The sequence below is a fragment of the Chiroxiphia lanceolata genome, chromosome 29 (genome assembly GCF_009829145.1).
Source record: "Chiroxiphia lanceolata isolate bChiLan1 chromosome 29, bChiLan1.pri, whole genome shotgun sequence".
NCBI lineage: Eukaryota > Metazoa > Chordata > Aves > Passeriformes > Pipridae > Chiroxiphia > Chiroxiphia lanceolata.
The window spans coordinates 1131088-1262040 of record NC_045665.1 but is presented as its reverse complement, the minus strand read 5'-3'; the positions used below and the strand labels follow the sequence as shown (position 1 = coordinate 1262040).

The 130953-nt window shown below is 59.6% G+C and overlaps 14 protein-coding genes and 1 long non-coding RNA gene across 19 annotated transcripts; 9 read left to right on the top strand and 6 right to left on the bottom strand.

Annotated features, from left to right (window-relative positions):
* Positions 1-1542: 1542 nt before the first annotated feature.
* Positions 1543-10892, top strand: ANP32E (acidic nuclear phosphoprotein 32 family member E). 2 transcript variants are annotated; one of them, XM_032713329.1, is made up of 7 exons: positions 1543-1827; positions 3296-3445; positions 3956-4078; positions 4788-4950; positions 6020-6174; positions 6807-6858; positions 8210-10892. In XM_032713329.1, exons 1-7 carry the CDS (start codon positions 1774-1776, stop codon positions 8272-8274), a joined length of 762 nt encoding a protein of 253 aa, XP_032569220.1. In that variant the 5' UTR covers positions 1543-1773; the 3' UTR covers positions 8275-10892. The 2 variants fall into 2 exon arrangements, with proteins under 2 accessions (XP_032569220.1, XP_032569219.1); XM_032713328.1 differs by having other exon boundaries at positions 8207-10892.
* Positions 2752-6172, bottom strand: LOC116799889. The gene is made up of 2 exons (XR_004361135.1): positions 5377-6172; positions 2752-5094 (listed from the first exon to the last, which is right to left on the bottom strand). It is a non-coding gene; the product is annotated as an uncharacterized LOC116799889 (long non-coding RNA).
* Positions 10893-23233: 12341 nt separating the features above from the next.
* PLEKHO1 (pleckstrin homology domain containing O1) lies at positions 23234-34235 on the bottom strand. Its single transcript, XM_032713268.1, has 6 exons — positions 33901-34235; positions 32937-33083; positions 25718-25858; positions 25334-25438; positions 24890-24991; positions 23234-24463 (listed from the first exon to the last, which is right to left on the bottom strand). The coding sequence occupies exons 1-6, from the start codon at positions 33925-33927 to the stop codon at positions 23690-23692; spliced, it is 1296 nt and encodes a 431-aa protein (XP_032569159.1). The 5' UTR covers positions 33928-34235; the 3' UTR covers positions 23234-23689.
* Positions 34236-37477: 3242 nt separating this feature from the next.
* VPS45 (vacuolar protein sorting 45 homolog) lies at positions 37478-49248 on the bottom strand. Its single transcript, XM_032713234.1, has 15 exons — positions 48961-49248; positions 48734-48868; positions 48278-48338; positions 47581-47660; positions 47306-47374; positions 46901-47038; positions 46482-46592; positions 46001-46135; positions 45591-45704; positions 45092-45259; positions 42981-43139; positions 42166-42273; positions 41760-41881; positions 40760-40891; positions 37478-37938 (listed from the first exon to the last, which is right to left on the bottom strand). Exons 1-15 carry the CDS (start codon positions 49051-49053, stop codon positions 37854-37856), a joined length of 1710 nt encoding a protein of 569 aa, XP_032569125.1. The 5' UTR covers positions 49054-49248; the 3' UTR covers positions 37478-37853.
* A 3533-nt stretch (positions 49249-52781) lies between these two features.
* Positions 52782-73914, top strand: OTUD7B (OTU deubiquitinase 7B). Its single transcript, XM_032713214.1, has 12 exons — positions 52782-52845; positions 58553-58697; positions 60346-60519; positions 60628-60846; positions 64722-64823; positions 65216-65343; positions 66047-66159; positions 66779-66906; positions 67527-67676; positions 68279-68393; positions 69466-69550; positions 70167-73914. Exons 2-12 carry the CDS (start codon positions 58625-58627, stop codon positions 71451-71453), a joined length of 2574 nt encoding a protein of 857 aa, XP_032569105.1. The 5' UTR covers positions 52782-52845; positions 58553-58624; the 3' UTR covers positions 71454-73914.
* Positions 72700-74102, top strand: LOC116799855. 2 transcript variants are annotated; one of them, XM_032713304.1, is made up of 3 exons: positions 72700-72867; positions 72898-73058; positions 73092-74102. In XM_032713304.1, the coding sequence occupies exons 1-3, from the start codon at positions 72716-72718 to the stop codon at positions 73787-73789; spliced, it is 1011 nt and encodes a 336-aa protein (XP_032569195.1). In that variant the 5' UTR covers positions 72700-72715; the 3' UTR covers positions 73790-74102. The 2 variants fall into 2 exon arrangements, with proteins under 2 accessions (XP_032569195.1, XP_032569194.1); XM_032713303.1 differs by having other exon boundaries at positions 72898-74102.
* Positions 74103-75822: 1720 nt separating this feature from the next.
* On the top strand, positions 75823-80726 carry MTMR11 (myotubularin related protein 11). Its single transcript, XM_032713226.1, is given in 15 exon segments — positions 75823-75912; positions 75914-76084; positions 76601-76673; positions 76866-77008; positions 77109-77368; positions 77590-77677; positions 77760-77848; positions 77932-78053; positions 78146-78209; positions 78443-78513; positions 78582-78757; positions 78866-79036; positions 79181-79384; positions 79678-79941; positions 80471-80726. Coding segments are annotated over 15 exon segments (2082 nt in total). The 3' UTR covers positions 80567-80726.
* Positions 80727-81192: 466 nt separating this feature from the next.
* SF3B4 (splicing factor 3b subunit 4) lies at positions 81193-86445 on the top strand. Its single transcript, XM_032713285.1, has 6 exons — positions 81193-81286; positions 81571-81699; positions 82181-82723; positions 83894-84088; positions 85549-85719; positions 85940-86445. The coding sequence occupies exons 1-6, from the start codon at positions 81253-81255 to the stop codon at positions 86122-86124; spliced, it is 1257 nt and encodes a 418-aa protein (XP_032569176.1). The 5' UTR covers positions 81193-81252; the 3' UTR covers positions 86125-86445.
* A 1630-nt stretch (positions 86446-88075) lies between these two features.
* SV2A (synaptic vesicle glycoprotein 2A) lies at positions 88076-99097 on the top strand. Its single transcript, XM_032713223.1, has 13 exons — positions 88076-88550; positions 90753-91488; positions 92534-92714; positions 92821-92972; positions 93053-93186; positions 93822-93911; positions 94103-94213; positions 94318-94406; positions 95038-95202; positions 95301-95434; positions 95782-95985; positions 96680-96839; positions 97583-99097. Exons 2-13 carry the CDS (start codon positions 90909-90911, stop codon positions 97764-97766), a joined length of 2184 nt encoding a protein of 727 aa, XP_032569114.1. The 5' UTR covers positions 88076-88550; positions 90753-90908; the 3' UTR covers positions 97767-99097.
* Positions 99098-99185: 88 nt separating this feature from the next.
* BOLA1 (bolA family member 1) lies at positions 99186-100777 on the bottom strand. 2 transcript variants are annotated; one of them, XR_004361128.1, is made up of 3 exons: positions 100672-100777; positions 99532-100029; positions 99186-99472 (listed from the first exon to the last, which is right to left on the bottom strand). XR_004361128.1 is itself a non-coding variant. In XM_032713340.1 (2 exons), the coding sequence occupies exon 2, from the start codon at positions 100017-100019 to the stop codon at positions 99603-99605; it is 417 nt and encodes a 138-aa protein (XP_032569231.1). In that variant the 5' UTR covers positions 100020-100029; positions 100672-100777; the 3' UTR covers positions 99186-99602. The 2 variants fall into 2 exon arrangements, 1 of the variants encoding a protein (XP_032569231.1); XM_032713340.1 differs by having other exon boundaries at positions 99186-100029.
* A 3124-nt stretch (positions 100778-103901) lies between these two features.
* LOC116799840 (hemojuvelin-like) lies at positions 103902-108165 on the top strand. The gene is made up of 4 exons (XM_032713265.1): positions 103902-104209; positions 104573-104734; positions 105441-105943; positions 106357-108165. Exons 1-4 carry the CDS (start codon positions 104149-104151, stop codon positions 106984-106986), a joined length of 1356 nt encoding a protein of 451 aa, XP_032569156.1. The 5' UTR covers positions 103902-104148; the 3' UTR covers positions 106987-108165.
* A 5318-nt stretch (positions 108166-113483) lies between these two features.
* Positions 113484-116858, top strand: LOC116799850 (thioredoxin-interacting protein-like). Its single transcript, XM_032713289.1, has 8 exons — positions 113484-113933; positions 114610-114682; positions 114773-114920; positions 115203-115305; positions 115406-115662; positions 115774-115930; positions 116043-116191; positions 116279-116858. Exons 1-8 carry the CDS (start codon positions 113684-113686, stop codon positions 116312-116314), a joined length of 1173 nt encoding a protein of 390 aa, XP_032569180.1. The 5' UTR covers positions 113484-113683; the 3' UTR covers positions 116315-116858.
* A 2494-nt stretch (positions 116859-119352) lies between these two features.
* Positions 119353-122528, bottom strand: LOC116799870 (DNA-directed RNA polymerase III subunit RPC7-like). 2 transcript variants are annotated; one of them, XM_032713335.1, is made up of 8 exons: positions 122493-122528; positions 121800-121937; positions 120998-121127; positions 120643-120711; positions 120485-120541; positions 120279-120346; positions 120067-120180; positions 119353-119979 (listed from the first exon to the last, which is right to left on the bottom strand). In XM_032713335.1, the coding sequence occupies exons 2-8, from the start codon at positions 121917-121919 to the stop codon at positions 119893-119895; spliced, it is 645 nt and encodes a 214-aa protein (XP_032569226.1). In that variant the 5' UTR covers positions 121920-121937; positions 122493-122528; the 3' UTR covers positions 119353-119892. The 2 variants fall into 2 exon arrangements, with proteins under 2 accessions (XP_032569226.1, XP_032569227.1); XM_032713336.1 differs by lacking the exon at positions 122493-122528 and having other exon boundaries at positions 120488-120541; positions 121800-121990.
* A 547-nt stretch (positions 122529-123075) lies between these two features.
* LOC116799844 (ankyrin repeat domain-containing protein 34A-like) lies at positions 123076-125834 on the top strand. Its single transcript, XM_032713274.1, has 2 exons — positions 123076-123303; positions 124184-125834. The coding sequence occupies exon 2, from the start codon at positions 124232-124234 to the stop codon at positions 125522-125524; it is 1293 nt and encodes a 430-aa protein (XP_032569165.1). The 5' UTR covers positions 123076-123303; positions 124184-124231; the 3' UTR covers positions 125525-125834.
* Positions 125835-126091: 257 nt separating this feature from the next.
* Positions 126092-129634, bottom strand: LOC116799872 (RNA-binding protein 8A). Its single transcript, XM_032713338.1, has 6 exons — positions 129502-129634; positions 128708-128767; positions 128510-128587; positions 127705-127841; positions 126747-126883; positions 126092-126489 (listed from the first exon to the last, which is right to left on the bottom strand). The coding sequence occupies exons 1-6, from the start codon at positions 129566-129568 to the stop codon at positions 126444-126446; spliced, it is 525 nt and encodes a 174-aa protein (XP_032569229.1). The 5' UTR covers positions 129569-129634; the 3' UTR covers positions 126092-126443.
* Between the last annotated feature and the right edge of the window lie 1319 nt (positions 129635-130953).

Genomic DNA, 130953 nt, shown 5'->3' with positions numbered 1-130953 from the left:
CAGTCTGAATCCCACAATAAAGGTAAAACAAGGAATACACACAACTCTGCAATGAGGGAACACTTCTGCTCCAACCCCCCAACAAACTTTGATTTCCAAATGCCCATTTTTCCCTAAATGCCTATTTTTCCCCCAACAACCCTTTCTTCCCCCCATCAAAGCCCTTTTTTTTTTCCCCCTGAACTCCCGGTTTTCTCCCCACAAACTCTGTTTTTCTCCTCCAACTCCCTTTTTCCCCCCAGCTCCCTATTTTTAACCCCTTCTCAAAACACCAGCCGAACTCCTTGGCTGCCTTCTCCCCTATTTGATCCCGAAACAGGAAATATTTTCTCTGCAGAATTTAAACAAAGCTGGAACAAACCCGAGATTCTCATGTTGGGTTGTTGGCTTTTGTTTGGTTTTTTTTTTTTATTCTGTCATCAAGTTGCCAAAATGTCTCCATTTATTTATGTCTCCGAAGTTAAAAGAATTAATATGTAAATATTTGGAATTGCTTGTCTCGGAATTGTTCCGCCCGGGCACGAGGGACGTTGGTGGCTCACAGGCTTGGAGTGGGATCATCTTCCGGGACAAAAAGCTCACAGAGAGAAAAATTCATTTGTTTTAAATAGCAAAAAAGCTTCCCGTTTTTCCAGAGGGATCTAAATCCCAACCCGAGGGGGATATGAATCTCATCTATCATCCCAGGGGGATATAGATCCCATCTAGCTATCCAGAGGGGGATCTAAATCCCATCTATCCACCCAGAGGGGAATATAAACCCCACATATCCACCCAGGGGGATCTAAATCCCATCTATCCACCCAGAGGGGAATATAAATCCCATATATCCACCCAGAGGGGAATATAAACCCCATATATCCACCCAGGGGGATCTAAATCCCATATATCCACCCGGGGAGGGATCTAAATCCCATATATCCACCCAGAGGGGAATATAAATCCCATGTACCCACCCAGGGGGATCAAATTCCCATATATGCATCCCGAGGGGGATCTAAATCCTATATACCCACCCAGGGGGATCTAAATCCCATATATGCATCCCGATGAGGATCTAAATTCTATACATCAACCCCGAAGGGGACCTAAATCCTATATATCCACCCAGGAGGGATATACATCCCATCTATCCACCCCGGGGGACGTAAACCCCATCTGTCCGCCCCGAGGGGGACATAAATCGCACGTATCCCCGCCGAGGGGCTCAGATGTTCGGAACAGAGCTATTTCCCGGCTCTGAGACCCCGCGGCACGTCCCGGGACCCTCCCGGACCCCTCCCGGTGCCACCGCCCCCCCCCGCCCCTCGGAGCCCCCCCCCCCCCGGCCCCGCCCCCGCCCCGCCCCTCCCCGCCCCACGTGCTCAGGGCGCGCGCGCTGCCCCGCGCGGCTCCCGCCGGCCCCCGCGCGCCAACACAAACCCCGCCCCCCCGCCCCTCCCACCCCGCGCCCGGACGGGCAGCGCGCTCGGCCAATGGAGAGGCGCCCCCTTGGGCGCGGCGGAGCCAATGACCGCGCGGCGAGGGGGAAGCCCCGCCCCGGAGGGCGGGGCGTGGCGTGGGGGGGCGCCATGCGCCGTGTCATGGAGGCTCAGTGTGCGGGCGGCCATTGACGGCGCCGGAGCTGCGGCGGAGCGGCGCGGCCGGGGCGGCCCCGGCGACCCCCGACCCACTCCCGGCGCGCTCCCGGCGGTCGCCGCAGCCGCAGCGACCCCCGCGGCCGCTCCCGGCCACCCTCCCTCGCCAGTGCGGAACCGCGGGAGGGGGGGGGCGATGGAGATGAAGAAGCGCATCAACCTGGAGTTGCGGAACCGGGCCCCCGAGAAGGTGAGGGGCGGCGGGGCCGGCGGGGCGCGCTCCCCTTGCCCCGCGGGGCCGTCGCCGCCGCCTCGGGCCGCGCGGGCCCGGCGGCGCCGCCGAATCTGGGTCAGCCGTGGCGCAGGGCCCGGCGGGGCGCGGGCGGCGCTTCCGGCGCGGCCCCGGGACCCGCGGGCCGCCCGCGCTCCCCCTGCGCCTCCTCCCTCGGGTCGCCCCGAACTTCCCGGGGGGCTCGGCGGCCCCGGCTCCCCCCCGCCGTTAATCCGCCGCTCCCGCCGGCCGCAGTAAACAGGTCACGGCGGCGGCCCCGGCCGCGGCCCGCCGCTCATCCCGGCGCCTTTAATTGGTGTTAATTACCGCCGTTTCCCGCGCCCGCCGCCCCGCGGGGTCCCCGCACCCCACTCGCTTTCCTCTCTCTCCCACCCACCCCCCCCCCCCGCGCTTCCAACTTCCCGTTTCTTCGGGAAGAGCCAAAAAAAGGGGGGGGGGGGAAAAATCCCGAAGCCCGTGGAAAAGCGGGAGCGCACGTGCGCTGCCCCCGCCGCCTCCCGCGCTGCCTCCGGAGCATCGCTTCCCAGTTTCCCACCGAGGAAATCCAGCACCTGGCTCGCCCCAGGTGTAAAGTCCACACCCGGCGCACGTGGGTTTTTGGGGAGGAAAAAAAGTTCCCGAAAGTGTTGATTTAACTCGCCCGGGTCGTGCTCCCGTGGAGTTTGTGGGTTGCAGGTACCCGGAGAGGCCTCCGCTCGCTGCCAGCGTGCGGCTGCCGGGGGCGAAGCCGGGAAACCGCCCCTCTCTCCAGGCAGCTTTCCTTAAAACTCGGTGTTTTTATGGAAAAAATAAAGTAATAGCGGGCAGCTGGCCCAGTGCTGCCCGGGGTCTGCAGCATTCCCAAATCGTTGCTAATGAAAAGTGTGCGGGGAAAGGGAAGAGTCACCTTGTGCCTGTCCTTTAACGAGTGGATGTTCCACTCTGGATAAAATAATTTAAAATTAATTGGCTGCTCCTCGTCACCGCTTCTCCAAGCACACGACCTGTGTATTGATTACCAAGCGTCTTTGGCATGAGGAAATGATTTAATTGGGCTTAAATAACCTGCAGAACTCTCTGGGAAAATCATCTGGAGTCGGAAGGTTTTGGGTTCTGAGTGAAACTGGTTTGAGGGGTTTGGATATGCACAGTTAAATGGTGAGCCTTGAGGATAAGTTGGTGGTTGGCTGCATACACAGCAGTGCTGTGGGGAGCTGTACCAGGGTCCATCCAGGGGGAGTTTTGGGGCCAGGTGGCAGTTTTTGCAGAGTTTGATGCACGCTCAGAGGAAAGAAAAGCACTTTCAGATAAGTGGGTGTTGAGGATTTTGGGGCACAAGTCTGGTGTGAATTTAAACCAAGCCCCAAAGCAGCAGCCACTGCCCCGGGTCGGGGCTCAGGTGAGTGGGGGGCTTTGGTGACACCCACACGTTGTGGCCTGTTGGCAGGTGACGGAGTTGGTGCTCGATAACTGCCGGTCCAGCAACGGGGAAATCGAAGGGCTCAATGACTCCTTCAAGGAACTCCAGTTTCTCAGCATGGCCAACGTCGAGCTGACGTCGCTGGCCAAGCTCCCCACGTTGAGTAAGCTCAGGAAGGTGAGTATCTCCCGTCCACCGGCGCTCTGGGAGGGCAAAGTCACAAAGTGACGAGCCACGGTCACAGTTGGGCTTGTGTGGTGCTAACGGTGCTATATCTGTGAAATTTTGGGGTTTTTTTTTAAATATGAAATTGTTTTGGGTGTCTCCAGTTAATTATGGCCAGCTGGGCTCGTTCACTGACTCTTGGGTGGTGACTGCTTGGCTGTGGACGTTGTGAAGGTTGGCTGTGCCTTGGTGAGCACCAGGCCTTGGTAAGAGGCCCTTGGATTGCTGGCAGTGAACTCCAGTCCTAATAACTTAAAACTGAGGTGCCCAAACCCATGAGACTTGCAGGAGCATTTTGTAATTTCCAGCTTAAAGGAACTTTTTGACAGCCAAAGCTTGTTAACTTGAGCGACTCTTCAAAAGTGATTAAACACTTAAAGAGAGAGCAAATAACGATGAAGCAGCTGAATCTAAGGGTGAGAATCCAACTGTTTAATTCTTTTTTTTTTTTCTGTACAATAGCTGGAGTTGAGCGACAACGTCATTTCCGGAGGCCTGGAGGTCCTGGCAGAGCGATGTCCAAATCTCACATATCTAAATCTAAGTGGCAACAAAATCAAAGATCTTGGCACTGTGGAAGCTCTTGTGAGTATGAAGTGGGAGGGGCTCGGGAGATTTCATAAATACTATTTTTTTATCAAGAATCCATCAGTATTTTTGGGAATGGATTGGTACAAACGTTTGTCAGCCTCGTGGTCAGCCCTGGTTTGAGGGACTCGGTGCCGTGGTTGTAGGACAGCACGTGGAACCCCACTGCTGGAAAATGCTCCCATGTTGGGTATGGGATGTCCTGAGCGAGAGATTGTTGGGCTTGTTTTGTCTTTGAAGGAAGAGTGGCCCAGGTGTGTCATGCTGACCCCTCTGTGCTCGTTTGTTAGGGTGAGCTTTCATTAACCTGTGAGGTGACTCAGACACGTGTGGGATACAACCAGGAGCAAACCTGGGGAGCAGCAGCAGTGGGTTGGTGAAGCAGAGGAGGGAGCTGGGGTGATCTCTTTCCCTGTTTTTCTGGATGATTGGGGTGTCTGTCCAAATCTGGGCTCTGCACACACAACCCAACCCCCAGGGTGTGAGGGAGTCTGTGGGTTTAGGAGCTCTTGGGAGCTGTGGGGCGTTGATCTGCACAGGCATTGGGGGTTCAGCCACTGCCAGAACTTGGACTGAACTTCTGGGGTGAAAAATGCTGACTAGAAATGAAGGATGGGGACAGAGTAAATTCTGCGACCACACTGTACCTGGCAGCATCACGGGGGTGCGTCGAGAAGGGGAAAAAACCCTTTTTGTTCGTTTTCAGCAAAATCTGAAGAACCTGAAGAGCCTTGACCTGTTCAACTGTGAGATTACGAACCTCGAGGACTACAGGGACAGCATCTTCGAGCTGCTCCAGCAGATCACGTACCTGGACGGGTTTGATCAGGAGGACAACGAGGCACCGGACTCGGAAGACGATGACGACGGTAACTTCCCGAAGCAAACTGGGAGTAGGAATGGGCTGCTGGAATAAAGGTCTCAGTGTAGTGCAGGGACATCCTGAGCACACGAGGGTGATTCTGCTCGTGTTCCTGAAGCGCTGAGTCCAGAGTGTGTTTGGTATTAACACACTGAGACAGAGCAAAAGCTCTGTCGGAGGGGTCGAGTCCTGCAGGAGCTGCCTGGCATTAAGGGAATTGGCCTAAAAGTACTTTTAAAAAGACACAAATACTCTCTAAGTTAGTTGTTGCCAGCAGTAAAGCTGCTGAGTGATACAGAGTGAGGGGACACACACTATTTTGAATAAAAAAATCAGAATTTTACAGAGTTTTGCAACGGCTTCAGCCCCGTGAGTCAGTGTAATATGATTTTTGGCTCCAAAAACACACCAAAAAGTTTCCTTTTGGTCCCACCTTGGTTGCAGTCCTTAAGGAGGCTGTTTTTGCTGTCAGCAAATCCTATAGGCTTTGGGAGCCTGGATTTAAGAGAACTTGATGGAAGCCCAGCGGTTGATACTTGGAATGTGAAAATAACCCAATATTTGAAAACAGATTAATAGTTTAAGTTGAAAATGAATTTAAGTGTTAAATCAGCTGGTGATGTCTTGTCACTTGCTGACCTGGCTCATGACAGGGATTAGTGCTCCAGGCACAGGAAGGAGGTGAGGGGCCATCCCTTTGGAGCTGCAGGTGTTGCATTTCCCAGTCATCAGGTAACAGAGGTGTGCACTATGTTAAGCTGGCTTTGCCTTAAAATATTTTAGGGTTGGCTTCTGTAGTGAAGTCCCTTCCCCTGGTAGGAGTTAGTGTTTGTACCTGCTTCAGGTGTCGAGTTTTGCCTGAAGCTTGTGATGGAAAAACAGTGGGAGCCTTTCGTAGAGGAAAAATGACAAAGATTAACTCGGTTACAATCGTGGTTGTTTCCCACGTGTGGCCTGCATTTAGGGAAAAAAAAAAAGTAAAAATCCCCAAATCCTTCTGGAAAAACCTGTTAGAGCCAGCTCACCCTGATGTATTCAGAGAGGAGTGAATGGCCTGTGTGTGTCCTTCACTGCAGAAGGGGATGAAGATGACGACGATGATGAGAATGAAGCGGGGCCTCCAGGAGAATATGAAGAGGAAGATGATGAAGATGATGGAGCTTCAGATTTGGGGGAAGGTGAAGAGGAGGAGGAAGTCGGTCTTTCTTACCTGATGAAAGAAGAGATTCAGGTAAAGTTGGTAAAATCTGCCAAATGCAGGAAGGGAAGCTCCTGTGGGGTTCTGTGGATATGGAAAACGGTTCCTGTCCAGTTCCAGGGGGTGGAAAACAGCCGCCTTTTACAAGGTGATGGGTAGAGTCTTGATGAAAATTCAGTGAGAGTTTGCTTCCTATCAGGGAGTGGGTTCAATTCCCACATTCCAAGGGCAGATGTCAGATGGGCTGTTTCCCCATTTTGACTTGTCACTTTCCCCTGTTTGTAAAGTTCCACCGAGCAGAGGGATATGAAAACAAGACTTGAGTTTGTTGAATTCTCTGGAGCTGATTGTTTACATTTCTCAGCTTAAAACAAGACAAAAAACCAACACAACAACTTACTCATTTTCTCACAATAACTTGGGAAGATACTGTTGTGCTTCCTCCTCGTCCTCAGCCCTTACAAAGGAAATCTAAAAGCCATTGGCATCTCTCTCTGTCCTGGTTAATTTGTCAGTAACTTCTGAGCTGGTACAACATGGGGAAAAACAAAGAAATGAGACTCTGGGGCCAGCTGCTGCCCCAGCAGGATTTCTGCTTGGGATCAGTGTGGAAGGAAGGCTTCAATAAACAGCAACTGTAAAAATGTTTCCTGATTTTTGTACAGGATGAAGAGGATGACGACGACTACGTTGAAGGAGGTGATGAGGAGGAAGAAGGTAAGTGCTGAAGTTCTAAATGAAACAATCCTCTATAATTCTATACTTCTGTGGGGTTGGGACATGCAAATTAACACAAAAATAAAAAGTAAAATAAAGCTGAGGCAGAAACATCAGTTTTCTAGAAGGGAAGATGCTGCATCTCCTGCGCACTTGGGAATTGTCTTTTTCCAGCGCGGAGAGGAGCAGGACTGTGGATTTGTTATTTCCATACATTGCAAATGTCCCTCAAGTGCCCCAGAGGCTCTGCTGGCAAAGCCCTGGCAGCCAGGAGCAGCTGGTGCTTTCCCTTTATCCAGCTGCAGGTGGCTTCTCTGTAAGCAGTTCCACTTCAGGGCAGCTCCGGGGAGTCAGACTGAGCCCAGGAGCCTGTCCAGGAACTCTGATGATATTTATCTCTCCAGTCTTCTCATCAGTGGCTGTAACTCCTTAATTCCGTACATTTTGCTGGCAGCCACGGGCATCATGGTCAAACAGAACGAGGCAGGGTGAGGGGCTGGTGCTGCTTTGAGGTGCAGTGTGTGATCCCGTGTGGAAGACGCGGTGTCTGCACAGGCTGGTGCTGCTCCGGGGCGTTTGCCAGAGCACCAAGTTCTGTTTGCAACAAGTTGGTTACTGGAGTATTTGTTAATAATTTTCTTCATAAAAACTTCCACGTCTGTGTGAAGCCAAGTCCCAGAATTTCTCCCCAGCTGAGCCCCCATCTCCTCTGTACACTGGGCTCGGCGGAGCGGGTTTGGGAGCTGGATCTTCCACTTGCAAAAACGGGAATTTTGAAGGAGCAGGGTGAATTCTTCACTTTGTACAAATGCAGCCCTGGGGTTGGGATGGACAGCGGGCCAGGGAATGACTCCTGGGGAATTCCTGGATTGGAAGGGGCAGCATTGCACTGCAGGCTCCCACCACCAGAGCGCACAGCGCGCCGCCCGAATCCGACCTTTTCCTACGGAAAAGCTCCAGGATGTTGTCCGAGATCCTGGTGCCAGAGGTCTGTCCCTGGGGCAGAGGAGGGACCATGTCCCACCTGGTACCTGCAGGAACCGCTGTGCTGGGCAGGGCGTTGGGGCAGCTCTAAAGAGGGAGCTTGGGAGGTAGGAAAAGGTCACTTGCATTTCAGTTCTCAAATGTATTTTTTAATCAATCTGCTGGATATCACCAGTTCCCGGGTGGAACATCCCGTGCTTAGCTTGACCCTGGTTTGATACGGCCTGTGCGGATCAGTCAGTCAGCAAACAGCTGTTGCTGTGGGAGCAGGGATGTTCCGTTGGGAATGCCCTGTGTGGAAGTGCTGTGGCGTTGCTGCTGTGGGAGCAGAGCTAACGGGCTGCGTGCATCCCTCTTCCCTTAGCAGAGGGCGTCCGAGGGGAGAAGAGGAAACGAGAGCCCGAGGACGAAGGCGAGGAAGAGGAGGATTAATTTGCAGGACCAGACTCTCCAGTTACGGAAGACGCAATAGTGATTATGCAGCTCTGTATGTCCATGTACCATAGATGTCCCGACAGAAATCCTATGTTAACTTTTTATAGCAGAAGTGTGGTTTTACTATTCCTGCCCCTTTTATCATTCCAGATAAGCTCTGATAGCCCGTAGGAACCTTCTGTAGAGAACAATTTTCAGCCCTATAATCACTGAAGCCATTGGCAACTTCCCCCCCCCACCAGACTTTTCTTTGGAGCTCTTTAATTTCGTACAAACTTGCTGTGTTGGTCATCGTTAGCCCCCAGTCCAACCCCCTGTCCCATGGGTTTAATATTGGGAACTTCCTTCAGGATTTTAAACTTTTTATGCTTAAAAAGATGAATTGAACAATGCTCTGTGGCAAATTCCACAGTCTCTTAAATCAGTTGATGCTAAGCTGAGTTTTTCAGGGATTCCACTGGAAACACCCAACTAGGTGACACCCGTGTTTCAGCTTTTTAAAAAGTGACTCCTGTGATATTTTTTAAGGCTTCTCTCCATTTTGGGTGTTCCAGGGTGAAGCCTCAGTGGGTTTCAGAAGATCTTTTTGTTTTCCTGCTTGCTCCGATGCTCAGTGTTTGGAGTACTCACTAGATTCCTTCAAGGGTGTATTTTGGCAAACTGAAAGAGTTGTGTTCCATAAAGGGTTGCAATCCATAAGTTTTCTCCCAAATCCATTGTCACTGCAAGTATTAACAAAGCAATTAATGTGTAGTTTTAACCCATTTTGCCAGAAATCTTTGTTAAACCTTCACTCACTTTGCTCTCGCATTGTCATTGTGGGAATTCTGCACCAATCATGGCTGTAAAATGTATAAAATAGATGAAATATGCATTTCTGATGCAGAAGTGAACGGGTAACTCCTCCAAGCGCGTTGTTTTCCAACCCCCTCCCCCCCCCCCAGCTTTTCTAGAACCGTTGAAGGGAAGGATGAACCCAAGTTGGTCCTTCTCTGCATGTCACCTCTTAGACTGTGTAAATCTGGCTGAAGGCAAAACGCTCAGTTCGTGTGTAACAGGAATATTTGGGGGTTTGTATCGAGTGGCTGCGGAGACGCACTGGGAGCAAGCGCAGGGGACGTGCAGAGAAGCTTTTCCCAGCAGCCTTTAATAATTCCTAGCAGTTCTGCCCCGATGTATCATCTTTCCTGTTGGAAACAAGTTCCGACTTCCAGCATTCCTCCTTCAGCCGCGATCTGGGTTTCACGCAGCGTAGTCGTGATATCGCACCGACTGACGTCTCACGTAGGTCCTGAACCAAATATCACACACAGCTTTATTCCAGAGACTTATTTTTGTATCTGTCCTGGCTGCCGATAGCTGCCGGAAACTGGGGAGAGCCCGCGGGTGGGAAGAGGGAGATTCCTGGGCCTGAGTCAGTCCCCCGTCGCCCGGTTCCCTGTGGATGTTCCATAGGAATTGCACACAGTAGTTTGATGTGACCTCCGGCTCTTCAGTGGAGTGTAGATCATGCAGGGTTGAAGTTCTGCAAAGCCCCATTCCCTGTGTCTGTGGTTTTTATCCCCCAACTAGAGCCTTAACTCCGGGTTTCTCCTGTAGCTGTGCAGTGGTCTCGGAGCGGAGTCAGGCGGGCGGTGGCACACTCGGGAACAGCTGACTCCTTGGGCTTTGTGTTTTTTTAAGGAATATCTCCAAAGACACTAGAAAAGTCATGGTAAAACTTCCTTTGCAGCCACAACCGAGTCCTGTGTTTGTGATGAGTCCTGGATGGGTCAGTGCACATCTGTCATGTCCTGGGGGCTCTGGGCGAGGCACTCGCTCCATGCTCAGCTTTGAGAGAAAAGGTGTTTTCCCATCCTTTTGCTTCTTGTTTTTAGATTGAAACCTGTTATTTATAAGTGTGTCTGTCACAGCACCTCCCTGTCAGGGTTTTCCTTAACTGTCTGTTACCAGTGCAGATAAAATTAGTTTTAAATGGAAAAAAAAAGAGTCTATTTTGATGGATTAAAATGATGTGGGTAGTGGGCTCGTTTGGGTGAGCGAGTCCCGCTCCCGAGACCAGACAGACTGAGCTCTGAGGGGTGACAGCCCTTCCCTAGGCCACACTTCCCCAGCAGCCACCACATGGAACCCGAGCCCCTCACAGTCCCAGCTCCTGCTAATCTGTCGGTCCCAGTGTCACCATCCCCAGTCCCGTGCCCTCCGCTCGGCATGCAGCAACAGCGTTTTTTAACGAGGAATTCAGAGCCTCCAGATAACTTTTGAAACTTTTTTGCTTGGTGGGTGGTCTTTTCATGCAAATACGTCAGGGTGGGTTTTATATTTTGTAGAGGTTTTGTCCTATTTTAATGCTCTTTGTATGGCAGTCTGTATATAGTGTGGTTCGGTTCCTTCTCCGACTCTTTCCTGAAACTTTGGAGTAACTGATTTTGTGCAACTGTGTTTTGAATAAAGCCATGACAGTGTTAAATTAAAGACAACAGCCCTGCAGCACTCTTCTGATAACTTTTAGTTGTAACAAAACATGTTTCCTCCCCACGTGTGCTGTAAATTTTAAATTAAAAAGTTTTCAAACCGAATTATTTCAAATAAATTGAGACTATTGTATTGGATTACTTCTTGGGATATGTCCAGCTGTGGAGAATGGGATGTTTCTCAAGGAATGGAGTAAGAGGGAATAATTGTTTCCTGTTATCTCTTAAATGTGGTGGAATGGGGATGTGTCTTTCTGGGGATGGAACTTGGACTTGTGGTACTTTAGTTCTTGGTAACGTTGTAACAGTCAAGGAAGGATGTTCTGTGAAACCTGGATAGTCCCCTGAGAGTGTTTCCAGGTAAGTTTGACACGTCCAAGTCTGGCTGAGTCTTAAGAAACAAGAAGTATAATCGAGAGCCTGGTTCTGTTTTGGTTTTCACAAAGCCTGACTTGTGCCCTGCAACCTGGGCTCGAGTCTGGTGCTCAGTTATTCCTCAGAGAAGAACAATGTTTAAAAAAAACCTGCTGCTCCTCCCGAGCCAGACAGGGCATTGTTTTATCTTGGGATTAGTCCAGCATTCCTGGCAAAAATCCCCTGGATGCACTTGAGAAAGCCAGTAGCAAACAGGCTTTTCTGCTGCTGGATGAGCAATTAGGCAAGAAAGGGGTGGTGGCTTTCTGGGATATTTTATTTAGTTAGTTTTAAAGGTGGGGAGGAATTGCCGTTCCAGCAGAAGACCCGCACTGGCTGCGACCAAGCGGGACCCGAGTTAACAGGTTAAATCCACCTTTTGGGGGTACAGCTGGGTGAGGTAAAACCAGGCTGTTGCGCTGTGGTACTTTCACTGCGAAGGACTGTGGAGGAAGCTCAAGTGCTGTGTGGGCACATCTTCAAAACCAGGAAAAACCTGCGGTGCGGCCGATGGGCTCCCGGGCTTGTCGCGACGTGTGGAACCAGCTCTGCCCGCCCCAGCCTCGGGTTTACACAGCGCACCTGCCGCCACAGCGAGCACCTGCCGGCTCCCGGGGCGCGGGACGGGCTCTCCACGGTCCAGCCGCGCCCCAACCTGCGCTCCGTCCCCGCGGGGCTCGGCCGCCCTCCATTTTGTCGCAGGGAGGGGAAGCCGTGCTGGCGGGCGGCCGGGCAGCTTCCTCCCTGCTGCTCCTTCCTCCTCCTCCTCTCGGGGCTTTTGTCTTGTGCTGCCCCTTCTTGCTCTTTCCCCGGCCCTTATCTCCCCCTCCCAGCGGTGCTGCTTCCCCTCTTCTTCCTTCCTCAGGGCCAGGACGCCTCATGAGGCGGGTGGGGGGGCGTCGTCCCCCGCCCCTCACGGGGACCCGCCTGAGGGAAAGGGGGGGGGGCGCGGAGCCCCCGAGCGCGGGAAACCGCCACCCACGGGGTTCCCCGGCTGCGGGCAGCAGGGGCCGAGCCGCGACCCCGCCGCTGATTGGCTGAGATTTGCCGCAGTTCCGCCCCTCCGCCTTCCCGCCACCGGCGCCCGCGCGCGGCGCTCCCCCCACCCACCCCCGGCCCTTCAGGCCCCTCATGGCGGCGGTGAGGGGGAAAGTACCCCCCGAGTGCCCCATTTCCACCCCAAAACAGCCTCTGCCTCCTCATGTGCTCCATTTCCACCCCAAAACACCCTCTGCCCCCGCCCCAAGTGCCTCCTTTCCACCCAAAACACCCTCTGCCCCTGCCCCAAGTGCCTCCTTTCCACTCAAAACACCCTCTGCTCCCCTCCCCAGGAAAGGCTTTTCCCCTCAGATTTTGGGAGCTTTGTGCCGTTGGTGGAAAACAACGTGGTTCTGAGTCCAAATAGAAAAAAAAAAAACCAAAACAAAACACCACAAAAAAACCAAAAATACAAGCCCTGATCGCAAAGGTGGTTTTCAGGGTCATGCGTGAGGAAGGGCAGGTTCAGCTGGGCTTTGGTAAAAATGCCCTTGGTGAAAATAGGAAGAAATTCCTCGTGGAATTCCTTATATTCTCTAGTTAAAGGCCAGTAGCAAGAGAAGTCTAAAGCATGTGTTTTCAGCCAGCTCCTGCTGCAATGTATTTTTGTAATATTCCCCAAATTTGCCCTGCTTTCCCAGGGAAATGTGGCACGTGCAGATTACCAGGCAAATCTCCCTTTTTCTCGCCTCCATCCCTACAGCAGACATTGCCCAATTCCAGATTAATTCAACCCAGCCACAGTCCCGAAAGGATTTGGGTTCATTTTTGTGACCCCCTGGGTCAGGGGAGCGATGATCCAGGGCTCCCACAGGTCAGACTTTCACAAAAGGGTTTGGGGTTTTTTTGGTATTAAAATATTGACCAAGAACTACTAGAACTATCCTTTGCCATTCCCACGTATTCCATGATGATGTTAGCTTTTTCCCCCCCTTTATTCCCCCTCAAATGAAATCAATTAAAAAAACCCCACACACTGAGGATATAAACCCTGAAGGTTTCTCAATGCCTGGCTCTCAGGGAACTCACTTTCAGCTTTCCTCAGCTGTATTTTTATGTGAGAACAGGGAAGCTGGCGTTCTTACGGAATCCCACGAATTCAGGAATTTGGGTTTGTAGAAAAGTGTAAAATCCTGCGAGCTGTGGAATGGAGCAATGAGAAATCTCAGAATGAAAACTGCCCCGTTCTACAGCAAACAGAGCTGTTGTTGATTTTGGCAGCAAGAGCTGCTGTACGCTAAAAATACACACACCAGTTTCACTGATCATACGCATTGCAAAGGTCTGAACCAAAGAATGAGACCCAAATTTATGAGATAAAAAGGATGCTCGGATTGTTTTTATCTTTTTCCAAGCCTCTTGGTTGTGCCGGGGGTTGCACCGTCACACTGGACGTGCATGCTCGTGCTCTCCATTTGTTCATGGATTGACTGGCACAAATGGAGAGTTGGGGCTGCCCTGGGGTTCTGAAACGCACTGGATGGGACAGAAGGAGTCAGGGACAGCAATCTGCTTCGAGCAGGACACAGCAAATATCCCTCTGCAGAGCCCAGGGCAGGGAAATTCCTGGTCCTACTGCTGTTGAGAGGTTTCTTGCTGGAGTTCGAGTTAGATCTCCTGGGGAACACTCTTCTGGTTTTAAACTTTAAAATTGCAGTTCATAACATGCTTCGGGTTCTGCTCTGAGTGTGTCTCATAAAAAAATAATAAAAAAAACAGCCGCAAAAATAGCAGAGGAAAGCCTTTCCTCCTGCTTCACATTTAACCGGCACAAATGAGGGAGAATCCAAAAATAAATGTTCGGCCACAGCAGCAAACCAGGAGAAAACCGCAGGACACATTAAAGCTGGGAACTCCTGGCACTGAGGAAAAGGATTCTCCTCTAGGAAAAAAATGACCCCAGAGTTCGAGTTTGTGTTGGAAAAGGAGCAGGTCTGTCCTATATGAGTGAAACATGCTCATATGGGGGGTTTGAGGGCCATTTCCTTCTAGCGTAGAGTTAATTCAAATAAAATAATCCTCGTGATGACTGAGGAGCAGCCAGTCAGGGCTCCTCAGCGCGGCCTCACTGATTTCTTCTGGCCATTTGTGATGCCACATCCTTGTCCCTGGGAATGTATCTTTCATGGGGATGTGGGGGACATGCAGGAATCATGTTTAATTAGGAATGTGAAGCTGGAAGGGAGCTCCTGGCTGACGGCGTATGGATACTATAATGTGTCTCTGCAGCAAGTGCCTGCCCAAATCCATTTCAGAATCACATTTGTGTCTCTCAGCTTCGTCACCGCGATGAGTCATAATTATTCTGTTCAAAAGTGGTGTTTCTTCTACGCTCCGTGTTTCAAGCGAGCTCCCGTGTCACAGCAAAAACTTATTGGTACCGACAGGAGTGACTCGGGTAATTTGCGTTTCCGAAAACCAAGAACGTTGTCTTCAGTCTGTTCTTTCATCAGTGTCACTGCTGGAGGATCCACACTAAAAGCCGCAGGATCAGCCTTGCAAATTCAAGTCTTGCCCCATTTTGTGCAAGAAGTTATAAATGTATTTAAGGACGTAATTGAGCTCTGACTTTTTAATGCCAAATATTTGGGGTGGCTCACACCTCCCATGCACACCCATCCCATGCTCCCACTGCAGTCAGTGTGGCTCCGAGAGCTTCTGGTGTGAAATGCTGGGTTTGGGGTGTGCTTTGAGGCACAGACTTGTGGATTTGAGAATGTTTTCTCTGGTGATCTGCTGAGGGGTATTTCCATCTCACTCGTTGTGTAGCACTGGGGGTGGAAGGCTGATTATTGGTGAAATTAAAGAGGTTTTCCCCAAGAGAGCCCTTTATTTCCCACAGCCATCCAGAGTTCCTCCTCATTCACATCCCTGCACAGATTGGTCATTCTTCTGTAAGCACCAGGAGGGATGGAAGGAGGAATTATTATTATATCAATATCTCTCTACTCTGAGTTTCTGGATCGCTGGAGGCTTCAACTTCTGCGGAACTTCTACAGGAAGGTTAAGCATTCTCACTGCAGAGAGCAAAAAGTATTTTCCTGTCAATCTGTGCGTGCCCTGCACGGGGAACTGGGCTCGGGCAGGGCACCCAGGCACCGAGAGGCTGCTGCGGAGCCCGTGTGTTCCCTCAGGTGCCACGCGGGGAGCAGGGAGGGGAAAAGGGTTCGATAGCTGCAGTTCCACGGGAAAAGCTCCCGACGGCCGTTCCCGATCCTCCCGGTGAACTCGGGCTGCAGGAGCCCCGGACTGGGAAGAACGAGCACTAGAGGGCACAGCGCGACCAGCGACGGGCGCGGGGTTTGGAGAGGGGGAGGCACAGCCCGGGTGTCGGAGCTGGCTTCCACCTGTGAGAGTCCGGGTGACTCCTTAAAGCGGCACATTTTGGAAGGTTCTGGGCTCGTTCTCTGCATTCGTTCAAGGATGAAAATGCAGCAGAGAATCGGAGATATCCCGAGTTGGAAGGGACTCTTGCCCAGAGCTGTCGTGGACTCCACATCCCTGGAGGTGTTCAAGGCCAGGTTGGTCAGGGCTTGGAGCAACCTGGGATAGTGGAAGGTGTCCCTGCCCATGGCAGGGGATGGGACTGGATGGGCTTTAAGGTCCCTCCCAATCCAACCCATTCCCTTTTTCCATGATCCGTAACAAACACACAGCAGAGCTATCTGATGAGGCAAAATGCAAAGTCCTTAGAAGGGAATTGCTATTTTGAAGGATGCAGGCAGCTCTGGGCTATTGGGTGCTGGAATGATTCTGGACATCCATGGACAGCTCGAAGAGCAGCACCTTTAACAATTTTCTGCAAAAACCCACTCAGGCCTCAGGACCCCAGGAGGGGTCTCAGGTCACAGTCCTGGAGTCTGAGTGTGCCTGCTGTATCCACCTGCTCCCTGAGTGATGGATCTATGTACGTGGGTAGGGAAAAAGAGCTGAGAGCAAGAGATTGAGAGCAGTGCCCAGGGCTCTCCTAAATTCCATAAGTGCCAACTGCTCCCAGGCCAGCACCGACCCAGCTCAGCTCGCCGGGGCCACTGCGGTTTGTGCTGCACCAGGAGACACTCCCTGGGTTTCTCCAGAGCAGCCTCCCCCTCCCTGCAGCCCAGTGTTCCTCTTCCCAGCCCACTTGCTGCTATATATAATCTGAGCACTGTCTACCTTTCTGCAGACAGAGCTGGGAGTCGTGCTTCCCAGAAGTTGTGAGATGGCACTCAGAGTCCTGTCGGTTCCTGGGGAAGCCAGCTCTGAGCACCTGCTCCGGGCTGCTGGCTCTCTGGTCCTTTCTAGGTCACAGGGTCACTTGGTTTGTGTCTGCTGGCAGGAAACAAAATGGTAAAGTTCGATAAACAAGAGCCCTGGCTCATAAAAATAATGTTTGGCCTTCGTGTGTCATATAGATCCTTTGGAAAATTGGTTTCTCTTTCCTTACTCAAGTCAGATATTTGCCTGCTGCCATCTGCTCCCTCCTGCCTTCCAGGGAAGAGTTCACCCACCAGCTCATCGACGAGAGCAAAACTAGACAAATACGGCTGAATTCTTATTTCTCCATGGGCTCATCTCCAGCTACTCCTACCTGCATCTCCTCCCCCGTCTGTCCATCTGGCCTCGCTGGCCTCTGTTCACACCACACCTGACCCTGTGCCTTATCTTCCTGTCACCCATCTTTGTAACCACAGACACATTCTGCTCTGTTGTGGATGGGCATTTCCACAGTGTTTGTCAGCCAGGATCTGCCTCACAGAGCCAAAGAACCCAGGACAGCAGGTCCAGGAGTTATCCCCTGGGCACTAATACCAGTAGTAGAGTGTGCTACTTCTGACGAGAGTGGCAAAGAATGAGGAGACATAGACAAACCACTGTAATTCCTTCTAGGATTTCAGCACAAGATGTTGCTTTTTATTTACAGTTTTTGTGTGAATTATGAGTAAGAGAGTAGAAAAGAGCCTTTTGTCAGGGGGAAATGTCTGACTTGGAGTCGTCAGCAAAGGCAGGGCGGAAGGAGTCCAGTGTGGTCCCAAGCTCCCACTGGAAGGATCGGACTCTTCAAACCAACTGAATGTACTCCAGCACCCTGAGGTGGGACACACAGACTGGAGAACACAGGAGAGAGTCTCCCACGCCTTGGAGAACTGGAGCATGTGCTGGAGGGACAGAGCTGACACTGCCTGGTTACACAACGTGGGGACACTTGAGGGGAGGCATTTGAAAACCTAAAGAGATGCTGTCTCACCTCTCAGCGTTTCCTCTGACAACCCACTCACCCTTCCTGTGACCCGAATTTGTGCTGCTGCAGCATTCCTGAGGCAGCTCGGGACCTCAGTTGTTCCTCAGTTCTAGAAACGTCACTGCCTGTGTTTTCAGACGCCTCGAAACCAACTTCCCTTTTTACAGTGCCACCAAAACAGCTTTCTGTCCTTTTCTTACTGCTCAGCAGTTTGGGAATGTTCCATTACGCAGAAAAGTCACCTGTGGGCTCAGGCCCTGGGATTTGGGCACTCCTGGGCCATGGAATAACAGGCTCAGAGTATGACAATGAATTCAGTACCTGTGAGGCGGGGAAGAGCGGTTGTTCAAACGCCGCCTCTGCCAGGTCCTCGGGGCACGATTTGGGATGAATCACCCCCTTCCATGTGCCCTTTCCCCGTGCCAAGGGCAAGCATGAGATCGCTGCGCTCAAAATAGGAAGAGGCTGCTCCGCCCTCGTGATTCCCGGCAGGTGAGCTGCACCTTCCCATGTCAGGGACAGCATTCCCGCAGGAAGGGAGATGATGCCACGGGGCAGGAGGAGGCACGTTATTAATTATCTGATGGTGCAAGCGACAGTGAGGAAGCATCCCCTGGTACAAAACATTCCCTAAGATCTTCCCGCTTCGTTTAAAGGGAAAATACAAACCAGAGGTGCCAATTTAGCTCCAGGGAGGAGAAGGGAGGCTCCAAACGGGAACAGACCAGGTGCTCGGTACCGGGTAGAGCGGTGAGGGTGCCAGGGAGGAGGGAGCGGGGTAAGGAGGATTGTGAACATATTTACAGCCATCTGGCACCCTGAATTATCCAAACAACGAGGCTGCTGGAGAGCTCACTGAGACACAGGGAGCGAGGGAAGGAAGGGTTGGTTTGGGCAGAGGATCCTGAGGGATTCGTTCTTTCAACGTATGTCTTTTGGAAATGTTTTGTATCACTTATAAGATTATTTATGTTGCTGGAGATGCAGGGAAATGAGACCAGAAGGAAACGGAAGGGCCACTCCTTCTGGAGTCTTCCTTCCAGGTTTCTAGAAATCAAGTCATGGGAAGGAATGATACATTGGGAAATCCTGGTTTCTTGGAAGGCAGCATCGGAGATAAGGAATGAATCAGAAAAGCTGGATTCCTCCTGATCTCTGCCACTGACAGGGTGTTGGTGTTATCTGAAGTCTTGCAGTTTTTAGTGGGAAACGTGCAAGTCATTTAGGAAAAAATCCCAGGTTCTAGAGCTGCACAGTAACCGTGTTAACACAAGGTCATGGTGCTTACTCAGAAAGGAAGAAGGAAAGTAAAGAACTGATGTTTTTAAGCACCAGTGTTAGGCTTTTATTAAGATGGGGCAGTCACAGCTTCTCTGGGCAACCTGTGCCAGTGCCTCCCTACCCTCACAGGGAAGAACTTCCCAAAATCCCATCTAAACCTTCTCTCTCTCTCAGTTTAAAGCCATTAATGACTCAGCCCATCTGTTGGGAGTCCTTTAAATAATGATGTCCACGTCTCCTCTGGGTCACTCCAGTCAATGCCAGACCTTTGCTCACTGCCCATGGCCTGTGAGCCACGGATTCCTCCAGCTCTGAATGGTTCCCTCTGTCTGCCCGTCCTGCATGTATGGGCTCTTTATTCCAGCCACAGGCCCAATTCCATCAGCCCCAGGGCAGGGGTTTGGAAGGAGGGATCACCATTCCAGTGCAGAACTCCCAAGCCAATGGTGTCAGGGCGGGGGGGCTGAGCTCTGCACTTCAAACTGTGGCTCATCTGGCCTCTCCCAAACACCCCCAAAAGTTAAAAAAAAAAATTTAAACCCCCTGCCTTCCCTCTGAGCAGGGGTGAGTTTTGTCAAAACAGAGCAAGAAGTTGTTAAACACGTTACAGACTGAGGAAGTGGAAGTGTCACTGTAATTTTCAGTCCCTTGGGACATTTTATAGAGTCAAACAAAACAACAGTGTCTGAAAGCACCGGAGATTTGCCACTCCTGGGCCAGGCTCAGGAAACACTTCCAAAAGGTCCAACTACAGCTGCACCTTTTGCCCTTTCCTTACCAGGTGTCACTTCAAACAGCTGCAGTGTTGAAGCAGCCCCTCCAGCCTCACAGGGAAGGGAGTGTGGGGATGCTCTGAGCCTGACAAAGAACTCCCCAGCAGCTCAAACTGGGTTTAGGGAAAAGAAATCCAAGGCACTGTACTGCATATTTCACCGAAGAATTCCCTCTTAAAGAGACAGGAACACACACAAATCTCTACACATGCATATTCCAGGGACATATTTGCACACGGGTACATCTGACAAACAAAACCCCTGAGCTTTTCCCTTTTCTCTTTTTTTTAGGGAAGTGGGTCTGTTCTTGCCGAGCTCTAATTTGAAAACCCGGCTGGAACTTGTTAAGTCAATAATTATTCTTGTGAATGTGGGTCAAACTATTTTCTGTCTCTTCCCCTCTCTCGGGACGTGGAAGAGGATTGGATCCTCCAGCTCTCCGAGGCTGGAAGCACCGCGCTTCCCATTTTACTTCCCAAGTCCAAACCTTCTCTTTTTAAGGCATCTGCCTTGGAGGGAAAAAAAAAAAAAAAAAAGCAACAATTTCTGCAGCCTCCTCCATCAGTAACTCCAAGAAATCCTTCTGCACAGCAGGAGCCATCGGCTGTGTTGGAGAACCGTGTTTATCCACCCCCTCCCCAGCCTGAGAACCCTCTGCCATGAGTCACTGCTGTTCCTGCTCCACTCAGGGGTTTGGGGGATTTTTCCAAGGCAGGAAACTGCTGGAGAAACTGGACTTTATCTGCCATAATTTTACTCCTGTTAACTGCTTTGTCAGGTGTAATTCCAGCCTGCAGGAATAGCCCAGTGCTGTTGAAACAACATGAACCTGATTCTGCTCCACCGAGTTTTGCCTCCCTCCAGCAGTGTGAAAGTTGCCTCCAAAGAAGTGTAAATTCTATTTAAAGCCACCAAAGGCCTCTTAATCGGCACCTCCTGCTTTCCAGAGGCCTCTCAGCGCTGCAGAGACGCTGCAGCTGCTCCCTCTGTCCGGTCTGGCTGGCCCAAAATCTGCAGTGGGTGAAATTTGGGGCCGCTGTGTGTCACATGGGGCTGACCCAAAACGTGCTCTCCGGGCAGGAGCTGTGCCTGCTGGGTCAGCTCAGGCTGAGCTCAGCCCCCCTGGCTTCCTGGGGGGGGTTATTGGGTTTTCAGCCCCCTTTTCCCAGGTTGTTGGATGCGATGATTCCCCTGGCATTTCATAGAGTCATGGAATCATGGAATGGGTTGGGCTGGGAGAGACCTTAAATCTCATCCAGTCCCACCCCCTGCCATGGGCAGGGACACCTTCCCCTATCCCAGGTTGCTCCAAGACCCGTCCAACCTGCCCTTGGACACTTCCAGGGATCCAGGGCAGCCACAGCTTCTCTGGGCAACCCGTGCCAGGGCCTCCCCACCCTCCCAGGGAAGGATTCCTTCCCAAGTAAAGAATTCCTTCCTAAGGTGTCTCGAAAGGCAGAGGAGGGAGGGAGGGAGGGAGGCAAGGAGGAAAGGGGGGGGGGGGGTTGACTAAAGCCTTTGAGGCGGAGAGGGAGAAAATAACCAAAAAAAGGCGCTTTGGCTGGGAGGGTGGGTGGGCTCCTGGGTGCCGCACGCAGCCGGGGTTCCTCGCTCCGCGGTCCTTATTTGGCTGGGAGCGGGAGCGTTCCGGGGATTGGCTGTGCCGGGGAAGCGGGCAGGGAGGCGCAGGGAGCGGAGCCGAGCGCCAGCTGACGAGCGCAGCACACGCTCGCCCGCTCCCCGGCATGTGTCGAGCAAATTGCAGCTATTTTTACAGGAGACGCTTTGCCTACATCTTAAGAATCCCGTCCCAATCCCGTCTCCCTGAAGTGTAACGGGAAACCCCTCTTCCCAGCCCCCCCTTCGCCCTGTTCTGCACGTGTTTTCAAGGCGCAGTTGGGCAGAACCCAGACTTCTTGGCCATTATCAGACTTCAGACTTTGCCTGCTCTGCCGGGGCGCTCTGTGTTCCTGTAATGATCCAGTGTTTTGTCTCCGGAGCCGACATAATTGCGGCGCTGGACAATACCGGCCCTTTCTGGGAACGGCAGACGGCTGCTCCGCTGCTGGCCCGGCACGGCCCCTTTGTGCAGTGTTGTTCCCGCATGGATAGACCCACCAGCCGGGGGGTGATGCACAAAGCCACGTCTGTGCTGCCCTTGGCTTTGCGGCTCCCCGGGGCTCCCTGCCCCGTGCCAGCAGCTTTGGGAATGCCTCCGAGGGCAGGGGGCCGGGCAGGGAAGGCAGCGGGGAAGCAGAGGGGTGAGGAGCGGGGCAAGAGCCCTAAAACTGCCCTTCTGAGGAGCTTCAGGGCCTCGCTGCTCCTGAAGAGAGCAGGGCAGGGTGGCTTAGTGTGCCAGGGGTGGCAGCATCAGCAGCTGCTCCTGGTGACCTTTCAGCTCTTCCCCCTTTCCAACATCACACAGAGCAGCCCCAAATTCTCCAAGGGACTGTGCCAGGACAGAGCCCCACAAGCTGCACATGTAACGCTGGGGACCAGCCTGGACTTCCAGCATCTTCATGTCCTGGATAATGGGAACTCCCAGTGCTGCAATGATTGTTCCGGAATTCGAGGAGAGTTGCTGGGGAGGGAGTCAGAAAAACAGCATCTTGCTGGTGCTACCTGAGATGCAGGAGGTCACAGGAGTTTGGGGACAAGTGGTGTCCCTTCAGAGCAGGCCAAGAGGGAGCTGGAGTCAGAGACAAGGCAAAAACTGCTGCAAGGGCCGGATCTGAAATCTGTCAAAAAACTTCCAGGAAACTCATGCCAGCAGCAATAATCCCCCAGTAATTCTAATGGGGGAGTGGGAGAAGAACTAATTAAAACCAACCAGCAACCTCAGCAACATGAGCCCAGGAGTGAGGATGAGCAGCCCCAGGAACGTCACCAACCTCCTTCCAGGGGGGTCAACCAGGAAAGAAAAGAGACAACACCGACCACGACCAGGAGATAACTCAGTGGGTTTAATATTTTCGTGGACTATTTGCAATGTAGGTAACGGAATTAGGTTTCCTTTTAAAAAAAACCAAGGAACAGTTGGATGTTGCCGTGTGGGTGAACCTGTGAGACATCACCACATCCTGCTCACAGGTGTGAAAGCTGAGCCAGCCCTCGAGCCGAGCGCTCGGCGTCACCTGAGGGATCTGAGCTCAGCTCTGGGCTCAGCTTTCCTTCCAGCGGGGCTGATCCTGAGCCAGGGCAGCACAAGCACAGTACCTGCTGCTGTCTGACTGTGACACCTGAGAGAGCAGAGCCAAACCTACCAAACCTGCTGCTGTCTGACTGTGACACCTGAGAGAGCAGAGCCGAGCCCACCGAACCTGCTGCTGGCTTGTGGTGTCCGGCTGCTGCCCCCTCAGCTCAAAGAAAAGGTAAAAAATAAAAGAGAAATGTAATTTAAAATCCCAAAGCCCCCCCAGCCCCCTGTGTGGGCTGTCGGATCCAAGGCTTTGATCCTCTGGTTGCACAGAAGGGAAGACACATCACTGCTACCTCCCATCGCTCGGGGCCGAGGGGGTTTATGAGGCATCCATGGCCTGAAGGGATCAGGGTGGACATGGATTGCATCCCTGCTGCCCTTCCAGAGGCTCTGTGTGCACCCCAAAGTAACAGCTGCCAACCCCAGATTCTCCAAGGGACTGTGCCAGGACAGAGCTCCACGAGCTGCCCATGTAACACTGGGGACCAGCCTGGACTTCCAGCATCTTCATGTCCTGGATAATGGAAACTGCCAGACACTGGCGGGGATGGACACCTTTTATGACCTTTTCGTGTCATTTATTTCCAAGATGAGCCTCCAGGTAAAGGAGCTGTGGTCTGGGACACAGCCCAGACACGGGAGCAGCAATGCCAGGGCTCGTCCAGTGCGAGAGCCTCCGCCCCGTGGGCTGCTCCAGGCAGGCACGGGCACTTCCAGGGAGCCGGTGCTCGCTCCTGCCCTCCGAGCACGGCACAACCCGGGGCCTGTGGTGCAAAGGGAGCTCTTACAAAGGAGGTATAAACTGTAACTGATTTATTGGAACACAGGGTTGATTCATCAGGGGATGCGCTGGAGGAAAGGAAGGGTCCAAGCTTTGAGAAGCAAATTTGGGTGAGAACAGGCACCTTTTCACTCTTTTGAACACTGTAAATAATAATAATTAAAAAAAAAAACAAAACCAGACCAGACAGCTGCCATCCCCGGTCCCTCCCTCCCGTCCCAAGGCTTGCCTTCACATCATGCTCTTCCTGAACTGCGACTGTGAGCTCTGTTTGGGCTTCGAGTCTGACTGCTGCAGCTCAAACTGTTTGTACAGGTCCCTCAGCTCTTTGATCTCCTGCAGCACCCTCTTGGCTTGGCTCCAGGTGGAGGAAGCCTCCCCCAGCAGCCTCTCAGATTCCTGCAGGATCCTTTCAGAGTCCGACTTGGAAGGTGATGAGGAAGAAGAGGTGGTGGTGGTGGTGGTGGTGGTGCTGGTGTTGGAGTCCTTGGTCTTTCTTTTGCCTTCCCCGTAGCCCTTCACCTCTGTCAGCAGTTCCTGAGTTTTTTCCAGTTTCAGTGCAACCAGTTCCTGTATCCGGGACAGCTGCTCCGGCTCTGCCGAGGCAAACTGAGCCTCCAGCCCCCTCCTCAGCACCGCCCGGTGCGCGGAAGAGTCCCGGCGGGACAGGATCTCTTCCATGGAGGCACATTTATTCTTTTCTGAGTACGAGAGCTTTTTGGGGACCTGCGGCGTGTACATGGTCCCTTTGTCAAAGGAGTCCTTGCGCTGCCCGGCCCTGTCCCACGAGGTCACCTCCCGCCGCGGGAGGCTCCCCGTCCGCCCTTTCTCCGGCGCCTTGGTGTTCTCCGAGTCGGAGCGGCGCCGCCCGGCAGTGAGGTGTGCCATGGACTTGTCCAGATCCACCCGGAAACTCTCCTCGCAGGTGCCGTGATCCTCCGGAGAGGCGTCTTCCTCCTGGATCAGGTCGAGGGTCAGCATGCCGTCGGAGGTTGAGGTAGATGCCTGGAGGAGCAGAAAGCAAGAGTGGGTTGGCACTGGAACGGCTGCACCTGCTTCCGAGGGTCTCCACACCACGGATACACAGCACAGAGAAGGAGCAGGGATGCTCCCTGCTCCAGGGCCCGGGTGTGAGGCTCTGGCTGAGCTGCAGGTCCACGGACCCAAACCACACCAGCCCTCCCTGCTCGCCCAGGAGCAGCTCTACAGCTGTTCCTGGCAGGAACCTGAGGGAGCAGGTGTCAGTGATGGCAAACTGGGACTTTGCCAGAGGGTTTGCACTGTGCAATGGTCCACGAGAGCAGAGGAGCTGGTGACCCAGAGCTGCCCTGACGGCAACCCTCAGCTCAGGCTGGAGCTCCAGCACCAGCTCTCCTTGCTGGAAAGTGGAACACTCCCAAGGGAATTTCCCCTGGGGTTGGTTGTACTTACCACAGCCATCAGGTGTCCCCGCGTGGGAGGGCGCCGGGAGTGCTGGATCTTGGCCCTGTCGCGCGTCGGGTGGGCGAGGAAGCTGTCCTCTTCCACAGTGACCTGCAGGGTGACACAGGCAGGGTGACCCTTCCAGGCTGCCCCACCAGCCCTGTGCAGGCCAGGCTGGGCCCCAGGGTGGGCCAGGCAGGGGACAGAGCCTTGTGGGCTGTCCCTTGCCATCGCTTTGTGGTCAGTGCTGGGAGGATCACACCATCCCAGACCTCCTGAGAGCCCACTCTGCTGTGTGTGGGTGCAGACCATAAAATCCCAGCAGCTCTGCTCCCCTTTTTGCACCAGGAACAGAGGGATCAGAGGGGCTGCTGCTCCCCAGCGGTCTCAAACCTTCCCCCAGGATGAAGGTTGAGACAGGGCAGCCGGGCCCCGGCCCCGAGTGCCGCTCACCTCGTCCAAGATGCGGTTTTTGGCGCGTGTGATCGCAGAGTTGAGGGCGTTAATCCAGGACTCTTTCTCTTCCGGACTCACGGCCAGGAAGATCAGGTTTGGTGCCTACAAAAGAGGGAATTCAGGTCGGTGCCAGTGACTGAACTCACACAGAGAAGCTTTCACGCGGGCCCTGCCCAGAGAGAGCCCCATGGCCTCTACAGAGAAGGCAAAGGAGACCTGAGCCTCCAGCCCTGCAAACGGCACTGCTCCACCACACACAGCAAACCCCAGGACCATCCACATCCCTCCTTTCCCTACATCCCACCAGGACCATCTGCATCCCTGCCTACCCCCAGAGCCAATGGCTCTCAGGCTGCCCGTGTCCAGGCAGGCCCCACGTACCGTGTTTCCAGGCTGCCTGGAGTGGGCGAGGGTAAATTTGCTGTGGTTCTTTTTGCTTCTACTTTTGGACTTCCTGAGCTCTTCACATTTCTCGTAGTCACTCAGGTCGAACATTTCCTGTATGTTTTTTTCATCTTTTACCTGCAAAACAGCAAGAAAATTAGAGCCTTGCGGGTGTCGGACGGAGAGGCTGCTGCTCCAGCCAGCAGGATTTCAACATGACTCTTTGGAAGGATGGCATGAAAGTCACACTTTCCCAGGTTAACTCCTGCCTCTCCCACCCCCAAAGTTATTGGGACCAGGCTGAAAGGCCGTGCAGGTGTGATCAGACACAGTGTTCATGCTTTGGGGACCCTCAAAACGAGCAGGATTTACTCCAGCTGTGAGGAGGGGGTCCTGTGTGCCAGGAGGGTGTGGAGGCAGGAGGTGCTGGAGGAGGTGGACCCTCAGCTCTGATTCAAAGGGACAATCATTCTCTGCAGACAGTGGAACAAGAGTTGGAGGGATAAGGATTAGCACTTCCTATTTTTACTCTGTGCTGGCAGCTGACTCCAGGGGTGGCTCCCAGAGTGCTGACACAACTCTGAGCCCCTGCCCTGAGGAGGGGGCTGTGGGCAGAACCCAGCAGCCAGGGCAGGAGCTGCCAGGCTCTCACAAGGCCTTCAGCAGCCAGGGGAAGGTTTTGAGAAGGAACAGAGTGCTGGGGCTCGGCCCTCACTGACAGAACCACTTCTTGGTGTCCTGTAGAGAGTCCTCGAGTGACCACTTCACAAGATCTCCTGCTTTCCAGGGCTGTTCCCCAACACTCTGCACTGCCATGGTGAGATGGGCACCTGGCAGTGGGTTGGTGTCCAGAGGCTCACATTAGAGATGGGACTTACACAGGGTTGCTGAGGCTGCAGCTGCACTGGGGAGGCAGGCAGGGGTCAGGAGGGCAGGCAGGGGTTTGAGGGGCAGGCAGAGGTCTGGGGGGCAGGCAGGGGTCTGGGGGGCAGGCAGGGGTCTGGGGGGCAGGCAGGGGTCTGGGTGCTGACCCCTGAGCCACCAGTGCCATCCCTCAGGCACACTTGGAGCCAAAGGGAGATGGCAAAGCCCTTCCTCTTCATCACCCTCCTAATGCACCATCCTCAATCTCATTCCTATGGCAGGGCAGCTCTGCTCTTCCATGGCAAACGGGAGGAATTAGGGGACTGGGGTGGGAGAGAGCTTGGGTTTGCATGTCCATTACAGAGAGCACTGCAGCAGGCCCAAATCCACATCCATCTGCTTAATCCGACTCCAGCCGGTCATTCCAGGCTGGATTGGTGACTGAGGGTGTGTAACTCAGGTGCCAGGAAGGCAGATGGTGGTGAGGTCTGAGCCCTCAGATTTCCTGAAAGGACTCCACCTCATTTCATACATTTCCTCCCCAGTTTTGGGAAGCACTGAAGGAATTTCCCATGATTTTTCCATAGAATTTTATCAAAGAGGGTGACTAAACCAGCTTCCTAACCAGAGGCATGAACAAACTGACCATCTGGCCCTGCCTAATGACTGCAGTTCCCCTCTGTCCTTCTCCTTCTGCTCCTGGGTGTGTCCCCAGGATCCAGGGGACACTGGTACCACCATTCCTGATGCCCTGGAGCTGGTTCCTGCTCGTGACACAGCCCCTGTGCCTGGGGGTGAGAACAGATAATGTCTGGCTGTGCGTCCTCCCCGTGCGCTGCTAATCGGCTTTGATCTCTTCCCACTGCCGTCCTACAATCCACCTCTTTCCAAGAATCCCGGCTGAATCCAGCCCGACTCATTTGCAGGAAAGGCCAATCCCCTCCGAGCCCCCCCAGCTGTGCCCCCCGTGGCTGAGACCGGAGCCCTCGCTCCAGATGTTCGCCCATGTAGGTCACTGGGGCTTCCCCGGCCCTCCCCTCCCTCCTCCCTCTTCCCGGAGCTGGGATTTAACATCCTGCCCCCAGGAACACCCGAGGGAGGCTGCAGGATGGAGCAGGTGCCTTTGGCTCGGGCAAACACCCTGCAGCAGGTGCAGCTCGTCCTTTAAACATCTCGGGATGACAAAGTGCCAAGGCTCTGACACCGCGTTTGGGCACGGGGAGGGGACCCTGCTCCCACCAGAGTGTGGGGGACCCATTATAAAACCCTTAAAACTGGGAACTGGCAACATCCACAGATGGGTTCTTGGGGGAAGAGGGTCAGTGGCAGCAATTCTGGGGGGAAGGACAGTGGGACTCTCCCGGGGGGTGTGGGCAGCTGATCCCCCTCCCACACTGAGGTAACAGAGCACCCGGTGTGCAGAGAGGGAAACTGGAGAGAAGGAAGGTGAAAGGCAACTCCAGAGGAACCACCAGCTCTTCTGTCCTTTGTGGGAGGCTCCTGAGGCCCAAAGGAGAGAGGTGGTGGCATGGGGGGCAGCTCAGGGACAGGATTAAGGGGCATCAGCCCCTGCCCTTGCTGTCTGCTGGCTTAGCTGCCGTGTTCTACCTGCTCGAGGCAGACAAAACAGCTTCACCCTGGGGTTCCACCTGGCTCCTGCCTGTGGCCAGCTGAGGGAAGGGAAACTGAGGCACAGGGAAGGAATCTGAAGTGTCCCACAGCCCTACAGCAGGGGACATTAGACCCTGCAGCCATGAGACCACCCAGCCCTGCACCCCCGGCAGCTGTGCCGGGGCCGGCACTGCTGACACTGCTGGGATCTGAGGAGAGGAGCTGCATTCCTCACACTCCTCACACTCCTCACACTCCTCACACTCCTCACACTCCTTCCCCTGCAGCTGCTGCCTGCCTGGACTGGGCCCAGGGACCCCAGCCCTGGCATTCCCTGCCCCTGGGGGTCTGCGGGCACGTGGTGGGTCAAAACACCAGCCATGGCACCCAAACCCCTGCTCTGGAAGGTCTCAGCTATCTGTGCTTCCAAAGGTCTGTAATTAGCTGTCCTTGGGTGTTGAGGGTCCCTGATGTGGGTTAATTAACTGCCCCTGGGTGTCTCACTGACAAGAGTTCAGATTTCCTCCCTCACCAAGCCTGCAGCGACTCCGAACCTCCTGGACTTGGGGCAAGGCTGGTTTTGGGGCCAAACCAGGCACAGAGGGGAAGGGCAGATGGTCAGTCACTCCATCCTAGGATTTTTGGCAGAGATTTGCCTTAGCAGTTCCCTAATGGGACACGGACAAATGCGGAAGGTACAGAAAATCACAAGACACCCACTGTAACACACCCACGGGACACTCGGGAGGTCACGGCACAGCTCAGGGTGTAACCAGAAACCTCCAGACTCTCAGTGGAGCCAAATACCCAAACATGGGCAGTTTCAGGGCCCGCGAGTTCCCTTCACAGGCTGCCACCAAAGTTTCACTTCCTCCAGCTGAGCAGCTCTGCCCCAGGAAGGGACGGAGCTTCCTGGCTGAAACCAGGCTGTCCCTGGGACAGGGATGAACACACGTGTGTGCAGGGATGGACATCTCTGCAGACCTGGCTGAAACCAAGCTGTCCCTGGGACAGGAATGAACACTCATGTGTGCAAGGACATCTCTGCAGACCTGGCTGAAACCAAGCTGTCCCTGGGACAGGAATGAACACTCATGTGTGCAAGGACATCTCTGCAGACCTGGCTGAAACCAGGCTGTCCCTGGGACAGGGATGAACACATGTGTGTGCAAGGATGGACATCTCTGCAGACCTGGCTGAGACCAGGCTGTCCCTGGGACGGGGATGCACACACGTGTGTGCAAGGGACAGAATTCCTCCCCAAAATCCCATCACGCCGTGCATGGCAGCGCTCACCAAGGGCCACAGAACCGAGTGTGCCAACACACCCCCACCGCCCCCCCTGCCAGCAGCACGAGCCGAGCTGGAACAGGGAGCGGGCGAGGAGCAACAGCTCCTCGAGTGCTCTTGTGCTAATTGAGCCGATGCCTTTGGTAGCAAACAAGGGAAGGCTCTAGAGAAGCGTTTCCTCATCGCCCTCCTCACCCAGAGCCGTCTGGCAGCCCCCGGCTTCCTGCGAGGAAGCGCCGAGCCCGGCTGTGCGTCGGCCCGGCCGCCGCTCCCGGCGCGGGCAGGGGCAAAGCTGGGCCAGAAATGGTGAACAATTCCCAGAAATGTGCCGGGGGGGAGGGACCGGCGCGAGGAGAGGGAGGGGAAAGAATGCAAAAGTGGGCTTAGGAGGTGGTGTTGTGCTCGGCAGAGCTCAGCCCTCCGCAGATCATCTCCGCAGAGCTGGGTTTGGCCGGTGACCAAACGCTGAATAACGAAGGGGTTTGGTGTCAGTTCCCGGAGTTCGGCTGCCGCGGGGGAACGGAGTGAGCTCCTGGTTCAGGAGGTGTCAGACAAGTCCCACAGCTTCCAAAGGGCAGCACTCAAACGTCCTGTTGGCGCTTTCCATCAGCTGGGCTGAAAAACCACATTTCCTCTCCTCTCCAGACTTGGCTCTGCCAGGGAGAAGCCCAGGCTCCCACTGGGCATTCCCAAATTCTCCTGACAAAACTAAATAAATCAGGGCTGGTCTCTGACCTGCAAGCCCAGGTCCTAGGCGGACAACTGGAAAAGCAGACAGATTCCCTGGAGGAATAAGTGTGGGTACGGATGGGATTTTGTTGTTAGGGTGAATTCTGGAAACCTCCCCATCCCACACCTCAGCCCGTGCTCAGCTCCGAGCAGTTCTGCTCCACGCCCTCTTCGTGCAGCATCACCACCTGCCCTGAGCCGACATCCTTCCTGAGGGATCCCAGCATGGGACAGACAACTCCCTTTCCCGTGTGCCTTGGGGAGATGGGATTCACTGCCCTCCTTCCCAGATGGAGAAATGCAGGCAAAAGTAAATAAATGTCTGGTTTGAATTCATTTAGTGAGTGCGTGGCAGAGCAGAGGAGCTTCCAGGCGCCCTGGGATTTAACCCTGGCAGAGCTGAGGAGCATCCACGAGTCCTGGAATTTAATCCCTTCTGCTCTGAGCTGGGGGGAGGGCTGGAAGTGTGGCTTCACCTGCGGAAGCACCTGCCAGTGCTCTGGAGCAGCTGCTGAGCGTGAGGGGAGCTGGCAGGAAACACCGGGGCTGCTACAAGAGTGAACTCATGAGCTCCATCCACCAGATCTACGTTGCTCTAGTGGCTTTGATGGAGCAAAATCATAATTTATAACACAGGAGGGCTTTGATCTGTGGCAGAAATAGGCAGCTGAGTCTCCTCGCTGCAGAATCAGGTGAGATTCAGACCGTCCCGGGGCCGTTTCCACTCATTTTCCCATTTATTATCCAGGGGGTGGGCAAGGGGGTGGCCTGGCTTTGCCAGGGAATAAGTGATGATTCTCCAGCCAGCACCAAACCCCTGTTCTGAGACCCTGGGAGCAGGAAGTCTTGGGAGCACCCTGTGCACACACAAGCCCCGGGAACCCCTCCACTGAGACCCTCAGCATCCCAGACCCCCCGACAGTGGCACGTTCCTCTGCACCGCAGGCACAGAGTCACCCCAGTGCACACCCACAGCCAGATGTCACCTCTGTGACCAGCAGAGAGTCACCTCAGTGCACATCAGCACCAGATGTCACCTCCATAACCACATCTCTGCCCGACCACAGATTCTTCCATATAAAGACACGGCAGCCGCTGCTGCGCGTTATTTATGGTCCCTCACACACACGTGGAGCCCCGGAGCTGCCTCGGGCCCAGGAGGGAGTTCTTCCCCGTAAGAAACACAAACACAAGAGCTTCTTGTTCAGAACAGGCCCCATATGGCTCCTCCAGCCTTGCCCCACTCCTGGGCTCCCAGCACACCTGGATTTGAGCTGTAGCTACCTGGATGTACTCAGGAGGGACAGACAGACATCTTTTCCCTGCACCTCTTCCCTATGTTGATTCTTGTTCAAACACCTTCTCTCTTGGCTTGTCCAGCCTGTTCCCAATCCCATCCCAGCAGTCTGACTGTGTTGGTCTGCATTACTGCTGGGAAATTCGGGAGAGCCACAAACCACGGGGGATTCGTGCCACTGGCTCTGTGCCTCTCACATCCATCCAACTTTCCCGATCCATAAATGTGTCTATAGATCCATCACGGGGTTCGTGTCTCGCTACCACCAGCGCTGTCCACAGTCTCTAATCCTTCTCTCATCACCTCTGTTTACCTGAGCGTTCCCAAGGCACTGACCCCTCCACCCTGCAGACAACATCCAGTCCCTGTTCCTCTGTCTCTCCCTGGCTCTGGAGCGGCCAGGAGGTCGATGGGAGCGAGCTCTGGAATTCCAGCACACAGCTCAGCACAACCTGGGCATTCAGTCCACTTTTTAGACCATCTCTGTGTTCTAACAACCCTTGACCCTTCCATGTGTGCCATGCCCATGACTCAACCAGCCTTAAATCAAGCTGCCCCTTCCACTCTCCAGATCCTGAGCTGGGCCAGGCAGCCGTGCATCCAACCAGGGTCCAGCAGGGAATGACCCCCACGGAGGGAAACCCAGCGAGACCAGGGTTTTACCCTAAATTCCCTGACCTGGAGCAGCCCCTGTGCCTACTGTGGGCACCGGTGCAGTGCTGGGATGTCAGAGGGGACCCAAGGGAGGAGGGCTCTGGCCAGGGGAGTTCTCCCTGATGGATTTATGGAGACAAAAAGCGCGGGGGGGGCCGTGCAAGGACAGCCGGGTGCCGGCTCAGCCTGGCGGTCACATCCAATTACCTCCGATGTCAACACCACGTTAAACCCCAAACCCCGGCGAGGAGACAGAGGAGGGGGAGAGGGAGGGGCACGTTGTACAACACGGTGTCGGATCCTGGGGGAAATTTCCCCGTTGTCCTCTTGGCACGGGGGAAAAATACCAGAGATCGACCCGTAAATGGCTCGATTCCAGTCGGCAGAGCGGAGTTATTTCCAAATGGACAGTGAGCAGCTGGGAACAAGGCACTGTCGGGCTCAATGAGGGAGGACAGGCACAGAAGGGAGCCGGCATTGCTGTCGCCGCGGCAGGAAGAGGGATGAGGGCTTAACTCTCGCTAAGTGAATCCTCTCGTGTCTCCACGCTGGGAAAATGTCTCCCAGCAGAGGTGTCTGGGAGAGTCGCTCTGGGAGCCGAGCCTGACCCGGCCGGGTCCTGCCGGCGCCAGCTCGGGGAGAAGAGAAGCCCCCGAAGAACCTCCTCGGCCCGGCTGGCGCTGGAGGGGCGCTGGGAAGGGCCGGGGCTGCTCCTTTTCATATGCAAAGGAAGGAAGGGGGGATGGGAAAGGAAACTGAAACCGATCCTACCTCCTTCTCCGAGATGTAAAGCTGATCTCCCTTCAGAACCACATAACGGTTTTTCCAGATTTCCCTAAAAATGCCTTTCCCGCAAAATTTCCGCACCCAGCCGACCTTCTCCGGCTGCACAGGTTGCTGGTTTCCATCCTGGTGCCCCTAACACAAAGGGAGAGGGAAGAAAATGGGGGAAAACGGGATTATTCTTGGTTTTACACTCCTCTTCTCCCCCCACTCCTTCTTTGCCCAACTTTCGCCTCCCCCTCCCTCCGGCCCCTCTCTCCGCCGACGCCGGGACCCGAGTCCTTCCCCGGGGTCACTCCACGGGGATTTTTGTGCCGCAGACGCGAAGCGGCACCAGCAGCACCGGGAGGAGGCTGCGAGGACCGGGCAGGGTTCCCTCCGCGGTTATATAAGACAGGCCGGTGTCTCTATCGCCTCATCCAGCGGGCATTTACCCATGGAATGGGTAAATGGGGGGGGGGTTGGGCGGAATTTAAACCGGCTGGATATTTTTTTTTTTTTTACTGCGGTGAAAATTGCATTTTTCCGCTTTTCATGAGCAATTAATCCAAGAGGTGAAACCTACGGACGGTTCATATGTGGGATTTCTCCGTAGGCAGCGATGGGATCGCTGGGTGCAGCACACACACACACACACACGGCACAGAGCGACGGATTGATGGTGCCGCTGGATTTTATGGTTTCCTTGTGTTCCAAGATGAAAACTGCCTGCCTACATCCCCCAGTGTCCGTGACGGGTGCGGGATGCCGGAGAGGCGCTGGGCAGGGGCAGGAGCTGGGCCGGCCGCGGGGTCCGGGTCTCTTTGGGTCTGCTTGGGGGTCTGTGCGGTTTTTTTTTGCGGGGGGAGCCCAAGCGAACACCTGGCCCCGGAGAGACAAACCCCCCTCCCCAAAACATCCGGGAGCCTCCCTCACCCCGCCGTGCCCCGGGAGAAGAACCGATTCCACTCACCCTTTTCGCAGAATTATTTTTTTTCATCGTTCCTTGGTGCGCTGGGAGGAGGTTTTATTTTTTTTTGGGGGGGGGAAGGGAGGAGGGAGCCGGAGGAGGAGAGGGGGCTCCCGCGGCCTCCTCGCCGGAGGGGGGGGGTGGGGGGAAAACACCCCGGGGGCTCCTCCTGCGATCGCGCTGCCTTCGCCCCGCGTGGCTCAGGGCCCTCTCCCGTTACACGGCGCTCTGAGCCATCGCCAGCCCCGCCGCGTCCCCCCCCGCCGCCACCATCCCGCAGCTCGGGGGGCTGCGCTGGGCTGCGCCGGGCTCCCGAGCTCCATCTATAGCCGCGCGCCCGTGACGTCGGGGTTCACGGCACAGGGCGAATCGCAGCCCACGAGGGTTTTTTTTTTTTTTCTTCTTTGTCTCCGACTCGCCCGGGGGACGGAGAGTCCGGGGGGCAGCGGGCGCGGGGCAGGCGGCGTCTCGCCCCAGGTTGTCCCCAGCGGGTCCCGGCGGCGTTCCCGGCGCTGTCACGGGTCACCGGGAAACTTCCTGGGAGAAGGGGGGGGAAAAAAAAAGCGGCCGGGTGGCACTGGGAGGGTTTTCTGCCCGAAAGGTGTTGGGAAGTGCAAACAAATCCCCCCGGAGAGAGGAGCGGGGAGATTCCTTGGGAAGGGGCTGAGGGAAGGGATCACTTCCAGCACAGAGGGTCTGACAGCCAGGACTTGGTGGGATTCGGAGTGTGGCTTCCAAAAGTAAGGAGACACTTGGCTTCCTAAAAAATACCTCTTTTTTGGCTTGTTTTGTCTGTCTCCTGCATGTCCTACAAGTCCGGAACTGTCTGAGTGTGAGACTGAGGTCAAGGGTGAGATTTATGGATCAGATATGGGTGAGAAAGAGGGAAAAGCAGAGAAAGGAGAAAATAGATTGGCCCATCATTGATCAATGGATCGGCTTTACAATGCCACTGTCCATCCCATCCCAGCTTTACAGTCCATCCCATCCCAGCTTTACAGTCCATCCCATCACTGGACAACACCCCCACCCCCAATTTCAAGGTGCAGTTTCATCCCAGCACTCTGGAATTGATATCTGCAGTGTCCTGGGCACGTACTTGGATTACTGAGTATTTCCAGAGCTTTTGTGAGTGTTGGTATCCCACTGGCATTCCCATGTGCTCCCTGTTTGCGTTGTGAGCTGTGGGATGCACTGGATACCTGGGAATACCTGGGACAGGGACACAAGTTGCTGTCTACACCTAATCCAGGGGTTGCCTTTTCCTCCCGTGCCTGTGCAGCCCTGAGCTCTGTGGGCCCCAGGACTGGGATTTACCATCTCTGTGCCTCAGTTTCCCCTTTTTAGCCCACGTGGGCAGAGCTGGGTCCAGGCAGGGCCGATGGCAGAGGGACAGATGAGCTGCCCGGAGCCCCCGGCGCAGTTTGCCGGGACACCACAGGACCCGCCAGTTTATTTAATGACACTTTGCCTCCTGACTGGCCTCGTCCTTCCTCTTGTCCTGTTTTCAGTGGCCAGGGCCTGCGGAGCGCCGGCGCGTGGCCAGTGCCAGATGGCACCGTGCTGGTGGCAGCGGGACGGCTCTGTCCTGCCCTTCGGATCCAGCGCCCACTCTCTTCCTAAACGCCCTCCAGTGCCAGGGAAGTCGCCCTGAAATCACAGGAGGTAACCAGCACACACCTCCCTGCCCCTGGGAGCAGGGACTCGGCTCCGGTCGGGATCCTCAGGCTGTTCTGACAGCGCGACAGTGAGTCACGTTTGTGAGGGATGTGATCGGTGATTCAGAGCTGGAAACATCAACAATTTACATGGAAGGAAGGAGATAGGAGGGAACCCGGCTCCCATTTCCGTACTGGGAACGGGCGGTCGCATTCCCAGCCTTGGGGCCGGCCCTGGACGCTGCTCCCGCTGGGGTCACTGGGCTGGGGAGGGCTGGGCTGGGGGTGCCCTCCCTGAGCCACAGTCACACTGGTGTGGCAGGTGATGTGGTCTCTGCAGCTCCCCATCCCCATTCCTGTCCTTGTCCCTGTCCTTGTCACTGTCACCATGCCCATCTCTATACCTGTCCCTGTCCCCATCCCCATTCCCAGCCCTGTCTCCGTCTCCATCCCCGTTCCCAGCCCTGTCCCCATCCCTGTCCCCACTCCTCTCCCGTGGGCAGCACAAAAAGCCCCTCCAAGGTGTGTTTGTGTCTCTCCCACACTCACACAGCCCCTGTGCTCCCCCCTGGCCCCGGGGCTGCAGCTGCTCCCTGTGCTGATCCATATAAACAGCCGCCAAAATCTCACCTTCCTGCAGAGCAGATCAGCAAACTCTCGGTTTATTTACGTCTTTAACACCCCCCACACAGCATTTTGCCTCTGGATATCAAGTGTGAAGCTGCTGCCTGGAAGATGAGTCGAGTTTAATTAGGGCACGCGCTTTTCCGAGTCTCTGACGACGATTACAGGGGTTTTGTCTGGGAAAGGGGCTGCTGGAGGAGGGATTTATCCCTCTGGAGTGGAGGGGGCAGGCTCCTCTGAGGACTGAGCTCCCCTCTGTCAGGGTCCCAGGCTGGCAGAGGTCTGAGTCACCTCGTGGGGGCACATATAGGGCAGGGGGAGGTGGGAAAGAGGAGGCTCCTGCCAGAGGCACTCGCAGGGATGTGACCCCAAGTGGATCAGGCTGCAGCGTGTTCTGATGGACCTTAAATGCCGCAGGGCAGAGCTGGAGCTGGAGCCCATGATCTGCAGGAGTGTTTGGAACGTGCCTGGAAATCAGGTTGGCTCGGGCTGAACATGCATGAGGGGGTGGGCACAGACTGGGGTGGGCACACAAACAGGGGGCACGAGGAACTCGGGGGTGAGGGCCAGTTCAGAGCTGAAGTAACTGAGTAAACTCAGCATTTTGGGAGCCCCCATTCAGAGCTCAAGTCCCGCCTGAGATCAGGCACCTTCGTACCAACCCAACTGAAGCCTTTCTCTGGGGCTTCACAATTCCCACCTCCTTCCCCGTGGCCTCCAGCAGAGCCAATCCAGGGACAGCCACTGCAGGTAACAGGACCAGCTACTGTGGCCTCTGCAGCTGATCTGGGTTATAATCAGGTTCGGACGTTGGGTTTTTGTGGGGTTTTTCCTTAAATGAAATCCCATCATCCCTCCATGTTCCCATTGCCACATTTCCCCTTCCTGCCCAACTTCCCTCCCAGAGGTCCAGGAACATGGAATGGTTTGGGCTGGAGGGACCTCAAAGCCCCCCCAGTCCAGGCTTTGTTTCTCCCCAACAAGAGCTGCCCAGGACCCCTGGGGCCAGATCCCCTCCCCCCTGAAGGGCTTTGCTCTCTCCCACATCCACGGGACTTAGTTGTGATGCCACGATAATTCCCAGAGATTTAGGAGCTCATTTCATTTGATCTGGCTTGTTAATTCCCAATCAAGTGCTGATTAGAGGCCACGGGGCAGAGCTGGAAACGCACTCGCAGGCTCCTCAGCGAGACCTTGGTGTGGTCCTTGAGGGGGGCAGAAGCTCCTGAGAAGGCTCAGGCTGTAACTGCACCTCGTGGCATTGGGAAAGGGAAACTGGGAATCATCAAACAGACAGATTCGACCAAAACAGGGGATTTAATAGGATTCAACATATACAGACAATGGAGCAGAGCAAAGGGCTCCTGTGCCCAGCAGCTGCAACCCCAGAGCTGCTCCCCCGGCCCGGGGCAGGACCGTTGGATTCCTCAGGGGATTCATCCTGTGTGTCCCAGTGAAGAGCTGGGAGCTGCAGGGATTCAAGAGCTTCCCCAGGCTCCCCTCAGGTGACATCCCCAGCTCTGGAGCTGTTTGTGAGGGGACAAGGAGGAGCTGCAGGGGGGACACGTTGTGGCCAGCTCCAGCTCCAGCTCCAGCACCAGAGGGGGAAGCTCCGGCCACGGCGCGGGAACATCCAGCCCCGGATGGGCAAGAAGGGATTCACTCCTTCAGGATTCACCGTCGGCTGGACCTCGGTGGGACCTGGGAGCTCTCGGTGCTCCGGCCGCGGAACCCCGCGGCTGTGACCTCCTCCAGGAAGCTGCCGGGAAAGGCTCAGGTCAGTGGGACAAGGGCCAACTGCCCCCCCCCCCTGGGCCTGGCCTTGAGCCTTTGGACCCCACCAGGACCTGCTCCTCAGCCCCAGAGCTGAGACACAGCCCCAGCAACACTGGGATGGGGGCACAGAGGCAATGGAATCAGGGAATTGTTCAGGCTGGAAAAGCCCTCTGAGCCCATCGAGTTCAGCTGTCAACCCAACACCGCCAAGGCCACCACTGACTGTGTCCCCACGTGCCACATCCACGTGGTTTTGAGCAATTCCAGGGAGGAGGGACTCCACCACTGCCCTGGACAGCCCTTTCAGTGAAGGAATTTTCCCCAATATCCAACCTAAACCTCTCCTGGTGCAACCTGGGGCTGTTTCCTCTGGTCCTGTCACTTCCTACGCGGTGACAGTGGCAAAGGGGTGACCTGCCCATGACACTGTGATCCAACAACAGGTCACCCCTGCCTGACCCACTCCTGTGGCTGTCCTGGGGCAGCTGGAGGCAGGAAACACTAATCCAAGAGTAAATTCCAAGCTCCCAAAGCCAGGAATGCTCCCAGCCAGGAAGATGCTGCCGGAGGACGGTTCCTCTGGCAATGAGACACCACAGCCGTTCCCAGGCTGACTCATCCCCTCAATGTGCTGATCAGGTGATCTCAACACTAATGCTTAAAAGAAAAACACCAAAAAGGATAAAGAAATGCAAACTAGGATATGCCACGAATCCTACAGAAATGGGATTTCCCTAAACTGGGTCTGGAGCAGCTCTTCCTGCCCAGGTTGTGAATCCTGAGGGGTTTGAAAAATAATAAAACCCTAAAATCTCAAGCAAAGGCCCAGCTCTGAGCTCCACGGGACACAGCTGGAAGGGGCACAGACAGGACACTGTCCCCTGGCTCTGTCCCCTGGCTCCACCTGGCTTTGTGTTCCAGCCCCAGCTCTCTCTCCTCCAGGTTATTTTTAGGCATTGGAGCCAGGCAGAACTGAGCTGTGGCAGGGAATGACTCGCTGGTGTTTTTAGGGAACCTCCCGGTTCTGTGCTGTCCAGAGCAGGTTGTGCACGTGACCAGGGTCCCCTCAGGGTCCCCTCAGGCCTCTCTGAGCACCTTCCAGGTCTGGAGTGTGCCAAGGCAAGAGCCAAAGTGCCACCTGCCCCAGGGGGATGAGCTGCACCACGGCACAAATCCCCCGTGCTGGGGTTGTTCCCAGAACCCCGTGGATCCTGCGGGGCCCGGTGAGGACCCAGCACAGGTACCTGCAGGTAACTCCATGGATGCTCCCCCTGACCAGGGCCCAGAGATCAAACCCCCAGGAGGAACAAACCCGCTCCCAGCTCCACTCCCACCCCTCCGGAGCGAGGAGGGTCCCCACGAGGCTCCGGTGCCGCCGCGGCGCCGTAACTGGGTAACTGGGTCAGGCTCCACATCCCGGGATTAGTCCCAGCAGGTTTGGGCTCAACCTGCCCAGGATGAGTCAGCCCCAGCGCCAGATGTTCCTCCTGCTCCCAGGCATCCCTTTTTAGCCGATTATTGATCCTCTGTAACCCTTTCTCCTCCAAACCCTGCTTTGGGATCGCCAGGAGCAGGGCTCGGATCCCCAGGAGCAGAGAGGATTCTCCCTCCCCTGGGTCACCCCCCGGGCGCCCACAGATGTTGGTCCCAGTTCCAGTGGGGCCGTAGGAACAATGGAGCCCAGGATTAGGTGCTTACACGGCTGCTCGGTGCATTAACACCCAAATCCCCTTGTTTCTGGTGACATATCCGCCCTAATCCCGCAGGAATCAGGAAGGCCATGGATTACAGGAGGGGTTGGGACACACTAAAATCTGGGTTCCCTCACATCAGACACCTCAGGGATTGTGCTGAGATATCCCTGATCCTCAGGCACTGTGCTGGAATTGTGGGGAACAGTGGACAGGAGACATTTTTGTTGTCCTTCCGTCCTTAGGGAAACCTTATCCAAGAGAAAACAAATCATTTGGAGCAGGGCTGTTTCAGAACAAGTCTCTGCTATCCCTCCCCAGAGCTCCCAGGCAGGGCCCAGCTGGATCCAGCCCTTCCATAGGACCAGCCTTTTAGTTTTGGGTTTTTTTTCCCTCCCCACTTCGTTCTTTGAAATGCAAATTTGGATACAGAATCCCAGTTTTTCTGTAAATAATTCAGGGACTGTGCCGAGACGTGGTGGAGCCCAGACCAGCCCAGGTGGCTCCTGGCAGCACAAATCCAAGTGGAGCCCATGATGGGGCTGCAGATCCTGAGCTTCAGCAGCAGCTCAGGGTTTTCCCACCATCCCACACTGAGCTGAAGGAAGGGCACGGGGAATCTGGAGGGAATTCCTGCTCCCCTGCCTGGCCAGCAGTGAGCTGTGCCAATGGGAAACAATGCCCAGTGTGGCCTCAACTCTCCCCTGCACCCAAAGCGAGTAATTTGGGTTCAGGAAAAACTATTTGTATTTATAAACCAGACGCTTCCCACCAGGAATTCCATACCAGGAGGGACCTCTGCCCACCTCCAGCAAGGCAGCTGCACGTTCAGTCAGTGCTGAATTCTGCTCTGGCTTCCCGAACGTGCGGGGAATTACAAGCAGGAAAAACTCTATGGAATAAACTCTACTTCCCTGCCCTGGAACTCAGGGAAAGGCAGGTTAAAGCTCCAGGAGGGTGATCTGTCCCTGAGCCACCACGAGCAGATCTGGGCACGGAGCACCGACCCCCCCGTTTCCGTGTGTTATCGCCCGGTGGGGATCCCTCCTGCACCCCGAATTCCTGCCGTGCCAGCAGCTTTGCAGGCAGGATTCCCGGCGGGATGGGTTTTACCTCCTGGTGTTGTGGATGGTGGTGCCGCCCAGGACGATGCGGACGCCGGGGTTGGAGCGGTTCAGGTTGTACACGGCCAGAGCCTCCTCGTACGTGGCCCCTCCGATGAGGAACACGACGATATCCTGGGGCCTGGGGCAAAGGCACAAACCATGGAATGCTTTGGGCCGGAGGGACCTTAAAGCTCGTCTTGTTCACCAGGTGGAAGCCCCACCCAACCTGGCCTTGAACGCTCCCTGGGATGGGGAACACTGAGGAACACCCAGCCAATACTGAGCCAGGATTAGACAAAACCAAGGATAAATCCTGCCCTGGAGGCAGCGATCCGTGATCCTCACGGTGCCTCTCCCAGACCCCGCGTCACCCCTGGGATCTGCTGGGCTCAGGGCCGACAACAACCATTAAAATCCCACAAAACCTCATCTCCCCCGAACTTTCACCCCTGGCCCTGAGCAGCCTCATGCAGCAGCACCCGGATCCCTGTGGATCCACCCCCCCATGTTTAATGCATGATTCAGGCTCCGCTGCAGCTGGGAAATCACAATCGATTCCGGAGTCAGGCGAGGACACGGCGCTGCCTCGGAGCTCCCGGGCTCGGGGTGAAGGGCACGGAGCAGCTCGTTTGGGGCTGACCACGAACTGCCAGGATTTGTGCCTCAGTTCACCAGGGCAGCCGGTGTGTCCCAGTGCCAGGGGCACCAGGTGTATCCCAGTCCTGTGGCACCAGGTGTATCCCAGTGCCAGGGCCCCCAGGTGTATCCCAGTGCTATGGTAGCCGGTGTATCCCAGTGCCAGGGGCTCCAGGTGTATCCCAGTGCCAGGGCCCCCAGGTGTATCCCAGTGCCAGGGGCTCCAGGTGTATCCCAGTGCCAGGGCCCCCAGGTGTATCCCAGGGCTGTGGCAGCCAGTGCATCCCAGTGCCAGGGGCACCAGGTGTATCCCAGTGCCAGGGGCCCCAGGTATATCCCAGTGCAGGCTCTGCCCAACCAGCCCCACGTACCTGTCCCGGAGCGTGTTGGGGCCCAGGTAGGGATACTGGCTGTCCTTGAGCTTTCCTTTGATGAGCTGGTCCAGCGTTTCCTGGAGCAGGGGCTGGTGCTGTGTGTACACATTCTCAATGCCCTGTGGTGGGAGGGAAGCTCTTTAGGAACTGGGAGAGCAAGGAGGGAGGAGGAATCAGCAGAGGCACCGCATCGCCCAACAACCCAGCAGGTGTCACCCCTGAATCTGGGATTTGAGGCTCTTCAGCAACCCGCTCCCATTGTCCTCAATGGAATTAGGCCCTGAAGCCACTGCCCTCCCTGTGAAATCCCAACCCCAAGCCAGCAGCCCGACATTCCTGCCAGCCTGCTCTGGCTGCAGTTTTGGCTAAAACTGTCCCTTTTCCCCCCGAGGCATCTCGGTACCTTCAGGCCTTTGAGGAACTGCTTAGTGATGGCCACGGCGTCCTTGGGGCCAAATAGGTCACTGCCCCGGACCCGCTTCCCTCCGTACTCCACCACGGCCGACACCAGCTGTGCGGGGAGAGGGCAGGAGCTGTCAGGATGGGAACTCCTCACTGGGCTCTGGGGCTCAGGGACATGGAGCCAGGGGGGTGATCCCAGTGGCACCGCACACAGAGGTGAGGGGGTGGAGCAGCAGCACCCCCACATCCCCCCGCCTGCCCCGACCCTCCTGCACAAGGAGAGGCCTCGTCTCCATCGCCCGTGGCAGCAGCAGCAGCTCCTCCACACGAGGTGACATCATCCTGCTCCTCCACCTCCTCCCCAGCTGCTCCTGGCGCTGCCGCCCGCTCCCTTCCCACCAGCTCCTCTCCATTCCCAGCCCTTCGCTGCAGCCACTGCCAGTGCAGGAGCTGGGCAAAGGGGGAAGAGGAGAAGGACGGAGGAAGCTCATCCCAGGCCTGTGCACGTGCCACACTCCCCTCCCAGCAGACTCTTGCCATCCCCGCTTTATTCAACCCTTCACAACACCACAGACCAGCCCAGGGTGGAAGGGCCCTCTGGAGATCACCCCGTCCAACCCTCAGTATCCCCCATGTGGGAAATGGAGCCACTCATTCAAAAAGCCCTTTAAAGCCACACCTGCAAGTCCTCCTTGAGCCGATCTCAGGGCTCTGCACAACAACCTGCCCCGGGCTGACCCAGAGCGGGCAGGTTTCCCCCCAGAGAGCAGCGATTCCCCCCGCATCGTGCCCCCCGTGCCCCCTCCCCGGGGTTACCTTGCGGTACCTGTCGGTGCCGCCGCGGGCGCGCAGCTCGTCCAGCAGTGCCGGGAGGCCGTTGCTGGCGTGGCGCTCGTAGCGCAGCGCGTAGAGCATCACCAGCCGCGCCGCGTCCAGCTCCGACACCCGCGGGCTCTGCAGCACCCGCCGCACGCTCTGCGGGGACACGGGGACACCTCAGCGGGGGCCAGGCCGGGCTGCTCCGGAGCCCAGGGCCTGAGGGGCACGGAACCAGACTGGTGTCACTGCCTGGGGGACGTGGAACTGGACTGGTATCACTGCCTGGGGGACGTGGAACCGGACTGGTATCACTGCCTGGGGGACGTGGAACCGGACTGGTATCACTGCCTGAGGGATACAGAACCAGACTGGTCTCACTGCCTGAGGGATACAGAACCAGACTGGTCTCACTGCCTGAGGGACACAGAATCAGACTGGTCTCACTGCCTGAGGGATACAGAACCAGACTGGTATCACTGGTGTCACTGCCTGAGGGACATGGAATCAGACTGGTATCACTGCCTGAGGGACATGGAACCAGACTGGTATCACTGCCTGAGGGACATGGAACTGCACTGGTATCACTGCCTGAGGGACATGGAACCAGACTGGTGTCACTGCCTGAGGGACATGGAACCAGACTGGTATCACTGCCTGAGGGACGTGGAACCGGACTGGTATCACTGGTGTCACTGCCTAAGGGACACTAATCAGACTGGTGTCACTGGTATCACTGCCTGAGGGACACAGAACCAGACTGGTATCACTGGTGTCCCTGCAGGAGGGGGAGGTCAGCAGGCACCTCCAGACACCTCCAAGCTCTGCCCAGCCCTTTCTGGCTCGAGTGGAGCCACACATGGCCCACAGGTTTGACCACTACACTGGCTCAAAAAACCTCTCAGGTAACCCCTCCAACTCCATTTCCTTTTTGGAAGGTCCATGGCAGAAGCATCAAAGTCTCTGCAAACCTTTGGATGTGAGATGTGGAGGAGCAAATTGCACATTTGGAAGCAAAGGAGGGAAGGAATTAAAGCATGGAAAGAGAAATCCCAGTGGAAGAGCAGGGATCTCAGTTATCACTCCTGATCTGCTGCTGGATTCACCACCCTGGCTCAGCTGTTTGCTGGGATCTGTTTGACTAATGCTGACTAGTTACCAAAACATAGGACAAAATCCTGGCCTGTAAGGAGGACCAACAGGAACTTCACCCTTCAAGTTCAGGAATTCACCTGTGAGGGGAGGGACGGAGCCCCAGGGAGGTTCCTGTGCTGGCAGTGCCAGGATCAGTGGGAAGTGAGGAGAACAGAACAGCCATTGTCCACGGGAGGAGCTGGGATTCCAACCCTCTGTTCAGCTCCCAGGGCTCCTGCACTGTGTCAGGGTTAATGAGAGCCCAGGGGAGGAATAACCCAAATGTCCTGGACTGGGGGGCCCGAGGCCACCAGAGACTGAGCAATCCTTGAAGTGACATCAAGGGAGAACAATTCCACCCTTATTCCAGGCTCTGGCTGGTTGCTCCTTGTCCCGTGGCCTTGCCCTTCTCGCTGCCATGGGGAGCCACAGCAGGGACAGCCTGGGGCAGGGTGGCTGCAGGGACAAAGATCCCACTTCCATGGGTTTCCATTCATTTCCGAGCTGCTGCAAGTTTTCCAGCGGCCTCGGTTTGTTGGAAGTACAACAGGGCCCTTCAGGCATGGGGCTGGGGAAGGGACCTGAGGCAGCTTTTCTGCTCTAAAAAACTGCAGAAACACTGAGTTTGTGCAGACCAGGACGAAGGTGACCCCAGGAATCCCAGGATTCACCTGCCAGGGCAGGGCTGACCCGCCGGTGTCTCCATCCAGCTCCCAGCACTGCCACATCCCCCCCAAACCCGGAGCTGGTGATGTGACAGCGCTGTCACATAATGGAGGAATGCTGGAGAGTGGGATGTAAGGACACGATTTGCCAAGATGCTTCTCAAGCCAGTTATTAACGATGACTCATCCCCATCTGAGCTGAGCAGGGAGGAGCAATTCCACATCCAGCGTCCCACCCCGCAGGACACAGAACTCCCACCCCCAGGGGAGCGACGGGATCAAAGCCCCGGACCCAGGGCTGGGATGGAGTACCTGGAGGGCGCTGGAATGGTCACTCTGGCAGGCCAGCTCCTGCTCCACCTCCGACACTTCCAGCAGGTTCCGCTCGGCGACGAGCCGGGACAGCTCCCCCACCACCGTCACGTGCTTGGACACCGTCCCCGACATCTTCTTGAACTGAGGGTAGTTCTCCACAAAGGCCTGTGAGGGGGGAAACCAAGACAGTGGGTGCTTAAAGGGAAAAGCAGGAGACAGAAGGTGGGTGCAGCCAGCCACAAACTGCACAAATTCACAGCAATCCAAGCCCTGTGTGCGGAGGATCGGGCACCTGGATCCCAGGAGCCCACAGGATTTCTCCCATTACCCAGAGACTTCTGGGAGGGATGTACTTTTTATTTACTCCTAAAATTAAAGGATACAGAAAGCACCTCCAAAGAGGCCTCCAGACTCCTTACCCTGAGCAGTGGCCAATGTAACAGCCCGTGCTCTGAGCTGTGCCCCAGGACCCAGCTGGGATGGGCTTTGTCTGTACCTTCATATCTGCAATGGATTCCAGCTTCTGCTGCTCCTTTGGCTTCCTCCTCTGGAAATCCTCCATCAGGTTCTTGATGTTGGTGCCAATCTCGGCGAAGTTCAGGTACATGTTCTGCACGGACAAGACAAGGGGAGCACAGGGAAAGAGTCTTTAGGAGCTGGGAGAAAGTGGCCCCTGTGCCCGAGGCACATCCCCCCAAACCTGCAGCTCTGCACTTGGCTTTGAAATAAAACCACAAACAGGACACCTGATCTCCTGTCAGGTGTCACTGGTGCAGCTCAGTGACATTCACCACTGGCACATCCCCACCTCGATGCTCAAAGTCATTGGGAAGTTCCCTTCCCAAAACACGAACGGGACGTGACCCCCAGACCCAGCTGCTCGGGGAGACCCTCCAGGACACCCACATTGGCGTAGAACTCGTCGTTCTCAGCTGACAGGACGACCTCCCGCAGGTCCTTGCTGATCCCTGGCACCCGGGACAGGTCGATGCGGTTGTTGTTGATCCCCAGCAGCTCGTGGACCATGGCCTGGTACGTCCACTGCCAGGGGACAGAGGAAGGCAGAGGGGTGACCTTGGGGAGGCACAGCACTGGGAAATCAATGGATTTCAGCTGAACCCGACCAACGCTGCTCCCGCTCCCCCAGGACACACGGACAGCCCAGGTGTGTGTCCCTCGAACCAGCCAGGAGGTTACAATGAGAAATAAACTCACTGTAAATAACGGTAAATATCACTGGGAAATAATCAGAGGGGGAGAGAGCAGAGGGATTTCACAGGGAATGGGGGTGGGAGGCAACACTTTTCTCTCCCACATCCAACCCGTGCCCAGCCAGGGGGAGAACTCCCATCCCTGCCCCGGCCTGGCACACCTGGGCGTGGCTCACCTGGTTCAGGAGCGGGGTGATGGCATCGTCAGAACGGTCCAGGATCAGGAGCAGGGGAGGGACCTCGGTGCGGCGGAAGTCGAACAGCTCGTACTCCTTTGTGATCACTTGCTGTGGAGAAAGGGGAAAAATCCCACTGGAACACCTGGAAAACGCTCCCTCTCAGTGTGGATACGGGTACGGAGGGAAGGGCGGGTGAAACCCCGGCCTGCACTGGCAGGGAGGAGCTGAGGGCCCAGGAATGCAGCTCTCCAGAGGCTGTTTTGGGAGCAGAGAGGGACGTGACCTGCCCAGCGCTGGGCCATGAAGGAAATGATGGAATTCACAAGAATTGACTGGAAATGGGTTGAAAACCCAAACTAGCCAAAACTGAATATCCCCCAAAGGGAGGACGTGCCGTGGCCGTGGGCTCCTCTCACCTTCACGCACTCGGCCAAGCGCTTGGCTGGCTCTGAGGAGAGCTGGTACCGGATCATGGGGCACTTCTTCAGGGACAGCAGCAGAGCAGTGAGCCCCTGGGTTGTCCTGGCCAGCTGAGCCGGGTCCCAGCTGCGGCCCTGGAAGAAAAGGCTGTGCCTCATATGGATGCACTGGCCCCAAACTTCCTCACGTCCTTGTTCTCAAGTCCTAAAGTCTCACAGGAAACCACGGCTGGGCTGGAGGAGCAGGTACCCCCAGGGCCAAGCCCGGGCTCCCTGGTGTTCCTCTCCTTGGCAAGGACCATTCCTTCCCCCTCGTGGCCCCTCCAGCAGCCCCCCATCGCCCCAGTTTGTGGTGGTTACTGGTGTGTTACCCAATCCAAGGAGAACTCGCCGTGTTCCTACCCGGCAGCAGCCCAGGAGGTTGAGGGAGAAGACGTGTGGGTTCACCGCAATGTAGTCGCCGTAGAATTCCTGGTGGGGGAGCAGGACAGTGTCTGTCACCACCCAGAGCCCTGTTCCAGCACCGGCACCAACACCCAACCCCAATCACGGGCCTTTGTGTCCATCCTTCCTCCCACCCGAGCTGGTTGGGAACAAGAGCCCTGCTGCTCCCCCAGTGTCTGTGAGCCTGGACCTTCCCTTTGCTTTTGGATCTACCTAAGCCATCCAAACTTCACCTGGACTTCAGCCACGACCTCCTGCTCGTCGGCCTCGGCCAAGGCCTTCACGTCGCTCTTGCTGATGACGTTGCTGAAATCTGGGAGGAAACAGCAAAGGGATGGTTGGGATCCGGGCAGACCCTGTGGGACAGCACGGCTGAATCCCCTCCAGAGCAGGAGCAAATCCCCCAGAGACCCTCTGACCCTGCACCTGCAGGTGCTGGAATCCTGAGCCACCTGCCAGGGATGCTCGGAGCTCATCCCCTGCCCCTCTCCCTGGCATCCAGCCCTGCCGCGTCCTGTGGAGCCGTGATGACATCTAGAGGCCACTTCACCCAATTCCCAGGATCCCACCGACTGATTCCAGGGCTGGAGGACTGGACTTCAACCCCAAACCAGCTGGAGTCGTTCTGCTTCATTCCCAAACCCAGGGAACATGCCGTGGCATGAGCAGGACACGTGGGAAGCACCTGCCTGATACACCCAGCACGGGAAGGTGCTGTGTGATCCACACTGGGATGTGGAGCCTGTCCCACCCACGCTGGGATGTGGAGCCTGTCCCACCCACGCTGGGATGTGGAGCCTGTCCCACCCACACTGGGATGTGGAGTCTGTCCCACCCACGCTGAGATGTGGAGTCTGTCCCACCCACGCTGGGATGTGGAGCCTGTCCCGGATTACAGACCCTCAGGACCCCCGGATGATTTGTACTCACAGATGAAGTAGACGCTGTACTTGGGCCTCCGCAGCTCCTGCACCAGGAGCTCCACATTCTCCTGGATGGAAACAGCAGCGAGGAGAGCAGAGTTAAGGAATATGGAATCATGGAAGTGTTAAGGTTGGAAAAGCCTCTGAGATCCTGCAGTTTTGCAACCCCACAGCACTGCTAAAGCCACCACTGACCCGTGCCCCCAAGTGCCACGTCCACACATTTTTTAACACCTCCAGGGATGGGGGGGGACTCCACCACTGCCCTGGGCAGCCTGTGCCAGGGCTGGACAGCCCTTTCCATGAAGGAGTTTTCCCCAATATCCGACCTAACCCCCCCATGTCCCCAGCACAATTTGAGGCCGTTTCCTCTTGTCCTGCCGTTCCCTGGGAGAAGAGCCCGACCCCCACCCTGGTGAGTGCGGGGACCCCCGGGCAGGGTGGGGGCGGGCGGGGTCGGTACCTTGGTGGGCCGCAGGAAGCAAATGGCCTTGAGGTGCTTCATGGGCTCCCTGTTGGGCGAGTCGAGGCGCTCGAAGAGATAAACCTCGCGCTGCAGGATCTCGGACTGGGTGTACACCACGCTCACGGCGCCGGTCTGCGGGCGGCACGTTGGGGGACATCGCCCGTCACCGCGGGCCCGGCGCTCCCGGCCCCGCCGCCCCCCCGCGCTCCGGGCCCGCCGCTCACCGTCTCCCGGTCCATCAGCAGCACCTTCATGCCGGGGCCGCTGTCCTCGATCATCTTGGACACGTACTGCCGGACCGCCAGCACCGCGTTCATCTTGGCAGGGCCGCCCGGCTGCCCCCGGCCCCGCTCCGCGACCCCCGGCCCGGCTTCGGCTCCTTTCGGTTCCGCCCGGCCCCTCTTCGGCTCTTCCCGTTCTCGCTTCGGCCCTACTTCGGCTCCGTTCGGCTCCGCCCGGCCTCGCTTCGGATCTGTTCGTCTCCCCCCGGCCTCGCTTCGGATCTGTTCGTCTCCCCCCGGCCCCGCCCGGCCCCGCTGCCTCCTGGGAGTTGTAGTCCGGCAGCGGGAGCAGCCCCCGCCCGCAGCCCCCACTGGCCCCGCCGTCCCTCGGGGCGGTCCCGCAGCCCCGACCCGGGTCCTTCGCCCGTCCCAGGGCCCGAGTGCACCCGGGCGATGGAAATAGCCCAGGAGGGTGAAGCAGTTTGAGACTGAACCCACCCAAACTCACCTCAGACCCACCTAAACCCACCCAAACCCACCCCAAATTCACCCAACCTCCACCTAAACCTACCCCAAAACAACCCAAACCCACTCAGTGCGACCCCAAATCCACCCCAAATGATCCCCAAACCCACCCAAACTCACTCCACTGCACCCCAAATGCCCCCAGATTCACCCCATCTCACCCCAAGCCCACCCAAAGCCCCCAGGAGTGCTCGATGTACCCCAGGAGGGTTCCCAAGGACAAGGATGGGACTCAGGTTCACTGAACATGAGGCAAAGCTGCTCGGGGGGCCCGGGGGTGGGCGAGGGGTGGGTGATGCCGAGGCTCCAGGTCCAGCCTGGTCCCATTAATCCCTGGAGCAGGGCAGTGGGATTAGTGCTATTCCCAGTGGGACAGAGCTGACCTGGGGCCGGACACTCCCCCACTGCTGGGGCCCTATTTATAGCGGGGGGATAATGATTAATTAATGATTACGTCCTGCCTTTCACCTCCAATTAAGCAGCTCCCCTTTTCCTCGACACCTTCGTCATCTTTAATCCTTCCATTTCCTGCCCAGATCCCTTTTTACTTTTCATTTCCAAACACTTTGGATCTCCTACCCTGGAGGCCGGGGAGTTCTGCACACGTATGGATCTTTATACAACCCCCAAAGGTTTGGGTGGTTTAAATAAGGATTTAGCTAAAAAAAGTTCAATTCCAGCATTTTATTTCTTATATTTTTTATTTTCACCTGACTTGATTTCCTATATTCAAACTGACTTCCTATGGAATGTGTGGGTGCTCCCAGCCAAAGGATACAGACAATAACGGCAAATGGAATAAACCATTGAGATTATTTTTAAATTTAATTGCATCCAATTGTTTTCTGGCCTCGTTTGGATGTTAAATAATTCAGCGCCTGTAAAGTGCTTGTTTAGTTACTGTCCAGTTTCCTTGGAAATGCTTTTGGATGAGGTCAGTGAGGGTTTTATTTGTGAACCAGCCAAACCCAGGGTGTCGTCTCCTCCTTAAATCCATCTTTGTCCTTGTCCTTAGGGAAGACAAACCCCTTTTTGTGCCATTTTGAGGAAGTGAATTGCAAACCAAAACTCTGAGGCTTCTTGGTGGGATATTTATCTCTGGCTTGCAGGTAAAACATTTGAAACAACTTTTATTCCAAGGAAATTTTACACTTTTCCTTCCCCATGGGCTGATTTGGGGCGGTGGAAGAGCAGTTTCATGTCCTGCGAGAGGTTGGAATCACAGAATTGTTTAGGCCAGAAAAGACCTGTTCATTTGCCATCATTTCTGATTTAAATCTTCCTTAAGAGTTGATTCAAATATTATTTCCATAAATCCAGCTGATTTAACCTCCCCTATAACTGCCCTGGGCCCGTCACCGTCGGAGCAGCTCGAGGACAGACGTCGGTCCCTAAGTTGAGGCAATAGGATTGTCTGGGATTACAGCACTGCTATTTTAAGGGATTGAATTCCATCACAATTAGTTAAAAAGCAGCTGATTCCTCACTCCTGATTCCAAGGAGAAATGGCCACGGCAGCCTGTGCTTCCCAGGACATCCCCCAGCACCACCTGAGTGGCTTGGGAACATCCCAGCCTTTCCCTGTTCTCCCACTCCAACACAACTCATGTCCCAGGTGTTTCCTGCCACCGTGTGCAGGTCTCCTGGGAAAAAGTGCTCCATGAAAAGAGTCTCCTGGCAGTAAAATAAGGCCTGGATGGGTTTCCAGCTTTGGAGATGAGGAGTCATGAGGGGCTTCACCTCACCTCGTTATTGTTTGATAATCTAATTGTGCTAAATGGTGAGAGGGGGAGAAAATAACCCAAATAAACACAAGAAGGCCCGTTTGGATCCAGAACCTCATCCTTCTGGAAGTGGCATCCCCGGGCAGCAGGGCCACAGGGCGTGCTGGGGACAAACCCTGCAGCCTGTGGGGACAAACCCGCGCACATCCCGTCCCTTCTGTGCTGGACAATTCCTGCCCGGACACACAAACCAACCCTTTGTGTGGGACACAAACAAGGGCAGGCTCCTGGCAGGACACAAAGGCAGGATTGAGCTCCGGGATCAGCTGAGCCCTGCGCATGACAGGCCCTGTTTGCCACTGGTGGCCACGGGGGCTCTCCCACCTGTGCTTTTCCCAAGGGAAAACCGGGAAGGCCGAGTGGGAGATGAACCAGAGGGCAAATACACCAGCAATGGCTCTGTGGGACCTGTGCCAGGACTTCCCAGCACCAGGCCCCTCGGGTTCGGCACAGCACCAAGGCACTGCCCGCCTGCTTCCGTGGGCACCTACGGCACAGGGAATTCCAGGCCCTCAGCACAGGGAATTCAGGCCCTTGGCACAGGGAATTCCGGGCCCTCGGCACAGGGAATGCTGGGCTCTTGGCACAGGGAATTCCAGGCCCTCGGCACAGGGAATGCTGGGCTCTTGGCACAGGGAATTCCAGACCCTTGGTGCAGGGAATTCCAGGTCCTTGGCACAGGGAATTCCAGACCCTTGGTGCAGGGAATTCCAGGTCCTTGGTGCAGGGAATTCCAGGCCTTTGGCTCAGGGAATGCCAGGCCCTTGGTGCAGGGAATTCCAGGTCCTTGGCATAGGGAACGCCGGGAACTCAGCTGGGAGACACGCTGTCGGAGAAAGCGGGGGTGGCAGTGGCTTTCCATGGCAGGGAAAGACATTCCTGGTGGGAATAAGGCTCAGGGGAGTGGGTGCCAGCCCCCTTGGCCTCTGGGGTCGGGGGCTCAGCCCAGGGTGGGGGTTCTGGCCCCACACAAGCCCCCAGAAAGGGGAGGGAGGGCACAGATCGCACACGGGAGGGTTCAGGTCCCACACGGGGGCCTCGGGCCCCACTCCGGGTGTTACAGACCAAATACAGGGGGTTCGAGGCCCCTCACAGGGGTTACAGACCCCGCACAGGGGGTGCAGCCCCTCACCAGAGTCACAGACCCCACAGCGGGGGTGTCAAGGGGTCTCACGGCCCTCACCAGGGTCTCGGACCCCACAAGGGGGTCCCGGGGGAGTCTCGGGGGGTCGGGGGGGGGGGGGTCTCCGGCCCCCGCCCCGCCGCCAGGGGGCGTTCTGCCCTTCCCCGCCCCCGCGCATGCGCGGTGCCGCCGCGGGGGTGGGCGGGGCCGAAGGCTGGTGCTGCGCCGCCATTGGCCCAGTCCCGGCGGCGGCCCGCGTGCGCCGGCCAAAGCGTTCCGGGCGGGAACGGGGGCGGCGGCGCGTTCCGGGCGGCGCGTTCCGTTCCTTCCCCCCCCCCGCCCGTCCCCCCCCGCCCCGAGAGCGGCCTCGGCGGCGGCGGCGGCGGCGGCGGCGGCGGCGGGAGGGCCCGGGGGCCGCTCCGCTGCGGGCCGGGCCGGCCATGGAGCCGCGCGCAGGTAACGGCGGGGCCGGCGCGGCGTCCGGAAAGTTTTGTCGGGGCCGGGCCTTGGGATGGCGGGGGGGGGGGGGGGGAGGCGGCGGCGGCGCCCGCGGGGTCACGGCGCGGCCTCGGAGGCCGGGCCCGGGGGGGCGGCTCGGGGTGCGGGGGTCGGTGCCGGAGTGCGGGGTCGGCCCCAGGGTTCGAGTCCCGCCTCAGCCCGGGTTTCCCCCCCCCCCCCAACTCCAACCGCCCACGGCCGGGCCGGGGCCGCCCCCCGCCCGCTCCCGGTGCGGAGCCCCCCGGGGCTTCACCCCCCGCCGTTGGGGCTCCACCGGGGAGGGGGCGACCCCGAGTGCCCCCCCCCGGGGCCGGGCGGTGACGTTGCCCCGGGCCCGGGGATTCGGGGCCAAATCATTGCTTGTTTTCCCGGTGCCGCCGGGATATCCAGGGCCGGGCCGGGGGGTCGCGCCCGGGGTGGGGGTCCCTTCCCGAGTGCTGGAGATCCGTGAGCGGCCGCCGGGGCCGCGCTCGGCTCCTTCGGCAGCGGGACGCGAGCTCGGGGACAAGCGCGGAGTTTGCCGGTCCCGATCCAGGAGGAATCCGGGGAGCTCCTCGCGCGGCTCCGCGTTGTCCCCGTGGGCGAGGAGCTGCTCGAGGGAAACTCTGCTCCGAAGCCCCGGGAGTCGCCCCCGGGAACTGCCGAGGGGTGAGACCCTTGTGTGAGTGTCCGAATCTCGCCGGGATAGAGGGCGGCAGGGGGATGGAAAGAGGAGCCGTGTGCCCGAATTACTTGCAGTTCGAGACTCTCCTCTTCCTGGTGCCTTAATTTCGGTCGGTTCGGTTTTCTGCTGGAGCGTTTGCGGTAAATCTGTGCCGCTCGGTGCCGGGATGCGGCTCCGCTCTCGGGGGGGAGCGCTGGGAGATGCTCCCGCCCTCAACAGGTGCCTCGGCTCCCACAGCACCGAGTTACACCCTAAACCCATCCCTGGAAAGGACTGAAAAGTGGATTTTCCCGGCGGGAAGAGCCCTGGATCGAAAGGCTCCGGGGAGGAAACACGGAATGGGAGATAAGGCTGCCGTGGCCTCGATTGTGGAGGGGCCGTTTGGAGCATCCCCTGGGACAGGGGGAAGGACAGAGTGTGCCAGGCCTGGTGCTCCTGGAGATCCAGGGATTGGGCTGGAAATAGTTACGGCCTGGTTTAAGGAGAATTTGGCTCAAAGGGAATTTCCTCAGTGCAGCTGCCGAGAGGACCAAGTTTATTGTCAGTGCTTCAGAGCGGGTCCTTAGAGAATCCCTGTCATTCCTGGGAGCAGAGGAATTGATAACTAGGAGGGATGATGATGATGATGGGGCGGAGCCTGGATTTGGCAAAGCTGCTGCATTTGTGTTGGAGACTTTTTCAGCTTTTATCCTTCTTGGAGGTGTCATTCCAGTGGGTTCCTCAGCCCTAAGCTCAGGATGATCTGGGTGTTGGGAGGAGCCCGATTGTGTCTGGAGCACTGGGAAGCTGTTGGAGCTCTGGAAAACAGGATAAAGCCGTTATTTGGAGCACTGAAGCTTTATAAAAGCTGGACAACTTCTGTAACTCTCACTGTGACTTTCTCAGCCTGCCCTGACTCCTGAAGCACCAATGTGGTTTTAGGAACCCTTTTTCCCAGCTGGAAAAGCTCTGCTTGCAGGGATCATGTGCTGTCCTTTTGGGCTGTGCCAGAACTCTGCTGGAGGCTCCTGACCCTGTGGTTCCTGGAATGGTGAATCTCCCTGGAGAGCTGCTCGTACCAGGAGGTGTGACCACAGTGCCACATCCGGCCTGGCCGTAGCTGCCTGCCCCATCTGTGTCCCAAATATCCCTGTTTTTCCCCTCTCAGACTTCCTCCTGCACCCACAGCACCCTTCCTTCAGGCTGAGGGAGCTGGGGAGCTCGTGGGGTGTCCTGCACCGTCGGATTTATCGGAAATAACTGGGCTTTGGGCTTTGCTGATGGAGGTTCTGTGATGGTGGCAATGATGATGATGATGATGATGAGCCAGGTTGATTCCCACCCTGGATGAGGTGGGAGCTGCGTGGTCTGTGTCCATGCAGCCCCTGGTGGGAGCTTAGTGAGCACAGCACAGGTGTCAGGTCAGGTTGGGTTCAGCGCGGTCCCGCTAATCCCGGCGCGGCTGTTCTGGCGGCGTTAGGTAACCTGCCGGGCCAGGGCCGGGGTGTGGGATGGGATGGAGGCAGCTCCCACCATCCTGGGGAGCAGGAGGAAGCCAGGAACCTCCTCCAGGACCTTCAGGACCTGCTTGCTTGGAGCTGAGCCATGGGAGAAGCTCATTTTCCTCATCCCTGCTCTGTTAAGGCTCAGGTTGGGGCTGCTCCTCCGTCCCACCTGTGGGTCCTTCCATGGGCCTTTCCCTGGAGCCAGGGGTGCTGCAGGTGTCCCCAGTGTCCCCCTCCTTAGCCCTGAGCGCTGCCAAATTCCAGGGATTTGGGGGATTTGGGTTTGCGGGTTCCATACATGTCCACTGGCCGCTCTGCTCCTGCAGCTTCCCAGTGCTGGGAGCAAAAACATCGGGATGGGTCTGGCAGGATCAAACCTCCCGTGGATTTGGGCAGCTCCTGCCTCACCTGCAGGTCCCCGAGGGCTCTGGGGGTCCAGCCTGGGGGTCCCTGTGTCCCCACGGGGCCAGGGTGTGGCAGAGGGGCCGGGCAGGGAGCAGAGCCCTGGGAGTGGAGTCCTGGCTCCCGACTCGGTTCCTGCAAAACATCACGTGGCAGATCCGGGGGAGAGACGTCAGAGTTTGCTGCTCCTAAAATATTTCTGGAAGTACCTTTATAAACACCCTGGAGCCGCTGGTTGTGGCTGACCTGGAGCTGGGATTTGACCCTTACAAAGACATTTATTTTCTGTTTCTGCAGCAGATGTTCAGCACGATGGAAACCTGACAAAATGAGGGAACTAAAGCCCCATAAATCCAGATCCTGGAACTTCCAATGGATCCGGTTTTGCTGCTCTGCAGTTGGTTCCGGTGAAATGCTTCAGCTCAGTGTTTTTGGTGGTTTATTTCCCCCCACGGTGGAGCTGAGGGACATTGAGCTCTTGGACCTTGTGTCCTCTGGAATTCCTCCCTCAATCTCCTAATTCCCCTGATGGCATCTGGGCAGGGAGTGTGGTCCTGCCCCTGCAGGGCTGGGATGCTCTGGGATGCTCCTGCTGAGTCCCTTCCCAGACCTGGCACTTGGAGCTGCTCTGGAAGAGGCCTTGAGGGAGTGGCAGCTCTGGGGGGTTTTATGACTTTCCCCTTGTTTTAGATGGATGTTCAGTGTTAAAGGTCTGAATTCCTATAGGGAAGGGTTTGCAGGCTGCAGGGATTGACTGAACCCAGCTTTTCCCACCACCTGGAAGGCTGGAGGTCGGTGCTGGTGCCAGGAGGGTCCATTGGAACATTGGGATGAGGCTCTCCCTCTGTTCCTGTGGGTGTGTGACCATGGAATAGTTGGGGTGAGGCTCTGGCTCCTTCTGGTCTGAGCCAGGGGTGACTCTGGGGTGGCTGATCCGTCGGGAGCATCGCTGTGCTCAGGCTCTGGGGAGGTGTGGGGGGATATTTGTTAAAATTTGCTAAAAATCCCGCTGGTTTGTCCTGCAGAGAACTGCCGGGATCACCGGGATCGCGGGAGCAACCGGCCTTAGTCCTAAATGCACCTTTTCCCCATCTTTCTGGTTGGAATGTGCCAGGAATGCTCACTCTGGATTCCATCCAGCCGGGATCCATCCCGGGGACTTCGGGGTCTGCTGGGCGCGTGTTCCCTTGCTGGGGGATGGATTTGAAGTTGTGCATCTCCTGGGGCTTGGATTTCCTGTCTGGGCTTGTATTTCCAACCTGCTCCAAAAGGAGGGAAGAGGAGAGGGCGCTTCCCTTCCACAGGGAAAGGAAATAATCACTAACACTGGGGTGGGGCCGTTTCTCCGCCCGATCCCTGATAAATCTCCCACAGTCCATCGCCGCCTCGTCGGACCCGGAGTTTTCCCTCTGTTTTCCCTGGCGTTTCTGTGCGCGCGGGAGTTCGGAATGCCGTGGATGAGGGGGGCGGGCTGTGCTGCTCATTCCCTCCCCAAACCTCCGCCCGAGTTTCCATTTTCCTTCGGATTCCAAACCCGCCCGCGGGAAGTTTGACCTGTTACCGCAGCAGTTCCGTCCCGGAGCCGCTCGCTGTTCCCGCGGCTCCTGCCAGAGATTACGGGATCCAAACGCGCGGCTCCTAATTAAGGACGTTGCCTAAATTGGTGGGGCGAGAGCAGGAGTTGCTGCCAAATCCCGCTCCCGGAACGCTCTGGGCTTTGGCGTCGCTCCTTCCGACGCGGCTCCGGGATCGCAGCTCCGGGATCGCGGCTCCGGGATCGCAGCTCCGGGATCACAGCTCTGGAATCACTCCAGTGGTGGAGGAGGAAAACGGAGGAGTTTTTCTGGGGCCAGGAAGCTGGTGATGACACCACTGTGAGAGAGTGGGAATGGTGTTTCCCCAGCAAAGCCAGGAAATTCCAGGTTAAAACCTGGATGTTTAACGGCTGCTCTTGGGGAGCTGGGTGCCCTTAGGGAATTTCACCCATCTTCAGGGATAATCTTGGAAAGAGACACTGGGGTGTTTTGTGCTTCCTGAAAAGAGATATTTTCCATGCTCCAGGAAATTTTATTCATCTTTAGGGATAATCCTGTAAAAGAGACTTCTTTTTCCCAGGCACCTGGAAAACAACCAGGTTTGTTTGTATTCTACATGATCCTGAAATTTCCTCTTTTGTTCCCAATACACCAGCACCTCCCTCTCCCAGCCTTCCCAATTCTTTTTCCCTCTTCTTCCAAATTTTTGGTTTGGGGTGAATTCTTTTCCTGGCAGTTCTGTTCCTTGATGGCAGAATTTTTATCCCAACCTTGAACTGCAGAGCCCCAAATCCGGTGGAGCACTTTGCCTGTCTCCCTTTCCCTTTCCCCCTCTGCCCCGAGGAATGTGGAAAATCAGGATTCGGAGGCATGACAGGAGCACACGCCTTCCCCAGGCTCAGAAACTGCCAAAATCCAAAGCTACAGAATAGATCTTTGGGTTTGCTGCCTTCTGGGAAGGAGCTCTGGATTGGGAAGGAGCCTGGGAAGGAGCTCTGGATTGGGAAGGAGCCTGGGAAGGAGCTCTGGGTTGGGGAGGAGCTCTGGATTGGGAAGCAGCTCTGTCTGGGCATTTATTTTCCCTGCAAGAGCAGTTGGGGTGGTTTTTTTTGTTTGAGTTTCATTTTTTTGTCTGGAAGGGAATTTTTAAGATTTGTTTTCCTTAGGACACATCTCCTAATTCCAGCATTTTGGCCTTGCTTCTCTTTCCCTGGCACGCAGCTCAGAGCGGGATGGGGCAGGGATTTGCTCCCTGTAAATGTCCAAGAGGAACTTCCTGCTTTCTCACTGCTCCCAAACATTCATTTCTTATATCATTTACTCCCAGCTCCTTATCCCTAACGCGGAAAGAAAAGCTCCACCACCTTTGAGATGAGAACTGGGTTTAGTTCCTGAATTTTCCAAGGAGATTCCCGTCGCTGGCGGAGCCGTTGCAGCGAAATGGGCGTTGTTCTCCCAGTTCCCAGTGAATGAACCGGCAGTCCTGGGGCACAGTTAATTCTAGGGGGGAGGTTTATGGCCTGGCTCCTCGTTTTATCCTCCACCACACGATCCATGGGCGCTGTTGGTGTCGTTCCCAGATTGATGCCGAGGAGCCGATCCGGCGCCGCCGACCCCGTCCGTGCGCGGCTCCATGAGCCACGGCCTCGGCTATGGACATCGTCCTGTCGGATTTTGTTCGCTCAACGGGGGCAGAGCCGGGGCTGGCCAGAGACCTCCTCGAAGGTAGGAAAGCTGGGAATAACTGGGGAAGAGCCAGGGACGGCTGATGGGGAGGAAAAAAGGGGTCGGGAAGAGGGCCCGGAGCTGGGGGCTGGAGCTGCAGGGCTGGGATAGGAAAATCCTGCCCTGGGGACGCTCTGCCTCGGTTTCTCCTTACACATCCCTTGGGTGATGGATTGCAAACGTTGGGAAGGAAAGGGCAGCAACCAGGAGGGTGGATTCCCTTCCTCCATCCTCTCCGTGTGCCGCCACGAGCAGCAAAACTGAAGGGTTTTTTTTTCTTTCTGTCAGCAGTGCCTTGAAAAAATTAAGGATTTTCTCCTTTATGTCAGCGATATCTTAAAAAAATGAAGATGTTTTTTCCATTTTAGCAGCAGTGCCTTCAAAAACTTTGGGATTATGGTTCTTTCCAGTGGCACTGCCTCCTGAAGGGAGGGATCATTGTGATCGTGTTCAGTGGGTGCTGCAGGTGATCCCTTTCTCCCTGTGCTCCCAACGGTGGGAAGGGTGCAGGAGGAAGGATCCCAGCTCAGTTTTGGGGCTGTGAAGGTGCTCGTGGGCGTTGCCTTTGGGTTCACGTTGGCCAGAGGGAGTGAGTCAATCCTGGGAATGCTGGGGGACACAGACACTGTGTGTGCAGAATTATCCCAGCTGGAATTAGAGCTGCAGGCCCCCCTGCCTGAGTTTTTTCCCATCATCCCTAGTTTATGCCATTCAGCTCATTTTTGCTGTTGCTTGAACCCAGGAGCAGCTGCTGCAGCAGCACCTGCTCCCAGCTGGGATTCCTGGCAGGAAGGAGTTCAAAGCCCTGAAATCGGTGCCAGAATCCAGGTCTTTAGGCAATTTTCTCCACCTTAGCTCGGCACTGGCAGCATCAATCCGTAGCTTTATTTTTCCTCTTTAAACTCTCAATATTGGCAGGTTTCAGAGCTTCACCCCTGGAATTTCGGGAGCCCAGCGTCGCCCTGGTGGAATTCGGGGTTTGGGCGTGTCTGAGTTCTGGTTCCTGGGTTTGGGTCACTCGGCCTCACGTCGGATCCTGTCTGTCAGAGGGAATATTTTGGTTTGTGATGGGAAAGGTTGAGTGGATTTTCTGTCCAACCTCCCCCCTCCCCAGGTTCCCGCTTGCTGCAGGAGTTGATTTATTTTGACAATGGCACTTCCAGCTCGTTTTGGTGACGCTGCTGTTCCTCTGGCAGCCTCGGAGGAGCTGACAGCTGCAGGGGTGGGAATGAGGGAAAACACAAGGATTTTCCTTTTTTGGGTGGTATTAGTGAAGCAGTCAGATAAATAGATGCATAAAGTGAAGTTTGAGGGCGAGGTGAACGATTTAAGTCGTGTTTTTCCGTCTGTGCTTTGAGTTCCCTCCACGTGTCAACTGTCTGGTGGCAGCGACAGGTCTGGTGGATCGTGGAACCCTGGAGTGGGTTGGCTCATCCTGTTCATGAGAGAATGAACAGAATTCATTCTCTCCCACGAGACCAGGTTGCTCCAAGCCTTGAACACCTCCAGGGATGGTCCATCCACAGCTTCCCTGGGCAGGCTGTGCCAGGGCCTCCCCACCCCGCGCTCGGTTTCCAGCGGGATGTTTAGGACCTGCCCGGTTTTCCGTGTTCTGCGAGGGTGACCAGTCCAATCCCTTCCCGTGCAGGCAAGAACTGGGACCTGAGCGCGGCGCTGAGCGACTTCGAGCAGCTCCGGCAGGTGCACGCCGGGAATTTGCCGCCTTCCTTCAACGAGGGCCGCGGTGCCCGACCCCCGGAGCCGCGGGAGGCGGCACGGCCGGGGCGGCCGCCCCTGCAGCGCCAGGATGACGTCGTGCAAGGTCAGTGTCCCGCAGCCAGGGGGTCCCTCAAACCTCCTCCTGCGCCACCAGACCTGTGGTGGCTTCCTTTTGCCCTGCTCAGGTGGGTTTCCTCTTCCCTCCCCCCAGAGAAGCGCCTGTCCCGAGGCATCTCCCACGCCAGCTCCACCATCGTGTCCCTGGCGCGTTCCCACGTCTCCAGCAACGGCGGCGGCGGCGAGCACCTGCTGGAGATGCCCATCTGCACCTTCCAGCTGCCCGACCTCACTGTGTACTCCGAGGAATTCCGCAGCTTCATCGAGCGGGATCTCATCGAGCAGTCCATGCTGGTGGCACTGGAGCAGGCTGGTGAGTGCTGGCTCTGTGCTGGTGGCATGTGCCATAAACAGTTTGGCAGTGGGACCCTTGGGAACACCCCAGGGTGTCACACGGATGCATATCCAGCAGGGAGTCATTCCATCCTTTTTATGGCCTGGTGCAAGGGCTGAGGAGGAGCTACCCCCTTTGCCCAGGGACACCGAGTGTAAATAGCCCAGGGCTGTTGTCACCACGCACAGATGAGTGGGGACACCCAAAAACTGGCATTGTCTCACTCCTGGAGCATTCCAGTGCCCTGCTCCATCCAGCCACCCCACAGAGAGACAGGGAAAAGGGAATTCCTGTGTAATACAGACAGCAGCTCATCCTGCTGACAAATCCAGGATTGATTTTGGACACAAGGTCGATGCTGCTGCTCCAGCACCCACTGGTTCACTGTGTGCCTGGGGAGGAAGCCCCTGCCAGGGCACATGGATTTGCTTTCCATCGGTCTCCTGAATTTAGATTTACAGCTCCCAGGGGATCTGTAAATAAGGTTGAGCTGGGGAATGGGAGAGACCTCCGTGTTGGCAGGGAAAAACCCCATCCCTGGCACCAGGACACAGGAGGGGTCTCGGGAGGGTCTGCACCCCCAGTTGTTCCTGTGGCTGCTGCACACCCTGGAAACCGTGTTTTCCTCTGGGATAACAGACACTTGGAGTGCCCAACCTCTCCCTCTCCTGCTCAGGTGTTGCTGTAACAAATATTCTCATGTTTTGGGAATGAGCACTTGATCCCAGCGATCCCGTTACACGGCACCGGCGCAGCCGCCGGGGCTGGTGCAGATAAACCCCGGATCCCATCCCAGCAGGCTCAGGGGGCTTGGGTTCCTGTGTCCCAGCACGAAGGGGGTGAGGGGGCTGGGGGTGGCTGGGTGCTCCATCCGTGGGCTGGGGGCACTTCCAGACGTGCTGGGACACCGTTAATGGGGAGGAATTTAGAGTTTCAGAAGACGCCTTTGGGAGACTCTGTGGGTTGTTATAAACGAGTGTTTGTCTGTAACAAAGGGCTGTAATGCAGCTATGAAATATTCCAAGCTGGATTCCAAGTAGGGTTTTGAGCGTGGTGCTGCGATCTAAGGAGACTCCCGTTATTAATTTAGCACGAGCCGTCCTTAGGGGATTAAGGAAATGTTTTATAGCCCAATAAATGTTCAGATCCTGTCCCTGTGCATCCAGAGATCCCATTACACCACTGTGGCAGAGTAGGTGCTTCCAAAGTGGCTGTAAATTGCAACGGGATCCTCTGGGAATGCCTTGAACATGCTCAGAGTGGTGTGGAAAGGTCTTGGTAGAGCTGAAACCTCAGCCCTCGCCGTAGCCTTGGTGTCCTTTGGCACAAACCCTCGTGGATCAGGCCTTGCCCTGTGTTGGGAAGCTGCAGAGTGGGTTCAGTCGTGGCACATCCCTGGGACACTCCCTCATGTGATCACCCAGTGATCCATGAGAGTGGATTCCCAGTAGCCTTAGGGGAGCCATTTGGGTTTTGGATGAGACAATTCTCATTTCAGGCTGGGGAGGAGCTGCCGGTTCCTCCCCACTGCCGTGACCTGTTCGGGTGGCTCCTGCTGGAAGAAACGATGGGATTTCCCCAAACACACCTTTGGGTGCAGGTCCTGATCTGGTGTTCTGTGGGGTGACACTGGACCCCGCAGGGCTGTGCTGGATGCAGAGGGAGCCTCTGGATGCTGATGGATTTTCCCAGCGTGCAGATCTGCCACCGCCGCTCTGGGAAAGACCCCTCGTGCTCCTGAATCCAGTTGTCTTCCCTGCAGAGCTCTCAGGGGTGTTTCCTAAGAACCACACGCAGAGAAATGTGTTGTTTTCAATCCTTCTGCGCGGCCTCTTGGCCTTTCCGCCGCCTCGACGGGAGCAAAACATCGGGAGCGCAGGGTTGGGCTGCGGTTCCTTTGGAGACGACTTCTCTTGCATAACCAGAGTGGCTACAAACACTCGGGCCCAGAAATACCTCCCCAAGGTGTGTCCCCTGGGATGGCACCCAGCCAGAGGTTGCACAACCTCCAAAGTGCCAACCGAGACTCCCAGCTCCACGGAAAGGGGCATCAGATGCTCCAGGAACGGGGGGGAAGTGGATCAAAGGGGTCCCTCGGCAGCGTTTCGGGGGGGGGGGCAGCTGCTGTGAGGCGCCGCCTTCGCTCCCCTGGCCCTGGGCCACTTGGCCCAGGCTCCCGACTCGGCCGTGCCAGGAGCTGTGTGGAGGGAACAGCCGGCTTTTCCATTGTCCCCGGGCTCGGTGTGGAACACTTCCAGCTCCAGAGGGTCCCTCTCCCGGCGCAGGGGACAGGAACGACCCACCTGCATCACACCGGGCTCGTGGGGTTGTGTTTTCCCGTGTCTAGGGGTGTTTAAACCCCGGTTTTCTGCGCTTAGCTCCTCCCTGAGGCTGTGCAAACCATTTCCAGCAACCCCGTGTCTGCATGTCGGGATCTCTGGCAGGGACTGGGCTCAGGAGGAGGGAGAGGCTCCTTGGAAACGCTGGGAAAGGGCTGGTTTCCTGCAGGAGCAATTTAAATACAACTTGCTGGAAGCCTGAACAGCCTTTTCCAGCCAAAAACCTGCCTGTTGCACGGGATCCAAAAACTACTGGGGAACGAGGCAGCCAAGGAGGGGTGTCGAGGGCAGGGCAGGGTGAGACACAGCCTGGGGGGTTCAGAGTCCTGATCCAGCCCCACTTTGCTCCCTCAGGAAGGGCTGGACCTCCAGGCTGAGCCTCCAGCCACACTGGGCTCGCTGGGCATTTTTTCCTACCTTCTATTTTTAGCTGCTCTCGAGTCAAATCACCACAATGACCCAAAACTCGCGGTTTAAAGGGCACAAAGCGCCGTCAGTTTGTGTTTGTAGCAGGAAAGCTGCTGGGATCAGCAGAAATCCCACAGTGTTCTGCCTGAAAACCAGTGAGCAGGGAAAACCAGGCTGTGAGAGGGTCAAAACTGGAGGGATTTGGTTCCAAGAGGCAGAAAAATGCTGGTTTTCCCTGGACAAGCTGTTTGTGCCGGGTGCTTCAGGAGGCATTTTCAGCCTGATGGGCTTTTTGGGGAGGGAAATAAGAGAGATGGGGGAGAAACAAGCAGAGGAGAACTGGTCTGGGTGGAAGTCCTGTCTCCTGTTCCTGTTTAATTCTGATTTGGGTGACCCTGTTCAGGCCCTTTCCTGGCGTCCCCTGGAAGTTTTACAGCTCCAACCTCCCCTTTTTGTTGCTTTATCAATGTCTTGACTCTTCCCCCCAGCCCTGGGACGGGTCTGTCCCTGTTCCCCAGCCCTGGGACGGGTCTGTCCCTGTTCCCCAGCCCTGGGACGGGTCTGTCCCTGCTCCCCAGCCCTGGGACGGGTCTGTCCCTGCTCCCCAGCCCTGGGACGGGTCTGTCCCTGCTCCCCAGCCCTGGGACGGGTCTGTCCCTGTTCCCCAGCCCTGGGACGGGTCTGTCCCTGTTCCCCAGCCCTGGGACGGGTCTGTCCCTGTTCCCCAGCCCTGGGACAGGTCTGTCCCTGCTCCCCAGCCCTGGGACGGGTCTGTCCCTGTTCCCCTGCCCTGGGACGGGTCTGTCCCTGCTCCCCAGCCCTGGGACGGGTCTGTCCCTGTTCCCCAGCCCTGGGACGGGTCTGTCCCTGCTCCCCAGCCCTGGGACGGGTCTGTCCCTGTTCCCCTGCCCTGGGACGGGTCTGTCCCTGTTCCCCTGCCCTGGGACGGGTCTGTCCCTGCTCCCCAGCCCTGGGACGGGTCTGTCCCTGCTCCCCAGCTTGTTCAGCTGGTTTTTGTCCTCATTGGTGGTTTTGGAGGGATTGAGCCCCCCAGTGCCCCCCAGTGCTGTGCTGTGCTGTGGTTTCATGCTCTCCCACATTTCCCAGGGCGCCTGAACTGGTGGGTGACAGTGGATCCCAGTTGCCAGCGGCTGCTGCCCTTGGCCACCACCGGTGATGGGAACTGCCTTCTCCACGCCGCCTCCCTGGGTAAGGCTGGGCTTAATCCATGGGGAAACAACCAACTGGCCCCAGGGGCAGAGCCCAGGTGGGAGCAGGACCCAGCATCTCCCATCTATTCCCGTGGGAAACGGGGATGCTGCTGCCCCTCCAGGCCTCAGCGGTGTCAGTGCATGAGCAGTCGTGGGGCTCAGGCTCTATGGGAGCAGGATGGGTTGAAGGGAAGGGGCTGCCAGCAGCTTGTGTGCTCCTCAGATCCCTCTCCCTGTCTGTCTGGCGAGTTTCCCCAGAATCCTGCAGGAAACGTGGGATAACGGAGTCACCCCTCACCCAGCACATCTGCACGGGCTGTGGGACATCAGCGGGTTGGAGGGTGTGATACCAGCCCCTCCTGATCCTCCTCTCCATCCTTCCCCCTGCAGGAATGTGGGGCTTCCACGACCGGGATCTCATGCTGCGGAAATCCCTCTACACCCTGATGGACAAGGGAGCGGAGCGGGAGGCGCTGAGGCGGAGGTGGCGCTGGCAGCAGACGCAGCAGAACAAGGAGGTGGGAGCCCACTGAGCGTCGGTTTGGGCCCTCTTTGCCAAGGAGAAAGTCCTGGGAAAACACCCCGTGGGTTTGGGAGGCGCTTTCCTGTCAGGTGTGGAATTTTGGGCAGCTCCCTGGTGGTGCCCCCGGTGAGGTGTGTCCTGCAGTCAGAGCTGAGAGGGGCTTGGGACGAGTGACAGGCAGGGGAACGGGTTTAAATTAAAACAGGGGAAGTTTGAAGTAGTACTGGGGAGAACTTCTTCCCTGTGAGGGTGGTGAGGCCCTAGCACAGATTGCCCAGGGAAATGTTCAAGTGTTCCATCCCTGGAAGTGTTCAAGGCCGGGTTGGACGGTGCTTGGAGCAACCTGGACTAGGGGGAGGTGTCCGTGCCATGAAAGGGATGAGCTTTAAGGTCCCTCCCAAGCTGCTGCCTTGAGGAAAGGTGGATTTCCTGAATCCAACCCTTGGAGCAGGCTTTAGACATTTGTGCCATTGGACCAAACCAACATATGCTGTAGCTAAAGCCTGGTGGGATGGAGGTGCCCTCAGGGCTGTGCCAGCCGGGGCCGTGCCCCACTTTCAGGGGTGTGGTGCAGAACACGTTGATTATTTTTGCATAAATCCTTAGAGAAAAGTTGTGCCGTGGGTATAAACCAGCGCTGGAGCGACTGGGGAGAGATTTCCTTGGAGGATTTTGGGTTCTGTTTGCTGTTTTTTCAGTCTGGGCTGGTGTACACGGAGGAGGAGTGGCAGAAGGAGTGGAACGAGCTGATCAAGTTGGCGTCCAGCGAGCCCCGCGTGCACTACGGCACCAACGGCGGCGGCTGCGGCGGGTGCGTGAGTGCCCAGAGGCAACAACACAGCCAGGGGAGAAACAGGGAATGTCCTCCCTCAGGGCACAGCTCGGGGTGCTGCCCCAGGGCAGGGGGCAGGGCTGGGGGGCCGCGTTGGGCCGGCTCGTTGGGGTTTCGGGGGGAAAAGGAAGGGTCACGAGGAAGCACGAGGCCCACGGAGCATCTGAGGAAAGGATTTCGGTGCTGCACGGCCTCTTCTGTGGGGCAGCACATGGACTGAACAGGGAATGCACATTTTCCTTGTGTTTCCTCGTGTTGCTGGCTCTGAAATGAGGGAATAACCCAGAGCTGAGAGTTTCTGCCTCTTGCTCTGTTTCAAGGGCACTTCATTGCTGCAGCCGTCCTGGCAGCTCCTACCTGGGAGGCCCCTTAGATAAGGGACTCCCAGCAGTGCCAGGCAGCAGCTGGGCGTTTCCTGGGCACAAACCCTTGCTTTGGAGCAGGACATTTTAGGGATCCACATCTAAAACCCCAAATTAGCGCTGAGATCAACCTTTAGTGCTGTCAGTCCACCTCTTCGTGGCTGCCTCCAAAACCTCCTCCTGGTGTTACAAAACAATGATTGAATATCCAGAGGGTGAAATTCTTCTTCCCCAAGGGTGGAGAGCTCAGAAGAGCCAGTGTACGAGAGCCTGGAGGAGTTCCACGTCTTCGTCCTGGCCCACGTGCTGAAGAGACCCATCGTGGTGGTGGCAGACACGATGCTGCGGGACTCAGGGGGCGAAGGTGAGACCTGCCCTCTCTTCCCAAAGCCTCTCTGACCTGTCTGTGCTCAGGGTCCACCTTTCCTCTCAATCCCATGTTTTCACAAGGGCTCTTTGCCCCTGAGGCCGGGTCTGGTGTCGGGAGCAGCACACGGGGAACGTTCACCTGCTGCAGGTGAACCCCTGGAAGAGCCAGGGCCCAGCTCAGCTCCCAGCCCTGTTTCTGCTGCTTTAAGAGCATCCCCATGAAGATTTTTCTTTTTTCTACCTCACTTGCCCCCCACACACATGTAGAGATGGGAAATTCTGTTCCCTGCATGGTGGATTTTCCACCATCACCTTCAGTTCCCTGTCAGAGAAGGTCAATCATTTTCCATCACTCCATGGGCAAAGTTTGTCTTGTGGGGGAGTGAAGAGGGGTTTTTTATAGAAAATGCCATTTCATTCTGCACTTTCCACCCTCCTGATGTAAAATAAATGTCTGGTTTGGGTTGTGGTTTTGTTTAATGTCCCTTGAGATGATGGATAATTGCAGCTGAGACCTCAACTGAAGCGAACGGCTCGTTCTGGAGCAGTTGTGGCACAAACAACTCTCAATTCTTGAACCTGTGATCAGAACTAACCATCTTGGTTTTTTCCCAGCATTTGCCCCAATTCCCTTTGGAGGGATCTATCTGCCCCTGGAAGTCCCAGCCAACAAATGCCACCGGTCTCCATTGGTTCTGGCTTATGACCAAGCCCATTTTTCTGCCCTGGTCTCCATGGAGCAGAAGGAAAACACAAAGGATCAAGGTAAGGGATGAGATCCAGGTGAAAAAAGCACTGAAGGAGTCCCATGGAGGAGGATTTGGGGGTGCTGGGGGGGAAAAGCTGGGCAGGACCCAGCAACATGCACCAGCAGCCCAGGAAAACAACAGTGTCCTGACCTGGGAGCCCTTCCAGTGCCTAAAGGGCCTCCAGGAGCTGAAGAGGGACTTGGGACAAGGACATGGAGTGACTGGACAAGGGGCAGTGGCTTCCCACTGACAAAGGGCAGGGTTAGATGGGATATTGGGAAGAAATTCCTCCCTGGGAGGGTGTTGAGACCCTGGCACAGGTTTCCCAGAGAAGCTGTGGCTGCCCCATCCCTGGAGGTGTCCAAGGCCAGGTTGGACAGGGCTTGGAGCAACCTGGGCTAGTGGAAGGCATCCCTGCCTGTGGCAGGGGGTGGGACTGGATGAGCTTTAAGGTCCTTCCACCCCAAACCTTTCCATGATGCTCCGACAATTCCATGATCCCAGGCACTGGCAGTCACTGGGATTTGCTGTGATGCTGTTCCCATCAGAAAGGTGGGCTGTGAGTGTGGGATATTTGTCCTTTTGGGCTGTAAACGTGGTGTTTCTGTCCCGGGGCAGCCGTGATCCCTCTGACAGACTCCGAGCACAAGCTGCTCCCGGTGCACTTCGCTGTGGATCCTGGGAAGGAGTGGCAGTGGGGGAAGGACGACAGTGACAACGTCAAACTGGCCAGGTTGGTGATCTACAGGGGATCCAGGGTGGAGATCCATAGGGAATCTGGGTTGGTGATCCACAGGGGATCCAGGGTGGAGATCCATAGGGAATCTGGGTTGGTGATCCACAGGGGATCCAGGGTGGAGATCCATAGGGAATCTGGGTTGGTGATCCACTGGGGATCCAGGGTGGAGATCCATAGGGAATCTGGGTTGGTGATCCACAGGGGATCCAGGGTGGAGATCCATAGGGAATCTGGGTTGGTGATCCACAGGGGATCCAGGGTGGAGATCCATAGGGAATCTGGGTTGGTGATCCACAGGGGATCCAGGGTGGAGATCCATAGGGAATCTGGGTCGGTGATCCACAGGGGATCCAGGGTGGAGATCCATAGGGAATCTGGGTCGGTGATCCACAGGGGATCCAGGATGGAGATCCATAGGGAATCTGGGTTGGTGATCCACAGGAGATCCAGGGTGGGGATCCACAGGGGATCCAGGTGATCCACAGAGCAGAGTGGTCAGGGCTGGAGGGGTCAGCCCTGACCCCAGCTGGGATTTCTTGTGCTGGACAGAGGTTGGGCTTAGGGGATGACACTGCTCTTGGGGATGGAGCAGCTTTTCCTTCATTCTCCTTCACTTTGGTATGTTTTGGGTGGGGCTGTGACATCTCCTGAGCTCCATTCCCACACGGTAAAGAGGTGGTGCCCCAGGTCCTGGAGCTCCGGGCTGGGTGTAGCAGTGGAGGATCTTCCATCATATTTCCACAAAAAAAGGTGTATTTTTCCATTCCCCACCAAATCCCTGTGCTGTGGGCCCCTGGAGAGGGGAGAGTGGTAGCCACCAGACCCTACCTGGCTCGGGTTGGACTTTGGGCAGGTCTCACCATGGTTTGGTCCCAGCATTTGCTGTTGCTGAGGCGGAAGAAGCGTTTTAATTCCAACATATGAGAATCTGATTTCTCCCTCTGGTGTTCCACTGTTTGGAAAGCTGCAAAAACACAGGGAATAACGTAAATACAGGGGAAACCCAGGTGGGAATTGGAAACTGGGCCCTAACTTGTGTTTCCCTCCCCCCCCGTGGTGACACCAGTGTGACGCTGTCGCTGGAGGCCAAGCTGCACCTGCTGCACAGCTACATGAGTGTGAGGTGGATCACGTTGCCTTGTGACACGCAGGTAAAGGGACCAGGGGGATCTTCTTTACCTGTGAATTATTTACCCCTCCTCTCCGCAGGGCAGCTGGTGTGGGGCCTCACCTGGGGGGCTCTGCCTGCCGGATTTGCAGCTGGTTCTGCTCTGAGTGGGGAAGTGACTCGGTTTGGTGGGTGGGCACCTCTTTCTCAGAGCTTTCCATGCCTGTTTTCACTCTTCACACCACCCAGAAGCCCTGGCTGGTGTGAAGAGTGTTCCCTTCCCCTCAGGGCAGGGAAGGGGACACTCCATGCTCCAAACAAACAGGAGCTGTTGGTTTACAGCCACCTCGAGACTGGGACCAGGTATCTTCCCCCCTCTTCACTGGCTTTGCCCCTGAAACCTCGAGCCAGTGGAGATGTTACAGAACCCCAGAATAGAGTCATCAAATCATAGAACAAAATCATAAAGTCCCAGAATATCCCAGCTTGGAAAGGTGCCACGGGGATATCTGTGGGTGTGCAGGGCAGCATCGCTCGGTGTCTGAACGTCGTCCCCTCCGTGCTCCAAGCAACATCACCTCCTTTGCTTGACATTCTGCGTGAAAATCCTTACCAGAGGAATTCCTAGAGTTTGATATTTGGCTTTCCTTCTTCCCCAGGCACCTCTGGCCCAGCCGGAATCCCCCACGGCCTCTGCAGGGGACGACGCTCGTTCAGCGGCAGAGTCGGGCGAGTCGGACAAGGAGTCGGTGTGCAGCAGCTCTGCCAGCAACGGGGGCGTGAGGGCAGGCAAGGACAGGGAGAAACCAAAGAAAGAGCGGGAAAAGGAGAAGGAAAAGGATAAGAAACGGGCAGACTCGGTGGCCAACAAGCTGGGAAGCTTCGGGAAGACTCTGGGCAGCAAGCTAAAAAAGAACATGGGGGGCTTGATGCACAGCAAGGCCGTGAAGGGCGGCCTGAGCAACGGGCAGGGAGACACCCTGGAGAAGAAGAAGAAAGGGTCCCTGAAGGCACGGAAAGGCAGCAAAGAGGAATGTTCCCCAGGAGACTTGGCAGCTCCCACGGAGAAGGCGTGCCCGGGGAAAGCGGCCCCGGAGAAGGCGCCGGATCCCTCCAAGTACAGCAGCGACGTGCGGCTGAGCCTGAGCATCCTGCGCGCGGCCATGCAGGGCGAGCGCAAGTTCATCTTCGCCGGCCACCTCAAGACCAGCACCCGGCACCAGTTCCAGGAGGAGATGATCCAGAGGTACCTCCTGGACGCCGAGGAGCGCTTCCTGGCCGAGCAGAGGCAGAAGGAGGCGGAGAAGAAGGCGCTGGGCAGCGCTGCCCCGGCCAAGAAGCCGGAGGGGGACGCGGGCGCCCACCGGGGCGAGGAGGTGATGCCAGGCCCCGTGTTCCCCCAGCTGCCCCCCGCCTACCCCTCCCAGCCCCTGGAGCAGGCCCTGGGCGCTAAAATAGCCGCTTTTCCCGCGGGCTATTCCGGCGTTTTCACCTTCCCCAGGCCCTCCGTGGGCAGCGCCGAGGGGCCGCACCCCCCCGGGTGCCCCGAGGGCCGGAGGCAGCTGGCGGGGGGGCCCTGCGGGAGCCTCCCCCCCTATGCCACCTTGCCCCGGCACCACCAGGCCCGGCCCGGCCCCCCTGGCCCTGCCCACCCGGGCAGGTTCTCCCCCATGGACATGGACATCCAGCCCCCCTTCCCTCCGGAGTGTGAGGGCTCCGGCTGCCTCCCCCCCCCCAGCAACGGCTGCCGGGAATTCCTGGAGCAGGACAAGGGGGGAACAGCGGATAAAACGAGGAGCCGAGCCCTCTACAGCATCCAGCAGACCAAGTGCAAACAGCCCAACTGCAGCTTTTACGGACACCCGGAGACTGGGAATTTCTGTTCCTGCTGTTACAAGGAGGAGCTGCGGCGCCGGGAGCGGGAGGCGCTGGTGCACAGGTTCTGACGCTCCCCCCACCCCCGTGCGGATCTGGGACCCCTGGAACACGGGGAATGCAATAATATAGATCCATTATGGTTTTATACACCCCCCGCCCCCCCTTCCCGGGAGCGGGCGATCGTGGGATTGGGCTGGTGGGATGGAGGGGGCTGCAGGAGGGAGAGGGCAGGGGACAACCAGCCCTCGCTTTCCCGGAGCCCCTGCGAGGGAGGAGGAGGATTCCCAGGGATGGCTTGGGACAGCGGGGGCTGCTCGGCTCGGAGCACAGGGTGAGGGGGGAGAATTCCTCAAAAACTCAATAAACCAGACCAAAGCTTTGGGAGCTGGGGGGGGGAGGGTGAGGGGGGGCAGCCCCCGCCGGGTCCTTCCCGTCGCCCCCCGACCGCCCGGGACGGAGCGAAAACGCCCCAGTTGGAGCGTCACAAACCTTTTAATGGAGTTTTTTAACACTGGTTTTATTCTGTATTTCTTCTTGCTGGTACTGAGCGACGGTCGGAGTTGGACGCTGGTGGGGTGGGGTGGGTTCGACTCCCCCTGCCCGGCCCCGGGATGGCTCCGAGCGCTGGGAGGGCGGGCTCGGGCTCTGCCCTCCCCCACGGGCTCTTCCCCCGCCCCTGACGGGCTCAGCTCTGGTTTTAAAATGCTCTTTTTAAACACTTCCTGGGGCAGGGGGAGCTCCCAGCGCTCCAGGGGTTGGAGCTTTATTTTCCCGTGTGGAAGCCCCAGCCCGCGGGAGAACCGAAGGTCGGAGTCTCCTGCCAGGAATTCCCGCCGGCGTGGGGCAGATCCCCCCAGGGCAGGGGGGGATCAATCCGAGGGGGTCTCATAACTCTGTACTTGAGCACAGCTACTCTGTACTACCTCTGATCCCGATTAACTCGGCTCCGTTGTGCTGAGCCACCAACTGACCTTTAGGCTGCGGAATTAATCCATATTTTTGATAACAGGGCTAAAAAGCGGAACAATAAGGTAAAATCCTCCCGTGACTAATGTCCCACGGCATTCCCAGCCCCATCCCGGCCTCCCCCTCACACCCCCCCCCCCGCCAGCTCCCAGGGTGGGATTCACTTTAGCACTGCGATGTTTGCACAGAATTCCTTGGGTTTTTTGGTAACTGCAGCTCCCAAACCGGCCCCAGTCCTGCACAGAGCGAGGTGCAGCGCTTCCCATCACATGGAAATAAAACAGGAGTTCTATCCGTCAGCCCGAGCTTTACAACATTCCCTTGGTTTTATTTTGGGGTTGGGTTTTCCTGAAGGCACCAAACTATGCAAGCTCCCTCTCCCGAGCTGCTCCTGCCTGTGGCCCTTCCTGGGAGAAGGGATAGGGGATGGGGTGGAGGAGCTGGAAGGGTGCTGAGCTCGGGGCTCACCCGACGCCTTACGCTGGGCCCTACAACTGTTAACCTAGACCTAAAACCCCCTTGAATTAAGGCCTTTCCTACACCTAACCCCCCCAGATTAAGACCTTTCCAAGTGGCATCCCAACACTTTGAATCCACCCAACAACACTCCTTTGCCCACGAATTTTCAAATCCGAATTTCAAACGCCCCAGGGGTGGTTTGACTCCAGGTTTAAGTCGTTTCCCCTGGTTTTATGAAATCCCTGAAGCTGTGGGACAGAGTCGGTGCTCCTGGGGGGTCACTCCTGCTCCCTCTGGCTCCTCTGGCCTTGGAACAAAGGCCAGAGAGGGCAGCTTTTCCCTCAAACTGCAGGAATTCCAATGGACTTTACCCCCGGGACAGGGATGTGCCACAGGCTCTGCCCCTGCTTGTTTCACCCCGGATTTTGAGCCGAGATGGTTTAAAACCAAACCTTTGACTGTTGTGTGGGCACTTGGGTTTAAGTTCCAGTTTCCCATGTTCATTTTTCCCCAAATCAGAGCAGCAGCTTTATTTTGGGGTTGGGAATATCCTCCAGCTGTGCCGGGAGCTCTGGGAGCAGGGATGCCCCATGGCACAGGGGGGAAGGCAGGAGGCGACATTTCACTGCTGGTTCCTCGAGTTTTGGGAGAATTTCTCTGCAATTTGGTTAAACCCATCCCGAGGGATGCTGGCTTTGGGTGGGGGTGGGAAGTGCCCGGACCCGCTCGCTGCTTTATTGGGTTTGGGGGGGGGGGGGAGAGAGGGAAAATGCAGAAAACCTGGAGGAAAAGCACCAAACCTGCCCCGGGGAGGGATTTTTCCACTGGGATGGGGACAGGGAGGCTGCAATGTGACCCCAAGGTCAAACTAAGTGCACTTACTGGTGTGGTTGGAATTCAAATCGCTGCCATCGGATCCTGGTGGAAGAAAACTTTGTCTTTCAGGGTGTGTAAAACCCGTTCTTGGGATTTTCTTTGATTTTATTAAATGAGATTCACCTTTGCCGCTCCCCGACCCCCTCGGCGGGGGAGGCCAGGGCAGCTTTGGGTCTCACTAACTCTGAGTGACCTGAATTAATTCTGCAGTGGTTTATTCACAAAAAAAAAAAAAAAAAAAAAAACAACAAAAAACAAAACCAACCTTTTTTTTAATTATTATTATTATTATTAATTCCGTATTAATTGGTGATATTCGGCCTCCTGGTGAGCAGGGCTGGAGCGGCGCGGTCGGGCTGTACCTGCGGCCTCGTTGTGCTGCCACAGACTCACTGACAATAAAAACCTTCAGCTGATGCACCTGGGCAGTGCTGAGGCTCCTTCCTCCCCTCACCCCTCCTGGGGACCCCAATTCTCTCCCAGGGCTGCTCCTCATCCCCTTCTCCATCCCCAAAACAGCTGATGCACCCGGGCAGCACTGAGGCTCCTTCCTCCCCTCACCCTGGGGGTCCCCAATTCCCTCTCTGGGGCTGTTCCTCATCCCCTCCTCCATCCAATTATTGGGATTTTGGGGGGGTTTTTTGTCCACTGAGGAGCACAGTGTCCTCTCTCCCGGGGAGCGGGTAAGTTCCCCTTCTATTCCTTCTATTTCCTTCTATTCCATTTATTCTGTGATTCCATTTCTGCACCAATTCTGGGCTTTGATTTAAAAAAGAACCCCGTAACCACCCCTCCCTCCTGTTTCTGTCTGTCCTCGCTGATATTGAAGCCTTTTCCCCAACTGCATCCCAAGGACCACCTCAGGATAAAATCCAGGGATAAAATCCAGCTGCCTCCCAGCATGGGCTGTCCAAATACTGAAGCTTTAAATGGTTTCAGAAAGAGGAAAACGGGGTTTGGGGGTGGTTGGAGATGGATTGTGGGAGGTGGGGCCCTGGGCACGGCTTCCCGTGGGATTTCTGTGCACTGGGATTTTCTCTCCCAGCTCCTGGTGTTTTCCCTTCCTCCCGGTGTCGCCAGTGGCTGCTCCGTGCCCGGTGCCACGTCTGTGCCGGACGATTTTCCTCCAGGATTTTTTCTGCTGGGGTGGCCCGGGCTGACCCCGCGCTGGCAGTGGAGCAGCTCCCGGCTCAAAGCCTCCAGGAAATTCCTCTCATCTGCCAGGTGCCGGAGCCAAAATCCCATCCAAGCCCCCGGGATCCTCCGCCAGGTGATTCTCCTGCAGGAGGAAAACTGGGGCACACGAGCTGCAGCCCCCGGGGCTGGGGCTGCCCCAAAAATCTGGGGGGAAATACATGAAAAAATGGGATTTGGAGCTCCAAATGTGCTCTGGTGGGTTTTCCACGAGCCTGGGTTGTGTCAGGATTTACATCCCCGTGTGCTGGTGCTGCTGCCTTGGCTCCCTTGGGGTTTGGGGGGCCCGGGGTTCTCGTGGCACCTGGGGGGTGGCACAGGTGGCCCCAGGGCTACCATCCACCTGCCGCCGGGTGCGGGGTGGTCGAGGCGGGGGCCGGGTGGGCCCGGCTCGGGAGCCGCTGTTGCAGCCGGGAGGAGAAGGCTCCGTGCTTGGGCCGTGAGTCACCGCGCTCCGCCCGGCCCCGGGAGAGGCCCCGGGGCCCCCCCGTGACGCTGCGGGGACGGGACGGGGTTTGGGGGTTCCCCTGCCCGGGGCAGCGCTTATGGGGGGCCGGGGCTCGGGGATTGCAGGACCACCCGTCCCTGGCGGGGTCCCCGGGGCTGCGGGGACCCCAGAACGGCCCGTCCCTGGACGGGGTCCCCAGGGCTGTCCCCTCCACCACCCCTCCACCATCCGTCGGGGCTCTCCCCGCTTTCCCCCCGCCGGGACCGGGCACTGGGATGGCGGGGGGCGGGATGCCGGGAGCGGAAGGGTCGGGATGTCGGGACGCGTGGAATCCCGGGTCCCGGGGGGGGCGGGATGCCGGGGCAGGGATGCCGGGGGAGGGCGGGATGCCGGGGTGAGGGGCGGGATGCCGGGGCCGGGCCGGGCGCTCCGGGCTCCCTCCCGGCCGCTCCGGCCCCGCCGCTCCGGGCCCGCCCGGCCAAAGTCCCTGCGCCATGAACGGGGCCCCGGGCGGGCGCCGCCCGGTCTTTCCCAGGCTCCCAGGTAGGGCCGGGGCCGGGACCGGGGGGTCCGGGGGTTCCAGTGGGGCTCGGGGGGCTGGGGGCCCTCGGAGCCCCGGACCCAGTGCCGGTCCTCGCAGGGGAGCGGGTGCTGGAGGAGGCGGCGGGCGCCCGGCAGCGCTGCGGGGACGGCGGCGGCTCCGTCCCGGGGACGCTGCTCTGCACCAACCGCCGCCTCGCCTTCCTGCCCGGCCAGGTGCGACGGGAACGCCGGGAATACCGGGAACGGGACCGCGGGGCCCCGCGCCGCGCCCCCGGCAGCCCGACCCCAACCCACCGCATCCCTGTCCCAGCCCGACCCCATCTCACCGCATCCCGACCCCATCCCACAGCACCCCGACCGGCAGGGCAGCCCCTTCCCACACCATCCCAGCTCCATCCCAGCTTCACTCCAAACCCATCCTGCCCCCCCATCCTGGTTGCATCTACACCCCCTGCCAGCTCCACCTCAGCCCCATTCCAGCTCCATCCCAACCCCGTCCCAGCTCCGTCGCGGCCCCATCCCAAGCCCATCCCAGCCCACCCTGACTGGTCGACTGCGGAACCGCCGCGTTCGCCCTGGGAGCTCCTCGCAGCAGGACGGTGTGGGGGACAAGGAACAAGGAATGAGGGACACGGGACAGCTGTAGGGCCCCGATCCATCCCCACCACCCTTCCTGGGATCTGGGGGGACACTCCGGGGCAGCTTCCAGCCCTCCCTGCTCTCCCACAGGCCCCCGGCTCCCACGGCCTCCTCCGCTCCGAGGACGAGGTGGCCCTGCCCTGCATCCGCGAGCTGGTGGCAGGTAACAGGACACCGCGGGGCACGTGTGATGAGCTGGGCAGGTCTCAGCTCTCAGCCCTGTGTGATGAGCTGGGCAGGTCTCGGGTCTCAGCCCCTGTGATGAGCTGGGCAGGTCTCAGCTCTCAGCCCTGTGTGATGAGCTGGGCAGGTCTCAGCTGACCCTCACAGCCTCCCCCTCCCCGTGCCCCCCCAGCCAGCAGCTTCTCCAAGCCCAAGGTGCTCACGGCCACCTCCACCCTCAAGTTCATCCCCGAGGAACTCGCCGTGTTCTGCCGGGATTTCCGCCTGCTCCGCTTCTACTTCCCCGAGAATGGGTTGGCTCTGCAGGCGTTCCGGGTGAGCCGGGGGGGAGGAGGGAGTGCAGAAGTGTTGGACCCTCACTCTGGGTTTGGGGGGGGCTTGGGGGGCTCACACCCCACCCCGGCTGCCCTCGCAGGTGGCCAATGCCATTGCCCAGGCACGGGAAGCAGCCATGCAGCCAGGGGATGCCACCGAGGGACACGATGGATGGTCTTGCCCTGCTGAGGCCCCCCCGGAGGAAGAGGAGGATGATGAGGAGGGCGATGAGGAGGAGGAAGGCCTGGGTGCCACGCTGCTCTTTGAGAGCCTGCGGGACTGGGAGAAGGAGCTGGAGCGTCTGGGTGCCGCGGGCTGGAGGGTGAGCGCCGTCAACGAGCGCTTCGACATGGCCCCCAGGTACGGCCCCCCCCGGGCACGGGGGTCCCTGGGCCCCCCAACACCCAGGGGGGTGTCACAGCATGGACCTCTCACCCCCCCCAGAGGGATCAGCTACATAGGGCTGTGGGGAAACCCTCCCCTCCAATCTACCCCTGTGGTTTGGGGAAAACACCCCCTGAGCCACTGGAAATGGCACCTGGGGTTTGGGGGGACCCCACTCTGTGCCCCTCTGCCCGCAGCCTCCCCCGGTACCTGTGGGTGCCCAGTGGGCTCCTGGACCACGACCTCAAGAGAACCTTCGGCCACTTCCAGGAGCGCCGGGTGCCCGTGAGTGCCCAGAGGGGCCATGGGGGGGTGGGCAGGGGGGCTGGGAGGTGATGTTGGGGGGGTCACCCTGTTTGTCCCACAGCGCCTGTGCTGGCACCACCCGGGCGGGGGGGACCTGCTGAGAGCCGCCGGCTTCCACCCGGCCTCAGAGCCGGGCAGCGAGGACGTGAGGTGGGTCCCAGGGGGTCCTGGTGAGGGGGTGCTGGGGGTGTCACCCCAGCCTGGCCCCACCCAGGGGTCCCTGTGCCCCCCAGGTGCCTGGAGATGCTGCTGCTGGGGGGCCGCGGGCCCTGCGTTCTGGCTGACATGACTGAGCTGCCCTCGCCCGCCGACATCCAGCTCGCCCACCTCAAGCTGCGGGCGCTCTGCCTGCCCGGTGAGCAGCACAGGGGGGCCCCCGGGGACCCCCAAACCCACCAGGGGGAGGGGGGCCTTCCCCCCGCTGACCCCTCATCCTGTGGGATCCAGGAGCAGTGGTGGAGGAGAAGTGGCTCTCGGCCCTGGAGGGGACGCGCTGGCTGGACCACGTCCGGTGAGTGGGTGACAAGGAGGGGCTCTTCGGGATGCAGGGGGGTATTTTGGGGTGTAGGGGGGATATTCCCCTAAAACCCCACTCCCTGCAGCAGGATGTTCCCCTCCAGGTGGCTGTGGGGCAATTGGGGGCACTGTGGTGGGTGTGGGAGCCCCCCAGGGTGGGCTGCAGCCCCCCTGGGCAGGTGACCATGGCATTTTGGGGTGCCCTGACCTCCCCCTTTTGCCCCCCAGCACCTGCCTGAGGAAAGCTGTGGAGGTGGTATCACTGCTGGCGGGGAGACGCTGCTCCGTGGTCCTGCAAGGTGGGGGCACCGGGAGGGGGGTGCAGGGGGATGGAAAGGGGACCCTCCCTCACCACCTCACCCCCCAGAGCCCTCGGACCGGGACCTGAACTGCCTGCTGGCCTCGCTGGTGCAGCTCCTGGGGGACCCCCATGCCCGCTCCTTGCCCGGCTTCCAGAGCCTGGTGCAGCGGGAGTGGGTGGCAGCCGGACACCCCTTCCCGCGCCGCCTGGGGCTGCTCCGCCGGGACACCCCCCGTGAGGAGGTGAGACCCCCATTCCCATCCCCACGGGGTGACAGGAGCCAGGAGCCCCCATAGTTAGAAGGAGGTGAGACCCCATCCCAACGGGGTGACAGGAGTGTCCCCCCACAGGCCCCCGTGTTCCTGCTGTTCCTGGACTGCACGTGGCAGCTCCTGCGGCAATTCCCGGCGGATTTCGGCTTCACCGAGGCGTTTCTCCTGGCGCTCCACGACAGCAGCTTCAGCCCCTACTTCAGCACCTTCCGCTTCAGCTGCCAGCGGCAGCGGGGCCACGGCAGCCCGGTGAGGGGGGCGGGGGCACTCCCGCATCCCAAACTGGGCAGGGACACCCCCAAAACCTCCCGTTTCACCCCTTCTCCTCCCCGGCGCCTCCATGTCCCCATCCCAAACTGGGCACTGACACCCCCTCCCCATCTCTCCCCGCAGCCCCGGCCCCGCAGCCAGACCTACCGGCCGGTGGGTGGTTGGCAGGACCCCTCGGGGGGGCCCGGGGGGCACAAGGGGGGCCCCTCTGCCTGCCCCTTCCCCCCGGTCTGGGCCTGGGGGCTGCGCTACAGCCGGGAGCAGCGGAAGCGATTCCGGAACCCCGCGGGACCCCCGGCCCCCGCCGAGCCCCCAACCCCGGATGGGGTGAGTGAGGTGGGGCTGGGGGGGGCTGCACCCCTTGTTTGCCCCCCATTTGCCCGTCCAGCTGGCTTTTCCCTCCCTTTATTCACTAATCCCTATCCCCCCCCATTTTTTCCCCTCCCAATGGATTCCTTCCCCTTTTTTCCTTAATCCATATTTCCCTGCGTTTTCCCTTCCCTCCCCGCTGATTTCCCCTCTCTTTTTTTTTTTTCCCTAATCCCTATTGCCCACCATTCCTCCCCCTCTGCTGGATTTCCCCCCATTTTCCCTAATCCCTGTTTTCCCCCCTTTCCCAGCCTGCAGCCCCCTGCCCGTGGCGAGGGGCCGGGCCCGTGCTGGTGCTGGCCAAGGGCTCGTTGTGCCCCCACCCCCTGCCCTGGTGGAGCAGCCGCCCCCCCCCGCGCCCCCCACAGTGGGACCCCCCCCTGGAGAACCGGGGGGCACGGGGGGGCATCTCGGGGGGCTCCCGGCCCCCCCCGGGGCTGCTCCTGCCCTGCACGGCCGGACCCTGCGTCCGGCTCTGGCACCGCTGCTACCTCAGGGGGCTGCCCCAGGAACAGGTACCGGGATGGGGGGAACTGGGGGGGTCCTGCTTCGGGGGGGTCTCGCTTTGGGGGGGCCCTGACCTGTCCTACTGCTTTGGCTGGAGGGGATGGTGGGGGGTGGTGGTCTTGTATGGTTGTGCCTGTCTGGACCCCATGTCCGTTCATCCATCCCCATCCGTGTCCCCTGTGTCCATCGGGGGGATGGATGGATGGATGGTCGGGGGACCCCATGTCCATCCATCCTGCCCTGTCCCATGTCCCTGCTCCCATGTCCTTGTCCTGTGTCCCTGTCCCCGTGTCCCTGTCCCCATGTCCCTGTCCCCATGTCCCTGTCCCCATGTCCTTGTTCCATGTCCTTGTCCAGTGTCCCATTCCCATGTCCCTGTCCCATTCCCATGTCCCGTGTCCTTGTCCCATGTCTCTTTCACATTCCCATGTCCCTGTCCCATGTCCCTGTCCCATTATCCTGTCCCACCATGTCCCTGTCCCATTCCCATGTCCCTGTCCCATTCCCGTGTCCCGTATCCACATCATGTCTCCGCAGCGTGGGCGCTTTGCCCCATCTTGGTCCGGCCTGGTCGAGGAGTTGGAGCTGCTCCAGGACCGACTCCGCACCTGGAACACGTGGAGACCCCGCTGAGTCCCCAGAGAGCACCTGACCCAGCATGGCTCTGGGATCCCACCAGGATCCCTTGGGATTTGGGGTCTCCTGGCACCCCTGGCTCCTCTCCGGGCATTCCGGGGGTCCTGGGAAGGGCAAAGCAGGGACCCAGTTTTCCATTAAACCTGTGTTGCCTCCACGAGGCCTGAGGAGCTCCGGGATGAGATGGGATCGGAGTGGAAGGGATTGGAAGAGATGGGATGGGACTGGGAATGGGGACGGGCTGTGATAGGAATGGGATGGGGACACTGCGGGAGCCCAGAACTGGGACCCTCAGCCCTGGGATCTCCTGGCACTGGGATCCCCTGGAACTGGGATCTCCTGGCACTGGGATGGATCCCCTGACACTGGGATCCGCCCCGCGACACTGGGACCCCCTGGCACTGAGCACTCCCGGACACTCAGAGCGCTCTCTCCCGGCCACGCGGGCGCTGCCGTCGCCTGTCGCGGGCAACATCGCGACAGACGGCAATGGCGCTGCCGTCGCCTGTCGCGGGCGATATCGCGACAGACGGGAAGGGCGCTGCCGCCCGGCCGCCCCTCCCGCCCACACCCAAGATGGCCGCCGCGCCTTCCCCGCCGGACGCCACTTCCGGCCCGCCTCCCCGCGGGCGACGCGGTGACGTCACGAGCGTGCGTCGCCGCGCGCGCGGGAGCGGGACAAGATGGCGGCGGGGCCGATCTCGGAGAGGAACCAGGGTGGGAAGGGGAGGGGGACGGGGGGCACTGGGGGCACTGGGACCATGGGGGGAGGCACCGGGAGGACCCTGGGGACGTGGAGGGAAGGGCACCGGGGGGCTCTGGGGACATAGGGGGGGCGGTCTGATGTCCCGAGGGAAAAGGGGGGGTTGGAGTGGCCGCCTGAATAAGAGCGGATTAGCGGGGATCTGGTGAAGGTTTGCGGGGGGCTTTGACTTGAGGGAGCCCAGCCCCGAGCCCCCCGTTATCCCGAGGTTTTACGGCTTTGACCTGCGTTCCCACAGATGCCACGGTGTACGTGGGGGGCCTGGACGAGAAGGTCAGCGAGCCCCTGCTCTGGGAGCTCTTCCTGCAGGCCGGGCCCGTGGTCAACACGCACATGCCCAAGGACCGAGTCACGGGCCAGCACCAGGGTGAGAGACCCCCCCAAATCCCAACGGGGACCCCGCAAATCCCAAGAGGGGGCAGAGCCGGGGGTGGGGGGACACGGGCCAGCAGCAGAGTGAGGGGCTGGGACCTCCAGACCTGAGCAGGGGGCAGAGCCGGGGGTGGAATTGGGGTGGGGAAAGTGGGGGATCGTCTTCCATCCCTCAGGGGGTGTTTGGGGCCCAGGGTTTAGATCAAGTAGGGATTGAGTAAAGTGTCAGATGGGGCCAAAATCAAATTGAGGGGGTTCCAATCCATAATTAAGTGGGGGTTTGAGTCAATTGGGGTTTAGATCAGGTGGGGATGAAATGGAGTGTCAGGTGGGGCTAAAATCAAATTGAGGGGGTTCCAATCCATAATTAAATGGGATTTTGAGTCAATCGAGATTTAGATCAAGTAGGGGGTGGGGGGTCACCCCTCTCCTGAAGACCCATTGGGTTCCCCCCTGAGCCCTTTGGGGTCCCCTAGGGTATGGGTTTGTGGAGTTCCTGAGCGAGGAGGACGCCGACTACGCCATCAAGATCATGAACATGATCAAGCTGTACGGGAAACCCATCCGAGTGAACAAGGCCTCCGCCCACAACAAGAACCTGGACGTGGGCGCCAACATCTTCATCGGCAACCTGGACCCCGAGATCGACGAGAAGCTGCTCTACGACACCTTCAGCGCCTTCGGGGTCATCCTGCAGACCCCCAAGATCATGCGGGACCCCGACACGGGCAACTCCAAGGGCTACGCCTTCATCAACTTCGCCAGCTTCGACGCGTCGGACGCGGCCATCGAGGCCATGAACGGGCAGTACCTGTGCAACCGGCCCATCACCGTGTCCTACGCCTTCAAGAAGGACTCCAAGGGCGAGCGGCACGGCTCGGCCGCCGAGCGGCTGCTGGCGGCGCAGAACCCGCTCTCGCAGGCCGACCGCCCCCACCAGCTCTTCGCCGACGCCCCCCCGCCCCCCTCGGTGCCCACGCCCGTGGTCACCGCGCTGGGGCCCGGCGTCACCCCCCCAGGTGGGTGAGGTGTGGGGCTGGGGGTCCTGAGGGGGTGACAGTGACGTTGAGGGGGTCACTCCCCCCCAGGTGGGTGAGGTGCGGGGCTGGGGGTCCTGAGGGGGTGACAGTGACATTGAGGGGGTCACCCCCTGGGGCTCAGGGGTCACCCCCCCAGGTGGGTGAGATGTGGGGCTGGGGGTCCTGAGGGGGTGACAGTGACATTGAGGAGGTCACCCCCCCCCCAGGTGGGTGAGATGTGGGGCTTGGGATCCTGAAGGGGTGACAGTGACATTGAGGGGGTCACCCCCCTGGGGCTCAGGGGTCACCCCCCCAGGTGGGTGAGGTGCAGGGCTGGGGTCCTGACGGGGTCACGGTCACATGAGGGGGGTGGCAGTGACATTGGGAGGGTCATGGTCACATGGAGGGGTGACAGTGACATTGGGGGGGTCACGGTGACACCCCACCCTGGGGCCCAGGGGTCACCCCCCTAGGTGGGTGAGATGTGGGTCTGGGGGCCCTGAGGGGGTCATGGTCCTATGGGGAGTTTGGGGTGACTTCACCATCCTGGGGCTCAGGGGTCACCCCCCCCCCCAGGTGATGAGATGTGGGGCTGGGGGCTTTGAGGGGGTCATGGTCACATGAAGGGGGTGACAGTGACATTGGGGGGGGTCATGGTGACATGGAAGATTCAGGGTGACTTCACTACCTCGGGGGTTTTGGCGGGGGGTGATGGTCACGTGGGGGGTTTAGAACACCCCCCCAGGTGGGGGAGATGTGGGGCTGGGGGCCCTGGGAGGGGGTCACACTCACATGAGGGGGGTGACAGTGACATTGGAGGGGGTCACAGTCATGTGAGGGGTTTGGGGTGACTTCACCACCCTGGGGCCCAGGGGTCACCCCCCAGGTGAATGAGATGTGGGGCTGGGGGCCTAGGAGGGTCACATGAGGGGGTTGACAGTGACACTGGGGGGGTCATGGTCACATGGGGGGTTTGGGGTGACTTCACCACCCTGGGGCTTAGGGGTCACCCCCCCCGGGTGGGTGGGAGGTGGGGCTGGGGGCTGTGAGGGTGGGTCACAGTCACATGGGGGGCTCGGGGCTCCCAGGACTCTCCCGATTCCCTTCCCCGTGTTTTTCTGGCTGGGGGGGGGTGTTTCTCCTTCCCCAAATTCCCTCTGTGTATTCCAGGCCTGCCTCCCCCCGGCTCGTTCCCGCCGCCGGTGCCGCCGCCCGGGGCGCTGCCCCCCGGGATGCCCCCGGCCATGCCCCCCCCGCCGATGCCACCGGGCGCCGGAGCCCCTGGACCCCCCTCGGGGGCTGCCCCGGCAGGAGGGCACCCACCCCACCCACACCCCTTCCCACCCGGCGGGATGCACCACCCAGGTACGGATCCGGCCGGGAATGGGGCCGGGAATGGGGCTGGGAGTGGGGCCGGGAGTGGGGATCTGCTTCCGTTGTGGTGGGGGGTGAGGGGATCCCCCCTCCAATCATGGAGGGGGGCCCTGCGGGATTTCCGAAGGATTTGGGGAATTTAGGAAGTCGTGGCATTCTGGGAGGCGCCTGGGCAGGGAGAGGGGGGCTGGTTTCCTTGAGCTGGGAAGGTGTGGGATGCAGGGAGGGGGGGACGTGGGGAGGAAGGGACACGGGAAGGAAGGCAGGGATGCAAGGAAAGGAAAGCAGGGATGCAGGGAAGGAAGGCAGGGATGCAGGGAAGGAAGGCAGGGACGCAGGGAAGGAAGGCAGGGACGCAGGGAAGGAAGGCAGGGATGCAGGGAAGGAAGGCAGGGATGCAGGGAAGGAAGGCAGGGATGCACAGAAGGAAGTCAGGGATGCAGGGAAGGAAGGCAGGGATGCAGGGAAGGAAGGCAGGGATGCAGGGAAGGAAGGCAGGGATGCAGGGAAGGAAGGCAGGGATGCACAGAAGGAAGGCAGGGATGCACAGAAGGAAGGCAGGGATGCAGGGAAGGAAGGCAGGAATGCAGGGAAGGAAGGCAGGGATGCAGGGAAGGAAGGCAGGGATGCAGGGAAGGAAGGCAGGGATGCAGGGAAGGAAGGCAGGGATGCAGGGAAGGAAGGCAGGGATGCAGGGAAGGAAGGCAGGGATGCAGGGAAGGAAGGCAAGACCTAATTTAGGGATTAATAATTCAAGGAAACAAGTTGTTTCCCTGATTCCAGTTTGGCCCCGTGGCCCCGGGAAGGAGCCGTGGCTGCTCCTCAGCTCCGGGTTCAAAAGCCCCGATTTTGTGAAATGTGCAATTTAATGATTCTCTGGGATTTGTTTGATCCTGTGGCTCCGGAGCTGCCCTGATTAGGGAGCTTTGTGTGATCCGTGCCGGGAGCAGATGGTGGCGGGGCCTGAGCGGAGCCAATTACACCCGGAGAGGGAAAACCGGGCACTGGAGCTTCCCACGGGGAGGAAGGAATCAGTTTGTTGGACTTTATTTCAACAAGATAAAATGGGATAATTGAGAAAAAGCAGGTTTTGGGGGGGATTCTGGCTTCCTCAGTCGGGGCAGGGCGGGTTCCAGCACCAGTTTGCTCTGAGAGCTTGTCCAGAATCTCCAAGGATGGTGATTCCTCGCTGTCCCAGGGCTGCACACACACAGGATCCCATCTCTTTTCCCACACACACTTTCTATTCCATCTCTTTTCCCACACACTTGCATCCAAGCCCTTTCCTCTCGCTGTTGGCTTCGTGTTCCCTCCTCTTTAACCCCCTTTTCGGCAGCAGAAGCCCCTCTGCATCCCTCACTGCCCAGACCCAGCTGGAATTCCAACCCCCTTGGGGGTGCCAGGAGCTGCTTCCCTGCTTCCCTGCACCCCTAACTCCGTTGTCCCCCCAGGAATGCCGCCGATGCAGGTGCACCACGGACCTCCCGGGATGGGCCAGCACCACCCGGGACCCCCGGGCTCCGGAGGGCAGCCACCCCCTCGGCCCCCCCCGGGAATGCCCCACCCAGGACCCCCCCCAATGGGGCTCCCACCCCGGGGGCCGCACTTTGGATCACCCATGGGTGAGTGGGATCTGCTCCGGGGGGATCTGGGGAACCCACGGGGCAGGGAGGGCTTGGGGGGGCACCCACAGGGGGATTTTGGGGAGCACTCATGGTGGGGGGGGGTTGGGGGAGTTTGAGGGGCACCCCTGGGGTCTCTGGACCCCCTGGGGTGGGTTGGGGGGGTTTGGGGGGCACTGCCTCTCCCCCCCCAGGCGCTGACCCCCCCTCTGTCCCACAGGTCACCCCGGGCCGCTGCCGCACCACGGGCTCCGCGGGCCCCCCCCGCTGATGCCGCCCCACGGCTACAACGGGCCCCCCCGGCCCCCCCCCTATGGATACCAGAGGGTCCCGCTGCCCCCACGGCCGGCACAGAGACCCCCCGGGGTGCCCCCCCGCGGGCCCCTGCGGGGACCCCTGCCCTGAGAGGGGGGGCAGCCCCCCCACCCCACTCGGGACCCTCTGCCTCCATCCTCGGCCTTCCCGGCCCCCTCGGACCAACATTCCCACTCCTGGGGGGGGCTGGGGGTGTCCCTCCCCTCCGTCCTTGCCCCCACCACTTTCCCCTCCTGGTTTTTTTTATAGTGTTGTTGGTTTTCCTCACTTTCCCTCCACCTCCTCCCGTTTCTCTCTCCCTGGCAGCTTTTCCGAGCTCCTTTTTACCAGATTTGTTGGTTTTGTACGGAAAGCAGCGGCCGCCCGCCGGCAAATAAAGGATTTGGGAACCGAGGGGGTCCCTGGATTGGGGACGAGGCTCTGCCTGTTTGTCACCAGCTGAGGGGTGGTGGCCGCCCTCAGAGCCTGGGACACTCATCCCAGAGACAGAGATGTTCAGAGGAGGGATTTGGGATGAATCCCACTCTGCTGAGTCCCTGCCACATCCCTTCCCTCAGGAGGGGAATGAGCTATGGGATCTTGGGTTGGGATTGCTCACAGCTGGTTTTCCTGTGGTTTTGGGATGGTCCTAACTGGTGGTGAAGCTGTTGGGCTGGGAGGGGAGGGAAAGGATGGCTTTGCACTTCCCCGCCCTTTCCTCATTTATTCAGCACCATGAGGAGGTGTCAGAGCAGGACCTGGAGATGAGAAGGATTTGGGAAGCTGTGAGGAGGGAGAGGGCACTGTTGGCTTCCATCATCCCCTTCTCCCCTGGTGTTACCCCACTGTCACCCCAGTTTTATCCTGTCACCCCCTCTGGTTTTGTCCCATCATTCCCAGTTACATCCCCTCTTCCCTCCAGCTGTATCCCATTGTCAGCCCTGCTTTTATCCCTTTCCCCCTATTTTATGTCACCATCCCCCTGTTTTTATCCCACTCCCCCCAGCTGTATCTCACCCCCCCCCCGGGTTTTCAGGCCCTGCCAAACATTCCCAAGGAGGAGCCATTCCCTGGCTGCTGCCAAGACTGTTCCTCCCATGATCCACAAGAAGCCCCGGGGCTGAGTGTGAGTGGAGCAGGGACACAGGGCGGGGACAGGAGCTCGGTGGTGACAGTGGCACATGAGTCACCAGGAGCCCGAGGACATGGGACACGCTCCCCCCTGGGGCTGAGCTGCCCCCAGGGACTCTCTGGGCCTGTGATCTCCCGAGGGCACAGCCCTGATCCCAAGCGGGCATCCTGCCCTGCTCCCGGCCTCGCCCTGCAGCTCCATCCCCCTTTTGGGGTTGTTTCCAGTAACATCACCACTATTTCTTGGCTCTTGGGTTCCTAAATCCTCCCCTGTGCTGGTGCTGCTGGTGTGGACTGGTCCCTGTCCGTGTTTTCCAGTCTGAGAGGGGAAGTGCTGATCCTGCTGGATCCTGATGGATTGTGGGGCTTGGGGATTGACATCCTGGATGCTGAGACTGGATCAGCTCGTTGCATGGAATGCAGGGAGAGGGATTTTAGGGAAGGCTGGGGCTCTGGGAATGTTGGGATGCAGGAGGAGGGGGCTTTGAGTACACTGGGATGTGAGTGGAGGGGGATCAGGGAAGATCCTGCTTCTGGGAGGACCCCCCCCATCCCTGCTCACTGTGGGGACCCCAGGACCCCCAACCCCGAACTCAGCCGGGTCCAGTAGCAACCAGCACCCCAGAGCCCCAGGGGGAGTGGGGCTGGAGCACTGGGGGTCCCAGTTTCCAATCCTCGGGAAGCGATCCGTGGGGAAAGAGGTTCGATTTGGGAATTCCAGACCTCGCTGTGCCCTCCCGGCCGTAGCTCCCCCCCCTCCCCTAAAAAAAAAAAAATCCCTCGGGGGCCGTTCGTGTCGTGTCGCAGCAGAGGGGCCGGGTCTGGCGAGCCCGGGCGGGGACGATTTGATCCCAAAAAATCCCGATCCAGCCCCGCGGAGGCCGTGACTCAGCCGTGCCGGGGGCGGGGGGCGGCGGGGGGCGGAGGGGGGGGGCTGAGCCTCACCGAGGGATCCGGGGGGGCCGCGGGCTCGTGCCCCCCGTGCCCACCACCCCGCTCCCCGCCATCGGCAGCCTCCGGAGCGGCTCCATCCCAGCGGCTCCATCCCGGGAGCCCCGATCCCGCGGGAGCTCCCCGTGCGCATCCCGGGGGATCCATCGCACCCCCCCCCCTCGGTAGGGGCGAGCCCCCCCCTCCCGCCGAGCCCCCCCGGTATCCGCGTGCCGTGGCTGATCCCTCCCTTCCCGGGGCTGCGCCGATGGACTCTCCCAGCGCTCCGTGTGTGCGGCGGAGGCTGCGGCGGTAGCGCTGGTACCCGGGAGCTGCTGTCGCGCCGTGTCGCTGCCGGAGCATCCTCCTTCCTCGCCGTATCCCTTCCCGAGCATCCTTCCTCGCCGGAGCACCTTCCTCCTCCTCGCCGGCGTCGGGAGGGAGCTGGAGCTGGAGCGGGGCGAGGACTGAGCCAGGTAAAGGGGGAACAAAACGGGTTTATACCCCACCTCCCCTCCCCACGGCGTTAATCGGCCTTCAGCGATGATGGATTCGGGGTTCGGCTTCTCCTTCCCACTTGCTGTGGCCATTTTGTCCTGGAAAACCTCTCCTGGAGCCCGGGTTTGCCTTTGGATGTGCGTGGTCGGGGGCTCCTGTCATCCCCCCGGGCCGTCCTGCGGCCGGGGAGCAGCCAGAGGGGATCGGGAATCCGCCGCAGGGATGGGAGTGGGGGGGGACCGGCGGGTTTTTGGGGAGGGGGTGGCACTGGGGTAGTTGGGGGGTGACCTTGGACACGGGCGATTTAAAACTCTCCCCTTGTCGCCATGTTCCTGGCGTTCTGCAGGGAGGCTGGGGGCTGCGGGGGGGGGGAGGGGGACACAGACCCCCAGCGTGGGACCCCCGGGGGTTTTGGGGTGCGTGGCTGCACCGACCCCCGGCTCCGCTCGGATGCGCGGCAGGAGGAGCCGGATCCAGGTCCGATAACCTTGTCCAGGGCTGGCGGTGTCGGCTCTGACCAACGCCAGGACGGGGCCGCAGGGCCAGCGGCACGTTCTGCCCCCGTGACGGGCATTTTTGGGGGACACCTCCTCCCCCCGGCTCCTGCATTTCGGGGGGCTGCGGTCTGTGGGATTTCTGGTTTCCTCGTGGCATCAAACCCTTGATCTCATCCGGCGCCGGCTCCTGCCGTCGGCTCGGCCGCTCGAGGCTCCCCGGCTCCTGGGGCCGCTTCTCCGTCACGGAGCCCGCGGTGACCTTGCTCCCCGGCCCATCCTCTTCCTCACCGCGCACTTGGCCTCTCCCTGATCCCCGATTCCTTCTCCCAGCCCCCGATACCTCCCGCTCCGTGAAACACCGGCCCCGCATCGGGAGCCTCCGCAGGGAACCGCCAACCCGGCCGGAGAAAAATGACCTTGGCCGTGGATCGGCCCCTTCCAGGGGCCTCGGGGGGCCCGCGGGACCCCCGGGGAGGGGAGCGGGGGCTTCCCCCGGCCGGAGCAGAGAGCAGGGGGGAATTTGCCATTTTATCCTGTGAAATCACCTGCCCAGCTCCGCTAGGGAAGGGGGGCCCGGGCCTTGCCGCAGCACCCCCCCCTCACGGGGTTTCCGAAGGGCTAAATTTAGCGTCCCCGCGTGCCCTGTCCCCTCGCTCGGGGAGGGGGGACACGGCGCCGGCTGCGTCCCTCGCCCGCAGCTCCTTCCCTCTGCCCGCAGCTCCTTCCCGCCTGGCCGGGGATAAAAATAGCACTTTGGGGGGGTCACGCCGGCCCCCGCGGCCGGGGCAGCAGCGTCGGGCTGGGGGGCTGCGGGTCCATCCCTGTCACGAGCTGAGCTGGGCTCTGCACGGCCGGGGGGAGTCGCTGGGCTGGGAAGGGGGACAGGGTATGAGGACACAGGGAGGTGCCACCCTTCAGGTATCTGGGTGCCCCCTCTCCCCCCCCAGGGCTGGACCCTGGGGCACTTGGGGTGCCTCCAACCCCCTGCTCCCCAAGTCAACCTCTGCCTGCGTCTCCCAGAGTAAATCCTGCCTGGAAGCTTCTGCAGGAATGTGGCCCAGTACACGTGGTGCTGGGTCGGAGCCAGGGATGTGGCCGGGTCATTGTCTCTCAAGGGACCCCCCCAAGTCCCAAGCCTGTCTCCTTGAGGCCCCCACCTCGGGCACTGGTAGTGCTGGGAGGGTTTGGGGACCCCTATGCCCTTGGGGCTGGTCCCCTCCCTGTCCCTCTGGTGCCGCTCCATCCTGTGGTGCCCAAGGAAATAGGGGGCTCCTTCAGGTCTGCTGATGGCCACGTTTTTGGGGTGACTCACAATCCAGGGGGATTGACTGGGGGTACTCGGGGGCAGTGATGCCCCCCCAGCTCCCTCTGTCCTTTGGAATGGATGTGGAAAAGATGGATCCAGGGGTGCTGGGGGGGTCCCAGTGGACTGTGGGAGCTGGGATTCCCCCAAGTGAGGGGAGGGGGCACCTAAGGGGCAGGGGCTGGCATGGAACCAGTGTCCACCAGCCTGCCCCCACCCCAGCTCCTGCTGTGCCCTGTGGTGACAACCTCCCCTCACTGTGGGATGGGGGGTCCCCCCAAATCCTCCTGTTTCCATCTGAGACAAGAAAAAAGTTGGGAGGTGGGATGTGGGGCTGTTGCCACTCTTAACACAGCCCTGGTTGTGTCTGGGCTCCCCAGGTCCGGGCCGGTGTCCTGGGTCCCCCCACGCCCCCTCCCACGGATGGGTAGCACCATCACCCATCTCCCCCCATCCCGGGCCTGAGGGCGCAGCCCCCGACGCAAGAGACCCCTCCCCATTTCCACGCCGGCGTCCCGTCCCATCCCGCCGGCGCCATGGACGAGTCGTTCCGGGACCGGACGGCGTTCATCCGCGGCGCCAAGGACATCGCCAAGGAGGTGAAGAAGCAGGCGGCCAAGAAGGTGAGCCGGGGCATGGACCGCGTGCAGGACGAGTACACCCGGCGCTCCTACTCCCGCTTCGAGGAGGAGGAGGACGACGAGGACTACGCGCCCCAGGACGGCTACTACCGGGGGGGCGAGGGGGCCAACGAGGAGGAGGGGGCGTCCAGCGACGCCACCGAGGGCCACGACGAGGAGGACGAGATCTACGAGGGCGAGTACCAGGGGATCCCCCGGCAAGAGTCGCTGAAGGGGGGGGAGCGCCTGGGGGCCGCCACGGCCACCGGCGCCTTCGACGACAGCGAGGGGCAGCGGCGGAAGGACCGCGAGGAGCTGGCGCAGCAGTACGAGCTCATCCTGCAGGAGTGCGGCCACGGCCGCTTCCAGTGGACCCTCTACTTCGTCCTGGGCCTGGCCCTCATGGCCGACGGCGTCGAGGTCTTCGTGGTGGGCTTCGTCCTGCCCAGCGCCGAGAAGGACATGTGCCTCTCCGACTCCAACAAGGGCATGCTGGGTGAGGAGGGGCGGGCACGGGGGGGGGATCTGGGGGAGTCACGGGGGGACAGGAGGGTCAGTGGGACGTGGAGAGGCACTGGGAGATGTGGAGAGATGTGGGGTAGTCCATGGGGGACTGTGGGGATATGGGGGTTCAGAGAGACACACAGGATGGGGGGGACATGGGGACATGGGGGGGCAGAGAGGCACAGGGGGGTGAGGGGATATGGGGGTTCAGAGAGACACACGGGATGGAGGGGGATATGGGGACATGGGGGGGCAGAGAGGCACAGGGGGGTGAGGGGATATGGGGGTTCAGAGAGACACACAGGATGGGAGGGGACATGGGGACATGGGGGTACCGAGAGACACACAGGATGGGGGGGGACATGGGGACATGGGGGGGGCAGAGAGGCACAGGGGGGTGAGGGGATGAAGGGTTGGAGATGGGGAAGGGCATAGGGGGTATGGGGGGACACAGGAAGATGTGGGGGCCACGAGGACGTGGAGATGTGGGGTCTCTAGGAAGGGATGTGGGGACAAGGAAGGACACAGGACCCCCCTGGGCACAGGGCTCCCACTGTCCTCCTCCTCTCAGTCCCACATTGGTCCTCACCTGAGCAATGGGGAGAGAGGGTTGGGGGGTGTGAACTCATGGACTGGGGCTGATAAGTGGGTGCTGATAAGTGGGTTTAGGGGGGCTGTGAAGGGCTGCATTGATAGGCTGCCTCCTCCCACTTCTCTGTGGTGCCCACCACAGCCTGACACCCCCCCAAACCCAGGGGTTACTGGTGCCCCGTGTCCCTGAGAGACCTGGCAAACTCAGCATAGGGGGAGGGGCTGGGTGTGGGGGTCCTGGAGGCACCTCTGCCCCCCCCCCAAGCAGAGCAGGGAGACAATTCTCACCCCCCATTCACACACGGGGCTCTGTCCCCTCCCTGCAAGGGCACCCAGGTGTCCCAGGGAGGGGGTCCCTGCCAACGCCGTCCCCCTCTGCCCGGTGACTCGGGGCACAGGTCCCTGAGTGCCCCGGGAGTGACCTCTCCGCGTGTCCCCCTCCCCAGGACTCATCGTGTACCTGGGCATGATGGTGGGCGCGTTCGTGTGGGGCGGGCTGGCCGACCGGCTGGGCCGAAGGCAGTGCCTCCTCATCTCCCTCTCCGTCAACAGCGTCTTCGCCTTCTTCTCCTCCTTCGTCCAGGGCTACGGCACCTTCCTCTTCTGCCGCCTGCTCTCGGGCGTGGGGTAAGGGGGCCCCGGCCGCGCGTGGGACCCCCAGAGTGGGGTCAAGCTCCCCCCGTGTGTGGGGGGTCACAGGGGCAGGGGTGACACCGCTCCCCTCCGTCCCCAGCATCGGCGGCTCCATCCCCATCGTCTTCTCCTACTTCTCGGAGTTCCTGGCGCAGGAGAAGCGCGGGGAGCACCTGAGCTGGCTCTGCATGTTCTGGATGATCGGGGGCATCTACGCCTCCGCCATGGCCTGGGCCATCATCCCCCACTACGGTAGGACCCCCCGGGCCGGTGGAGCGTGAGGGGCTCGCCGGGTTTCAGCCCCAGCATCGTGTCCCGTCCCGTCCCCGCAGGCTGGAGCTTCCAGATGGGCTCCGCGTACCAGTTCCACAGCTGGAGGGTCTTCGTGCTCGTCTGCGCCTTCCCCTCGGTCTTCGCCATCGGGGCACTCACCACCATGCCCGAGAGCCCCCGCTTCTACCTGGAGGTGGGAGGGCACGGGGTGGGGCACGGCAGTGGCCCGGGAGGGGGGCTGGGGGTGCATCAGGGACCCCAAGTGTGGAGGGATGGGGGAACTGAGGAAGTGATTCCTGTGTGTGGGGCACTTGGGTGGGGACCCACAGGAGGGTGGTGGAGTTGGAGGAACCAGAGGGGGACACCCAGGGGGGTGGTAGAGATAGGGGGACTCGAGCAGGGACCCCCAGGTGGGTGATGGAACACACCCAGGAACTCCAGGAAGGTGGTGGAGATGGGGGAACCTAGGAAGCGATCCCCAGGGAGATGGTAGAGATCAGGGGACTCGGGTAGGGACCCCCAGGTGGGTGGTGGAGATGGAGGACCCCAGAGAGGGACACCCGGGGGGCAGTAGGGCCTGGGCAGGAACCCTCCGGAGTGAGTGATGGGACTCAGCCAGGGACCCCGGGCGGGTGGTGGGACATTAAGGAGGTGATGAAGACGGTGGAGGAACCCACACAAGGACCCCCAAGTGGGTGGCAGGACCCAGGTGGGTGGTGGGACCCAGTCAGGGACTGCAGGGGGGTGGTCCATGTCCATGTCCATGTCCGTGTCCATGTCCGTGTCCGTGTCCGGGGTGTCCCGGGGTGACCCGGTGCTGCCTCACAGAACGGGAAGCACGATGAGGCCTGGATGGTGCTGAAGCAGGTCCACGACACCAACATGAGGGCCAAGGGCCACCCCGAGAGAGTCTTCTCGGTAAGGACCCCCCAAGGGCTGGGCCCCGGGGTCCCCAGCACCCCAAGGTGGGAGGGGGGGCTCCTCCAGGAGCAGGGGCTGCAATTCCCAGCTCTGGGATAAAAGCAGTGCCCAGTAGGGGAAAATTGAGGTAAAAGGTGGGGTGGGGCCAAGGCTGGTGCTTCCCGGTGTCCCCAAACTGTCCCCCCCAGGTCACACACATCAAGACCATCAAGCGGGAGGACGAGCTCATCGAGATCCAGTCGGACACCGGGACATGGTACCGGCGCTGGCTCGTCCGATGCCTCAACCTGTCGCAGCAGGTGAGGCTGGAGCTGCCCGGGGGTCCCCGCGGCCCCCCTGTCCTGTCACCCGCCACGTCCCCGCCACCTCCCATGTCCCCATCACCTCCCACGTCCCCTCACAGGTCTGGAGCAACTTCCAGCAGTGCTTCGCGCCCGAGTTCCGGCGCGTGACGCTGATGATGATGGCGGTGTGGTTCACCATGTCCTTCAGGTGCTGGGGGGTGGGATGGGATGGGATGGGATGGGATGGGATGGGATGGGATGGACAGCACTGGGATGGGATGGGATGGGATGGGATGGGATGGGATGGGATGGGATGGGATGGGATGGGATGGGATGGGATGGGATGGGATGGACAGCACTGGGATGGGATGGACAGCATTGGGATGGGACTGGAATGGGATTGGATGGGATAGACAGCACTGGGATGGGACTGGAATGGAATGGGATGGGATGGGATGGGATGGGATGGACAGCACTGGGATGGGACTGGAATGGAATGGAATGGGATGGGATGGGATGGGATGGACAGCACTGTGATGGGACTGGAATGGAATGGGATGGGATGGGGTGGGATGGTACTAGGCAGCACTGAGCCAGGACAGACAGCACTGGGCCTGGACTGAGATGGAGCCAGGTAGCACTGAGATGGAGCTGCCAGAACTGGGATAGCACCAGACTGGTACTGGGAGCTCTGGGCTGGGACTGAGATGGAGCTGGCAGCACCGGGTGGGATGAGATGGGATGAGTAGCACTGGGATAGCACAGGCTGGCACTGGGATGGCACAGGCTGGCACTGGGAGCCCTGGGCTGGCAGTGCCCGCTCACCCCTGTCCCCACAGCTACTACGGGCTCACCGTGTGGTTCCCCGACATGATCAAGCACCTGCAGAGCATCGAGTACGCCTCGCGCACCAAGCTCTTCACGCGCGAGAAGGTTCGACATTTCACCTTCAACTTCACCCTGGAGAACCAGGTGCACCGTGGCGGCGAGTATTTCAACGACAAGTGAGTGGAGGTTGGGGGGGCTGAGCCTGGGAGGGCCGAGCTTGGGGCTCAGGAGCAGGGGGGTAGTGGTAGGATCTCCCTCCCGTCCCGCCGCGCAGGTTCATCGGGCTGAAGATGAAGTCGGTGACGTTCGAGGACTCGCTCTTCGAGGAGTGTTACTTCGAGGACATCACCTCCAGCAACACCTTCTTCAAGAACTGCACCTTCATCTCCACTGTCTTCTACAACACAGGTGGGGGTGGAGGGGAGGTGACCCCCCAGGGGGGTCCCCAGGAGGCTGATGGAGTTTGGGAGGGGTCCACCAGGTTGGAGAGGGGGGGTCAGGGAGGTCCCCAAGGGGATGGTGGAGTTGGGGTGACCCACAAGACCCCCAAGGGGTGACAGAGACGGGGTGACCCAGCAGGTGGGAGGGGAGTTCGGAATGGTCCCCAGGGCATGACAGACGTTGTGTGACCCACCAGGGTGGTCCCCAAGGGGGTGATGGAGGTGTGAGTGACCCACCAGGCGGGAGGGGATCAGGAAGGTGCCCGGGGGGGCCGTGCAGACAGAGCGACCCCATGTCCCCCTCTCCCCCCCCAGATCTCTTTGAGTACAAGTTCATCAACAGCCGGGTGGTGAACAGCACGTTCCTGCACAACAAGGAGGGCTGCCAGCTGGACTTCAGCGACGACAACAACGCCTACATGATCTACTTCGTCAGCTTCCTGGGCACCCTGGCCGTGCTCCCCGGGAACATCGTCTCGGCCCTGCTCATGGACAAGATCGGCCGCCTGCGCATGCTGGGTGGGCAGGGGGGGGCACCCCGTGGGGGAGGGTCTGGGGGGTGACCCCTCCCCTGAGACAGCCAGGGTCGAGCTGGACGGGGCAGCCCGGTCTGTGGGAGGTGCTCTTGAGGGTCCTTGAGGTGCCTTCCAGCCCAAACTTGCTCTCGACCTTCCTGAGCCCCCACCCCACCTGCCGGGTCACCCCATCTCCATCCCCATTTGGGGACCACCCTGGTGGGTCACCCCACCTCCATCACCCCTTGGGGATGTTCCTGATCCCCCTCCCACCTGCTGAGTCACCCCCATCTCTGTTGATCTCCTGGGGACCTTCCTAAGCCCTGTCCCTCCTGGTGGATCATTCCCCACCTCCATCACCCTTGGGGACAATCCTGGTGGATCATCCCCCACCTCCATCAATCCTCAGGGACAATCCTGGTGGATCATCCCCCACCTCCATCACCCTTGGGGACAATCCTGGTGGCTCATCCCCCACCTCCATCACCCCTCAGGGACAATCCTGGTGAATCATCCCCCACCTCCATCACCCCTTGGGAACCTTCTTAACCTCCTACCTTGATCAATCATCCCACCTCCATTTCCCCCTTGGGGACCCTCCTGGGTGTGCCACCCCCACCCTCCCTCCCCCCTTGGCGACCCTCCCACCCCCTGCCTCAGTGTCCCCACTGTCCTGACGTGTCCCTGTGTCCCCCCAGCCGGCTCCAGCGTCATGTCCTGCGTCAGCTGCTTCTTCCTGTCCTTTGGGAACAGCGAGTCGGCCATGATCGCCCTGCTCTGCCTCTTTGGGGGGGTCAGCATCGCCTCCTGGAACGCGCTCGACGTGCTCACCGTGGAGCTCTACCCCTCTGACAAGAGGTGGGGCCTCGGGGCTGGGTGCAAGGAGTGAGGTTTTGGGGGCAAGGAGTCGATTTGGGTGTAAGGAGTGAGGTTTTGGGCGCAAGGAGTAGTTTTGGGTGTAAGGAGTGAGGTTTTGGGTGCAAAGAGTGAAGTTTTGGGTGCAAGGAGTGAGGTTTTGGGTGCAAGGAGGGAGGTTTTTGGGTGCAAGGAGTGAGGTTTTGGGTGGAAGGAGGGAGGTTTTGGGTGCAAGGAACAGGGGTTTTGGGTTCAAGGAGCAGGGGTTTTGGGTTCAAGGAGTGAGGGTTTGGGTGCAAGGGTGCAGTTCCGGGACACTGGGTGTGAGTTTCGGGGCACTGGGTGCCAAGCTCAGGGGTGCCGGGTCCCAGTTCAGGGTGCCAGGTGCCAGTTTTGGGACACTGGGTGCGAGTTTTAGGGCACTGGGTGCCGATCTCGGGGCGCTGAGTCCCAGTTCGGGGTGCCAGGTGCTGGTTTCAGAACACTGGGTGCCAGTTTTGGGGCACTGGGTGCCAGTTTTAGGGCACTGGGTGCCGATCTCGGGGTGCTGAGTCCCAGTTCGGGGTGTCAGGCGCTGGTTTCAGAACACTGGGTGCCAGTTTTGGGGCACTGGGTGCCAACCTCGGGGGTGCCGAGTCCCCATTCCGGGACGCTGGGCGCCCATTTCGGGGCTCCAGGTGCCTGTTTTGGGGTTCCCCCCACTCACACGACCTCTCCCTCCCTCCATTCCCTCATGCCCCTCCCAGGACGACGGCGTTCGGGTTCCTGAACGCGCTGTGCAAGCTGGCGGCCGTGCTGGGCATCAGCATCTTCACCTCCTTCGTGGGCATCACCAAGGCCGTGCCCATCCTCCTGGCCTCGGCCGCGCTGGCCCTCGGCAGCTCCCTGGCCCTCAAACTGCCCGAGACGCGGGGGCAGGTCCTGCAGTGATGGGGGGGGACTGGGGGAGAGGGAAACACCCCCCTTGCCCCCTCCTCCTCCTCCTCCTCCTCCCCGGGGTATCCCCCCCCCTCCCAAATCCAGCCTCTCCCCCCGCCCCGTGCCCCCGGGATTAGTCGCGTTAGACACTGTGAAACGTCTTCTTGGAGCATTTTGGGATCTTTTTCATTTGCACTTGGCCCCTTCCCCCTCCCCCAGATCCTTCTGACACCCCCAAAGCTCCCCCCTGAGACCCCCAAACCCGCTCCCGACTGCCCAAACTCCCCCCCCACGACCCCCAAAACCCCTCTGAGCCCCCCCCTCATTTCTTTTCTCGGTGTCACCCCCTCTGTGAGTCGCTGCTCGTTCCTGGGGGGGGCTGTGGGGTTTGGGGGGGCCCCAGCCTTGGGGAGGGGGGGACACACAGGCCCTGTGCACCCCCTGAATCCCTGCTGAGCCGAGGAGGAGGAGGATGAAGGCTCTGAGTTTCCCCATCCCCAGGGAGAGCACCCAGCAAGGTCCCCACAAGGATTTTGGGGGGGGTCCCCTGGGAAAGGGGGGCTGGGTGGCCTTTTGAGGTGCAAGAGCCCTTGGGGTGCCCCGGGGGGAGGGGGCACAGGATATTGGGGTGCAGGTCCCTTTGGGGTGCCCAACATTTTTAGGGTTAAAGCACACACCCTCCCCCCCCCTCCGGGGGTGCCCCCGCTTTGGGGTGCCCAACTTTTGGGATGCAAAGCACAGTCCCCCCCTGGCCACGTCCCCTAGTCCTTGGTGTCATTTTGGGATCCAGTGGGGGGATCCCCAAAACTGCCAGTTAGTGATTTTTAACTGATTTTTAAAGGATTTTCCCTCTTGGGGGGGGGAGGTGTGGGTGAGGGGAGCTCCTTGCACCCCCTTTTCCCTCCTCCCAGCCCTGTTTCCCTTCCTGAACCCCCATATCTCCCTACACCCTCTTTTAACTCCCCTCTTTCCCCCTCCCCCCCAGCCCAAAACCACCAGCGGTTTGCAAAGCACAAACACCCCCCCACACCCCCCCCAAAAAAGAATCGGGGTTCAGGGTGGGTTCCCAGTGCTGTGCCCCCCTCCTATAAGAAACTGGGGTTCAGGGGGTCCCCAATGCTGTTCCCCCCCCCCCAGATCAACCCCCTAGGGTCGGTCAGAGCCCCCCACAGCCCCCCCTTCCCAGGGCAGCCCCCCCGTTCTGAGCAGCCCCCCCCCCCGTGTGCTTTGTCCCCCCCTCGGTGTAGCTGGTCCTTGGGGCCCCCCCGGCCCCCCCCCCCGTAGCTCTGTCGTGCCGTGCTGTAGTTTCAGGTGTTTGTAAATTAATTAAAATGGAAAAAAAACCCCAACCGAACAACTAAACCCACCCCCAAAAAAAAGCACATAATTATCTCAAAAATGCTCCCCCAAAGGATTTGCTGGACTCTGAGCTGCCCTCACGCCCCCCTCTTCAAAAGAACACGTTTATTTATTTGGTTTTGGGGCGGCGGGAGGGTGAATTCACTTGGAAATTAAATTAAATGGGGAGGGACACCCCAAAAAGCCCCCCCCCCAAGGGTGGGAGTGGGGAGAGGGGGAACGAGTGTGTGTGGGGGGGTCCTGTGGGGGGACAGGGGGTGATGTGGGGGGGTTGAGTGCGATATGGGGGGGCTGGGGACGATGTTGGTGGGGAGGGGGATCAGCCCCATATTTCTGCCCCCCCTCCCGCTGCACTGACAGCAGGGTGGGGGTCCCACGCTGACACCAGGGTGGGGGTCCTGGGGGTCCCACGCTGACACCAGGGTGGGGGTCCTGGGGGTCCCACGCTGACACCAGGGTGGGTTCTGGCCGCCCCTCCCCGCGTTGCTGTCACTGCTGCCCGGCCGCCGCCTCCTCCTCCTCCTCCTTCTTCTTCTTCTCCTTGTCCCGCTTGGAGCCCCCCAGGCAGGGGGGCGCCGGGGGGGCCTGGGGGTCGCTCTGCCACTGCTCGGGGGTGCGGGCGACGATCTGCAGGGCGTGCAGGGGCCCGGCCAGCTCGTCCCGCAGCGCCTCGTGCACCAGGCGGTGCCGCTGGAGCGGGGGGAGCCCCGCGAAGCGCCCGCTCACCACCAGCACCCCGAAATGCGTCTCGGCGCCGGGGGGGCCCCCGTGGCGGGGGGAGTCGTCCCGCACCTCCAGGTGGGTGGGCTGCAGGGCCGCCGTCAGTTTGTCGCGGATGGCCCGGGCCAGGGGTCCCCCCGGGCCACCCATGGCCCCCCCCGTGGCCGCCAGGAGGGGACCCCGCATCGGAGAGGGGCTGCGAGAGAGAGAGGGGGGGCTGTTGGGGGAGGCTGACAGGGAGAAGGGGGGGTGACAGTCGGGGGACATCGGGGTGACAGTCGGGGGACACGGGGGTGAGTCTGGGGGGGGGGGGGTCTGAAGGAACCCACCCCGAAAAATGGGGGAGACACGTGGAGCAGCACGAGGGGGTGAGTTTGGGGAGGGGGCGAATTTGGGGAGGGGGTGAGTTTGGGGAGGGGGTGAGTTTGGGGAGGGGGTGAATTTGGGGAGGGGGTGAATTTGGGGAGGGGGTGAGTTTGGGGAGGGGGTGAATTTGGGGAGGGGGTGAATTTGGGGAGGGGGTGAATTTGGGGAGGGGGTGCGTTTGGGGAGGGGGTGAGTTTGGGGAGGGGGTGAGTTTGGGGAGGGGGTGTCCCGGCGGGGGCGGTGTCGGGCTCGGAGCTGGGCAGGGGCGCGGGGGGAAAAGGGCCTGATCCCCCCCATCCCTCCGCCCCCCAACCCGGGGGTGCACCCGGAGCCCCCCGATCCACACGGAACCCACCCCGGCCGCCCCTCCGCCCCCCGATCCCACTCGGGACCCCTCGCAGGACCCTCACGGACCCCCCGATCTCCCCCCGGGACCCCCGCCCCCCCCCCCCGGTTCCCGCCCCCCCCTCACCGCTCGTTCCGCTCACGCCGCCCGGGATCTCCCCGCCGCCGTCACGTGACACCGGCGCGTCACGTGACCCAACGCCCGCAGCCACGCCCACGGGCCGAACGGACCACGCCCTCCATGCCTCCGAAGACCACGCCCACGGCAAAACCACGCCCCCGCCCTCGTCCTTATATGGTGTGTGGGGCGGGGACAGGGCGGGACACGGGGGGATACGGGGGGACACGAGGGTGCAGAGGGGTACAAGGGCTCCTGGGGCTTCAAGGGGTGCTGTGGGTATGGGGGATGCGGGGGGTGCAGGGGTGAAAGGGGTGCAGAGAGTACAGAGAGTATGGGAGGGGTGCGTGGGGTACAGGGGTTTGGTGGGGATGGGGGGTACAGGGGTTTGGTGGGGATGGGGGGTACAGGGGTTTGGTGGGGATGGGGGGTGCAGGGGTTTGGTGGGGATGGAGGGTACAGGGGTTTGGTGGGGATGGGGGGTGCAGGGGTTTGGTGGGGATGGGGGGTACAAGGGTTTGGTGGGGATGGAGGGTACAGGGGTTTGGTGGGGATGGAGGGTACAGGGGTTTGGTGGGGATGGGGGGTACAGGGGTTTGGTGGGGATAGGGGGTACAGGGGTTTGGTGGGGATGGGGGGTACAGGGGTTTGGTGGGGATGGGGGGTACAGGGGTTTGGTGGGGATGGGGGGTACAGGGGTTTGGTGGGGATAGGGGGTACAGGGGTTTGGTGGGGATGGGGGGTGCAGGGGTTTGGTGGGGATGGGGGGTGCAGGGGTTTGGTGGGGATGGGGGGTACAGGGGTTTGGTGGGGATGGAGGGTACAGGGGTTTGGTGGGGATGGGGGGTACAGGGACCTACAGGGGGTACAGAGGGCCTGGGCGGGTACAGGGGGCACAGAGGGGCTGGGGGGCTGTGGCACCCAGTGACACCCCACATTGAAGCCACGCAGAGCCCGGACCTTCCTCTCCCATTGATGGGGAAATTGGGGCAGGGGAGGCTGCTGGTGATCCCAGTATCCCATGAGATTAGTGGCTGGACACTGCCACCACCCCACAGTGTCACTGCACAGGGCAGGGACCCCTCGGAGTCCCTCTGCAGATCTCCAGAGCATCCAGACCCATCTGCTCACAGATTTTTTTTAGCCCCCAGCTGCCCTGCCCCGGAGCAGGTGCTTGGGAATGGGATTTATCCACACGTTAGCATCCTGGGAGCAGCTCGGAGCAGTGGGATCCTGTGGGATTTGGGTTGAAGCTTCGAGCCAGGTGATTCTTTCCCTGACCCTCTCAAGGTCTTCTTTCTCCAGGTGTAAGAATGAGATACCCGCTTCTCCTGACATTTGTCACATCTCCAGGACCTTCTGAGCTCCTCAAAGGAGGGAGAGAGGAAGCTCTGGAATGGAGAATCCTGGAGGAAAAGCAGCACTCCACACCGCTCTCATCTCCACGGGTTTTTCCATCTCCCTGCTTGCAGAGCCGGGAGGAGAATGCTCCCCTGCCAGGGTGCCCAGGCCAGGTGCTCCCATGCTCCAGGAGGCAGGTGCTGCTGGAATGGGAGCCTCCTTGGATTCTTCTTGATTTCTTCCCAGTGCCTGAAGAAACCTCAGGATGGGCAGCTCCGAGTGGCCCATCCAGGACTCCGTGTCCACCTCACCCGCCGCTCGTGCGGGCGCTTGGGAAGTCTTGGGCCCTCCCCGCCTTCTCCCGTCCCCTCCCCACTGGAATCCGCCTTTGGGGATCAAAAATCCTCCTGGCTATTTATAAAGCACCGGTGGAGCCCCCTCGGCTCCCGCTCCCAGTGACGGATCCGGCTGTCAGATCCTTCAGCTGTTTCCTGCTCCCTCCGCTCCCAGCCCGGGTGGCAACAGCCGGGATTCCCTCCTCATTCCCACCCGGAGCCAGACCCAGGCCAGGGACCAGGATTCGCCTCCGGAGGGTCTGGGGGGATTTGGTGCCCATCCCGTGGCATTTGCTGGGGTAAGTGAAACACTGGGAGGTGCTGGGGATGGAGGGGTGGGATTTATGCCAAGCACGGTGTGGAAGGACGAGTGGATCCTTTGGGATTGACTGTACGCATGGCCCAACCTGGTATCCCCTCCTCCAGCTCTTTAGCAAATCCTGTTTCCCCCAAATACTTCCCTTCCCACCCCAATCCCAGCACTGCAGCTCTCCTGGGCTCAGGTGGGCACGAGGCTTCGCTCCCTGCTGGGCAGAGCCAGGCCTGGAAAACAGCAGGAGCTTGATTTCCAAAGGGATTTGTGGGTGCTGGGGCGCTGAGGGATCAAACTGTCCCTCCCAACACTGGGATCCCTGTCCTCTCCCATGGCCTCTAAAATAGACCTGGAAAATCCTGGCGTGGACGTTTTTGACCATTCCTCCTCCCTGCAGAAACAGGGGCTGGTGCAGCTCCTTGCTGCACCCATGCAGGTGGGATTTTGGGAACGCAGGTGGGATTTTGGTGGCCCAGCGGTCACCGACCCCTGGGGACACCGGCCACCTTCGGCCCGGGCTGTGTTTGTGTTCAGGACTTGGCTGGGCCCCAGGAGGGGAAGCTGTGAGACAAAATGCTGGAAAAGCATTCCCTGTGGGGATACATCCCAATCCCTGTTAGGATACATCCCATTCCCTATTAGGATACACTCCATTCCCTGTGGGGATACACCCCATTCCCTGTGGGGATACACCCCATTCCCTGTTAGGATACATCCCATTCCCTGTGGGGATACATCCCATTCCCTATTAGGATGCATCCCATTCCCTGTGGGCATACACCCCATTCCCTGTGGGGATACACCCCAGTCCCTGTTAGGATACATCCCATTCCCTATGAGGATACACCCCATTCCCTGTAGGGATATACCCCATTCCCTGTTAGGATACATCCCATTCCCTATGAGGATACACCCCATTCCCTGTGAGGATACATCCCATTCCCTGTGAGGATACATCCCATTCCCTGTGAGGATACATCCCATTCCCTATGAGGTTACATCCCACAGGGAAAAGCACGGTGCTTTTCCACAGGGACTCACTCCTGGGGGTGCAGGTGGGAGGTTTCCAGGAAGGAAACCCGTGGAGCTCCAGGGAAGCTCCTACAGGGGACGTGACCCCCACAGCCCCCAGGGTTTGGGGGCTCCTGAAGCTCCTGTGCCCCCCTCCAACCCTCCACCCCCGTGCTCCTGCTCCCTCTGCCGCTCCGGCTGTCGTTCCCAGCTGGATCTGAGCCCGGCTAAATTTAGGAGGATCGATGTCATCCCCGCCTCTGCCCCGCGGGGGAAAGGACGGAGCAAAGGTGGCTGGGGAGGAGAAAGGGGAGCACGGTGCTGCATGGGGGGCTCTGCTCCCCACCCCTGGCACAGGCATCCAGAACCCCGGATTTAATCTGGATCTGAGGCCATGGAAGAGCCCAGGGAGGCTGGAATTTTCCCGGGTCATCCCATGGAGCTTTCTGGCTGTCTCTTGGGGCAGAGCTGGTGACAAGGACACCCATGTGTCCCGCAGGGAAGGAGTTCTGGGTGCCAGGATGGTTTCCTGAGGAGGCTGAAGCAGGTGAGAGGGGCAGCGGGAAAACAGGAATGAGGGTCTGATGAGCAGGACACGGTGCTGGCACCCAGGGGTGCTCCACTCACACCTGTGGTGTCCCCAGACCGAGGGAGGATTAGGGTGCCCAGCACCCACACCCCGAGAAAACACCTCAAGCTGCATCTCAGGAGGTTTAGGTTGGATATCAGGGAAAGTTTTCTCATGGAAAGGGTGGTCAGGCCCAGGGCAGTGGTGGAGTCCCAGCCCTGGAAGTGTTCAAGGCTGTGCGGATGTGGCACCTGGGGACAAGTTGGTGGCCTTGGAAGTGCTGGGTTGGACTCGGTGGCAGCTGCAGGGCCCTCTCTGATCCCACCTCTGCTCCACTTCCAGGGGAGCTGCCGGATGACACCGGGAGCTGCCGGTGGGTGAGGGACCCCCCGGTCTCCGCATGGATGGGAATGGGGAGACCTGCTGGCAGTAGGAGCCCAGGACAGCTGGAAAACCCCGGCCTCTTCCTCCGCACGCTCCTCCTCCTCCTCCTCTGCAGGCATGGTAAGGATCCACATGGGGAGGTTCATCCCAGGGACTGAGCCCTGCATCCCAGGGGATCCAAATTCATCCCAGGGACTGAGCCCTGCATCCCAGGGGATGCAAATTCATCCTAGGAACCAAACCCTGCATCCCAGAGGACCCAAATTCATGCCAGGGACCGAGCCCTGCACCCTGGAGGATCCAAGTTCATCCCAGGGACTGAGTCCTGCACCAGGAGACAATTCCTTCCAGGAAGGGTCTCCATGGGAGTCTGGAGTGGGTTAGAACAGGGAGACAAGAAGGGTTTCCATGGGAATCTGGAGTGGGTTAGAACAGGGAGACAAGACCTTCCAGGAAGGGTTTCCATGGGAATCTGGAGTGGTTAGAACAGGGAGACAATTCCTTCCAGGAAGGGTTTCCATGGGAATCTGGAGTGGGTTAGAACAGGGAGACAATTCCTTCCAGGAAGGGTCTCCCTGGGAATCTGGAGTGGGTTAGAACAGGGAGACAATTCCTTCCAGGAAGGGTCTCCCTGGGAATCTGGAGTGGGTTAGAACAGGGATACAAATCCTTCCAGGAAGGGTCTCCCTGGGAATCTGGAGTGGGTTAGAACAGGGATACAAGTCCTTCCAGGAAGGGTCTCCCTGGGAATCTGGAGCAGTCTGGACGGTGCGAGGCGGTGGGAGGAGCAGGGGCCGCCCTTGCCCACCCCATCCCTTCTCCCCAGTCTCCTCCCAGTGCAAGATCCTGCGCTGCAACTCGGAGTACGTGGCGGCGACGCTGCCCCTGCGCGGCCCCGGCCGGGGCGCCGCGTTCTGCACCGCGCTCCGCTCCTACTCCCGCTGCACCCGCCGCACCGCCCGCACGTGCCGCGGCGACCTGGCCTTCCACTCGGCCGTGCACGGCATCGAGGACCTCATGATCCAGAACAACTGCTCCAAGGAAGGGCCCACGGCGCCGCCCCGGCCCCGGCCCCCCGCCCCCGAGCGCCAGGGCCTCGAGTCGCTCGACGTCTGCGACTACGAGCGCAGCTTCCTCTACAAGCACGGCCGCCCGCCCGCCTTCCAGCACTGCGCCGCCTTCGGGGACCCCCACATCCGCACCTTCCACCACGACTTCCACACGTGCCGGGTGGAGGGCTCCTGGCCGCTCCTGGACAACGACTACCTGTTCGTGCAGGCCACCAGCTCGCCGGTGGCCAAGGGGTCCAACGCGACGGTCACCAGCAAGGTAACGCTGCTGCGACGGGACCGGGTGGCAAATCCGGGGGCAGGGCTCCCTAAAATACCTGGGGAGGGCAGGAGTTGCTTCGGCGAGACGCAGGGAGAGCGAGGAAGGAGGGAGAAGAGGGATGAAGGCTGTCGAGGGGACCCTCAAACGCTCCCATTGTCATGGGGTGACGACGTGGTCTGTGGGGTACCCAGAAGGATCTTGGAAGTGTTTGGCTCTGTCTCCGTTTTCCGTTGCTTAAATGGTGCTAAGAAAAGAAGGAAAGGAAAGATCGCTGTTATCCCAAAAGAACCGTGGGGGGGATGGTTCGGGGATGGATCAGTGGGGTGGACACGTATCCTGGGATACCCCGGACACCTTGGGATGGGGACGCGGCCGCCGCGCTCACCTCCCTCGCGCCCCTCTCCCCGCAGCTCACCATCATCTTCAAGAACATGAAGGAATGCATCGACCAGAAGGTCTACCAGGCCGAGCTGGACAACGTCCCGGCGGCCTTCCAGGACGGCTCGGTGAACGGGGGCGCGCGGCCGGGCGGGAGCAGCCTGGCCATCCGCGAGCGCGCGCCCGGGCGGCACGTGGAGATCCGCGCCGCCTACATCGGCACCACCATCGCCGTGCGCCAGGCCGGCCGCCAGCTCTCCTTCTCCATCCGCGCCGCCGAGGAGGTGGCCCGGGCCTTCACGGAGGAGCAGGACCTGCAGCTGTGCGTGGGCGGCTGCCCCCGCAGCCAGCGCCTGTCCCGCAGCCCCCGCGGGCGCGGGCGCGTGCCGGCCGACACGGCGCGGGCGCTGTGCCGGGAGATGCTGCCCGTGGAGGACGTCTACTTCCAGTCGTGCGTCTTCGACGTGGTGACCTCGGGCGACGCCAACTTCACCATGGCGGCCCGCGGCGCGCTGGAGGACGCCCAGCTCTTCCTGCCCGACGCCGAGAAGCTCCACATCTTCCAGGCCGGGGCGAGCTGCCCGCGCGTGTCCTCGTCCCCCCCCCTCCTCCTCCTCCTCCTCCTCAGCTCTGCTCTTTGGGTGGTTTTGTTGCACTTTTAACCCCCGCCCCGCTCCGTGTGGGACCCGGGAGAGCGGCTGGCTCCGGATCTGTGGCTGCGACCGGGAAAGACGCCTCACCTTGGATCGGGGGTCTCCGCAGCCGAAAGGAATTGGAGACCTGGACCACGGGAAAGGGGAGAGGTGACCCCCTGGTTTGCACTCACTGCTCTCGCATGGGTGGTGCCAGCTGATCCCAGCTCCTCTCCTGAAGGCACATCCCAGTTTTTCGGTTCGATTCTCACGTGTTCCTTTTTCCCCAAGGATGTGACGTTGCAGCAAAATAAACACCCAGGGTTAGAAACCCCCTCTGCCCCTCAGAGCCTTCCCATAACTCACTTCCCGTCTTTCTCCTGGTGTTAATCCAGCAGAATTTCGTTCAGGAGCCCTACAAATGCAGAAATAACGGACTGAAAGCCCAAATCCCAGTTTTTAGCAGTTTGGTGGATTTGGGACCCTTCACCCAGAAGCAGAGCATGGCCACGAGTCGGTTTTGGGAGCGTTGTGACCGAGGGGGGAACCAGTTTTGTCCATCTCCTCCTCTTCCAGGATAAACAGCAGGCTGATCTCCAGCAGTGGGAGCTGTGGAGCACCAGGCCTCGGATATCCCAGGCCGCCGTTGCTATTTTTCCTTGTTGTCTTGGCACCTGTTGCGGACTTGATTTAGCCGGGTCTGGACTCGGGACCAGCATCAGGTTTCAGGGAGGGAAAAAGCACCCCTTGGGAATCTCTCTCCCTTGGGCCCAGATTCTCTGCCGCTCCTCAAATCCAGCCCAAACTGGGGGTTTCGCTTGGAAAACAGAATTCCTGATGGCAAAGAGCCAGCTGGGCACACGGATGGGCAGGGGAACCCCCCGGGGAAGGTGCAGGACTGCAGAGGGGAGGGCAAATTTCACGTGTTTCAGAGGATTTCAGCAAAGCAGCCGGAGTTCTAAAGGAGAAATGTTTTCCATAGGAAAGACTTCCCTTTATTTTTAACAAAGGACTAAAAACTTGGCCATGCCTGTCCCATGGAGCTGCAGGAAGAACCTTGCAACTCCCCATGGGGAGAAAATCCTTTGTGGGAATAAGATTCTCTGAAGGGAGAAAATCCTCCAGAGCAGGGTTGACAGTGCTGGAGCTCCTGGTAGAGATGGGACTGGCCCCGTCCAGGAATATTAAAAGAAAGAATTGATTTTTATAGCAAAAAAAAAAATGTATAGGTACAAATTTAGATCAAAATCAATGAAATAAATAAAAATCAATTCAGCCCCTTCCAGAGTGTGGAACAGCAGCTTTTTGCCAGCTCAGGCCTCACGTTTGATTTGATGGGGCAGGACATAATTACCCTTGAGTTGGAGCCAATCAACAAGAATTCCACAGGGGAAAGGAGGGTTCCCAAAGGAACTGGACTCTCCTTCCCCCTGGCAGCCCATCGCCTGCACCACCAGCTCCGGGGCCTGGCGCTTTCCTGGATCTCAGGTGGGATCTCTCTCAGGATCCCACCTCCGAAATTTGGAGCCCAGAGCTCCCAGACTGAAAATGTCCCGGGATTCTGAAGAGCTGCCCCTGAGCCAGACAGCTCTGGTTGCAGGTTTGAGGCTTGGCAGCTCCACTTTAGTGTCACACCAGGAGCTGCCCAGCTGGAGCAGTTGTGGATGAGTTAAGGAATCATTAAGGAATCATAAAGGTTGGAGAAGCCTCTGAGATCATTAATCATTAACTGTCCCCCAGCCACCAGCGACCCATGTCCCCAGGTGCCAGGTCCACTTGTTGTTGAGCACAGGGACAATGCCCTGTTCCAGGGCCTGAACACCCTCTCCATGGAGATATTCCCCCAAATATCCAACCTAGATCTCCCCTCTGGTCCCATCTCCTGGGAGAAGGCCCCGATCCCCCTCCAGCTCCAGCCACCCAGGTTGGGTGCCTGGATGCGGAACAATCCAACCTGGGCTCGCACCAGAGCTGGATGGGGTCGCTGGGGTTGTTTTTGGGAGGCGGCACCGGGCTGGGAAGGTGAAGGGTCGCTCCAAAGTCCGCTGACGTCAATGGAAACGCGCTCGTCGGCATCAAGCTGGGATCGGCGCCAGCGTTCCTCTCCTTTATTCCCGGCGGGGGGAAAGGTCTGTCCTCTGCTTCAGGGCGTCCCTGGGAGGCCTCACGTCCCTGTCACACCGAGGAGGAGCATGGAATCATCTGGGGAATGGGCCGGGCCCATCCCACGCTCGGCACGTTCCCCCGGAGTGGCTGGACCTCCGCCAGGCCACGGCGCGGGTTTGAGCCCCCACGGAGCGTCCACAACTCAGAACACACATGGTCCACCCTCCCCGGGGCTGCTCACGGCCAGGAGAGCTCCCAGCAGCAAAGGAATACAGAAATTTTCCCACTTTTCAGCAGCCAAAGCTGTGAGGGAGAGTTGTGGGATTCGGCCCGCAGAAGAGAAGGCTTTGGAGAGACCTCCAAGCATTCTCCAGTGCCTGAAGGGGTTCCAAGAGAGCCTTGTCACCCTTTTTTTTGTTGTTGTTGTCCCTCTGTCACCCAGGGGTGGGTGGGTGGGTGAATGGATGGATGGATGGATGGATGGAAATCCTCCTCTGCCGTTCCTGGGAAAGCCTCTAGGTGTCCACAGCAGCCAGTGCACGGGGAGGGCTCCAGCACCTCAGAGCTCCAGAGCCACGGGATGTATTCATCCTCATCCCAAACAACCAGGAATCACAGAATTCCGGCCTTGTTTGGGGCGGGAAAAGACCTTAAAGACAATCCCATTCATGGCAGGGACACCTTCCACTCTCCCAACTGGGCTCCAAGCCCCATCCAACCTCGCCTTGAACACTTCCAGGGATGGGGCAGACACAAATTCCCTGGAAAACCTGTGCCAGGGCCTCAGCACCCTCACGGGGAAGAATTTCTCCCCAAAAATCCCACCTAACGTGCCTGGGGAGGCTCTGCTGGGAGCTGGGGGAGGTCACATCCTCCCGGCCGGAGCAGAGCTGATGTCACCGCCTCTTCCTGCCCTGAGCAGATGACAAACACGGGACTTTCCAGACCCCGAATCTGAATTCCTCCCTGTTTACGGATGGCCGAGCTCTTGTGGAGCCTTATCTCGGGCTTTCCCTGCTCCAAGAACACCATCTGGGCATGAAAGAAGGGAAGAAATCCCGCCTGGACAAAGAAGCAGTGGGAGCGTCCACATCCCGGTCTCCAGTAGGAGCTGGAAAAGTGGGGCTCCAGGGGGAAAATCTTCCTGCCCAAGCCCTGAGAGGACTTGTCCCCACTCAGGGGAGGGGTAAAGGGGACCCTGATCTGTGTGCCTGGAGAATCTCAAACATGGGGGGGGCACAAGCCTCTGCCGGGGATAAAACAGCAAAAAAAGGGGATTTTTAGGGAATCCCCAAGGAGGATCTGCCCCAGGAGCTTTCCCAGTTGCTCCTGGAAGATTCCAGACGAGTGTCAAACCTCTGTGTCCCAGCGATCCCGCAGAACTGAGTGTTCCCTGCCTCCAGCCAGGCCCTACAGACCTTTCCCTCCACCCCCAACCCGCTGCTGTGGTTTAGGAACCAACCCGGAGCCTCCAATCCTGGAAATCCTGGCCGTGGGACAAGCGGTGGCTTTCCAGGAGCCATCCCAGTCCCACAGCTCCTCGTTTTGCAGCTGGGAGCTGTTCCCAACGTTCCCTGCACACAAACAACTGGAGGAAATGCCTTTTCCACCCCAGCTCCCGACCGCACACCCGGGACACTCTGTCCCCACGCTCCAGCCACTGTGGATCCCTTCCCAGCCCTCTCTGCCCCTCCCAGCCGGGAATTTGCTGGAAGGGACCATATATGGTGAAAACCATGGAGCAAACAGCCCGGAGAGGCTGCGGGGCTGCCGGTGCCCCCCGGGCTCACCGACAATCCCGGCTCAGTGCTGGTTGTCCCACAGCCGGGACAAAGGCCAGGCTGTCACGGGAACAGAGTGGCTTCTCCTGGCAACCGATCCCAGTGACCTGGAGCAGAAAAACACGGATCTTATCAGCGCCGGGCGCTGTGCCGGCAAAAACAAGTCTGTGCCATGCCCAGTTCCTTCCCCGGGACCCACCCAGAGCCCAGTGAGTCACCTCAGGGCCCCAGTTTCTCGCTCCGTGGCTTTGGAAGTGGGTTATGCCTGGGAAAAAGTGTTAGTCACACCGGCCTGGCCATCTCTCGCCCCCGGCCAGGAACTCTGGGAAAAGCCACGGATCCAATTGCTCTCCCCATCCACTCCCCCTCAGCAGTGGGGGATCCTCCAAGCACCAGGATCCTGCGGGAAAGCAGCTGGGAGGGGGGTGCGTGCCTTAAACAGCAGTTTAGTGGGAGCAGGAGGTTGTCCTCGCCCAGAATTCCTGGTGGTTTCCCCTCCTGATTCCCCTGTTTTTGAAGGACATTGGGAGATGTGGCTTTTTACAAGCAAAAATCCCACAGTGTTCCCGACCTCCCCGGATCCATCCAGGGGTGTTGCCAGTGCAGGAAAACCTCCTGGAGCAAACCTGAGCCCCTTCTCCTGAGCAAGGGAATTCCAGCAACAGCAGGGAGGAGGGAGGGCTTGCCATCGGATGGGGGTTAGGGGGGGAAAGGTCGGCGCTGATTGACGGGTCTGGAGGAATTCGGAGAGGATTTGGGATGTGGAACGTGCCTTGGATCATATCCTTGGCAATTTCCTCGGCATTGGGCTTCAAGGCCCTTTGGCTTTGTTGGAATGTGTCCGAGCAGCCCAAGGTCGGGTTCCTTGGAAAGGTGGACACCCACGGGAACTGGAGAGGGAGAGAGCGTAAACACGGCTCCGACGGGAACGCCGATCCAAGGGGTCAAATATCCCACGGCTGGCAAGGCTAAAAAAACCTCCCCACCTTTTGCCAATTTAGAGCAAATCCTTAATTCTCCGTTAATCCAGCGCTTTTTTTTTTTCCCAGCGGGAGACAGTGGGGACAGGAGGAAAAAGGTGCAATTCCTCCACTCCGCACCAAACCACGGAATAATTCCCTCCCAAGGAGGAATTCTGTCCTGCGGTTTGGCAGGAGAGCAGTTTATGCCCCACGGTTTATCCGGTGCTTTATCGGTTTATACGATCAGGTGTGAATTAACTCCGGGGGAAGGAGGGGATGGAAGGGCAGGAAAAGCGCCAGGAACACTCGGACAAACAACCTCTGAAGGACAGCTCCCAACAAAAGCTTCCCACCGGGGTGGGAAGCACCGGGAGCCCCCATTTCCATTCCTCCGGTGCTGGGTGGCTCCATGAACATTGTTCTCCCGTTTCCTCTGCTCCCAGCACTTTCCTGAGCTGGGAAAGCACTGAGGGTCGGGAAAAGAGGGGAAAGAGCCGCCGCCCTGGCCCAGGGAGTGAAATCTGAGGGTTTCTCGGAGGCCAAAGTCTCCTGTGGGGGGGGTTAAACACTGTTCCACTCCTCAAATCCCAGCTGGAAAAGGGGGCCATGGTTTATGGGGTGGATGTGGGTGTTTGCTGCCCCTTGGATCAAGGTTTAGGGGGGATATTTTGGGGAAGATGGAGTGGGAAGGGTTCCTGAAACACAACCACAGAAGGAGGGAAAGATTTGATCCTGAACCCCCAAATCCACCCTCATTTATCTCAAATAATGGGGGGAGTGTACGGGGGGGGGAATAGCACAGGGGGGGGAGGCTGAGGGAACCCCTCAGAATCAGTTGAGAGCAGTCCAGGGGGGCTATGGAAAGTGGCAGAGGGGGGAAAATCCCCCCCAGAGGGATTCAGGGAGCTCCTCGGGGTCAGGTTCGATCCCATATCCCAAATCCACCCTTGTTTACCCCAAATAAGGAAGAGTGGGGTACCCCAGAGACAGCCGAGGGGAGGCCAGGGTGGGCTCTGGGAAGTGGCAGAGAGGGGCAAATACCTCCCTACCCCCCTCCCAGGGACTGAGGGAGCACCCCAGGATCTGGTTCTATCCCGTACCCTGAATCCACCCTTATTTACCCCAAATAATGGGACGTGTGGGGCTCCGTGGGGGCTTCGGAGAGGCTGAGGGGGGGCAGGCTGCTCTGAGTGGGGAGGGGGAAACTGAGGAAGGGGGTGACGCCACCGATGACCCCCAGGGCCGGCCCGGCCGCTCCCAGTTGTCCCAGTACAGCGCGGCCCGTCCCAAACTGGGGCCGGCGCTCCCCCCCCCAGTCCCGGCGCTTGGGAACATGACATTCTGTTCCGCGCTCGCCATTGGCCGCCGCCGCCGCCCGTCCTCGCTCGCCATTGGCCCTCCGCGCTGTCACTCAGCCCCGGCCGGCTCCCGCCCCCCCATCCTCCTCATTGACCACGCGCGCCTCTCCTTCACACGCTGTCCACGCTCCGCTCGCGCCGCTCTGATTGGCCGGCGCCGCTGTAAACAAGGCGGCGGCAGCCAATGGGCGCGCTGATCACGCGAGCAGCACGCCTGGACACGCGCCCTCGGCGTGGCGCCCCGGCAGCAACAGGCGCGGGCGGGGGGGGTGGGCGGGGAGCCCGAGCCTATAAAAAGCGCGGCGGCCGGGGCTGAGCGCACAGCGCTGAGGGCAGCGGCAGGCGCGGACGTTATCAGCCCGGAACAACTCCTAAAAACCTGTCCAGTCGCCTCAAAACAAAGCGTCCGTCCAACCGACCTTTGTGCCTGTGACTCGCCTGGTTCCAGGCGGGCTTTCTTGCTCCAAGGGTGTTAAAGCCCCACAAGCTTTCCTTTTTGCGTCCCCGCGCTGCCCCAGCCATGGTGATGTTCAAGAAGGTGAAGAGCTTCGTGGTGCTCTTCAGCGAGCCCGACAAGATCTACTGCAGCGGGGACAAGGTGGCCGGGCGTGTGGTCGTGGAGGTGGCCGAGGTGACCCGCGTCAATGCCGTCAAGGTGTTGGCGTGTGGGGTGGCCAAAGTGACCTGGGCCAAGGGCCCGGCCCAGTGCCGGCAGGAGATGGAGTACCTGCGCTTCGAGGACGTGCTGGCGCTCGAGGAGCAGCCCACGGGTGAGGGCACGGGGCTGGACGGGTACCCTCAACCCAACCGTGCCCCTGGGCTTGGTCCCATGGGGGGCTGCGGTGGGGCTGGATCGAGGGCAGAGGGGTTGGGAGGGGGCAAAGAGCCTCGGATGCCCCTGGGGTTGGCACCGTGGGGGCTGTGGTGGGTCACTTGGTCACCAACACGGAGTTGATGTTGTGCCTTAAGTCTGGGAGAAATGACCAAACCCAACGCAACTTAAAAACTTCTGAGGGTTTGGCCAAGTCAAGTCAAAGTTGGGGAGCTGAGGGACAAAATCAGAGGCTGGGGAGCTGCCGTGGTGTGTCCTGGCACCACAAGCAGGGGCTGGTGACAGGACACAAGGAGGGGCACAGGGATCACACCCCAGAAAGGAACCTCCTCCGAGTATGGAGAGGGGGACTGGGAGAGTGTCCAAAAGATAACCAGGAGGGACAGCTGGAGCTGGGAGATAAGGAGGAGCTGAGGGTGGGGTGGGGCCAGCGGGACGCAGTGTTCTGCCCCGCGGGGTGTTGGTGAGGTGAAGGGAGCAGCACTGAGAGGACACGGGGTTCCCGGGGCGGGGGCAGGTGTTACTCAACAGCTCTGGTTCTGTCACCACTGGAAGCGGAACCAAGGATCACCCTGGAGCTCCATCTGATGTTTCCCTCCCCTTTTCTCCCACAGATGACGACGGCTCCGTCATCCTCAGGCCTGGGAACAAGTACGAGTACAAGTTCGGCTTCGAGCTGCCCCAGGGGTGAGTATGAGGCAGCACCCGCCTCTGGGGGTGGAATTAAATTGGAAAATCCCTGTTTTGGCGCTGGAGTGACCCCCTGTGTGTCTGCAGGCCGCTGGGCACCACGTTCAAGGGGAAGTACGGCTGCGTGGATTACTGGGTGAAGGCATCCCTGGAGCGCCCTGCCTGCCCCACCCAGCAGGTCAAGAAACGCTTCGAGGTGATGGATCCCGTGGATGTGAACACCCCGGAATTGCTGGTGAGCCTCGAGTACTCCAAAGCCTTGGGAGGAAAGCCCCTGGGGAGGGTCAGCCCGACCCCGGGGTGTCGAGGCGTGTCTAATCGGTTTTGGGTTGAGCGGGATTAAGGGTGGGATTAAGGAGCTCTGGATAATTCCAGAAAGCGACACCGGGCCGGGTGGGTTCTGCAGCTCAAGGGGAACTTGAGGCTTGGTTGCAAAGAAAAGGGGAAGGAAGCAAAGGGAGGAGGGAGTGGGAAGGGCAGGATGGGACCAGCGTGTGACCGTTCCCTCTTTCCACAGTCCCCAGTTGCAGCCAAGAAGGAGAAGAAGGTGTCTTGTATGTTCATCCCGGACGGGCGCGTGTCTGTCAGCGCCCAGATCGACAGGAAAGGCTTCTGTGAAGGTGAGGATCGCTGGGAACAGGGAATGGGGGGAGGGAGGTGAGTGTGGGACCAGCGGGGGAAAGCCCCGGCATCCCTAACGCCGGGTCCTTGCCTCGGCAGGCGACGAGATCTGCATCAACGCGGACTTTGAGAACACGTGCTCGCGCATCGTGGTGCCCAAGGCGGCCATCGTGGCCAAGCACACCTACCTGGCCAACGGCCAGACCAAGGTCTTCTGCCAGAAACTCTCCTGTGTCCGTGGCAACCACATCATCTCGGGCACCTCCGAGTCCTGGCGCGGCAAAACCATCCGCGTGCGCAAGCTCAAACCCTCCATCCTGGGCTGCAACATCCTGCGTGTGGAGTATTTCCTGCAGGTGAGTGGGGGATCCTCTCACCCCCTCCTCATCCTCCTCCTCCTGCTCATCCTCCTCTTGGGGATCTCGATCCCGTCCCAACACCCCTAAATCCCGGCTCTCCCCCTGCAGATCTACGTCAGCGTCCCGGGCTCCAAGAAAATCATCCTGGAGCTGCCGCTGGTCATCGGGAGCCGCTCGGGCATCGGGAGCCGCAGCTCCAGCATGGCCAGTCAGACCAGTTCCGAGATGAGCTGGGTCGACCTGAACCTCCCGGATGCTCCAGAGGGTGAGTGGGGTGGGATCCACAAGGTGGGATCACAGTGTGGGGATATACCCCAAGGGGCTCGGAGAGGAGGGTGCACAGGTAAGCTCACGGGTATCTCCCTGCATTCCCACAGCCCCCCCGTGCTATCTGGACATCGTTCCCGAGGATCACCGGCTGGAGAGCCCCACCACTCCGCTCCTGGATGATCCCGACGGGTTCGACAGCCCCATCTTCATGTACGCGCCGGAGTTCAAGTTCATGCCCCCCCCCACCTACACGGAGGTGAGCGCGGCGCCGGCACGGGATGGGCCGGGTGGATCCGGGATCACCGGCCCAGCTCCCTCACCCGCTCCCTGCTCCGTCGCCCAGGTGGATCCCTGCGTCGCCAACAACAACGTGCACTGAGCGCCGCGGCCGGCGGGTCGCTCCCGCTTATCCCGGACTCGGCTCCGTGTGCCGCCCGCCCGCGGCAGGGCACCTGCTCCCAAGGAACTGCCACATTCCCGGGGAACCGCCGCGTTCCTGAGAGGAGCCACCGCTCCGGTGGCCGCTGGAACCTTCCAGAAAAAAACCCCGGGCGCTCCGAGCCGGCGGAGAGCCTTTGTGGACTGGCAGAGGAGAGAGATGAGGGCGGATCCGGCTGGAAAAGGGCTGGAAAAGCTCGGCTGCCGCGCTGCCCGTCCTCGCACAGTGACGGGAAACGCTCGGCTCTAATTCCATCCTAATTCCCCGACTCCGGGCGCTGCTCCGGCCAAGGGAGGGGGACACTGTGACACCACAGATCCGTCCTGTCGTGACACGCCCCCACTGTCACGACTGACACCTTTTCTATTTGGTTTTGTACATAGTTTGTTTTTTTGGGGGGGGGGGGGGGGGAAGCACAAAAATGCAGATTTTGTACCTTTTCGTGGGCCCCTGGGGGGCAAAATTTGTAATAAACGAGTTGAAACCGAGCTGCCACCTCGTGTCCTTCCTGGGGAGGGGATGGTTGGGGGGCAGCAGAAAGCTCTGGGGGGGGGTGGGATTGACCTGCTTTTCCTGATCTCTGGTTTTCCTGGGAGCAGCCCTGGCGGGGTCTCCTGGTTTTTCCAGGGGGAAAAACTGAGCAGAAAAGCAGTGCTGGTGAGGGGAAACTGAGGCACAGGGAGGGAAACGGGCACAGGGAAGGGAAAAGGGCACAGGGAAGGGAAACTGAGGCACGGGGATGAGGGAATATTCCTGCCTTTTTCGGGGCTGCTGTCGGAGCCTCTGCGGCTCCGGCTCTTTTTATGGAATGTGGGTGAAAGGTACCGGTGATGAGGAACGAGGCTGTGACCTTGGCTCTGCTCCTTCCCCTCTCACCCACTTGGAGCCCCCCCCAAGACCTTGGCTCTGCTCCCTCTCCCCTCGCCCACTTGGAGCCCCCCCAAAAACCCCCCCAGGCCTCGGTTCCCCCGCTGGCCCCTCCCCAGCCTTTTTCCTGGCCAGGCCTCAGTTTCCCTTCGGAGCCAGAGCCATTCCCGGCTCCGGGCCAAGCAGGTGAAGGGTCACCCTGCTCCGGGCCAGGAATAGGCAGGATGGGCTGGGCCAGGGGAGGAACTGCGGGGGCAGAGGCAGCCCAGGGCCCCCCCAAAAATTAAGGAGAAGCCCCCAGTCCCCCCTGGAGACCCTAAAATAACCCTTCCCCCCTCCAAAGTGGTGTTTCCCCCCCCTGGAAAAGGCCCAGGAGGAGCCCCCACCCCCAAAATCTCACCCCTACATGGCAGGGGGGGGGATGAATGAACCCCACAGTCACCCTGCCCCCCCCCCTCCAATTTACAGCTCCAATTAAACTAATTAAGGCCATAAACCTTCCCCCTCCCCTCATTGGCCTGCCTGGACTTTGTGCTGGAGCAGCTCTGGAGCAGGATCCACATGGATCTGGGGGAGCAGCCAGACCCTCACTGCCCCCCCCATCCCACCCTGGTTTTGGGGGACCCCCATAGCTGGGGATCCCTCCATGGTTTGGGGACAAACTCCCTCCCCCTCAAGGCAGCCCGTGGCTCCTGGCACTTCCAAAGGGCCCAGGATAAACTGGGAGCACTGGGAGCACTGGGAGGGGGGCAGCGAGACACCCCAAGAATGGGATGGGATGGGATGGGGTGGGAATATGGGATGGGAAGGGGGTGGGAGCACGAGTGGATCAGTGGAGGGGGGACACTGAGGCTGGTGGGGGGACACACGTATCCCAAGGGATTCCAAAGGATTTGGGGCACCTCCCCACCAGGCAAGGGGGTGGGGGGTGCAGATCCCACCCTCTGGAAGCTCTGGGAGTCCTGGAATTGCCACGTACCCCTGGGGGCACCTTCCCTGGGGGGAGGGAAAAGAGGGAAAGAAATGGGGAGAAAAAGGGGTGAGGGGGGAGGAAAAGGGAAAGAGAAAAACAGGGAGCAGCTGGAAGTCAACAAGTGTTGGAACATTCGTGGCTGGGGGAGGGAAAACCGGCCCCAAACAGGAACTGGGATGGGGGGGGGGGCAGCACGTGAAGCTCATGTGAGCGGCCCCCGCCCCTCCCCGAGGCACAAACAACCTCCCTCCCCCCGAAAAAACACTCTTTCCTCCCCAAAAACCACTTCCCCTCAAAAAACAATGCCTTATCCCCCCAAAAAAAGCCTTCCTCCTACCCCCCAAAAAAGCCACCTCCCCCCCAAAAATGCTTCCCCCCTCAAAAAAGGCCTCCCCCCCGGAAAAAATTGCCCCCCCCAACAACTTTCCTCCCTCTGAAAGCAACTTCTCCCTGAAAAAAAGCACCTTTCCCTGCCCCAAAATCCACCTTGGCCCCTAAAAAATGCCTTTTCTAAAAAACACACCTTCTCCCCCCACAAATAACCTCTCCCCCCCCAAAAAACCCCACAACTTTCCTCCCTCAGAAATGCACCGTTCCCCCTGAAATACCCCTTTCCCTCCCCAAAATACACTCTTTTCCCTCAGAAATACACTTTTTTCCCCCCAAATAACCCACTTTGCTCCCCAAGAAACCCACCTTTCCCCCCAAAAATCCATCTTCACCCCCAAAAATACACCTCTCCCTCCTCAACAATCGACCTTTCCCCCCCAAAAAATTTCCCTCTTCACCCAAAAAAAACTTTTCCAAAAAGAATTACACCTTTCTCCCCCCACAAAACAACTTCACCCTCCAAAAAAACCCCTCTCTCCCCCAAACCACAACATTTACCCCCCAAGAAAACCACCTTCCCCCCAAAAAAACCCGACCTCCCCCCTCCCCAAACCCTTTTCCCACGAACACTCCCTCTTTCCTTCCTCAAAAAAACATGTTTTCCACCCCAGAAAACACCTTTTCCCCCCAAAACTCACAAATGTACACATTTACCCCCCCCAAAAAACCCCTTTTCTCAACCAGGAGCCCCCTCCCCACCAACTCCCCCCCCCAAAAAAAAAACCACAAAAACCCAAACCCACGGAGCTGAGCTGGAAACGCCAAAATCCGCTTTAATCCACCCAAAAATTGTTTTTAAAAATAAGCACGAAAGTTTAAAAAAAGCTGCTGGAAAAGGGGTTGGGGGAAATGGGGGAGTCCCCGGGGGGGGGGTATCCCAAATTTGGGGGGGGGGGGGGTCCCACTCCCCCCTTTCCCGGAGCCCCGGTGCCACCTGGTGGTGGGACGGGGGAGTGACAGGGTGTCCCCAAGGCGGGTGACAGGGGACCCCAATGTCCCGGCGGGGGCGATGGGGGACCCCAATGTCCCGGCGGGGGTGATGGGGGTCACTGGTGTCCTGGGGGGGTGACGGGGACCCCGGATTTGAAGGGGGGCGGTGACAGAGGACCCCGATGTCCCAGTGCAGGGGGTGAAAGGAGACCCCAGTGGCCTTGGGGGCTGGTGACAGGGGACCCCCTGTATCCCAAAGTGGGGGTGTCAGGGGACCCCAGTGTCCCAAGGAGGGGTGACAGGGGTCCCCGGTGTCCCAGGGGCTGGGGGGGTCCCCGCTCTCGGGGGGTCCCCGGGGTCAGTACACGGCCTCGTCCCCGTTGTCGTCGCTGTCGGGCCCGAAGCTCTCCCCGTTGTCGAAGTAGGACAGGACGTAGTCGGTCTCCTGGGGGGGGACACGGTGGCACCTGAGGGTTTCCCCACCCCCCCAACACCCCCGGGGTGCCCCCATCACTCCCCCCACCCCCCTCACCTCTTCGTGCTCCTCCTCATCGTACTCTTCCTCCTCCTCCTCCTTGCCCTCTTCTTCCTCCTCCTTCTCCTCTTCCTCCTCCGACGTCACCTCCTCCTCCTTCTTCTCCAGGCTCTGAGGGGGCCAGAGGGGTGTTCATGGTGGGGGACACACACCCCCCCATCCCCCAAAATCCAGCCAGGGGGGTGTCCTGTCCCCCCCCACCTCGCTACCTCCAGCTTCTTAATGGTCTCCTCCTTGTCGGGTGTGACACGCTGCTTGGGGACGAGGGGGGTGGTCCCTGGGGGGGCACAGGGGACTGTCACCCCCCGGGGGGGCACAGGGGACTGTCACCTCCCTCGGGGGGGGCACAGGGGACTGTCACCCCCTGGGGAGGGCACAGGGGGCACTGGGAGGGGAGGAGGGGGGGGTCACTCACTGCCTTTCCGCACCCGCCGCACCCGGATCTTCAGCTCCCGCGGGAGCCGCCGCCAGTCTGGGGGGCAAAGTTGGGGTGGGGTGGGGGGTCAGCCCCCCCTCCTCGAGCCCCCCCATGTCCCTGTGACCCCCTCCCCGGGTCCCCCCGTGTCCTCCCACCTGGGTTCCAGTCGATGGCGCTGTCCACGGGGCTGGAGAGCTGGTACTTGTCCGAGTAGCGCTCGATGTCTGGGGGGGGGCAACAGAGGGGGTCACTCTGGGGGGGGGGACAGGACATCCAGCCCTGGGGACCCCTCTGGGACCCCCTGGGACAGCGCAGATGGGGTGGGCGGAGCCCAACGTGGTGGGGTGTGATGGGGCTGGGGGCTGGATGGGGTGTGATGGGGCTGGGGGCTGGATGACAATGGGACAGGGCCCCTCTCTGCCCCCCAATTCCTGCCCCTCCTCCTCCTCATGGGGGGGGGGGTACAGGAGGCTCAGTATCCACATCCCACACCCCCCCCATTCCCGGTACCTCTGCGGGGAGCCCCCGGTTTGACGAAGTAGGGGAGGCCCCTCATGGCCCTGCGCAGCTCCTGCTTCAGTGCCAGCATGTACTCGCCCTCCTCCCCCCCTGGCAGGGGTGCAGCACGGTGCTCCAGGGCCTGGGGGGGGGCATGGGGGTGATGAGTGTGTCAGTGCTCAGCTGCCCCCCAAAAATCCTCCCTGGTGCTCCAGGGCCTGGGGGGTGGGCATGGGTGTGATGAGTGTGTCAGTGCTCAGCCCCCCCATAAATCTCCCCTGGTGCTCCAGGGCCTGAGGGGGGCACGGGTGTGATGAGTGTGTCAGTGCTCAGCTGCCCCCAAAAATCCCCCCTGGTGCTCCAGGGCCTGGGGGGGGGGGTGATGAGTGTGTCAGTGCTCAGTCGCCCCGTGGACCCCTCTGGTGCTCTAGGGCCTGGATTAGGGAAAGGAGGGGCAGGGGTGTGATGAATGTGTCAGTGCTCAGTTTCCCCCCCCAGTGCTCCAGGGCCGGGGGGGCATGGGTGTGATGAGTGTCAGTGCTCAGCCCCTCCATGGTCCCCCCCCCCAGTTCTCCAGGGCCTGGATTGGGGAAGGAGGGGGGGGGCACGAGTGTGATGAGTGTGTCAGTGCTTAAGCCTTCTCATAAACCCGGGGCTTGGATTGGAGAAGGAGTGTGTGTGTGTGTGTGTCATGGGTGTGATGAGTGTGCCAGTGCTCAGCCCCCCATGGACCCCTCTGGTGCTCCAGGGCCTGGATTGAAGGGGGGAGGGAGGGAGGGGAAGGTGTGATGAGTGTGCCAGTGCTCAGACTCACCGGGAAGAGCGGGGAGGGCTGCAGCGTGGGCGGGGGCAGCGCGTCCCCCTTCCCGATCCCCACGGCCTCCACGTTGAACGTCATCTGCCCCCGGCCCCGGCCCCGACCCCGGCCCGCCATCCTGGGCCCGGGGCGGCGCTGGGGGGGAAAGGGGGACACGGTGACACCCCCGGCCCGGCCTCCACTCCCGGTGTCCCCCCCGGTCCCGCTCCCCGTCCCCGTCCTGTCCCGCTCCCCAGCCCGCTTCTCCCCTCGGTCCTGTCACGGTCACTCCTCCGGTCCCGGTGCCCGCCCTGGTCCCGATTCTCCCCCGTCGTGGTCCCTCTCGGTCCCGGTGTCCCCCCCTCCCGTATCCCCATTCCTGGTCCCTCCCGGTGCCCCCCCGGTCCCGCTGTCCCCTCACCCCATATCCCCATTCCCGGTATCCCCCCACCCCCTATCGCTATTCCCGGTCCCAGTCCCGGTGTCGCCCCACTGTCCGTCCCCATTCCCGGTCTCGGTGTCCGCCCACCCCCTATCCTCATTCCCGGTCCCAGTCTCGGTGTCCCACCCACTCCCTATCCTCATTCCCGGTCCCAGTCCCGGTGTCCCCCCACTCCCCATCCCTATTCCGGGTCCCAGTCCCGGTGTCCCCCCACTGTCCATCCCCATCCCCATCCCCGGTCCCGGTCCCGGTCCCGGTCCCGTTCTCACCCCGCGCACGCGCAGTCGCTCCACGTGTGTCCGGGGTTTCCTCGGCTCCGCCCCGCACGGAAGGGGCGGGGTTTGGCCTCTAACCCTGCGCTGATTGGCGGGTGATCCCCAGGGGCGGGGCGAGGGGCGGTGCCGGTGGATGAATGGGGAGGGGGCGGCCGGACGGGCGCGATGGATGGACGGGGCGGGGGGAAAAGGGGGCGAAGGGGCCCCTGGGCCCCCACCCCCGGATCCCCCCCAGCCCCTCTGCCCTGGGGCAGCTCAGCCCCCCCGGTACTGGGGCCTCGCTGGTCCCCAGCCCCGCACGGCCCCAGTTCCACTGTGCTCTGCCCCCCAGCCCCACTGTTTTGGGACCCCCAGTCCCGCTGCCCTACGGCCCCAGTCCCACTGTGATGTGACCCCCAGCCCCACTGTGCTGTGCCCCCAGCCCCGCTGCCCCACGACTCCCCAGATCCCCGATGCTTCATGGTCCCCAGCCCCGCTACCCCACGGCCCCCAGCCCCACGGGCCCCCCCGCCAGGCTCTTGTGCCCCCCCAGCCCCCCGAGGCCCTCCTCGTCCCCACGCAGGGCCGGGCGCCGGGCGCTGACTGCGCCGTGGGTGATTCATGCCGCTCCAGCCCCCCCCCGCGCCGGCAGCTGCCAAAAATAGCGCTGCGGGAGGGGGGGGACCCTCCACATCACCTCCCGGCCCCCCCCGCACCGGCGGCGGGCCGGGATGGCGGCCACGGGCCGCTGTCCCCGACACTCCCATCCCCAGGGCTGCGGGGACCGGGACCCGGAGCGGAGGGACCCCACGCTCCGGTTGCCACGGTAACGGGGGGATGGAGGGGGGAGAAGGGAAGGATGGAGGGCTCCGCTGTGGGGTTTCCCCCCTGCCCGGGGGGAACGGGGCAGGCCCCAGGCCCGGGCTCGGGGGTGTCTTGCTGAGGGGACTGGGAGGGCGGTGGATTCTCCCCCATTTTCCCGGCTGGACGGAGTGGAGCAGCGGGATGAGCCGCCGTCGCCATGGGAACCGCGAGGGCAGGGATGGGGTACCAGCATGGATGGGGGTACAGGCAGGGACGGGGGTACCGGCAGGATGGGGGTAGGGGCAGAATGGAGATAGGGGCAGGGAATGCAGGGGGGGCACAGGCAGGAGGATGAGAACGAAGAGGGGTGCAGGAAGGGATATGGGGAGTGAAAGGAGCTGGTGGCAGGGAGGGGTTGGGGGTGCAGGCAAGGGTTGGGGGTACAGGCAGGGGGGACGTGGAAGGGGGACACAAACCAGGGGGCTCAGCACCGCGGGAATATTCCCTTGCTGGAGAAACTGAGGCAGGGAGCAGGGGGCTCTGAGGTCTCACCGTGTGCCCATCCCAGGGGGCTTCAGGGTCTCACCTTGTGCCCTTCCCAGGGGGCTCCGGGGTTTCATTGTGTGCCCATCCCAAGGGGCTGCAGGGTCTCACCTTTTGCCCACCCTGAGGGGTTCAGGAGGGGTCTCACCTTGTGCCCATTTCAGGGGATTTGGAGGGGGTCTCACCCCGTGGTTATCACGGGGGATTTGGGGGGGGTGTGTCTCACTCCGTGCTCTTCCTGAGGGGCTCCGGGGTCTCACCTTGTGCCCACCCCGAGGGGTTCAGAGGTGGGGGTCTCACCCCGTGCTCATCCCGGGGGGCCTGGGGGGGGTCTCACCCCGCACCATCTCCCCTTGCAGTGAGCGGGTGCCACCCCCGTCCCCGCGCCCCGGCCCGTGAGCCCGGCCATGCCCAGCCCCGTGCGCCGCCCCCCCGGCGCCGCGCTGGCACCGGGGCTCGCCATGATCCCGGCGGAGGGCTCGGCGCTGCTGCGCGCCGTATCCCAAGGGAAATTCCGCCTGACCCGGCTGCTGCTGGAAGGGGGAGCCTACATCAACGAGGGCAACGCCGCGGGCACGACGCCGCTGATGGCCGCGTGCCGCGCCGGCTACGCCGACCCGCCGGAGCAGCCGCGCATGGTGCGGTACCTTCTGGAAAACGGCGCCGATCCCAACATTCCCGACAAGGCCGGGAAGACGGCGCTGATGCACGCCTGTGCCGAGCGCGCCGGCCCGGCCGTGGCCGCCGTCCTGCTGGCCCACGGCGCCGACCCCAGCGCCCGGGACTACGCCGGCGGCTCGGCGCTGGTTTACGCGCTGGAGCGCGGGGACCGGGAGACGCTGCAGGTGCTGCTGGACGCGTGCCGGGAGCGCGGCCGCGACGTCATCATCATCACCTCGGCCACGTCGCCCCGCGGCACCAAGACCACCCGCCAGTACCTGAACTCGCCGCCGTCGCCCGCGCTCTGCGCCTCCCCCTCCCAGGTGGAGGTGCGGGCGGCGTCGGCGGCGTCGCCGGGCGCGGGCGGGAGGGATGAGGAGCGGGATGTGTTCCGCTTCCCGCCGGCGGCTCCGGCCGCCGCTCCGGAGCCGTCGCGGGCCGGGCCCAAGAGGCAGCTGAAGAGGCTCAATTCGGAGCCCTGGGGGCTGGCGGTGCCGGGGGCGGAGGGGACGACACGGGGAAGCCTGGAAGGGACGTGGGGGTCCTTGGAGGGGACACGGGGCCCTTCGGAAGGGTCATGGGGTTCCCCAGAGGGGCCACGAGGAGCCCTGGAAGGGACGTGGGCCCCCCCGGAGCGGCCGGCGGGGGGGTTGGAGGGGCTGGGGCTGCGCCCACGCCGGCACAGCATGGAGGGGCGCGAGGCCTCGGGGCTGCCGGGGCCCGCCTGGGCCGAGCGGGTGCCCCCCGTGCCCCCCCCGGCACGTCGGCCCCCGGCCCCCGACCCTCCGCGGGGCAAACCCCTGTGCCGGGACCCCCTCGACCCCGAGGCGGCCCCCCCCGGGCCACTCCGACGCCCGGGCGGGCTGTTGGAGCGCCGCGGCTCCGGAACGTTGTCCCTGGAGCCCCCCGGGTCGGGCAGGGCCGGGCTGCTGCCCCCGCTGCCCCCCGGGCCCCCCCGGGCCCTGCTGCGCCGCCGCCATTCCATGCAGCCGGAGCTCGTCGCCTTCCACAGCGCCCTGGGCCCCGAGCCCGGCTCTTAGAGACCCCCGGGGACCCCCCTCAGCGTCCTCTGGGACCCCCCCCGGGTCCCCTTTGCTCTGAACCCACCCAGGGCTCCATCGCTGTCGGCACAAACTCGGCACGACCCCCCCAGTTCCCTCGGGAGTCGGTGGCTTTTCCCTGCATCTTCCTCCTGCTCCCTCCTCATCCTCCCGGCAGCTTTTCCCCTTAAACCCACGGCTGGGGGTCTGCACAGCTCCCCACCCCCCCCGGCCCTCCCCGTTTTTGGGGGGTGGTGTCCTTCAATAAAGGCCCCCGTGCAGCTCAGCGGCTCCGAGTGTGGAGGCGGGGGCACATCTGGGGGGTTTGGGGACTGGCACATCTGGAGAGGGGAACAGCTGGACATGGGAAGTCCCCTGGGTTGCCCCCCAAAGCTGTCGCTTCCCAATGCCAAGTTTTAAGGTGGGGGAAAAAAAGGCTTTTCCAAGGCCCAAGCCCTTCTCCTGCCAGGCTGGGAGGGATCCCCAGGGGATCCAGCAGCTGGGACGGGGAGGGATTTTAGGGAAAGGGGCTGGGGGTGGTTTAATGAAGGACAAAGAACAAGAAGCCAAATTTACACAAAAACTGTTATTTAACAGAAAATAAGGGTTTCCCAGTGGGATAAATCCCACGGGAGATCAAGGGAGCGTTTGCCTGGGGTAGGGAAAAAACTCCTGGGATGTGATGGGATGGGGGGCTGGGAGGGATCCCCCCAGACCCGAGGGAAACACCCCCAACCCTCAGGGGCCGCTGCTGCTCCCCTCATGTTTGTCCTTTCAAAACAATAAAATTCCGCAAAACCCCGATTTCCCAAGGGATGGAGCCGGTTTGGCTCCTCAGACCTGTGTCCAAACCCCCCCCAGTTTCCCCAGTTTCGCCCAGTTTGGACTCGGAACACGGACAGGTGGAATCCTGGATCCATCATCGGCGGCGCCGGTCCGGACTGCGGCTCCTCCGGCGCCCACCCCTGGAAAACAGGGAATAGGTGAGGGGAAAGGGAAAAGGCAAAGAGGAAAAGAAAATGAGGGAAAAGGGGATAAGGGAAAGGGGAGAGAAAGCATTTTGGCACATTTTAACCCTATTTTATCCCACATTTTATCCCTATTTTAACCCCAGTCCCTCCCTATGGCGGCACACGGAATGGCCCCCGTTCCCCACAGCGGGGGGTTCCGATGCTCCCAGAGGTCCCTCCCGCTCCCAGCTCCCGGAATTCCCGTCCCTCACCTCCGCTTGCCCTTGGGGGGGCCCCTGACGAAGCACCAGTCGACGCTGACCGGCTGCCCCATGAGCTCCTGCCCGTTCAGCCCCTCCATGGCCGCCTGCGCCTCCTTGTACGTCTCGTACTCCACCAGCGTGTAGCCCTGGGGAGGGATCGGGAATGGCGTTGGGAATGGCACTGGGAATGAGCCCGGGCATGGTGGGAACCCCTGGCTCAGGTTTGGGGTGCAGGGAACACCTGACACTCTGGGATTGGGATCTGGAATGGGAATGACACTGGGAATGAGCCCGGGCATGGCGGGAACCCCTGGCTCAGGTCTGGGGGGCAGGGACCCCCTGACACCTTGGGATTGGGATCTGGAATGGGAATGGCATTGGGAATGACATTGGGAATGAGGTCGGGAACCCCTGGCTCAGGTTTGGGGTGCAGGAACCCCCAAACACCATGGGATTGGGATCTGGAATGTGAATGGCACCAGGAACGAGCCCAGGCATGGTGGGAACCCCTGGCTCAGATTTAGGGTGTAGGGATCCCCTGACACCTTGGGATTGGGATCTGGAATGGGAATGGCATTGGGAATGAGGCTGGGACCCCCTGGCTCAGGTTTGGGGGGCAGCGACTCCCCGACACCCTGGGATTGGGATCTGGAATGGGAATGGCATTGGGAATAAGCCTGGGAACCCCTGGTTCAGGTTTGGGGTGCAGGAACCCCCAGACACCATGGGATTGGGATCTGGAATGCAAATGGCACCAGGAATGAGCCCAGGCATGGTGGGAACCCCTGGCTCAGGTTTGGGGGGCAGGGACCCCGTGACCCCAAAAATCAGCTCACTTTTGGGATGATCCCACAGGATCTCCGAGCCCGGACTCCACCGGCTCAATTCAACCCTCCCACAAGCCAAAATGGAGTTGGGGGGTCCCCCTCAGACCCCCCCAATCCTAACCCTGAGCCCCCCAGGGCACCTTGAGGTATCCCGTGCGCCGGTCCAGGTTCAGGTGGATGTTCTTGATCTCCCCAAATTCAGCGAAGCGATCGTGCACGTCCTCCTCCGTGGCCTCCTCGTGCACCCCTGTCACGAACAGGATCCAGCCCTCCACAGCTGGGGGGGGGTAAAAAAAGGGGGTCAGGGGGCTGGGAAAGGGGGATCCCCCCAGAAATCCCACCCTCGGTGAGGGGATGTGGAGTTTCTAAGGCCGAGATTTGGGGGTTGAGTCAAAATCAATCCCGGGAATTGTTGGGGGGGGGGAGCCCTGACCTGGAGCTCAAGAACCCCCCCCAATTCCTCCTCCTTCCCATGGAGAAGTGTCCCTAAGAAAAGGTGTGTCCCCCAAATTCCACAGCTGGGAAGGGGAGATGGAACCCCAGAGTCCATAAATCCTGGGAAGGGGGGAAAGGATCATCGCAATCCAGAGCCCAGGACACCCCATTCCCCCTCCATCCCACAGGGAAGGTGTCCCTGTGACACTCAGAGGCCGTGGGGTCCCCAAGAAGTGGTGTCCCCCCCAAATCTCCCCCATTCCCACCCTTGGGAAGGGGATACAGAGCCCATGAGTTTGAGATTTGGGGTTTGCCCCAAAATAAATCCTGGGAATGACGGGGGCAGTTGGAAAAAGGATTATCCCAGCAGGGCTGAGCTGGAGCTCCAGACTCATCGTGTCCATCATGTCCCCCCCGTGTCCCCCCATTCCCCATGTCCCCCCCATGTCCTCCCCATGTTCCCCCCCATGCCCCATGTCCCCCCCATGTCCCCCTCGTGTCCCCACTCACATCTCTGTGGTCCTGGTTCATCCCCATCCTGCTCCACGCTGTCATAATCCTCCCGCACCCGGGCCCGGGATCCTTCCTCTGGAAAAGGGGGAACACGATGGAATAACGGGGCCCCTCAACCCCCCACCGTGGCACGGGGTGGGGTGTCACCCACCCCCTCAATCCCAGGGTGCCAGGGAAGGGTTTTGGGGGCCTCACCTGAACCGAAGCCGCGGCCCTTCCGCTTCTTGGCCTTTTCCTTTAGCTTGTGGATGCTCTCTGGGGGGAGGAGGCAGGAATTGAGGGGGGACATCGTGGAATCAGGGGGAGCAGGATCCCCCCAGATGGGCAGGGACCCCCCCCAGTCGTGGCTGGGAATGACCCCCTTGGGCTGGGAATGATCCCCCGGGCTGGGAAGAACCCCCCTGGTACAGGCAACAGGCAGGGACCACTCCCAGGAAAGGCAGGACCGTCTCCCCGTGATGGGAATGAACCCCCCGGGCCGGACAGGACCCCCTTTCCCCAGAGCTGGGAATGACCCCGGTGGGCCAGGAATGACACTTTGATCCCGATGGGACAAGCACGACCTATCCCAATGAAAGGCAGGATCTCCCACCGTGCTGGGAATGACCCCCTGGGATGGGCAGGACCCCCCTGGGAGCGACAGGATCCCCCCTGGAACTACAGGATCCCCCTGGGAGCTACAGGACCCCCCCCGGGAACTACAGGATCCCCCTTGCGAACTACAGGTTCCCCCCTGGGATGGGCAGAACTCCCCTGAGAACAACAGGACCCCTCCGGGCCTGCAGGACCCCCCCTCCCAGGCCGGAAATGACCCCCCAGGCCGGGAATGACCCCCCCGGGCCCGGTCCGTCCCTCAGGCCGGCGAGGTTGAAGGAGGCGACTCGGGATTTGGGGGCGCGGCGGGAGCGGCTCCCCCGGGCCGGAGCCCGGCCGGACCGGTCGCCGAGCCGTCTCTGGACCCAGAGGAGCAGCCCCAGCCCCGCGCTCACCATCCCCGTCCTCGTCCATAGCGAAATCCTCCCCGCCCGCCTCATGGAGATCCAGCACGTCCGCCATGTTGACTCCGGATGCACCGCCATGGGCGGGAGGGCGGGAAGCGGAAATGAGGCGGCGCCATCTTGGGAAGGGCGAGAGGGGCGCCGGGAAACCCCGCCACGTTGGGAAGGTCACATGAGGCGGAAGAGCTAGAAGCGCCGCCATATTGGGAAGGTCACGTGATGGGAAGGGCCTAGAAGCGCCGCCATATTGGGAAGGTCACCTGATGGGAAGGGGGCAGAAAACGCCGCCATGTTGGGGAGGGTCTGTGGTGGAAGTGTCTGAAACCAAAATATCACACCCAAAGTGTCTTTTGGACGAAACATTCCTTTAATTCCTCGTGACGGGAGTGCGGGGAATCAGTCGCCAGCCATGCTCCCCGAAATACGGTTTCTTTGGGTGTTTATCTGTTGCTACATTCCAAGTTGCCTCCCAGAAAACCATCCTCTTTCACCCTCGGATTAATTTCGACCTCTGACTCTCCTCTGATTGTCTTTACCCACCACGTCTGTCACTAATTAAAAATTAACTTGGTGTTATTTTCCACTAAAACAAATTTTTTTTAATTGAATTTAATCCTCGGCAAAGCAAATCCTACTGAATTGTGCCTTTTGAAGCGCACGACTCATTTGGTTCACTTCCTCTGGCTCTTTTCAATTGTCTTTGCTTCCTTCACCCTTATTTTACGACACCAAACTAATTACAGGTTTAAGAGGAAAAACAGCCAAAAATGGCAACATTCAGAAAATAACATTTCTGGCTTAAAGTGGAGACTCGGTCGCACAGAATGAGCAAAAGCACCAAAGTTACCCCAAAAAAAAAATCGCTGGTTTTATTGCATAAAAGCCACCCCAGGATTTGTCCCACTGGATCCGCACCATTCCATCGTTTCAACAGGGAGCACAACCCTCTTTCCATACTGAGGAAACCTGGATTTGTTCATTTTAGTGCCCTCCGAGGGAATCCAGAGCCCCCAAATCGGTGCTTTTTCCCCTTTTTTTTTTCTTTTTCCTCCCAAAATCCACCTGGATCCATTCGCTGGGAGCTGGAGTACTGAAGCCACTGGAAGTGCTGGGAGGAGCTTCAGGAATTCCCTCTTGTGGGGAATCAGGGGAATAAATCACAGGATTAACTCCACATGATTCCTAAATCCAAGTTCCAGGTCTGGATTTTTCCAGTATTTCAAGAACACTCCCCCCCCCACCACCCCAGGCCTTTTTAATCCCATTTCCAGCGACATCAAACGTTAATAGTGTTGTGAAAGTATAAAAAAATATAGAACCCCCAAAAGAGGCTCGTCAGGATGTGGATATAAAAGCAGGATACCTACGGATCATGGAATTATTCCAATCTTATCCCAAAACAATGATTATTGCTGGAATATCCTGCACTCAGGCAGAGGGAGG

Excerpts from the sequence above, each read along its gene's own strand:
- ANP32E (XM_032713328.1), top strand. The coding sequence starts at position 1,774 with ATGGAGATGAAGAAGCGCATCAACCTGGAGTTGCGGAACCGGGCCCCC. Across the intron at positions 6,175-6,806 it reads TGATGAAAGAAGAGATTCAG|GATGAAGAGGATGACGACGA; the intron begins GTAAAGTTGGTA and ends ATTTTTGTACAG. Across the intron at positions 6,859-8,206 it reads AGGTGATGAGGAGGAAGAAG|CAGAGGGCGTCCGAGGGGAG; the intron begins GTAAGTGCTGAA and ends CTCTTCCCTTAG.
- LOC116799840 (XM_032713265.1), top strand. The coding sequence starts at position 104,149 with ATGTGTCCCGCAGGGAAGGAGTTCTGGGTGCCAGGATGGTTTCCTGAG. Across the intron at positions 104,210-104,572 it reads TCCTGAGGAGGCTGAAGCAG|GGGAGCTGCCGGATGACACC; the intron begins GTGAGAGGGGCA and ends CTCCACTTCCAG. Across the intron at positions 105,944-106,356 it reads ACGCGACGGTCACCAGCAAG|CTCACCATCATCTTCAAGAA; the intron begins GTAACGCTGCTG and ends CTCTCCCCGCAG.
- LOC116799850 (XM_032713289.1), top strand. The coding sequence starts at position 113,684 with ATGGTGATGTTCAAGAAGGTGAAGAGCTTCGTGGTGCTCTTCAGCGAG. Across the intron at positions 115,663-115,773 it reads GTGTGGAGTATTTCCTGCAG|ATCTACGTCAGCGTCCCGGG; the intron begins GTGAGTGGGGGA and ends CTCCCCCTGCAG. Across the intron at positions 115,931-116,042 it reads CCTCCCGGATGCTCCAGAGG|CCCCCCCGTGCTATCTGGAC; the intron begins GTGAGTGGGGTG and ends GCATTCCCACAG.
- LOC116799844 (XM_032713274.1), top strand. The coding sequence starts at position 124,232 with ATGCCCAGCCCCGTGCGCCGCCCCCCCGGCGCCGCGCTGGCACCGGGG.
- LOC116799872 (XM_032713338.1), bottom strand. The coding sequence starts at position 129,568 with ATGGCGGACGTGCTGGATCTCCATGAGGCGGGCGGGGAGGATTTCGCT. Across the intron at positions 128,588-128,707 it reads GGGCCGCGGCTTCGGTTCAG|AGGAAGGATCCCGGGCCCGG; the intron begins GTGAGGCCCCCA and ends CCCCTTTTCCAG. Across the intron at positions 127,842-128,509 it reads TGAACCAGGACCACAGAGAT|CTGTGGAGGGCTGGATCCTG; the intron begins GTGAGTGGGGAC and ends ACCCCCCCCCAG.
- LOC116799870 (XM_032713335.1), bottom strand. The coding sequence starts at position 121,919 with ATGGCGGGCCGGGGTCGGGGCCGGGGCCGGGGGCAGATGACGTTCAAC. Across the intron at positions 120,181-120,278 it reads AGACCATTAAGAAGCTGGAG|AGCCTGGAGAAGAAGGAGGA; the intron begins GTAGCGAGGTGG and ends TGGCCCCCTCAG. Across the intron at positions 119,980-120,066 it reads ATGAGGAGGAGCACGAAGAG|GAGACCGACTACGTCCTGTC; the intron begins GTGAGGGGGGTG and ends GTCCCCCCCCAG.
- LOC116799855 (XM_032713303.1), top strand. The coding sequence starts at position 72,716 with ATGCAAGCTCCCTCTCCCGAGCTGCTCCTGCCTGTGGCCCTTCCTGGG. Across the intron at positions 72,868-72,897 it reads GTTAACCTAGACCTAAAACC|CCCCCCCAGATTAAGACCTT; the intron begins CCCTTGAATTAA and ends TCCTACACCTAA.
- VPS45 (XM_032713234.1), bottom strand. The coding sequence starts at position 49,053 with ATGAACGCGGTGCTGGCGGTCCGGCAGTACGTGTCCAAGATGATCGAG. Across the intron at positions 45,705-46,000 it reads ACGACGAGTTCTACGCCAAT|AACATGTACCTGAACTTCGC; the intron begins GTGGGTGTCCTG and ends TTGTCCGTGCAG. Across the intron at positions 45,260-45,590 it reads AATCCATTGCAGATATGAAG|GCCTTTGTGGAGAACTACCC; the intron begins GTACAGACAAAG and ends CCCCCCTCACAG.
- OTUD7B (XM_032713214.1), top strand. The coding sequence starts at position 58,625 with ATGGACATCGTCCTGTCGGATTTTGTTCGCTCAACGGGGGCAGAGCCG. Across the intron at positions 65,344-66,046 it reads AGACGCAGCAGAACAAGGAG|TCTGGGCTGGTGTACACGGA; the intron begins GTGGGAGCCCAC and ends CTGTTTTTTCAG. Across the intron at positions 68,394-69,465 it reads GACAACGTCAAACTGGCCAG|TGTGACGCTGTCGCTGGAGG; the intron begins GTTGGTGATCTA and ends TGGTGACACCAG.
- PLEKHO1 (XM_032713268.1), bottom strand. The coding sequence starts at position 33,927 with ATGAAAAAAAATAATTCTGCGAAAAGG. Across the intron at positions 25,859-32,936 it reads TTTACATCTCGGAGAAGGAG|GTAAAAGATGAAAAAAACAT; the intron begins GTAGGATCGGTT and ends GCTGTTTTGCAG. Across the intron at positions 25,439-25,717 it reads CCAGGCAGCCTGGAAACACG|GCACCAAACCTGATCTTCCT; the intron begins GTACGTGGGGCC and ends CCTCTTTTGTAG.
- BOLA1 (XM_032713340.1), bottom strand. The coding sequence starts at position 100,019 with ATGCGGGGTCCCCTCCTGGCGGCCACGGGGGGGGCCATGGGTGGCCCG.
- SV2A (XM_032713223.1), top strand. The coding sequence starts at position 90,909 with ATGGACGAGTCGTTCCGGGACCGGACGGCGTTCATCCGCGGCGCCAAG. Across the intron at positions 95,435-95,781 it reads CACTGTCTTCTACAACACAG|ATCTCTTTGAGTACAAGTTC; the intron begins GTGGGGGTGGAG and ends CTCCCCCCCCAG. Across the intron at positions 96,840-97,582 it reads CTCTACCCCTCTGACAAGAG|GACGACGGCGTTCGGGTTCC; the intron begins GTGGGGCCTCGG and ends TGCCCCTCCCAG.
- SF3B4 (XM_032713285.1), top strand. The coding sequence starts at position 81,253 with ATGGCGGCGGGGCCGATCTCGGAGAGGAACCAGG. Across the intron at positions 82,724-83,893 it reads GCCCGGCGTCACCCCCCCAG|GCCTGCCTCCCCCCGGCTCG; the intron begins GTGGGTGAGGTG and ends TGTGTATTCCAG. Across the intron at positions 85,720-85,939 it reads GCACTTTGGATCACCCATGG|GTCACCCCGGGCCGCTGCCG; the intron begins GTGAGTGGGATC and ends TCTGTCCCACAG.